Here is a 144,179-nt window from a genome sequence, read left to right on the forward strand (position 1 = left end):
TGCTAGATTCTTCCATGTAATAACAAGGGTATTAGATTCCTATAAATAGCATATTATACTATCACACAAAAACAATGGAGACTAAGCATACAAAGAGATATGGCTAAAATCTTCTTCTTTTTTCTTCTTCTTCCACACAAAAGAACTAAGTCTACAATATGATAAAAGGCTAATATGAAAGTATCATAACATATGCACATGCGATCACTAAGTATAAATGAGCTAAAGAAAGAATAGATGGCACAATAAATGTGCCATAACCAAGGGTGTACTAACATGCCCATGAGTAATATTCTGCTACATCACCAAGGCTCATTGAGAATACCAACTTATATAGACTTCAACATGACATTGATGTTTATACTGTGATATGATTATGTTGAGCTATATAGCTTGGGTTTGAGCTTGGTTAGCGCATTTAGTGTGTGGCTATTTGCTTTAGTGGTTTCCACTTGCAAGTGCTTGAAGACATATTGAATTAACATGCTCTTGGATGTATATATGATGTATTTTAGGCACTCGAATACTATGAGCTCTATGCATTGAAATTCCTTTGTTACTTTGGATATTCAAAATTTCCCCGATTGGAGTACTTGATATTTTCTTTATAGGGGTTGGTTCATTTGAGTCAATGGTGGGAGACTATCGTATGCTCTCTTGGTTTATGCATATGATACTGTTGCATAGGTTTATGATTGTGGGCTAATTTTCCTTCAACTTGGACACTTGTACCACTTATTGTCAGTGGGTTGTCAGTATAATGGCTACATGCTTGGCATGCATATTGTTATGCATCTATGTACCTGACACCCTAGATGTTTTGATAGTCTTTGGTACTCGGTTGTTTATGCCCTAAATTTACACAATTAGCTACATTGTATATCTTGATTGCCTCCTAGTTTTTCCTAGTAGTGGAAGCTTTCTCTTTTGCATGTTTTTGTCTATAGCTGCCTATTCATTTACTACAATTTTATGGACAGCCATGCAAAAAATCAATCTTGAACCATTTTTTTGAGAGCAGACACTTACATTCAACACTCTAGTGCTTCTTCCTTGTGGACAACAGTGTATTAGCTTTGTGTTTCTTCTAATGCATGCTTTTTTGGCTTGGTTTTTGGGGCTAATTTGATGTTGTTGCATTAGCCTGTATACTCTTTTTTTGGTAGACATAATGGAAGGTGCTTCAAATGCCTTTGATGATAGTACTATCTTCAACATAGAGAAGTTGACCATTATCTTGTTACTTTCAAAACATATATACTTCAATATCATTGAGACTAAGGGTGATGCTTATGCATTATGGAAAAATATTTATGATATCTATGATAAGCAGAGTCTTGCAACCCAATTGTATTGGATTAAGAAACTCATTGACCTTCATATGAAGGAAGGGATGTCTATGTCTTCTCACTTAAATTAGTTTCATTTTATTTTTAATAGTCAACTTACTTCGCATGGCCTTAAGTTGAGGAGAATGTTAAGTTTCTTTTCTTGCTTGTCACACTACATGAACCTTGGGATATCTTTCGCACTACTATGAGTGCAAAATCTCCTAATGACGGCTTTATGCTCAAAGATGTAGTAGTTGCTTTGCTTACAGAAGAAGTGAATAGGAAGAATGTTAATGTTGCCCATACTTCTCATGCACTTACAATGAGAGATAGACATGGTGCTAATGGGAATAATAATCATGGTAGAGACTCACAACCCAATAGGGATAATGTAATCACATAGTAAGTCCCATGGTCCTAAGTCCTCTCTTACTTATCATTATTATGGATAGTAGGGTCTCATAAAGCTACATCACCGTAAGATGCACAATGATAGGTGCAAAAAAGGCAAAGAAGAAATGTAGGATAATGCCAAACCTTTTGATGATCTCAACATTGTTCCTAAGTTTAGTGTTATGAGAAAAGAGATAAATGCTTTGGAGTATAGCTCAAATGATTGCATAATTACTGCTTCATCACTTGATACTACTTAGTTACTTGATGTTCAATCTACTTATTCTGAGCAATAGCTTCTTGATTCGAGTGCTTCTTTCCATGTTCCCTACATTTTCATTGGTTTTATACCTACCACATGTTACAATTTCCTCAGATGCATGGAAAGATGGTAATCTGAACACAGAAGATGCCTATAGAAATGCTACACATAACATTTTGTAATGGCCATTTGAAACAAATCAAGCCAAAATTTTGCTTCAGGAGTTCTTATTCTTGTTAAACTTGTCCCTACCTCCTATTATTTTTTATGAAATCAAGATTGGATGGAAGTTTCTCTCATTATTAAAGAGGACCCTATACAAGCCCTCCTCTACATTTACTAGCAATACCTCTTTTTATAACTACCATAATTATGATAAATATTACTACTTTCCAAGGTTCCAACATGTGGAGACCACCAATCTATAGTTAGTTGTTGATAAACATATGATTGCTATACTTGCAAAAGATATCAAATATGTTGATAGTTAGTTATTATCAAACTTGATAAATTAGCCCCAAAAGTAAGCCAAAAGATATTCAACATAGTAAGACTGAGCCAATACATTGCTATCATAAGCAAGAATCACTAGAGTGCTAAATACAAGTGTTTTCTCTCAAAGAAATGGCTCAAAATTAAATTTCAGCATGGTTGTCCTCCATAAAACTACAGTAAATGAGTATATAACTATAGGAAAAAGATCAAGAAATACAAATCTCTCACTATCATGGATAGACCGATAGCAACCATACAATGCAACTATTTATGCCCATTTATTAAATGTTGTTGCAACCTTAGTGGGCATAAATTTGAGTGGAAGAACAACTCAATCCTCTGATTCGATCATGCATTGTGGCATGCTATGCATAATGTTGATTCCATCTTCCAGGAAAAATCTCTTTGAATGCCAATATTACTATTCTTTAAATGGATTGTATAGAGGCACATGATGCAATTAAGGCATCATTGGTTTTTTCTTATTTCAAGGAAGCGGTTCTCACTGCAACAAAAAATCTAATGATCAATAGAAGTACACAAAAACCATCCATGAAAACTTAAAAGGAGATGGAGTAGCCTCATTGCGAGATGTTTTAGAAACAAAAAAGGCTCCAAAAATATTAACAATGAAAACCATGGACCATAACATGGCTCCAAAATCTCGTCACACTATAGTTGATGCCCTTAAGGTCATTATCATCCAAAAAGTTTTGGAACTAAGATGATCTCTGCATTTGGGCAATCCTTTAATAATACATATATCACCTCTAAAAGTCATAAAGAAAAAGGGGCTCTTTCTTGATGATTGTATTTATATTGCTAAGAAACTCCTTTTTGAATAATGCTACAAGTAGTAGCTACTCAAATGCATGGAAAGATAGTAATCTAAACACACAATATGCCTATGAAAATGCTATACGTAACATTTTGTAATGGCCATTTGAATCCAACGAGCCAAATTCTTTCTTCCAAGAGTTCTCATTCTTCCTAAACTTGTCCCTACCTCCTATTATGTTTTATGAAATCAAGATTGGATGGAAATTTCTCTCATCATTAAAGAAGACCCTATACAAGCCCTCCTATGCATTTACTAGAAATACCTCTTTTTATAACTATGATGGGACCTAAAATGGGCAGGCACTTGCTATGGCACTAGCCAGACCTCATGCTCATAACAGACAAACACACCCTCACGGCCTCGTGGACCAGGAGCGTCAATCTGCTGCTAAAGGACAAACCGTCCTAAAGCCTAATCTATGTGTTTATAGTTTTATAGTTTTGTAGTCCAACGTTTCCCTTTCTATAAACTCCCCAGAGGGAGAACCCATACACATTGGCTATAAATGCCACGATAATCACATACCTGGGAGGCAACCTCTCGGTAGGAACACCGCGGCCCCACTGCAGCTCTCCTACATTGCAGGGATTAGCCCCTTGATGCGCTGCTCAACATATAAAACAAACAAACAAACTCCACTCTTCCATTTAGAACATGTTCCAGGACATACCATGTTTCCTTACCAAATAATCCCCCAAGAAACGAACATCTATCCTACGGCTTAGGATGCCTTTCCACACTCGAGCATGGGTCATTATAATCGAAAATAAGTGCTATGCGTCCAGGTTTTTTTTTCCTCTGACACCATGATCAACATGCGCATGCAAAGTGAATGACTCTAAAGTGCTCAAACATAATTTTAAATCAGAAACATGTGGTGTGCACAACCAGGCTTTCAAATGCATTTACCTTAACGTGTTGCGGCGATGCAAGGATAGCACCGAGACAACACTCGTGCTACTATCCTCTTAATTAAAATACCACGAACCCTATGTTATGATATGCATCAGAGAATCAGCAACAATCAGCACGCAAATCACCATTCAAACATCCCAACCCCCTATGTTTAGATATTGCTTTCGTTGCATAGGTGTAGAGGTTCATTTTGTCATGTTTTGATGTATAAAAAGCGATAAATCACAAAATTTGACAAAGAGATAGGGCAAACTGAGGCTAAACCTCATGCTTCGCCACTACCATATATCCACAAACAATCATTATATTTTTCCTTATTTTTCCAAGACGTATTTCTATTTTTTCCCTTATGTTTCTCATTTTCTTGATTTATTTGGTAATAAAATATGGTATTTTTGATTTTTCTTACTTTAATTACTTTATCATATTATCATTCAATTTATCTTCAATTTTTTTCCCATGGGAACAGATTTTACCCACCCGAAACGGAAAAACTACCATTTTACCGCTAAAAATCCACATTTTGAGTTTACGGGAATTAAATAAAGCATGTAAATTATTGCAAATGCAAAATTTTCTAATACACAGTAATTAATCATGATGTAACCAACATACAAACAAATTTTCATCCAATAAGAACATAATTATCATCATAAACTATTAAAAATCCTTCATTTTCTTCATAAAAATGGTCATATCGTGTTTTTACGTAACCCGAGATGCCTTGAATGATTGCATAACCAGAAAATGGAGCCTCCATTGCTCTCAATCCAATGCTGCACTTCAATATTTAGCATCTCCATCAATCTCCATCACCATTTTCTTCATTCCCCTTCCCGGTTCCACTTTCAAGATGGTACACATGAACAACCCATAGAGAAGAGAGAGAGAGAGGAGAGAGAAAGACTAGATTCTGTTCTCTTCATCCAGACAGCCATTCCTCGTGCAAAGACCGGCGATAAGATCAGCCAAGAGGGAGAAGTTGAGGCCCAATGTCGATTGCATGGGTTGCTCACAGCCTGACATCATGACCATGAGGGAGGAGGGCACATTTTTCGCCGCGTTACTGATCACACCATGTCCTCCTTCTTCACGTTTTTTTTTTGGGGGGGGGGGGTAAAGGTCCCAAAGGGCACCCCCCCCTTTGGTCCTTAAATTTGTCCACCTTTTCGTATGCCAATTTTTGGCCCCTTCCTTATCCGGGCTCTGTTTCTGTTTCAGCCTCTGAAAAATCCTACGCGTCTGGCTCGACATCCCGCACTGATTGGAAGCTCCTAGCATCCCGCATGGCAGTCGAAAAAATTATAAAAAATCCACAAGTTTCGCTTGGGTGCCTTTTAAAAGCCGTCTTTCATTTTGTGCTTAAAATCGTCCTAGCTGTAGCTGCCGCCTTCGATGTTGAATATTTTTCCCCTAAATTTCAGATTTTTTGGCAAATTTTAGGCACATCTTGGGCTTAAAACTCCGCTCCCATTAGCAACCACGGGATAGGGCGACTCAGCCCGTCGAATCCCACAATAGATCTGCACAAAATAACCAAAGGAAGCATCAAGCTGATACAAAAATAGATATATATTAAAACACAGCACAGTGCTCACCCTACCCCTGACAAAACCAAGGCATGAAATCCACAAGGAGTAGGCCTAGCATAATCTGATAGAAGATTCGAAGCTATTCAATAACCGACTACTCCAACATGGCCAAACTAGAAAGAACTATCCAAGAGGTCGCTCTAAGTGGTGGTCTAAACTACCTACCTAACTAAGGACAACACAACCAGTAGCTCCTACTAGGCGAGGACTCCTATAGCCTGATCAAGAAGTATTTTCTTTTAACACATTTCTTCTTTTAGGTTTTTATTCTCCCATACTCGGGCATGTAAAAAGGAGGGAGCTGAGCGTAGTGACCCAAGGAAAACAGGGCATCGGCCTCGGGTCCTGTCTCGGTACCCAAGAACCTACCAAGCCCTCGCAAAGCAACACTTAATCCTTTTCTGACGCTCACTTTTATTTTCGCTCCAACCTTCCTTACTTTCTTCTTTTCCAATGAGACTCTACCCCTAAGAAGACAAGGCATCGGCCTCAGGTCTGATTCATCCCCAAGAACCTACCAGGCCTTCGCAAGGCGATGAGCAACTGCTTATCAATTTTCCTTTCTTTCATTTTCTGTTTTTATAGGGGTTAGAACCCCTTTTTACACACCGTTGTATATAGTTATTTTCTTTTGAGATATTTAGGGTTTTTTCCTCTCTATCATCATTTTCCCTTCGGCAGGTTTCTCTAACTACCTCACAACTAACAAGAACTCCTAGAATGGCTGCCTAGCAGGCAAGCAGAACAGGGTTACTAGAACTGCCTTCTAAAACAGGTCTTTTAGTGCTTGGCAATGTCGCTACAGGAGGCAATAACTACTCTGTCCTCCCTCAGACATACCTATAACCTAAACACGGGACTTCATGCCTTGGACGCCGGTCCCCAACAAGAAAAGAAAATCCCCCACCAGTACACAGACACATATAGCATAAAAAACACGGTGCTCGTAAAGGAGAGATATCACCTGGATAGGGCCAGAGAAGTCTCCGCCGACATAGGCTCCTTCCAAGCTCTTCTTTGAACCTGTCTAGCACATGACTAAAATAAGAAACCATTAACCGCACCTGTACTAAACAGACGATTGGCCCTCTTGGCCTAATGAAATAAAACAGAATAGCACCTACATATCCCTCCCCGAAATAGTACAGATATACAAGAATATGTTTCTTTCCAAGGACAAAAAATAGGACTCGCATCCCTAAGCTAAATGCATAAGATTATGACCCATCCCTCCTGGATATATAGCAAGAGGCGTACGCATAACATGTTGTCTAATCAGCCTATGGGTCCAGGATAACAACGGTAGATTGGTATCGGCTACTCTTTGCATCACCCATATCAACCATCGCATGCCATATATTGCATGCGCTGATAACATTCCCCACAAGCGACCGGGTCTTGTCTCATTATTGATAGCAATATCCAAACTAGGACCATAGTTGAAGAAAAGGTCTTCTTCATAAGCAAGATTTTCCAGTGAATCCGCAAATTGATTTTAGTAATGTGGAATCAGCTGAAAAGACATTCTCTCAAACTCCTCAAGTAGGGTCATCGCAATTCGATGATACATACAAAGGATGGGATTCCGCACTGTGTATGTCCCATCTAGCTGATTCAAGATCAACTGGAAATCCCCTTTTACTAACAAACGCCGAATACCACCTTGCTTGGCAATATGCAGTCCCATAATCAAGGCTTTATACTCCGCCATATTGTTAGTGAACCCTACCCCGAGATAAGCAGCTAACTTCATCGTAACTCTACGTCGGGGATCTCGGATTACTACTCCAACACTCCCTTTTCTATTAGGGCCCGTGGACGCTTTGTCAAAATATAATGTGTACATCCACAATGGGTTTACACAGCCTGCCATCACGAACTCCCCTATTCGTAATTATGATAGTCAAAATTTAACATGTTTAGAGGATGAACTGACGGCTCCATCCCACCTTCTTCATTAAACTCAATAGGGATACTTGTCAACACTCGTAAGCAGTGATGGTAGAAGACTTTGATCTCCCACACAAAGGTTCTGTCTTCTTGCTCAATCACTTTATATCCTTTGCTCCACCAGATAAGTTTCCCCTGATGGTATCTCTGCTCTAGATATGGGTGCTCCAAATAAGGAATTAGTATTATCATACTTAGAAATAATAAGGTTTAATCTTATTAAGATTAACCTTATTTTTAAATTCTACTCCCTGTAGATAAGCTAGTATAGCCGTAGACCTATTTTTCCCTATCCTGACAATCTTGTAGGGGCCATCCCATCTAGGTTGCAGCTTCCCTAGAAACAGCTCCCTACGCGTATCATAGTACAGAACTAATTTTCATTTTTTAAAGGTATACTTTTTTTCTTTAAGGTCATGCAATTGCTTCCTCTGACATTTAGCTAGCTCTTGGTGTAATAAGCTCTGCAATTTTAGTTCATCCAGGTGGGCTATGGTCGTGAAACGTTCAAAGAGTGCATCCTCATCTCCCAAAGAGTGATTAATTGCAAACCGTATGGTTGGCAACTCGATTTCGAAGGGTAACACACACTCTTCCCCATAAACTAGTTTAAATGGAGTATGGCCGGTAGCTCGCTTGAACGTTGTATTGTATGCCCATACTGCCACATACAACTTCCTATCCCAGTCTCGTTTCTTCTCAGAGACTATTTTAGACAAGATATCCACAATATGCTTATTAGTACTTTCAACTTGCCCATTTGCTTGCGGATTATAGGGGGTCGTTTTGTTGTGCTTGATTTGCCAAGCTTCAGTCAAGCTTTTAATCACTTTATTCAAAAAGTGGGTTCCACGATCCGACACTAGTTCCTTCGGTGGACCGAAACGGCAGATAATCTGCTCTAAAAGAAAACTTGTAGTCTCTTTTGCATTGTCCTGCCTCATCACCCGCGCTTCTGACCAGTTTGTAAAATAATCAGTTGCTACTATAATGTACATCTTCTGGGTAGTAGATGACGGGGTGATAGGACCCACAAAGTCAATGCCCCACTTCTCAAATGGAAGGATAGCCATAATAGGTGTAAGTGGGTGTTTCCTATTCTCTTTGCTATCATGTCTTTGATAGGTATCACATCTCTTAACATACTCAAAGGAATCTTGGAAGATGGACGGCCACCAATATCCAGCTCTTAAAGCTTTCTGTGCCGTCAACCGTCCAGCGAGGTGCCCTCCACACGCAAAGTCATGGCACTCTTCCAAGATGAAAGGAACCTTGTCAGGCATCACACATCGGTGATAGATATCATCAACACCCTGCCGATATAGTGTTCCTGCGATCAAGGAAAACTTCAAAGCCTGTTTTCTGATTTTCCTCTTTTCTGATTTTGATAAACCAGCTCCAGTCTCTCCCGCTGATAGATAATACATAATAGCAGCATACCAAGATGGGATAGAAGCTGTATCAATTTTAAACATTTCTTCGATATCACTTCCTTCGGCCAAAATCTCTTTCGGCTCCTCAAAATCCACAAGGCATTCCACAATACCTTCCAACCTCAGTGGCTTACTCTTAATCTCATAATCGAACTCCTGCAAAGTGATTAACCACTTTGCCAGACGATCAGGTGGTTGCAGCTTGTTCATAAGCAATCTAAGCCCTTCTACCTTCGTATAGAAAACTACCTTCTCATAGAGGATCTAGTGTCTGAATTTTTTAGTTGCAAAGACCATCGCCAGGCACAACTTCTCCATGTAGGTGTAGTTAATTTCTGATATGCCTAATTTTCGACTAGCAAAAGCTATCGGATGTTACCGCTTTTCCTCCCAGATTTGGGCTAAACAATAGCTGATAATATGCATGGTGGCTGCTAAAAATATGTAAAATACCTTGCCTCTTTTAGGTTCTTTTAAGACTAGTGCTTTTACTAGCTCCTGTTTCACATCCTTGAAAGCTACCTTACAAGGGTCGCTCCATACAAATAGACAGCTAAAGGATAATAAGTTCGTTAATGGCAACGTCCTTTCTGCCAAGGAATTTATAAACCTCTGATAGTACCCTATCGATGTGACAGAAAGCTATATACCTCTTTCGGAGTGCGTGGTGGACTCATAGCAACTATAACCTTGATCTTTTCAAGGTCAATTGCGATTCCTACTGAACTGACCACATGGCCTAGCAATAGTCCATAAGGCACTCCAAAGACACACTTCCGTGGGTTAAGAGTGATACAAAATTGTCTGCAGTGCTCAAAGCACTTTCTTTAAATAATCAACATCATTTCCCTTACAGTGGTGGCTGCCCCCAGGTCATCGATAAATACTTTCAACTCATCTAGAGAGATGTCACCAAAGTCTTTTCTGTTGTTCGTTGCCATGATCCAAGTGCATTGCACAATCCAAAGGCCATCACATGGTACGCAAAAGTACCAAATACCGTAATGAAAGTTGTTTTCAACTTGTCCTCTTCTGCGATTGCCATCTGGTTATAACCCGCAAAGCAATCCATGAACGAATATATTTCCCTACCTGCTAATTGATCCAAAATCTATTCAATAAATGGCAACGGGTAGTAATCCTTAACTGTCTGCTTATTCAACTCTCTAAAATCTACACATAGTCAGATCTGGTTGTTTTTCTTCTTCCTGATGACAACTGGTGAACACCATTCTGTGTGCTGTACAGGGAAGATTAAACCAGCTTTCCATAACCTCTGTAACTCCTCAAACAACCCGTCCCTCAATTCAAAAGGCATACACCTTATCTTCTGACGCACAAGATGATTGCCTTCTTTTACAGGAATAATATGAACAGCCATGCTGGGAGGAATGCCTCTCATCTCGTCATAACTCCAAGCAAAGATATCGCGGAATTCTTGAATCAAGGACACATAGTCCTCCCTTTTTGCTGAACTGAGCATGGAACCTATTTTTAATTGGCCGCGAATCATTTGGCGTGCCAAGGTCCAACTCAATCACATCCGCATCTCTTATCCTATCTTGTGGCTCTATCGGCTCATTTAGAGTTATCTGATAAATATCCTCTGTAGTGGACCCCTATTTAGATTCATCACTGGATGATGTCTCACTACCAGATGGATCATCTGTTGTTTCTAATTCAGTAGAGGATAAAGGAGCTCTCTCACTCTGAGGAGACTCAGGGTAAGCATCGACTATTGCTCGATTAGCACCTCTACCTAGAACCACTCGACCAGCGGCGGGTATATCGACTTGACAGTCTGTTCGTAAGATCCAAGGCCTGCCTAGCGAGACTCGATAGCTAGGACGTCCTGCAAATCTTATTATCCTAAAGTCCAAGAAGCATTCTACACTTGCAACTGTGACATGGACTTTAGTAACGCAATCTTCTGGTTGCCTTAGACTATCATCAGCCTTCTAAGAAGGGTGGAGCTATCTTTTTGGATGCCTAGAACCAGCCTCTCCATCAACTCTGAACTCATGATATTGACGGAGGACCCAGTGTCTACGATAGCATGCTCCACTAGTATTCCATCCATGTATGCTGGAACCCTAGGGTAATTCTTTTCAGCATGATCAAACCAATCTTCCCCTACTCGTGCTATGCCCAAAGGTTCTACAATATACCCAATACCCAGGATCTTCTTGAATTCTTTGCGTACTCCTGGAGATAATTTAATCAACTGTAAGAGGTTTACATCTGGTTTGACTTCGCAAAGAGAACTTGCTAAATCAAAATCATGATAGGTAGCCAAAGCTCTCTTTTCTCACCAAACCATCCTTTCGATTGGTCTCGGGATCGGCTTTGGTGCTTCTTTTTTAGCTCTTGCCTTCTTTCTTGGCACTTTCTCATCCTTCTTAGGATCAACTTTTTTGTCAATCGGCCTTAGAGATCCACCTTCCACGCCAGGATTCAGGAACTTGCGTCCCCTTATCCCCTTGCTTAGGGTTTCCCTCGACCGATTTTGCATTATCTCTATCACCCTCTTTAGTCTTTTGGCCTCTTATCACGGCTCTTAGGTTAGAGGTTTCAGCACCATTGACGCGTATAGCCTCGATAAGGCTGACTCCATTGCCTTGTGGCAACTCTTCTATAGTGGTCTTTCCCCTTTGCAGTATTTGTCTTGGTCCATCGTTTTGCTGTAGGTTACTACCTTGCACTCTATGATTAACTGGACCTGGCTGTTTACTTCCTTGTTGGAGGGAACTAATCTTACTCCAACAGGTAGCGGCTAAGTGGCCCGACTTCCCACAAATATCACATTTAACATTTGGACAGTTTCTAGGGAAATGTTGTCCGCCACACCACTTACAGCTGAATCTTGAGGGACCACCCTCTTCAGGGCATTGACTCCCTATCAGATTCTGCTGCTTCTTCAGGAGATTGACGTCAACAGTTATTTGCCGATATTGTTCAGAAATCATGTCGGTGTAGTGCTTCATCATATCCTTAACATCACCAAGGACATTAGATGCACTCAACCCATAGCCTTGATCGTCTATCTATCGTTCCATTGGCCTAACAATTTGATTGGGCATTGGTTGTTGACTCACAGGAACCACATTAGGGTTCGAAGCTTGACCTCCAACATTTGGTGGAGCCAACTGACTAGCCATAGGCATAGTCACACTGGGAGGAGCTGGCAGCAAATGTACATTTTGAACCATGCTTCTTCTCCCATTAGGGTTTTCATAGGCATCCCTTGACTTCCATTCATCAATGGTAAATTTCCTCCAGGTACTAGACCCGCATTAAGATTTATTAGAGAGGAGTAGGCCATTTGTAATCATGACTCTACTCCTTCTACTCGCGCGATGGCGGTGTCTATATTAGCCAAACCCACACTGCTCAATTGTACCTGAATATTGAAATCCAATCCATGCAAGAAGTATTGCAATTAGGCAGCCGACGGAATAGGAATGTAAGTTTATAACTTACGAAACACTTCCTTAAGCTTCTTGGCATAGGCTTTCACATTCTCATGGGGGTCTTGGCGTGTTACATTTAAAACATGCAACCAGTATTGGCCACCTCTTTCAGGGGCATATTCTCCTCGAAAAGCTGCATAAAATTGGTCGATTGTGGTTATGGTTCCAGTCTCTATGCTATGATACCATACTGCAACCCTTCCTTTTAATGTCATGTTAAAGAACATCATAAGATGTCCCTCATCTTGGATGCGGTTATTGAACATTGATCTTTGGAATTCACAAATGTGAAACTCCGCATCTTCTTCAGCTAACCCATTAAAAATGGGCAAAGGCACTCCTAAAGTTGGTAGATCCGGCATCCCTGCAGGAATTGTAATGGGTTGTGCCATGATGACAATCGGATTCCCAATAGGAGCTTGAACTGATGGACTCACACCCCCACTTGAAGTGGGTTGACTTGGTGAAAGAGAGGAAGACCTTATGCTTCCTCCTACACCTAAAGGACTATGTGCAGCAGTTGGGTTACTAAGACCATTGCCTCTTATGCGTATCGGGCTACTCCTTTGAGGAGAATAGCGACTTACAATCTCCAACCACCGTCTAGCCCCCTCAGCACGTTTTGCTTTTTGCATTTCGGCTTAACGGTCCTTGTCAGAGGACATAAACCAACTTTTTGGTCCCTAAGAACCCTAGATTCGAGAACCACCACTTGTTGGCACCTCCTGGCAGACGCACCACTGATGGGACCTCAAATGGGCCGGCACTGGCTATGGCACTAGCCGGACCTCATGCTCATAACAAACAAACACACCCTCACGGCCTCGTGGACCAGGAGCGTCAATCTGCTCTGCTAAAGGACAAACCGTCCTAAAGTCTAATCTATGCGTTTATAGTTTTATAGTTTTGTAGTCCAACGTTTCCCTTTCTATAAACTCCCCAGAGGGAGAACCCATACACATTGGCCATAAATGCTACGATAATCACATACCTGGGAGGCAACCTCTCGGTAGGAATACCACGGCCCCACTGCAGCTCTCCTACATCGCAGGGATTAGCCCCTTGATACGCTGCTCAACATATAAAACAAACAAACAAACTCCACTCTTCGATTTAGAACGTATTTCAGGAGATACCATGTTTCCTTACCAAATAATCCCCCAAGAAAAGATCGTCTATCCTATAGCTTAGGATGCCTTTCTACACTCCAGTGTGGGTCATTATAATCGAAAACAGGTGCTATGCATCCAGGTTTTTTTTTCCTTTGACACCATGATCAATATGCACATGCAAAGTGAATGACTCTAAAGTTCTTAAACATAATTTTAAATCAGAAACATGTGGTGTGCACAACCAGGCTTTCAAATGCATTTACCCTAACGCCTTGTGGCGATGCAAGGATAGCACCGAGACAACACTTGTGCTATTATCCTCTTAATTAAAATACCACGAACCCTACGTTATTATATGCATCAGAAAATCAGCAACAATCAACATGCAAATCACCATTCAAACATCCCAACCCCCTACGTTTAGGTATTGCTTTTGTTGCACAGGTGTAGAGGTTCATTTTGTCATGTTTTGATGTATAAAAAGTGATAAATCACAAACTTTGACAAAGAGATAGGGCAAGCTGAGGCTAAACCTCATGCTTCGCTACTACCATACATCCACAAACAATCATTATATTTTTTCTTATTTTTTCAAGACATATTTTTATTTTTTCCCTTATTTTTTCCATTTTTTTGATTTATTTGGTAATAAAATATGCTATTTTTTTATTTTTCTTACTCTAATCACTTCAGCATACTATCATTCAATTTATCTTCCATTTTTTCCCCATGGGAACAGATTTTACCCACCCGAAACGGAAAAACTATCATTTTACCACTAAAAACCCGCATTTTGGGTTTACGAGAATTAAATAAAGCATGTAAATCATTGCAAAATCAAAATTTTCTGATACACAACAATTAATCATGATGCAACCAGCACATAAACAAATTTTTATCCAATAATAACATAATTATCATCATAAACTATAAAAAATCCTTCATTTTCTTCATAAAAATGGACATACCGTGTTTTTACATAACCCGAGACGCCTTGAATGACTGCATAACCAGAAAATGGAGCCTCCATTCCTCTCAATCCAGTGTTATACTTCAATCTTCAGCATCTCCATCAATCTCCATCACCATTTTCTTCATTCCCCTTCCCGGTTCCTCCTTCAAGATGGTGCACATGAACAACCCATAGAGAAGAGACAGAGGGAGGAGAGAGAAAGACTAGATTCTGTTCTCTTCATCCAGACAGCCATTCCTCATGGAAAGACCGGCAATAAGATCAGCCAAGGGGAAGAAGTTAAGGCCCAATGTCGGTTGCATGGGTTGCTCACACCTAATATCATGATCATGAGGGAGGAGGGTTCATTTTTCACCGTGTTGCTGATCACGCCATGTCCTCCTTCTTCACGTTTTCTTTTCATGAAATTTGGTGGGGGGGGGGGGGGGGGGGGGTTAAAGGTCCCAAAGGGCACCCCCCTTTGGTCCTTAAATTTGTCCACCTTTTCGTATCTTGGCCAATTTTTAGCCCCTTCCTCGTTCGGGCTCCGTTTCAGCCTTTGAAAAATCTTGCGTGTCCGAATCGACATCCCGCACTGACTAACATCTCCTGGCATCTCACACGGTAGTCGGAAAAATTATGAAAAATCCACAAGTGTCGCTCGGACGCCTTTTAAAAGCCGTCTTTCACTTGGTGCTTAAAATTGTCCTAGCTGCAGCCGCCGCCTTCGATGTTGAATATTTTTCCCCTAAATTCCAAATTTTTTGGAAAATTTTAAGCACATCCCGGGCTCAAAACTGCACTCTCAAACTATCATAATTATTTTAAATCTTACTACTTTCCAAGGTTCCAACATGTGGAAACCATGAATCTATAGTTAGTTGTTGATAAACATATGATTGCTATACTTGCAAAAGGACTCAAAAGGGATTTGCTTAATTTTGGATATTATCCTTGCTAAAGAAATCTTATGTCTCAAATAAACTCTTTATGGCAATGGGACAAATAGAGGATTTTGAGATATATGAACATGATATTACTATCTTAAGAAGACTTGTTGATGAGATCTTTGTATCTAGGGTTGATAAGTCCCCTAACAATCCATCACTCTTCTACAAATATCTAATTACTTCATTGGAGAGATTTGACGGGGATGATTTTGAGGAATTCCACTTAACTTTTCCAACTATTGTTACAAATGTGAAAGATAAACTTAATGTATTCAATCTCTCTCCATCTAAAAATGAGGAGAAATTGCCATTCCTTATGGGCATATTAAAATTCCACAAAATTGAGTTTAGCTGGCTCACAAATGCAACAAGCTACTTCTGATCCCAATACACCTCTCTTCTCATAGGCATTCTAACTAATTGCAAGGATGTCTTTAAGGATATTTGTGAAAATTTAAATAAGAAGATTGCACATGTTAGGATATAACATCCAATCCTTTTGGATTATGAACTCTAGTTAAGAATGTTTATTAATCTCTGTGATAACATTGTTAGGGTATATCTAGTAGACATCATGAATTATTATGAAAATATCCCTCATGAAGGTGATAATGGCCTCATTACCATTATCAACGAGATCAAAATGTGTCCTTCCAATGCAAATATGCAAATATATTATCACTTGGAAATGGAGTATGGAAAGGGACCGAGGGCCACACCTCCCAACATCTCTCATTTACAAAAGAATGTTGTACATGTCTTAAATCATGGACCATTAGTAACCTACTTATATGCGTAGCTAGCACCATAAAGAGACAAAACAAAGGCATTCCTATGGGCTTTATATGTTCGTCACTTGGTGCAATCTATATCTATCATTCTTTGAGTATATTTTTTGTAAGGAGCTTGTTATATCCAACAAATATGACATTTTGAATCACTTTTCCACACATTCAAGTCGTATGATGACCCCCTTATGCTCTATGTATGCAACCCTATCATATTCTTACAGAACAATCTGGACTCCATTTTTACAATGTAAAAAGGGGTTCCTCTTAATTTCAACTTCTCACACAATGATTTCTTCTATTATGATATGGGGCACTTTATTTCCACTACTACACGCTCTCTCAACTTTAAGATATCATGTAATTATAGGAACACCATCATAAGCCTACATATGAAAAAAGGAATTGCCTACACTTTTCATCCAATCGATATATCCATTATGCTAGTGACTATCCTATTGATGGGTCTCACATCTATATTGTATCCCAAGTTAGCCCTATTTTGTACTCCAATAACCATGTTATCACTACATGTGCTAGTATCTGCACTCTAGTTAGGAGGTTTGTTGTTGGGAATGGGTTTATTAAGGCACAACTTTGGAAATTAGTATTGGAAGCTCTTACCAAAGAATACCCCTTTCTAAAATTGGATATGCAATAACTAATATCCATGCTTAGCTAATAGGTGTGTGCCTAGGACCATAACACAACTTGTGGATGGTCCCTTGGTACCACGTACGTTTTCAACCTCCCTTTGAGCAAGGGATGAGCAGAGTGTTACATTGTTGGATGGATTTCAATAGGTTATGGGTAAAACCTTTCTTGCAATATAATGATGATGGTTTATATGGATTCACTAAACTCATGAATGTTTAGCAATGCTAAATTAACAGTTGTATGTCCTTATCCATTCATGTTCAATAGTCTTGCATCATCTTTGCCCTTTAAGTGTATGTAATGGGGTCAAACATGGATATTTTGTTCATTTTTTACCAAAAAAAAAGTAAACAAACACATACTTCCCTTGATATGCTATTACATATGGTAATATATGCATAACAATAACCATTAACCTTGGAATGTTGGTATATTTACACCTTATGATCACTCTTCACCTCTCCATAAAGCTAGCCATTAGCATGTGAATTGTTTGGATAATTGTAATATAGTACGTTAGCTAGGCATCTATTGCATCTATATAAGCTTACAAATAAAATCTCTGGGGTTTGCCAAGCTCTTTGAATTGACATTATAGACATTCTAAATAAAATATTATAGTGATATAAGGTATCCTTGATTCTAATTTTGCACTTATAGACGATGATAACCATGATAACCCCCCTTTTTTCATGAACAATTTTTTCTATTATTATCATATTTTGGCAAATGTTTGAGCCGTATGCTTCAGCTATTGGTAGTTTGATGTATGCCATGGTTGCTACACGTCTTGACATTTCCTTTGCAGTGGGAGTGGTTAGCATGTAGATGGCAAACCCTGGCAAGAAGCATTGGAAAGCAGTGAAAGATATTATGAGATACCTCAAGGGCACAAGGGATTTGTGCATCTACTTTGGTAAGCAAAAGGCACATGTTGTTGGCTTTATAGATGTAGACTATACTAGACATGCGGAACTCCACTTTAGGGTATGTGTTTACCTTCATAGGGGGGTCTATTTCCTGGATATCCAGGCTATAGAAGTGTGTTGCACTGTCTACTACAGAGGCAAGGTATGTGGCTGCCACTGAGGCATGCAAAGAGGTCTTATGGTTGCCATGTTTGGTTGCTAAACTTGGTATCACTGAGGTTTCTATCCTCCACTATGATAGTCAAAGTGCTATCATGTTAGCACGGAACCTTTTCTTTCATGCAAAGACAAAACACATACAGGTGAAGTGTCATTTCATCAGGGAGGTACTTGACAGCAAGAGCATTGAGCTAGTCAAGGTACACACTAATGATAACCTTATAGACCTTCTCACGAAGGGTCTTCCAGAGCAAAGTGGTTTGCCCATTGTAGGCAAATGATGGGTATTGGATAGGTATAGCCTCTTTCAGCTTTGTACATACTTAGATTTAGCTGATTCTTTTCCTCTACCTTTGGGCACATTGCTCTTTAGGGGGGAGGTTTTTGGGATAAAGGGCAGTGCCCAATGCAATACCTGTGCTCGCCTGTAAGGGCTGACCTGTACATGACTTATATACCTATCTAAAACATTATTGAGGTACTCTTTAGTACCACCAAAAGATTGTGTCTCTGTCTCTCATCTCTCTCAACCTGCATCAACAACTTCACTTCATTGATCCGTGCATACAACATACAAGGGTCAGTATTTCATAGAGTTTTTGGGATCCACCAATCATAGAAATTTGGGTTGTACTCTAACTCAGCAAATGCATCCAAGTCAATTGATTTGGTAACCAATCCACAAATGTAAGTAATCAGATCACTAAGCAAGGATGGTCCTACAAAGCAACTAGCAATGTGTAACTCCTCTGCAATTAGAATCTCATTAAGCAATGGATGATATTTTAAATTTTGTGGCAATGCTAGATTCCGAGAGAGGATAATAGAGCACAAGAAAGTGGTCTCATAATAATTTTGATCAAATTGAAGTGTATTGACCGTACAATACTGCTCAACCATTGTCATAAGAGAACTACCATCACAAGCGATCTCAAGTTGATGAGAAAATCACTTCTATAATGGACTCAAGGAATTGCAATTCTGCTAAAGCTCATTAAGTACTGACTGGTCATTGATTTTGGTCATAGAAGCATAAGAGGGAACAAGTCAGCATGAGTACGATTTCTTTTGAGGAAGGCTCTTACCATATTTATCTTGAACTAAGAGAATTTTGTGGTAGAGGTGTTTACTCTCTTTCCAAGTGGGATGCCATTGCGAAGTAACTTATATTGTCTCATCATCAGCAAGGCCTAAATTAATCATCTTGAATAGCTTGGCATAAGTAGTGGATATGGCATCAAATTAGAGTAGACATTTTGGTTTAGAGGAATTGAATTTCTTTGCCAAATGAGAAGCCATGAGACTGAGGAGTCGACACACAACTAAAGGCAAAAGGTCATAAGGAGGGTCAAGTTTAGTAGAGTTGATCTAAAGGTGAGTCGAACAACCTCCTCTGGGGCATCTCCGTGTTCACCTAGCTTAACTTGGTTGAATTGGTGGTGTGGGTTAGTAGGGACATCATTAGCTTTAGGTTTAAGATCTGAAGTCTCATGCATACTTCTTTGAGCCACTGTCTCTGTTGTAATAAAAGGTTTATGTACAATACTCTGCTGCCGTTAGGTAATGAAGATGCGTTTTGGATGGTAGTAGAAGCAGAGGAAAGATAAGATTCGGTGTCACTCAAACTTGGAATAAACTCATAGAAGTCAGGATTGTACTGCAATGAAGCACATCCGTCAAGAAGTTGTAGGTCATGTGTGAGGTAGAAAATATATCTCATGATATCAATCATCATGTTGCTTTGTCCCAATTGATTTGTAATGTGTAGCTCTTCCTCCAAAAGGAGTTTATCACACAAGGGATCTATTTCAACATGTTTAGAAATGTTGACACCATAAACAATTGCAAGCACTCTCAAAGATGTAGAGGTTGTATATGTTGGATCATGAATTGAAGTCCAAAGTGAATTTCTCTACTTAGCGATAGTCATTAGATGAGTCATTAGATGGGTGCCATACCTTGTAGCTCAATCCAACTAAAATACAAACTCACTTTGACTTTAAACTTTCTTGGTAATGTTGCAACTTCGTCTCTGTGCTTGCTTGACACTACCCAAGGTAGAACACATGAATCAAAGCGATGCTTCTCTTGCTTTGCCTTGGTCATTTTCTTCATGACATCTCCTATCATATTGGCTGGATAACACCAAAAAAATTTGTGATTACTTTGAGCATGTCAAAGGCCTTTCTAAGAGCTTCTTATCCTTAGCAATCTGTATTCCAACGTTAGCATGAATATATGCATGAGTGAGTGAAGTGATTAGTGTTTCGTCTAGTTTTCTAGAGCTCCAAAGCGACTCGAGTTCATGTCCCAGATACGAAACCAAAATGTTGGGCTAAGCACACAACAATTAGGACATTAGAGAATTCTATTCTTTCAGAAGTTGTAACTTGCTTTGGTGACAACCTCCCACCTTGGCTTTTGACACTCCACTCTAACTAACCATGCATCCTTCTCTCTATCCTAAGAAAGCATGAATACAAGACTAGCTTTGAGGTGTAGTGAACTCACCACCTTACCTTCCCCTATTGTAGTCTAAAAGCTTATGAAGATGGTTCCATGACCCAAGTAATACAATCCAATACAACATTGCTACTTGACTTAAGATAGAATTAGACCAAATTGTATGTCTTGGAAAATCACATTGTTGCTCATTGACTATATTTACTAGAAGGCCAATGGCTTATTGAGTTAGCTGCAATGGAGCATCTGTGTAGAGATGCACATTAAGAGAGAGAGAAGAGATAGAGACACACAATTTGTGGTACTGGAGAGTGCACCTCAATAATAATTTTAGATAGGTGTGTGTACTATGTACAACCTGGCCCTTATGAGCAGACACAGGCATTGCCCTTTATCCCAACAACCTCCCCCCTAAAGGCAATGTGCCCAAAGGTAGAGGAAAAGAATCAACTAATTCTAAGTATGTACAAAGTTGAAGAGACTAAACCTATCCAATGCCCATCATCTACCACCAGCAATGGGCAAACCTCTCTATAGGAAGACCTTTCGTGAGAAGGTCTGCATGGTTATCATCATTATGTACCTTGACTAGCTCAATGCTCTTGTTGCCAAGTACCTCTCTGATGAAATGATACTTCACTTATATGTGTTTTGTCTTTGCATGAAAGATAGGGTTCCATGCTAACATGATAGCACTCTGACTATCACAGTGGAGAACAGGAACCTTAGTAATCCCAAGCTCAGCAACAAACTTGATAGCCATAAGGCTTCTTTGCATGCCTCAATGGTAGCGAGATACTCTACCTCCATAGTAGATAGTGCAACACACTTCTGAAGCCTGGATATCCAAGAGATAGATCCCCCTGTGAAGTTAAATACATACCCTATAGTGGACTTCCTCTAGTCCGCATGTCTAGCATAGTCTACATCCATAAAGCCAATGACAGATGTCTTTTGCTTACCAAAGTAGATGCACAAATTCTTTTTGCCTTTGAGGTATCTCATAATACCTTTCACTGCTTCCCAATGCTTCTTGCCAAGGTTTGTTATGTACCTACTAACCACTCCCACTGTAAAGGCAATGTCTGGACGTGCAGCGACCATAGCATACATCAAACTGCCAATGGATGAAGCATACGAATTTAGATGTAGGGTTGCCCTCTGCACTGAGTTTCACATATGGAGACAATGGAACTCTGATTGCTTTTCCCCCCTCCATATTGAAACACTGTAAAATCTTGGATACATACTCCTACTGAGATAGATAAATGAATCCCTTCGATCTATCTATGAGTATTTGCATCCAAAGAATGTGATTGGCATCACCAAGATCCTTCATGTAAAGCTACCATGAAGACTTTGCTTCAATGAATCCAAGGCATGAGTATCCCTGCCAGCAACAACATGTCATCAATATACAGAACCAAGATAATCAAGTTGCCATCTGCTACCTTCTTGGTATACAAGCAGTGATCAACTTGACTTCTCTAAAAGCCCTAATACTACATGAAAGTATTAAACTTATGATACCATTCCCGCGGTGCTTGTTTCTTAGAGTAGTCATCTTGACTATAGGAGAGAAGATCTCATCAAAGTCAATTCCATGTTCTTGCTTGTACCCCGTTGCAAGTAATTGTGCTTTGTACTTTGGCGAAGAACCATAAGTGACCTTTATCTTGTAAATCCACTTGCATGGAAGATTTTTCTGCCCTTTAGGAAGCTGCACCAAGTCCCAAGTACCATTCTTATCAAGTGATTCCATTTTCGACAGCATGGCCTTGAACCACTTCTTGCTATCTGGTCTAGTCATTGCTTCCTTGAAGCATGACAGTTCACCACAATCCGTCAACATGACATAATCTACAGCATATTGCGCACAAGGAACAAACCTATTTGGCTGCCTTCAAGGTCGGGTTGACCTACGCAATGAAGGTTCTGCATTTGCTGGCTACTGGGCCTTTCTCGGGATCCCAAAGTCTATATCCCATCTCACCCTCCTCATTGTATCCTATTAATATGCATTTATAGGACTTTAGTTCTAGTTTGCTGCGTTCTTCTTTCCGTATGTGCACAAAAGCCTCATAGCCAAACACTCGCAAATGAGCATAAGAAGGTGGCTTGCCTGACAACTCTTCTTAAGGGACTCTCCCTCCCAAAGAGCTATTTGGTGACCTATTAATCAGATGAATGGCTATCATAACAACCTTTGCCCAAAACCCATGGGGTAATGCAGCATGAGATAGCATCATACAGACCTTATCCTGTATGGTCCGATTCATAACAGCCTTTGCCCAAAACCCATGGGGTAATGCAGCATGAGACAGCATCATACAGACCTTATCATGTATGGTCCGATTCATGTGCTTTGTAACTTGGTTTTGGGGTGGATTATGAGGAGCAGCGAGCTCCCTCTTTATCCCCTTACTGCCACAAAATGCCTAAAAGGCTTTGGACACATACTCCCCACCTTTGTCAGAGCAAAGACACTTTAGTGTCTTATCATTCTGGTTCTCAACCAACGCCAAGAATTTTTGAAACCTGTCAAGAACTTCGTCATTGCTACAAATAGGATAAACCCATACTTTTCGAGTAGCATCAACAAATGTGACAAAATATTTCTTTCCTCCTAGAGATAACCCTAGCATCTGACATCGAAATGTACTAACTCTAGAGGCAAAGATTTCAATGAAAGAGACTTTTTATGAGATGTCTGTGCATGCTTACCTTAAACACAATGATCAGAGTACTCAAAATCAACATAACGAAGACAAGGCAAGTAACCCAAACGAGAAAGTATTTTCATTCATGTTTGACTCATGTGTCCCAACCGGCCATGCCACAAGGAAACACTTGGCTACTCGACCACAGCAACAACATGTTTATGCACACTAGATATATGGAGAGGATATAAAGTATCGCTCTTTGAGCCTCTGCAGATCTTTCATTTTCCATCGCCAAAGGTGGTATGAAATCCATCATCATCTAGCTATCCAATACTAATCAAGCTCTTCTTGAGTTGAGGTACATGCCTTACATTCTGAAGAGTGAAGACAGATCCATGCTAAAACTGCAGTTGCATAGTGGCAATGCATGCCTTACATTCTGAAGAGTGAAGACAGATCCATGCTAAAACTGCAGTTGCACATTGGCAATGCATGCAATGTCACATGCATAATTGTCCCCAAGATGGACAACATCATGTCGATCTCCTGTATAGTTTGTAAACCACCCACGGTGAGGGGTAACATGAAAAGAGGCACGTGATTCCAAAATCCAAGTGTGCGTGTCATCATCCGTATCGCCTATCAAAGTATGTACACTGAAACATGAAGAGACAAAGAGTATATCATTCCCACTGTCACTCTCATGGCTAACTGCATTCACCTCTTTGATCTTTACATTGCTCTTCTTAGCAGGTTGACTCTCTTTCTTCTCTTCCTTGCTATCATCCATCTTCTTGCCCTTCCCTTTCTCTTTCTTTCCTTTATAGCAGTCACGTTTGAAGTGACCCTTCTTGCCACAGTGATGGCATTCAACATCCTTATTGCATGATTTATTGCATCCCTTGCTATCAGATTTGTCTTTCTATTGTGATCTGCCTCTAGTATGCAAAGCATTGGAAGACTTACTGGATGCATTGTTCTGCCGATTCATTTCTTCCATGAGTAGAGTACTCTCTACATCAACATATAAAAGCATAGCATTAGAATTGCTCATAGCAGTCCTATGAAAGGTAAGAATAATCAAAGCTTGCTTGGAAGAGCTATGGCAGGAGAGCAAGTGCAAGAAAGAGAGAGAGACCAAATGGGAATTCCAAAAGTCATAATGTGTGACCGGGCCTTTCTTTATTCAAACTATCACTAAAAGAATAAAGAATAAAGTGACAATGATGGGGGCGCCTGCTACCTGCAGTGTGCAGTGGCGGGTACTGTCAATGTAGTAATACACAAGTGGCGAGGCAAAGGCACCTTTACCCCCAACAACCTTCCACTTAAAGGCAAATCTGCCCTAGTGAGGAGTGAAAAGAAAAAAGAAAAGATAGTACAATGTACACATGTACAACAAGATGAGGAAAAACATCATCTCATCCAACGCCTATCAATCTCCTAAAGAAGGCAAAGCGCTCAGTAGTGAGGCTTTTCTGAGCAGATTGGTAGGATTTTTGTCAGTGGAGATCTTGACAAGGTTGACAGACTTGTCCTCCATGACCCCATGTATGAAGTGATACCTCATCTCAATGTGTTTCGTCTTTGTATGGAAGAACAGATTCTTGGCTAGCTAAATAGCACTCATAGAATTTGAATGCATCGTAGGTATAGAATCAATCCCAAGGTCATGAACCAAACGGCCCAACCATATGGCCTCCTTGCAAGCCTTAGTGGCTGCAACATACTCGGCCTCAGTGGTAGAGACAGACGTACACTTCGGAACCCTGGACATCCAAGAGACAACTCCCATATCCTGGCTACCATAGCAAATACACATATCTGCTATGCCCTTCATGTATCTCATGATACCCTTCACGGCATTCCAATGTTTCTTGCCAGGTGTAGCCATATAGTATGCCACAACATCAACTGCAAAGGCAATATTTGGACGAGTGGCTATCATGGCATACATCAAATTGCCCACGGCTGATGCATAAGGGATCTTGGCCATCTCGGCCTTTTGCTCATCTATCTGCGGACAATCGGCCTATGAAACCTTCACATAAGAAGGTAATGGACAGCCAATAGGCTTCATGTCCTACATGCTAAAATGCTCAAGGACTTTCCCTCTATGAGACATAGAGAAGTCCCTGATGCCTATCATGCTTAATACATATACCAAGAATGTGAGAGGCATGTCCCTAATCCTTCATCTCAAAGCTCTTCTTCAGCTGAGATTTAAGAGCATCTAGCTCATCATGAGCTTTCCCTGCTATCAACATATCATCCACATAAAGTACCAAAATAAGCAATGAGCCATCACATGCTTTCTTCATCTAAAGACACGGATCCATAGCATTCTTGTTGTAGCCCTGTGACTGCATAAAGGCATTAAACTTATGATACCACTCCCTAGGTGCCTGCTTCAAGCCATAAAGACTCTTCTTCAACTTGCACACTAGGTGCTCCCTACCAAGTTTTACAAAGCCCTTAGGCTGCTCCATGTATATCTCATCATACAAATCCCCATGCAAGAATGCACTCTTGACATCCATCTGATACATGTCCAAGTCAAGTTGCGCAACTAATGCCAAAACCAAGCATAGGGTGGTCATATTGACCAAAGGAGAAAAGACTTCATTAAAGTCAACTCCATGCTACTACTTAAAAAGCTTAGCAACAAGTCTTGCCTTATAAGTTGGCTTGGGGTACTCAGGGGTGTGCCCAGGGGTGCTTTTCAGCTTGTACACCCATTTGCATGGCAAAGCCTTCTTGCCGTTAGGCAATGCAACCAAATCCCAAGTCATATTCTTATGTAGGGAGTCCATCTCAGACTGCATAGCCCTCTCCCAGGAGTAACTATCACCCCTGTGCATAGCCTCATCATAGGTGAGAGGCTCTCCTGCATCTGTAACCAAGACATAATGCATCGAGGGCTCAAATCGATCAGGTGGACGTCTAGTTCTAGTAGACCGTCTCACTGCAGGCTGCTTTGCTGCATGTCTAGCATCCTATCCAACACCCTGGCATTGTGTATCAACTGCTGCTGCAGGCTGTCCAACTGGTAGTGTAGGAGCACGTGGCTCCTCCTGGAATATAACCCTACGTATCTCTACCACCTTCTCAGGCCTATACATCTTGTTTTCATGGAAGACTACATCATGGTGGCTGGGGATGACTTTCCATGCCTACAAATCCCAGAGGCGGTAACCCATCTTGCTTACATCTCCATAGCCAAGGAAAATGCATTTGACACTCTTAGGATCCAACTTAGTCCGCTTGTCCTTGGGCACATGGCAGAATGCCTCACATCCAAAGACACATAGATGCACATAAGATGGAGGTTTCCCAGTCCATACCTCCTTTGTAACCTGAAAATCCAAACCACTAGAAGGTGATCTATTTATGACATGCATAACTGTACTGACTAACTCAGCCCAAAAACTCTGTGGTAGGCCTACATGGCTAAGCATACTGCGTACACGCTCCTAGATGATTCTATTCATGCGCTTAGCCAAACCATTCTGGGGTGGGGTATAGGGGGTGGTAAATTGATGCTTAATACCCTTCTCATCACATAGTTGCTCAAAGAATGACATATGAAACCCGGCATCATCAAGCTGCCCTGTAGACATAAGACTACGTGTAAGCGTAGGTACATGACGTACATTATGTAAGCGAAAAGTACTACCAGTAGAGAACTATAATCGTACATTCCTAATGCCAACAGTAGCAAGTGACCTATCATCACCCAAGTAAACTGAACCAGAGACAGTGCAGTAGGAATGGAACCACTCATGGTGGCAGGGTGTAATATGAAATGAAGCACCAAAATCCAAAATCTAGCACTGTGTATACATAGAGTGAACCTCGATCAACGGCATAGCATCACAAAAACTAGATGCAAGTACGTACTCCCCATCGGAGTCATCAGTTTGCATGATATTTATCTCCTCAATTTTCACCATCTCTGCCTCTAACAGTTAAAGCATGCGACACATGAGAGGCATCCAAGTTCTTACGGTTGACTCTTCTTGCAGAAGAGCACTCGCTACATCAGGTAAGTTCAGAATAGTAGCAAGAGCACATAAGACAGTACGGAATACATCCTATGACTCACTCAGAATCCCAAGCAAAAACAATGGAGTAACCTCATCATTGAAGGGAATGCCCTACAAAGTCAAATTCTTGAGAATAGTATGAAACTAACTCCAAAGAGCAGACATCATCATATTCTTCTTCATACGCAGATCCATAAGTTGCTTCAGTCAATACGTTTGGCTTACTGGACTTTTCTTATCATAAAGGTTATTAATTTTTTCCCAAACCTGCCAAGCACTTTGGGCTTCCTCAACCACATTGTAAATGCACTTGTTTAGTGAGAGACAAGATGAGGGTGGACTTGCATAACTCATCAAGCTCATCCCATTCGTCGTCAGTCATAGTTTCAGGCTGCTCGCCATGCATCCTTAGTGGCTTGATATGTTGAAGATAGCACTATCACTGGAAGAAGATGCCATATTGCAGTCCAAAACGGTACAGACAGTTCAAAACTGCTTGCTATTTTCTGTTGTAAACAGTCAAAATACCACCAAAACCAAGGCAAAATGACCACGACTGATAGCTAATGATGATGCCCACCAAGTACCATCAAAAGTACATAAAATCATGATGATTCAGCATGGAAATTCCACATTAGTCCATGCATAACTACTTGTTGTAATAAATTACAGCCAAGTACAATGAGAGCAAATTGTAAGCAAAATGAATGCACCAAGTCAACCACTAACTGTCAAAGCATAATCGGCATCAAGCGGGCATAAATAACCATGTGATAGTCATACGAAAATCGAGCAACATCCAAGTACGTCAAATGAATCCATCAATAAGCCAGCACACCCCCTGTGCAATAGGGCAAAGTATACACAACACTGGCAAGACTTGACACAAAGAGGTGTATGCTCGAGGAGTGCAAAGCCTAAATCAACCCATGTACATCTGTGAGAACCACCACATATCAACCATGCAACATCCAAGTAAAGATCCCAGTCTCAAGATTTGAATGCTCAAGTAGCATAAACCGCTTGCTCAATGTCTGTCAAGCGTATCAAGACCCTCCCACTAGCACAAAATCCGTAAATATCAAGCAAAGAAGCTCAACAAGGGCATATGTTAGCACCAGTGAAGATCCAAGATCAAGCATCAATAAGACCTCATGAGCATATAGGCCGTGTAGCATCCGTACATAGCATCCATAAATATCAAGTACAACCAAACTGTAACTCTAACAAGCCAAGAAATAGCCAAAGTAAGCTCCTGGCAATCAAATATTAAGTCAAAGCAAGGCTCAGTAGCATCTAACTCCAAACAATGTAACGAGCATGTAGTAGTGGAATAGGCCAAGTATGTCAAGACCGGTCAGACATAAGCAAAGTACATGCCATAAGTACAACAGAGATGATGATCCAAATTCTATGCAAAGCAATCTCAAGCTCAACCAATGATTCAAGAGCAAATCCAAGCTCTATACCGATCCCCAAGAGTCACTACATTAATGTATACATCCAAGATATAGCCTGAATGCAATAGGTATATCCAAACATAAGCAAAAGAGCTTCAGCCCTGAATATTCTAGCAGAAAATAAACATCTAAAACTAAGCAAACAATGGCTCAATCCAAGCTCAAAACCATAGACAAACCATAGCATACTTTTCCATATGTATAGGCACCAACCGAGCATAATCGGGCATCAAATGAATATGTAGCATGAGCATAAAGTGTAATGATAGAGGACTGCCTGTTTTAGGTTGCATGTGAACTGTGTAAAATAGTCAATTACTGAGCAAATTCAGCCCCAAAAGTATCTCACATCATAGGCATACATTCCCCTAGCATTCGGGGCGCATTCGAGACCAACTGGGCAACCAATATTGCCAAAGTGGTTCAGACATAAAATGCTAATGTAGCACTACTATGGGCTGTTTGTAAACTATGTATAACAGTTCCAAACCTGAAGCAAGTCACATCAATGCTCAATGCGAAGGCTCAGGATCAAATGCCAGACATAAACCAAGTATATAGTGCCCAAATGAGGCTGCCAATGATTGGAATGAGCTGGAGGAGATCAAAACTGTAAATGCACCTGGAAAAATGGCACAAATCTGCCTAGGGTCTTTGCTCACGTTTTTGGGCTGGGCAGAGTGGTAGGAAGCTCAAGTGGGTGCCAAAGAAGGTACACAACAAGCTTGAGGTGCCCCATTAAAGGCTATGTCAAGATATGGAGCACTAGAGCTTTAATGGTGCTACCGCCTTTCTCTTCTCAGACTTGTAGACATGTAACCAACATGAAACCCTGAAGCAAATGAATGAATACCTTTGTTGGCATGCCCTGAGGGTGCCCAAAGGGGCCGGGTAGGTGGTCAGGAAGCTGGGGAGTGACGAGAGCTCGAAAGAGTCGGCTATGGCTGTCGGAAAGGAGACCCAATGAGTGTAGGTAATCAATAGGAAGTTGAATGAACCAAGTTGAAATGCTCGAGCAACCAAGCTCTAATACTAGTTGAAAGGTGAGAATGATCAAAGCTTGCTTGGAAGAGATATGGCGAGAAAGAAAGAGCAAGAACGAGAGAGAGAGAGACCAAATGGGAACTCCAATAGTCACAATGTGTGATCGGGTCTTTCTTTATTCAAACTATCACTGAAAGAATAAAGAATAAAGTGACGGTGATGGGCGCCCGCCATCTGCAATGTGCAGTGACGGGTATTGTCAGTGTAGTAATACACAGGCGGCTAGGCAAAGGCGCCTTTACCCCCAACATCCTGAAGGTATCCCAATTCTCTAGCAGAGTGCAAAGCAAGAACGTAGCTTTGAACTCATCATCAATATTGAACGTCAAAGTGGCAAGTTGACTGAAAATGGAGTTAAACTCACTAAGGTGAGTAGACATTGTAGTACCCTCTTTCATACGCAAATCCATGAGTTTCTTTAGCAACCAATAAACTTTGCTTGTATCACTCTTCTGGGCATATAATTCTTCCAGTCGCTTCTAAATGTCATAAGCAGAATCCAATCCTTCAATGTTAAACAGTAAGGCATCAGAAATCGATAGCTCAATGGTGGAGTGTGCAATCTCATTCAGCTCATCCTAGTTGTCCTGCTCTACATCAGCTGGTTTTCTTCCCTTTACTTTAATCGGCTTTGCTTGTTTCTTCAACAACAAGATATTATAGTATTGCTTTTACCAAACTACAAAGTTGTGTGCTCCTTCAAGATTCTTCATATGCATAAGATGATTGTCACTACTGCTAGCCATGATTCACAACCAAATAATTGTATGACTATAAATAACAGCTAATGCCAAGCAATGGAAGCTCCAAAATACACTCAATAGTATGTTAGGAATATCCCCAAGTATGTAGCAGCAAGAACATACATCAGTTCATTGCTAAAATTCCTCAAAAGCATTAAATGATAGTAAACATACAAATTTTCTGATAAAAACAGAGTGCAATCCTAAAATTCCTGACAATACAAGTGGCTATCTTGCAATTCAGGAGTGTAGTCCTAAAATTCCTGACAATACATGTGGTTATCCTGCAATTTAGGAGTGCAGTCCATATATTCAGGAAAAATTTGTCCTGAAAATTCAGAATTAAAATAACCTCTCAGATTGACTGAGATTGAGCTCCAAAGATCATGCAAAGCTACTCAAAACATCACTATAATGTTCAAGCATAGAAACATATCAAATTTCCTGACAGTGAGATATGTTGTCATGAATATGCAGGAAACTATCCTACATGTACAGCAATAAACCTATAGGTAAAGTTGATCCAAAAATAAGCTTTAATGACTGCTCAAATGCATTCCAAAATCAAATCCAAGTATGTAACATCACCATAAGCATGAATACATAGTATAGAATGCCCGAGACCAAGTCTAAAAGCAAGACATAATGCATACACAATCAAAATGTCCTTCAACCCTATTATTCTAGGAGCCAAATCTCTGTCAAAACTAAGCAAAATGATGACTCTAATCACCCCAAAATGATCTCTAATCATGGGCATAACATCTCCAAGTCATGTAGCACCAAATGGACATCAGATAGTCATCACATAAGTGAATCATAAGCATTATTCGCTCAAGAAATGGTTGCTACCCTGTCTCCAGCCACAAACATGTCTGCAAAATGAGTCAAATCCTTGTCAAGATTAGCTCAAAATGGCCTCAAGACAATGCCACATGGTTCCCAAAGCATCCAGCATCAATATACATCCAAATATCTATCATATGAGCATCAATCTCAAGAGAGCAAGTGCTACCTTGTTTATTACAGATCTAAATATTATGTATTTTACACCTGAAGCTAAATGTATATCGACCCCAAGTGTAATACTACACTTCAATGCTCAATGCTAAGCATTAGATGCAAAGTCTGGAGCACACCCATGACGTCAAATGAAGAAAAGAAGTTGTTGTTGTAGGTCCTGAGCATGCTAAAAACTAGATCTGCATACCCACATTGATGACACTTTTAGCCTTGAAGAGATTGGAATGTTGGTCGAAGTGTTGGAGATGATGGGGAGGATCCCCAAGTGGCCAATGATGGCTGCCAACCAACTCAAATGAAGAGGGAAGCTTCAAGCTTCAAGAAGAAGCTTCAAACCTTGCTGCCCTGCTACTTGCAGACTCTTCACAGTGAACTCTTCTTCAACTTCAAGCTCCTGCACCTGAAGAAATGCCAAGCTTCTAATTGCCTGAACGAAACTCTGATACCAATTTGTTGAGTTAGTTGCAATGGAGCTTATGTGTAGAGATGCGAGAGAGAGAGAGAGAGAGAGAGAGAGAGAGAGAGAGAGAGAGAGAGAGAGAGAGAGAGAGAGAGGCACACGATTTGTGGTACTAAAGAGTGTATCTCAATAATAATTTCAGATGGGTATATGTACTATATTTTAGAAAGTGAGTTGAGAGAAGGGAGAAAATTTGAGTGATTTTGCTACACTTTTTTTGTGTGAGTCTGATTACAAGTGATCCAAATGGAAAGGAGGCTCAGCTATAGAAGTTTCCTACATCAAGCTTCCCTTGTCAACATTGTCACATTTTTGTGAGCATGTAAATGTAACACATGATTATCATCGTGAATGTGAGTTAATAACCTAACTATTCACATAAACCTAGATAAAAAAATTTAAGCATGTAAACCCGTGTGCCATTGGGAAAATTAAAGGATCCACCAAACCATGATTATATAAAGAAAACTTTTCTGTTAAAACTTGCACCATTTTGGCATTCGACCTAACTTTGTAAGGAGCTTACACTTTTTAGGTGAGCAAGCTCCCTTCTAAATTACACCAGAGAGGTTAGGAAAAGATATTCACCCATGGTGCTTCCACTATATATGCAATGCATCGTCTCATGCATCATATTATGACTAAGTGCAACTTCTATATATATCCTTTTTAATTTGAAAGCTAGAAATCTTTGCATCAGCAAAGCCTTTGTAAACGTTTGTATAGAAAGTTATTTCTTTTGGGAAGTTAAAAAAATGTTTTTAAATTTAAATTTCCTACACTTCTACAAAAGATGCTTGTCCAAGCTATACTTTAAAGCGGATCGCATTGTAAGGTATTTTGATCACATGCTCGCATTGGCAGTTGTGCGTGGGTGTCATGTGGTGAATGATGCGTGTGCCATGAGAATTCGAGGAGGTGGAAGCTTCTTGTTGAAAGCCATGCTCGTAGGCCTAGGGAGGGAAGTTGCAGTAGTCAAGAGGTCCTTGGCCCACTTTTGACTTGCCACCTCCTCCTTCCATCTAGCATGGCACAATTATTGGTCCTTGTCGGTGCTGCCTCTTTGAGCTCATTTAAAATACATGGCATTGCCAGCGAGAGCCAAGGCAGCACAACTTTTAATATACCCATATATATATATCACAAGGCAGGATTCAACACACTATTGCACCGTTCGTTACCCGTCACAGCGGCAAGGAGAGCCATCGCATAAACCCACCTGGCTGACCATCGAGGACTCAGGAGCCGGCTATTTTCGTAGACAGACAGCCGCACTAACTTGCCCTTCACTCATTCTGATTGTTCTGCTGCAACTGGCTTTGCTTCTGATTCCCCTGGACATGAAACACTCCTCTCCTGCTTGCTTGCTTCGAATCCTCCTGATTCCTTTCTGCAAGTCTCCTCTCCAGTGCTTTCCGCTTCAAAGCCTGGTCATCTTCTTCTCCACTATGAGGGCACTCCCTCACTACCTCTTGGGAATGGCCGACACTTGAGAATTTTCCTGAACATAACACCCTCCATCTATCTGTATACTCCAATCACAATGCCAATGCGAGGACAGAGGCTTTCTCTCCTCCTATAAAATCAAGCAGCTTGTGGCTTCTTGTGTAAGACCATGTTCAACTCTGTAGGAAGTTGCTTCCGCGGGCCTAGGGTTCTGCCTAACAATAGGAATCCCTCTTGTTTAGACCATAGTACTCATTCCTAATGCTCCTATTCTGAATCAGGTTGTTGTGGCCAAAAGGCCTTATATTGTTCCCCCATTGGGATTTTGATATTGATTCCATTTACGTCTCCTAAAAGGTAACCTCTGTTGCTACACCCCTATCCGATTGGCCTGAGGTGTATTTGACTGACCAGCAGCCTGCTAATTTGTTGGAACCTCACATGCAGGTGAAATTTGGATTAGACCAACAATTAGTAGTAACAAGCCCCCCTGGCCTGAGGTGTATTTGACTGACCAGCAGCCTGCTAATTTGTTGGAACCTCACATGCAGGTGAAATTTGGATTAGACCAACAATTAGTAGTAACAAGCCCCCCTTCTGATAGATCTAGCAGAATGGTTTAGAGGCTTCTGAGTTTGGTATCATGCCCAAGAGCTTTAACCTTTCCACAATCTTTTTGTCCAATTGAGTACTTGCTGGACTTCCTAGCTTTGCTCTTCTTCTTATTCGTCGTCTTCTTTTCACTCCAATCATCATTATCTGAACTGCCCAAATGACAATTGCACAATCTGCACCCCCTGACAAGATACACAATGTCTTGTGGTCGGTTTGGAAAATAATTTTGAAGAAAGCTGTCGTTGTGAACTCCTGAAATAGCTCCTCTGTTCAACAGTTTCTTTTGCAAATAAAGTGTGGCAAATTATATTACTTCTGAAGTGCTCATGCTCAACAGACCAAGCTAGAGCTGGTGAAAGTCACAAATACATCATATATACAAGACTCTCAAGGCGGTTTGGGGGGATAGGGGCAAGAATCCATGGAGGGGGGGGGGGTGGGTGTATCGCCATCTGGGGCTACCTGCCTGCATCACGAAGAACAGGTCCTGGCCGCCCCAAGTGCGCATGAAATGACCTCAGAGCTCCTAACGAGCCCTGGACTCGCCTTGCACCTGATCCCATCGGCCTCGAAGGGAGTGGATGATGGAGGTCCAGAGCTCCTGACGAGCCTTGGACTCACCTTGCACCTGATCCCATCGGCCTCGAAAGGAGTGGATGATGGAGGTCCAAAGCTCTGTTAAGGTCGCCTGTACTGAAAGTCTCTCTCCGCCGAAAGCCACTTGATATTGCGCCTTTCAGATATGCCAACTAGTAAAACTCCCTATGATTTCCCATACCTTAGAGCGGTCTGCTGTGGGCTCCAGTACTTGGCAGATGGGCTGAGCCTCTAAACCCACCACTGCGCATGACCCTGCCTCGATAATGAATATCGTATCCTGCATCCCGGCCTCATATAGAAGGTGGCGACCCTGGCTGACCGCCTGCCAACAGAAAGCATCCCAAGAGATGCATCCAAGGTTGGGTGCTATGCGGCGCAAGATGCGGCATACTCCTCTCCACACATCCAAGGTTGGGTGCTATGCGGCGCAAGATGCGGCATACTCCTCTCCATACGAGCTGTGCTGCCTCACACGACCAAAGGCAGTGCTTTGGGGTTTCCATAGACTGTTGTATGCAGCACTTACAAACTCCCTCCTGCATTTGGGCAAGCCAACTTCCCACCGCCAAGCCTCCATGTGCCACTAGCCATAAAAAGTACGATACCCTCCTCGGCCTCTAGCTGTCCCATAGGCAGCGCCAGAAGGTCCGTCGGAACGACTCCGTGATGCTGTGCTCCGCCCAGTGCCTGCTACGTAACGGCGCCCAATCCATGTCCTCCTGCATTAGTACGTGTCTACCAATCCTAGCGGTGTACTCCAGGAACCTCAATGGCTTCTTCGCGATTGCAGTGGCTGGCCAAAGCCACTCTCCCGGCCAGCTCGTCAAGTGCCCTTCCTTCCTAGATCCAGAGGCGCCACTCCCTGAGCTCCTGCCAAAAGATCAAAGGGTCCAGCCGCCATGTCTTCCCTTGAAGGCCAACCACTCGGATCCTCTTCCATGAAAGGACAGCTATCCCCTCGTCCTGCTATCCTCTGTCAAGAGCCAGACGCGCCCCTCCTCCTGCACTATGAAAAAGGTCCCAGGTGGAACGCCACCCACTCTTCCTGTCACCTGTAGGGGGATGCCTGCTGGTGAAAACCTAGCGGCCTATACCTCCTCGGGCTCTATCGGCTCTTGGTTCGGGGGAGCAAGCCACTCCTGAGGTACCGTTGCGTCTATCTCCCTTCTCCTCAGCTCCACTCCTTGCTGGCAGCCTGATATTTGCTTCAGCACCTCCTCGTCCGCCATCCTGTACACCTCCTGCCATGTCCTAATGGTACGAGCCGGGCCAGCCTCCCAACCAGCCCACTGCATGTGGGGGCGCTCGCCAATCTGTGCCCCTTCCTAGTCCCTGACCTGGGGGTTCCAAATCACTGGCTGATAGTCTATCTCCTCTTAGCAGCTTGGGGAGCTCTGGATTAGGGCCTTACGGAGGCCCTGCCACACGCAGAGCAAGCTGCGTAGAAAGGGTGATCTGGGTTGACGTGAAGATCTATCTTAGGGACGGCCTCCACTCACTGCCAAGCCTCGGTTTACAGTCCTGAAGACCCTCCTACAATAGGACCTTCCAGGTCTACCCTCCCGGTGTGAGGCCGCAAACAACTAGCTTGCCCAGGAGGGCCATACTCTGATACTTTGGGTCTATGATTCCAAGCCCTCCATCTGACCAATGTCGTATAATAGTCGCCCACGGAACCTTGGCCCTGGAATCCCTAGAGTCGTCTGACCTGGACCAAAGGAAATTCTGCACTAGGCGGCGAAGCTGCATTACGTAGGAGGAGAAGCACCAACATGAGGCAATGTACCAGGCCATTGCTAGGAGGACCTGGTTAACTATCCGGGCTTGGCCGGCTAGTGAGAGGCAAGCTGTGCTCCAGTAGGTCAGCTTCCTCCGAATAGAATCGAGAACTGGAAGAAACTGCTGGGCGGGAGTGATGTCGAGTCCCACTTGGAACCCTAGGTACCGGACAGTCTGTCCTCTGCTCACCCATCTAAATCCCAAGTGGACGCCCCACTCTGTGCTAGAGTCCGGGTCTGTGAGGAAACCAACCGACTTTCGCCAGTTGATTTTTGCTCCCGTTGCAGAACAGAACACCTCAAGAGCCAACCTCACTCTCTCTAGCATCAACTCGTCGTCCTCTATGTAGAGCGATGTATCATCTGCATGCTCTGAGTCTAACAACTCGGTCTCCTCTCTTACTGGAAGTCGAAGGCCACGTAAACCGCTCACACGTGACCTGAGGAAGTGAGACATCGCCTCTCCAAAGAGAAGGAACAGGTACGGGGCCAGGGGGCAGCCCTGTCGGACCGATCTCTCCAGCTGAAACTCCTCCCCTAGCCTCCCTCCTATGAGAACCCTGCTGGTGGCCGATCTGTAAAGTGCGGAGACCCTGGAAATCCAAGCCTGGGGAAACCCAACCTCACCATGGTTCCCTCTAGGAAATCCCAGTCCACTCTGTCATAGGCTTTCTCAAAATCCAAGAGTAGTACGGCCAGTCTCTATTCTACAGTTATGGAATTCGTTAAGCAAATGCTGTCCAAACTCTTCAATATTTGTTTTCTATTTCACAAATTATTTGAGCCATTCATGCATCAGGGTGGCTTCAGTCCGTGCCCTCCACAAACACAGGTTGCAGGAATTCATCCCAGCAGGATCACCAAAAACTGTTACAAGAAAACTTTCCCCCTTATACAACACTCGCTCAAACACACAAGATACATAACAGTAAGCATTTTCGTGATATCACAGTCACATAGATATGCTGAAAAGATAATAGGGGGCATAGAAACATTGCAGCAAAACATAGGATTAGCTCCAAGGGAACCGTTCATCCCACAGTCACATTCAGCAAAACTTGTACCCTTTCAGTTCCTACAAACCATTCATAAGTATTAACTGCCAAAATATGACCGCAGGTGTATCTGTCCGACCAAAATACTGTTTCCTTGAATTTTGGTAAAATCCGTGATAAATCAAGAAACTACAAAAATGTTAGCAAAGGTCTATAAACCCAAGGTTTACAAGTAAAAGTCTATAACCCAAGGTAGCAGCACAGGCAAGTATTCCTCACTGCAGTAGCTTGGTCTCAACTTCAAAACTGAAAACAACAGTAGAAGTACACCATTAGTAATTAATAGTATCCTCAAAGCAAGTCAAGTCAATAAAATTCCTTGCCTGGCCAGACGGTTCAAGGTCAAAAGAAGGTGTTATTAATACTTCTCACACACCCATCAACAGTGCTCTCTTTGAGCGCCAGGCTCAAAAGACAAGAGATCGCCCACATTGCCTGCATAAGATGATTGTTTTTATAAGTAGGAATCCATTCATATGATGGCAGCAAACTAAACTGATTCCTTCACATAGCTTACCTTATTAATGGATGGTCTCCTCTTACTGTACAACTCGTCAAAAAGGAGCCACTTTTCTGCATTTTCCTCCTTTGGGCCATAGAAAAATTCCCCCATATTCTCTACCACCACTTTCCAGGTATCATCCTCAGTGTGGAGAAATAATCTGGTCAGTAGACTCATCTCCTTCCCAGTGGGGTAAAGGGATTCTAACTCCTGCTTTGAAAAATAAGCATTATAAATGTGTGTACATGCATCCCTCTGTGTGTGTGTGTGTGTGTGTGTGTGGAGAGAGAGAGAGAGAGAGAGAGAGAGGGAACTAACCATGAAAATAAAGAGAGTAGAACTACTATGAAAAACAGGTGAAGATTATGAATTACAACAAAGAAAGAAACCAAATATTCCATCTGAACATTTGTGGTGCTAGATGAGACATGGCAACTCCTCAACACTTCTATCCCAAAAGCCTTTGCCTTGTACAGCTTCCCAAACAATGTTCCATATTGAGAAGCCTTTTCCATTGCATCAATAGAGAGCTGTGACAACAAACAATATAATCTTCAATAAAAATTACCAAGATAATCTTCAATAAAAATTAGCAAGATCTTTTAGTGCAATTTCAAAAGCTCCAAAACATGAGAATAGTTAGAGGTGGAAAACAAAGAAGGGCGGTTCCTTTACCTGCATTGTGTTGAAGCTCTTGCCAATCAAAGTCTGGTACTCTGGATCAGCCTGTGATATATGCGCTAGTAGAGACGCGACCTCAGTAACTGCACCAGTCTTTGAGACGAAGATCTAGTATCACAGAAATCAATTTTTCCTGGATAAAGTGTGAAGTGTTAGCATGTAGAAGAGTTTGCATTCACCATTGTAGATACAAAAAATGTGGCTTTATATTAATAATAGAATTCTTTATTTCAACAAGATTGCAGCTTAGGAAAGTGTGTAGGAGGTTGGCCTTTATCATAAATATATAAAATAAGCTAGCCATATTCACGTAGGGGAGGGGGTGGGGGTGTAAGGGCTTTGCAGCTATACCATGGCATTGCTGCTAGAAACCCCTATATAGGGAGTAGTAGTGACTCTGAGCCATGCTTGGTTTCTAATCTACATGTGATTCCCTATACCTAGTGGCGAACCCTCGTATGCGTCACTAGGCCTGGGATGTGCCTATGTTGTACTTTTCTTTCATTGAGTAATAAAAGAGTATACCTTTCTCTTACATATTGTGTTACCTTTTTGTGCTGTGTTGAGTGAGTAATTGAGTGCAATTGCATTACACTTGGTATTAGAGCAACTCTTGCTCGGAGCTGGGGAGTGGGGAGGAGGAGAGAATATCCAATGCCCCGAAATTGTGTCGTGACGCCCCACATTGCCACGCCCCATATCACGTTGACCCCCATCGTGACACCCTACAGCATGATGACCCCGGCATGAGTTACCATCTAAAGACGTGGCACAACTTCGCCGTCGCACAACTACCACTTGAAGGTGAAACATGGCTTCCCTATGGCAACAACCCTAGAGCCAAGGCACGGCTTCCCTGCAACACACCACCTAGAGCTGAGGCAAGGCTTCCCACAGCAACATTGAGGACAGAGAGAATATACCCATCCCGATGGTTGAAGAGAGAAAGAAGAGCCAAGGTCAAAAATGGAGAGAAGCCCAAGAAGATAAAGTTGTTGGATTAGAGAGGCAATTAGAGGGCATGTCACACTCATTAGATTCAGTTTGCAAGAGTATGAAAATGAAGAAAAAAGAGGATGAAAAGAGGAGAAATTTTGAAGAGGAGCAAGGATACACGGAGTGGATGAAACAACAATAGGAGAAGGAGATGAAACATAAACTACAAGACGAGATAGATAGATTGACTAATAGAGATTAGCTATAGAGGAAGCATCTAGGAGAACTCAAAGAGATGAAGGACAAAGAGAAGAAATCAAAAGTAGGAGACAAGAAGAAGGATAAGAAGAAAGACAAGAGACAAGGCAACAAGGCAACAAAGATGGAGAGGAGAGTGAGAGTTCAAAACATGACTATGGCAAGTTCAAGATGCCCCAACCCACCAAGTACAAGGGAGAGAGGGATGGTTTGATTTTGAAGAAGAGATGAAGGGGGAAGTGACAATCATTTATCTTGAAGAGGATACCACTAGTTGGTATCTATTGGAGCAATATCAAGGTTGCACCATCTTCTCAAGGGAGGAAGTACAAGAGGAGCTCAAGGATTACTTTATCCCAAAGATGGCAAAATTCAAAGTCACATATCAGTGGAGAAATCTCAAGAAAGCACAAGGAAGATGAAGGAAAATGTTAGCAAGTATAGACAATTGATGTTGCAACTCTTAAACATGGACATAGATACAAAATTGCACAGAGTCAAGCTAAATTCAATACCAACCTTGCCACCAACTCTTGGATAGCAAGAACAAACCCCCCAAGAGGTCCCTATTATGGGAGCACTAGACTGTGCTCGAGAGACTAGACTAGATGCAAGATTTGTTACAAGAATTCTGATTACTAGATTATCCCACGTAGGGGCAATGATAACTTAACAAGATTCAAAAAATCCCACAACCCCAGGACCGTAGGTATGGATACAAGATACCAGAATTACAAGATCTCCCTCGACAGGGATGAACAAGATACAATATAGTAATAGACAAGATCTCGTACTACGAGATTACAAGGTAACAAGACAACATGAGTATAATGAAAGACAAGACAAGACTAGATACCATGACTAGACAAGAACTAGAACTAGAACTCGAAGTTACTTACTTGGAGGTCTCCACTCCTTGAGCTCCCGACTGGAATTGACAAGACTGAGAAGCTCTATGGTGATCCTCTCCCTTTATAGGTGTTGAAGGGCAGCTAAAGATCTTCTAGAATATTCCATGATGACATCATCGATGATGGAGGCGATGACATAGCATATCTTCTAGAAGGTTCTATGATGACATGGTAAGGGTGCATTCGCATGGGGTGTGGATTCATATGGCATGAGAAAGAATTAATCCGTACACTTGATCATAGTATGTCCGTGACATCACCCTCTCCTCTAGCAACGAGTTCCACGAGGAGTGGCTTGGTGGTTTGGTCTAAGTTTCATTGGATTTCTCTTATGAAATTCTTGAACTTTGAGAGGTGCTCTTTGGAGATATTATGTAGGTTTCCAAGTGCGATCATTGATGCCATATCCTTTCCAGTGACTAAGGTATTCCAATCGACCTCAGGAGATCCTCGAGTCTAAGACATGCGACCTCAAATTCTTCATGATCTTCAATCCAGATAGGTGGTGGGGGATTAGATCTCTTCACTCTTAGTGGTGGCTATGATATAGCTCGAGCAAGAAAACATGGATGATTGAGTGGATTTTCATGGTATTGGGGAGTTGAAGTCGGTAAGCAATTGGTTTAATTTGGGCTACGATAATGAAGGGCTCAAATCTCTGGTGGTCTAGCTTGGTGGACGGCCTTGTTGTTTGGAGGTTATGCATGAGTAACCATACTTTGTCACCGACTTTGTATGTTGGATGTTGGAGACGATGTTGGTCCACATAGTGCTTGTACTGATACGGGAGTAAGATGGTTCAAGTGCGGGGGACCACACTACCAAAATAGATGTCTCTTGAAAGACACGGCTTCAACAAGTAGATCTAGAGTAACATCCATAAGCACTTATGGAGACGAGGATACATAGCCCCCACACATTCAAGAGATCCCCGGACCCCAATGGAAGTAGTGCACGTCCCCAATGCATGACGGCACGAGTAGCAGCAGTGCACCACTTGTACCTGAAGGAAAGAGTTAGTGAAAGGAATCAAGCAATCATGGTGGATACAGGAGGAACTCACAATTTTATCACACCAGAGTGTACATCAAAGCATAGGCTAAAATTGTCTAAGGACCTAGAAGGATTAATAGCAACTTTCACACAAAGAGAAGCAAAGAAAGTGAAGTAAGTGTTCGCAATACAAGTGAAAGCTAGGAAAAAGAAGGGCATGCTCAATTTTCTAGTGATACCTATGGATGACTTTAAAGTCATTTTGGGTTTAGAGTTCTATGACAAGTATGTGATTGCAATGTTCAGCAAGGAAGTCAATTGGATATTGCTAGATATGCAAGGAGAAGGTGTACGAGTTAACACCAATCAAAATGCAAAGGAGTCTCTTTCCAAGTTGCAAAGTCGAGACCTAGCAGACCAGGAGCTCTAGTTCAATCAATGTCACAACTAGTCACAAACATTAGGCCTCATATCATGACCTAAAGTGCAAAATAGGTGGAGAAATGAGTGAAGTAGGGAGATATGGTGTACTTATGCATGATCAAACCCATGGCGAAAGAGGCAGCCAATGGCCCTAAACTACAAGTTGGCAACAAAGAAGTGGAAGAAATACTTAAAGGAGTATATAGATATGATGCTTGTAAAGCTACCCAAAGGACATAGTTGTTAGGTACGAAAAGTACGGTACGGTACGATAAAATACAATACTAAATGGTACCTTAAGATTTTATAAGGTACGGTACGATATTAGTACGAAAAAAAAATTAACTTTATTATTTTGAACTATAGATGATAGAACAGATGTTTAAAGTCTAAATAGCAATGCTATTGAAGTATATAAGATGAATACTTGAGGGTAACACGCCAAAACCTCTATGGCATATGCCGCATGCATAACATGCGCTACAACTTACAAGTACATACATAGGAGTGGATACATCATACATGAATGATCATACAAATAAGAGGCATGTATGCTTGAGAGAGAGAAGGTTGAGAGAGAGAGAGAGAGAGAGATGAAATGACATGAGATGCTTTATTAACGTCTACAAGAGGCCAAAATGACCTGTGAGACCAATAGTTACCAAACAAACCACCAAAGGTTTTGGTAAAAGATTTATGAATTTTGTTATGGTTTTGTTTGGCATTGCTAAGACTAAAGTAGTTACCGATGGTATATTCACTAATTCGTGTACTCTTAGAAGGTACATTAGGCCAAGCTATCCTCTGGCCTAGTTTTATTAGCAATGTGTACTAATGCTTTGGGTTGGGTGGTGCAAAATGAGCTATGAACAAAGGTAAAATCAATAGGATTAAGCTACTTGATGATTTTCTCAAATGGTGCTGAATTTATTTATTGATGACACTAACATATTGTGAAAAATGATGGGACATCAATTAGAAACGTTTGGAACTGCTTGAATACCTTATGTATGGCCTTTGGCTCTAGGATAAATCATAACAAAACATGTATGAGGAGTCTAATCAAGCTTCCACCCCCTTTCTTGGTTGATCGATCAAGGCTACAAAATCATCATCACCACCACAACAACAACAGTCAACAACCCAAACCACCAACAACAACAACGACCACGCAAAAAAAAAAAGTGCTTGTTTTGTTGTGCGAATTCGTACGGTACGGTACGGTACGAACCATATAGTACGAACCAGTTCGTACTACGTACGAGTGCAACTATGCCACAGGATTACCTCCCAAAACAGATGTAGATCACAAGATTGAGTTAATCCTAGGGGCAATCTTTGTTTCGGGGGGTAAGCCTTTGGGTAGCTTTGCAAGCATCACATCTACATCTGTTTCGAGGCAACTAAACTGAATGAATCACACTAAACTAATGGAGTTGAAGAAGCAACTGCATATATTGGAAAAGCAAGGATTTTTCTACCCCACTAAAGAGGAGTGCATGGTGAAGCAAATTATCAAATCTATCCACACAGTGATGGGTATGATGCGTTCTCTTGGTTCCTTGACACAAGATATGCGCCAGGTTTGTCCCAGCCTTGATAGTAAGTACATTCAATATTTTATTACTTTATGTCGATCTATAGTTTGTAATGCATTAAATTTCTGGCCAAGCAAGTCCCCATTTGAAGGCCCAATGTTGTTTGTCAAGAAAAAGAATGGCAAACTCAAACTGTGCATAGACTATAGGGTACTTAACAAAATGACCATCAAGAACAAATACCCAATGCCCTTAGTTGAGGACTTATTAGATAGACTCCACGGAGCAAAATACTTTAGCCGCATGGATCTTAGGTCAGCTACCACCAAAACTACATAGCAGGATAAGATATTCCAAAGATGGTGTTTAGTACTAGAGATATGGAAGCTTCAAGTGGCTAGTCCTAGGCTTTGAACTTAGTAATGGGCTTAGAACTTTTTGTGGGTTAATGGATGGGGTATTCAAACCAGAGATAGATGTGTTTATCATTATATGCATAGATTATCTCTTGATCTATAGAAAAGCTTTAGAGAAGCACAAGCAACATTTGAGGCTAGTATTTGAGAAGTTGAGATAGCACAAACTATATGCAAAGCTAGAAAAATATGAGTTCACAGTAAAAGAACTAGAATTCCTAGGGTTCATAGTAGAAGAGGAAGGAATCAAAGTGGACCCCAAGAAAATCAAAGCTATGAAGAAGTGGCCAATCCTCAAAGAAATCCAAGAAGTTAGAGAATTTCTAGGGTTCATTGTATTTTGTAGAAGTTTTGTCAAGGATTACAGTATAGTCATGGTTCCACTATTCCCATTGACCTCTGTACTCAAAATGCCACAGACTTTACCAAACCCTTCAAAATCTCAATAGACGCATCCAATTACAGTATTAGGGAAGCGTTGATGCAAGATGGGCATTTCGTAGTTTATGAATCCAAGAAATTCACAGTCTTCACAGAAACTATGTGGAGTACCCATGATAAGAATATGCTAGCAATAATCCATTGCCTTAGAAAGTGGAAGCACTATGTACAAGACAAGCACACAGTCATCTTTACGGACATCTCACTCAAATATTTCTAGTCCCAACCCAAGTTGTCCGCCAAATAAGCCAAATGGCTAGATTTCATAGTAGAATTTGACATGGAAATCAAACATAAGCCAGGATCCACAAACAAGATATCTGATATACTAAGTCAAAAAGTAAATTTGAAAGCAGTGAGTGTAGCCAACAACAATTTCCTAGAGTTAGTGAAGGAGACCCTAGAGCTGATGCCAGGAGGCATATTTCACGGTGGATTCCGTGAGGTTTTATGGTGGATTCCGAAAAATTTTGTTTACCGGGGCTCATACACAAAGTGGATTCTTTGTGCAAGAAGTCGATGGGGATGCCTATCCTTTTCGAGCGTTTCGTTAATTTAGTGTGTACATGGGTGATTCCATAGCGGGTGATTCCGCAAAATACATATTAAATTAATAAACGTTTATGAGTTTAGAGCGCACTCGTGATAAATTAAGGTTAGGATTGATTTCTAACCAGTTGATTTATTTATGTAGCTGAAGACTGCTAGGTATTCACTTTTGTCGGTTTAATTGTATTATTTTACTAACGATTGTGAATGCTTCAGTTGATGTGTAGAGATAGCAGCAGTGGCGGTGGAAAGCAGTTGAGGATAGCGTGTATTCGAGTTATCACCTATATTTTAATGGGCGCATACCTTAGGCATGGCGCCTATATTTTGTCGCGCCTATTTATTAAGGCGTTGGATATTTATTTATTATATTTGTATGCGCATGGGTGCATGATTATGATATTTGTATTTGGACATTGTATTGGGTATGCCTGACTTCTTGAGCGCCCGCCCATTAGCTTTATTTCTATTTAGCACTAAAGCAAACTCAAAAGTCAAAAGCGTGCTATTTTGTAATTTGGGCTATTATTTGAGCTTGAAGATAATTAATACATAAAATACATGCTTTGTGGAGCGCTCACACAAGGCATGGGGGGAGATTGCACCCAATTGGTCTCTTGTTCATGTCGTGCATGCTTTCTACCTTGAGTTTTGTGCAAAAAGTAGAGTTCTTTTGTTCTTGGGGACCTTCCGACGCTTACTACGCGCGCTTACGACATCCAATCTGTGCACCAGTGGTATCAGAGCGAAGCTGAGATCGAGAGCTTCCAATCGCTACCCATCTTGCGCGAAGGCGAAGCTCCTGGAACGATCGAGCTCTACAGTCAGTTTCATCGCGAACGGTCGGTACGGGTGGATTCCTGGCGGTCAAGAATCTCTGTCTACAGCCTCCGATCGCGAAGGATCGGCCTGAGGAAGCGGAGGACCACTCCTACATCTCCCTTTCCAAGACGTTTTTTTTAAAAACAGAGATAGTAAGCCTCCATAGCTACCAAGTTATAAAAGCTTAATCTCAAAGTTAATTAAGCTTAGTCATAAGCTTTAAAGAAGCTTATTAAAGCTTAAAGCTACGAATTCAACGACTGTGGTATCGTGGCATGCTGCGTCAGCAATCGGCAGAAAAAAAAACGGACCCCCTCTCAAAAATTCGTCGACTGTCATCTACAAGCTTAGTTACATAAGCTGTAAGTCACTAATCTTCAAAGTCTATCAAGTCCTGCAAGTTTTATTACTCTGCAAGTTCACCAAGTCCACAGAGATCAAAACTGACTTACCTCAATAGCTTCTATAAGGACTGTTCCTGCGCAGAAGCACAGAACTACAAAATTGTTCACATTGAAAGACTCTATTTACATACGTAGACTTGCTGAACCAATTTCAGCACACGCAGAAGGTCATACGCAGTTTTTACGAAGACTACAAATCCCGCAACCGCAACAGTCGAAGACCGTAAAAGCCAAACAAAAATCTATAAGCCTTGTATACCCGACTTTGAGCTACGCTCATTCCGCTAATTGGATTTTGAGAGTGTGAGGTCTTTTGGATTTTTACAGGATGGCGAACAAAATATTGATGATTTAAGGCTGAAGGCAACCTTCCTGAACCTACAATGGAACAAAAATTGGATTTAATTATGATGCAGCTTGATGAAGAACGAAGAGCCCGACAAGCTTTGCAAGTTCAATTGGCCAATTTGCAACGATCGACCATCGACAAAGATGGACCACAACCCGAAGATCTTATCCGATGTACCATCGATGCGACGCTCGAAGCTCAATCCATCCGCAAAGAAACAAAGATAAGTAAAAGAAATTTCAAATTCCGTACTTTCAATGGAACTCCAGATGGAAAGACTATCCTTGCATTCATCAGTCAGTTTGATGATTACTTTCATGAAGAGACATACGCTGAAAAAGACAAAATTAAATGTGTACTAATCATTTGGTCGATCGAGCATCTCTTTGGTGGACCATGGTTCGTAAGAGTATTGAATGTCCCACTACCTGGGAGAGTTTCAAAAAGAAGTTTCTGCAGAATTTCCTTCCTCCACAATTTCATGAAAAAGCCATAAAGCAATGGGACCTTCTTCAGCAAAGAGATCGTGAGCCTATTTCCCAGTACACCGAATGTTTTTGGAATGCCCTACTCCAACTCAGAATGCTTGAAGACATACCTGAAGCGACTCACAAACGCAAGTTTATGTCTGGATTACTTGGTCATTACTACGCTGAAGTCAATATGTTCAAGCCTACAACCCTTGAAGATGCAATTCCTTTGGCTCATGACACTGAAGACAAGATTCGAGGAAGAGACAAGCGTCCACAATAATTTCAAGCAAATGGTAACTATGGTTCTAAGCAATTCAATTTAAATTTTAGAAGATTCAATCAAAGTCATTTTCCTTCATTATCTTTCCGTAAGTCTTGGACAAAACCACCTACTTTGCCATCAAATATCAATCAAAACCCTAAGCCATCTTCACAGCCAAATCCCAATATTCCTAGACTTCCTGCCATTGCAAACAATGTATCTAAAGCGAAACCTATAGTCTGTTACAAATGCCACCAACCTGGACATCTAGCAACCAATTGCCAATCGAAGAAACCACCTGTCCATATCAATTATCTTGCAGCAATGGAAGATAAAGAACGTGAGGAAATGCCTGACTTTACAGAAGATGATGACGATCTTGCTACTCCTTCAGATACTTTACCAGGTATGCCAACTCCACATTCTTTGTTGACAATGAAATGTTTAGTGCATGGAAAAGAAAAGATTATTTTGCATGATGATGCTAGTACACATGATTTTATTTATACAAAGTTAGTGAAAGAATTGAAATTACAAACTGTTTCTACACACTATCGCATTAAAGCAGCATTCTTAGGCACAAGATATAATGGAACACAAGAGGTGTATGACTTAGAAATTAAAATTGGTGAATACACTGAACGAAGGAATTTCCTAGTTGTACCTTTACAGTCCAGTGATATTATCCTAGGTATACCTTGGCATCATCAGCATAATCCTGACATAGATTATTCAACGCATTCAATTAAAATTTATTTTCAAGGAAAACAAATTACATTGTGCGGTATGCACGCATCTAATAATTTTCCACTACTTACTCATACTCAAGCTAAACGTGCATTACGTAAAAGTAGTAAATCTTATTTAATTTGGGTGAATGAATTTCAAGCTAAAGAAAAACATATGCACCCTAGGCATAAAGAATTCCTTGCACAATTTAAAGATTGTTTTGCTGAAGATTTACCACTTGGACTACCTCCTTCACGACCTGAAGATCACAAAATAGATTTAATTCCTGGTACACAACCACCAAAAAGTAAAGCACCATATAGGCATAACCAGATTGAACAGAAAGAAATTCAAAATCAAGTAGAGAAATTATTAAATAGAGGATTAATTAGACCTAGTAGTTCTCCATTTGGCGCAGCTGTTTTATTGGTAAAGAAGAATAATAATACTTATTGCATGTGTATAGATTATCGCGCCCTGAATAAGATTACTGTTAAGAATAGATATCCGATTCCTAGGGTAGATGATCTTATGGATAAACTACAAGATTATGCCATATTCAGTAAGATAGATCTTAAATCTGGTTATCATCAAGTGAGATTAGATAAATCTGATATATTCAAAACTGCATTTAGAACACAATTTGGACATTATGAATTTTTAGTGATGCCTTTTGGATTGACTAATGCACCTGCTACATTTAGTCGAATGATAAATCGCATATTCTTAAAATATCAGCATTGTGTTATAGTATTCTTTGATGATATATTGGTATTCAGTAAAAATGAGAAAGAGCATTATGAACATCTGTCTTTGGTTTTCAAGTTGTTGAAAGATAATCAATTGTATGCTAATCCAGAAAAGGGTGAGTTCTTTCAAACAGAAATTGAATATTTAGGTCACATTGTTTCATCAGAAGGTATTAAGGTTGACCCTAAGAATATAGAAGCAATATTAAACTGGCCCATACCTAAAAATGTGTATGAGTTACGTTCTTTTCTAGATCTTGCTAGTTTTTACAGGAAGTTTGTGCGAAATTTTTCATTACTTGCTTTACCTTTGACTAAACTTTTAAAGAAATGTATTGTTTATCATTGGTCTGAAAATCAACAAAAATCTTTTGATTTATTGAAATATGCATTAACCCATACTCTTGTATTAGAATTACCTGATTTCAATAGACCATTCTTTTTAGTAGTTACTGATGCTAGCGGATCTGGAATAGGAGTTGTACTTATGCAAGATAATCATCCCATAGCTTATTCTAGCTGTAAACTGAAACCATCTGAACTTAAATATTCTACTTATGATAAGGAATTGCTAATGGCAGTACAAGCTTTACGTCAATGGAAACATTACTTAATGGATTCTGAGTTTATGATTAAGATTGACCACAACAAAGCAATAGATATCTCCTTAGTCAACCTCAAATATCTGACCGAGATATAAAATGAACAGCTTTCATTCAGAGTTTTCATCTCCTTATTCAATATCAACCAGGAAAAGAAAATGTAGTACCCGATGCTTTTAAGTAGAAGACTGACCATTCATAATATCTCTGTCATATCATTTGATTCCCTTATCCCTATGAAAGATACTTATTATCAGGACATTACTTTTCAAGCTGATTGGAATAAATTAGTTGGAAATAACTTGATTCCTATTGATTCACTGTCTTACAATGATGGATTCATGTTTTATGAAAAGAGATTATGTGTTACAATTCCATTTAGATCTTTTGTTTTGAATGAGATTTATTGTCCTCCATATCAAGGTCATAGAGATATTATATCTACTTTACGTACACTGACTGAAGATTTTTATTGGCCACATATGGACACTGATGTATCTAACTTTGTTTCTGAATGTTTAGTTTGTCAAAGAGTTAAGAGACATCATGGTAAACAGTATGGTTTACTAATGCCTTTATCTATTCCATCACGACCATGGGAACAGATTTCTATGGATTTTATTACTGGTTTACCTAACACTAAAGCTAACCATGATATGATTTGGACTGTTGTAGACAGGTTTAGTAAACAAGCATATTTCATTCCATGCAAGAAAACTTTAACAGCATCTCAAGCAGCTCAATTGTTTTTGAAAAGTGTTTTTACTAATCATGGTTTACCAAAAGTTATTATTTCTGATCGTGATTCTAGATTCTGTAATAATTTTTGGATTACTTTGTTTGCTAACTTAGGAACAAAGATTGATTTTTCATCTGCATTTCATCCTGAAACAAATGGTCAAACAAAAGCTACTAACAGTACTATTTTAGATCTTTTACGTGCTTACACTATTTCTAAACCACATATATGGGATACACATCTAAATTTACTTCAGTTTGCATATAACAATACTCCACATACAGCCACAAAGAAAGCACCGTTTGAAGTGATTTATGGTTATAGATTGTCTACACCTGTTGCACCTTTATCAAATAAGATTCAGAGTGCTGATGATATTGCTAACATGCACGCTACTATTTTTGATGAAGTTAAAGATATGATTGCCAAAGCCCAACAATCATATACAAAGCAAGCAAATAAGAAAAGACAGGCCATGAATTTCAAAGTTGATGATTATGTTTGGTTAAGAATAGAAAAACGTAGATTACAAAGTGTAGATAAACATCCAGTTGTAAAATTAGTACCTAGATTCTATGGACCACATTCTTCTTCTCGTTTTGGTAATCTTACTGATGAAGAGTTTGAGAAGTACTTGCATATCACGTACAATTAGGTTTACACTCCTCCAACAAGTGCTACTACTCCATTTAGATTGATTGGTGAGACTAGCTATGAAGTAAACTTTCACTCTCCCACCTTATCCCCTAAAACCAGCCTTCCTCCTTTGATAGGGTGGTAAATAACCTAATTAAGCACTAATTACAACAAGCATAAAATTCAAATCAACTGAAAATGCACATTTTACCACTTTAATACCCTATTGGTCCCAAAACTAGCACCCTTGCGGTATTTCTTTATCGTATATTGCAAATGAAAGGAGTACAACTAAGATCCTTTGATCTCCTATACTAATCCAAGGGCTCTTTTTGTTAAAACTAACCAGCAATCCTCCAAACCAAATTGCCCCTTGGTTTACTTGGGAATTGCTCTTTACCCTACTCCTTGAAAAACAAATTCAATCCCAATCTGATATTGACTAGATAGCCTCTTGAATCTTCTTGAAATTTCTCAAATTCAGCCTGCTAGAATTTAAGTTTGAGGCCCTCAATTGTGAGCACGCATCTTGAGGTGGCTGTCAAACACCCTGATTTTTGTTGTATAAAGTTTATAGTAGAGATTAACTGAAATCTCGTTCTCTGATGGCTCAAACAGCACTTAGATAAATATAAGAGATGGCTAGGCGATGAGAGAGAATGCTATATAGAGAGAAATTTAAGAGTTTCATCTTGACAAACATTGAAAATCTATTGTTTTTTAGCTCAAACGGCCATAGAAGCTATCACTTACAGCTTAGGAACACTAGAAAGACAGTTGCCCCCTCCTGTATGCTCTCGACCTTGGGCCACTGTCATCTACTCTTAGAGGGCTCCAAACTGCTGTCACATGTTGTAGAACTGATTCTTTGTGGCTGCAAATCATATCAGCAACCTCTCCTTACTCCCTAACAACCTCCTTCTCTCTCACAATGGCTCAAATAGACTTCCACTAACCCCTAAAAATGTTTTTCCCACTTTCATGGGCAAGTTTTGCTATAAGTGGTAGCCTTCTAATCCCATTTTCTAACATTATCGAGCTTATTAAATCATTTTTAAATTCTAAAAATTAATTTAATAATTATGCTAGTGCTCAAAAAATGAATTCTACCAGCCAATAATTAAATTGGCTAAGCTAATTTGTCTTCCAAGCATCCATAAGCAGTTATTGCCCCTTAGACTTGGATTAATTAATTAATTAATGCCTAATCTCTAATGTCACCATTGACATTAGGAGCCAATAAATTGATCTAGGCCCAAATCAGACACTGGCTACTACCTTTTACCTGTCAAGCATAACTTATTACAACTTTTAGCTTTGACACTAATTGATATCTCGAGGTCTTGGGTTCCACACTGTGAAATAATTAACTTACACCTCACATGTGCAAGTGACATTACTACATTTGATTAACTTTTAATCAAATGCTAAGCAAAGCAATAAAATTTCAAGTCCTCGTGATAAACCACTCCCTTGAAATCTCTACAATTGCACTGCATTGTACCAAAGGAAAAGCATACTACACTGGAATTTCCATACACATCAATCACAACATTGGTCACTCTTGTCTAACCATGCCATATGCCCCAAATCTGCTGAAAATTTTTAGCTAGTATATACATGACATAAAACCAAAAATTCCAAGTATCCTTAAGCAATTATTGACCCTTAAACTAGCATTAATTAATTAATTAATGTCTAGTCACTAATGTCACCATTGACACTAGTGGCCAATAAATTAGTCTAGACCAAAATCAGACACCGAGTACCACGTAGTACTTGTCAGGCATAACTTATTATAACTTTTGCCTTTGACAATTGCTGCATCCTTGGGGTCCTTGGCCTCTTACTATGAAATGACTGCCATGTGCATCACATGTGCTAAACAACCTTGTACATTTGATTAATAACTTAATCAAATGTTATCGGCAAGATTAAGGTATCTCAAAATTTTACATCCCTGTGACAGTTTCCTCAGTGCAAACCCTAGCATGACTTCACATACCTCTCCTCCTTGCCATTGCTACACTTAGAGAGCAAGAGAGAGAGGACAAATTGCAAAGTAATGTTACCATGGGCAGGTGTAGCCCTATACATGTGTGAGGCACTTAGATGTGAACCCTAAATAGTCATCGTCACTCAAACAAACCTGCAGCTTGACCGGCACAACTGTTCTCAGGTGGATCAACTCCCTGAAGACTGGCAACCTACAAAATAGTGAATAACAGAACTATTGACCTGATCTAAGCGAGAAGCACTACAAAAACACGAGCAGACCTAGGCATTCAGAGAGGTGTGCAATAACCATTACTATAGAACACTTGCAAGCAGACGTATCACGTGCACAGACTTGCAGGGCAAACTATCAGTGGAGGTGTGAAACAGTGCTCCGAATATTTTTGAAAATTTTTTAAAGATGGAAATAACCTCTTTCTCAAGAAATTCAATGGTATTTTTGCCAAAACTCCAAGTTAAGGACAATATACTAAGGGTGATAAGACAAGAAGGAAACGAAGACTCTTGAGAGCTCCAAGAAACCAAATTAATCGAGAATTAGTCATTGTGGTGAAATTTGCTATCCATGCAGCATCCAAGAAAGCAACGTGATGGTGGGAATGTTGGTTCTCGCCATGTGGCAACCTCCCATGCATCCTCCGCCTCCGCTGCAAACATCATGCTACAATCGAATCAAGGAAATGATGTCTCACACCTGCACACGGAACTCCTTGTTACACCTTGTTACATCTTCTCCGTTCCTTCCTGTATCCCCTAGTCCAAGCTTCTCCTCCGCATAGCCCAAGTGCACAATGCCCAAATGCAAGTTGTACCTTTTTGAATGCGTCATGCACCACTCTCTTAGGGTTATGGAGTACCTAGTGTCAGACTCCCATCGGAAGCTCCCTTGTGTGGAGGATCGTCCATATGCCCCCCAGTTTGGCCAATGATCCAATGCGCCAAACTTTCTTCTCTATTCTGACATAATGTATCCTTCCCTCTAGACAACAACAATGGAATGCTTATTGGATCCCAATAATCAGATTCAACAATGTCGGTCAAGCTTGACCCTCCTCCATGGCAGACTTGCAATCCAAACCCCGACACTCAATTTGCATGCCGCCCAAACCTACCAAAGGAGCAAGTGGAACAACAGATAGAGGGCTCGACCCTACGACTACTGGCGTTCATCAAGAAGCCTAGGACTAGCAAGAGGGGCAATACAGAGACTCTCATCAATGGCCTCTGCTAGTAGATACACAATCAGCCCAACATACTCAAGGTGAGTGCTTAATTTTCATATCTGATGAGCACATTAACCAAACATTTACTAATTATCAAGCGAGAGCTCTTATAGGATTGTGTCAGAGAGCTAGACCCCCAGTAGATATCCTTAAAGCTTGGATTTGAAACCGTTGGCACCTGTTAGGACAAGATATCGCCCCAACGATTATTTTGTATTCTTGTTTATTGAAGGAAAAGACTGTGAACACCTTCCAGAACAAAAAGACGAATAAACACAAAAGCGGCCAACGTGGAGAAAGAAGGATTCCAAAAGGTGCACAACAAGAAACACAAGACCAAGGCCACCAAAAGCAATAATTAGAAGAAAGATAATCAATCCAAAGGCAAGAAAAGCAACAAGTACATAGCATTGCTCATTAATTTGGAAGATAGCAACAACAACACAAAGGATAAAGGTAAACAACTAATTGATATTCATGAAATCGAGTCTTCAAAAGAAGAAGAATTTGTTATTGAACCCAATTCTATTAGGATATACTAATATGAAAGAGGATGAATTTGAAAAAGCAGTCAGTGATTACGACTTAAACTACCCATTGGAAGAGCTGGACAAGATGGATGAAGCACTAGAAAAGACAAGCTGAAGAAGAGTCTCACCTAGGAGAGGTCATGGAAGGTATCATTGAAGGTAGGACAAGTAAGTGCATCTCAACCCCCTCTCCCCCCTTCTTTTTTTGCAAGAAAAATGTCGCTAATTATATTACTCAAAAGGCTAATTACAACGGAGTGCTCATGCTCAATAGACTAGCTGGAGTTGATGTAAATCACAAATACATCATGTATACAAGCCTCTTAAGGCGGTTTGGGGGGGATGGGGGCAAGAAGCCATGGAGGGGGGGTGTATCGCTACCTAGGGCTGCCTGCTTGGATTATGAAGAACAGGTCCTGGCTGCCCCAGGTGTGTCAAAAGTGAAAACGGAGCTCTTGATGAGCTCGAGACTCGCCCTGCACCACCTGGTCCCACCGGCCGTGGAGGAAGTGGATTATGGAAGTCCAAAGCTCTATCAAAGTCGCCTGTACTGAAAGGCACTCCCCACCAAAGACCTCCTAACAATGTGCCTTCCAGATGTGCCATCCTGTAAGACTCCCTACGATCTCACATACCTCTAAGTGGTTTGCTGTGGCCTCCACTACTTGGCGGTAGGGTAAAGCCTCCAAGGTGACCACTGCGCAAGACCCAACCTCAATGATGAAAATTGTCCTACGTCCCCGCCTTATACAAAAGGTGATGGCCCTGCCTTACTGCCTGCCAGCAGAAAGCCCCCCACGAGATACATCCAAGGTTGGGTGCTTCTCTACACGAGCTGTGCCACCTTGCAAGACCAAAGGTAGTGATTTGGAGTTTCCAAAAGCTGTTGTGGCAGCATTTACACCCTCCATTCTGCTGCATTTGGGCTAGCCAACTCCCAACCGCCAGACCTCCATGTGCCAAAAGCTATAGGAAATACGACACCCTTCTCGCCCTCTAGCTGTTCCATTGGCGGTGCCAAAAAGTCCAACAGAAGGCATCCGTGATGCTATGCTCCACCCAGTATCTGCTACGCGAAGGCGACCAGTCCATGTCCTCCTGCATCAGTACATGTCTACCAATCCTAGCTGTGAAACCAGCCTTCCTTCTTGGAATGGGTGGTGATAACCTGATTTAAGAGTTAATTACAAGAATAAATAAATGCACATAAAATGAAAGGTATTTCTTTAGCTTTCATTCAATTGGAAGGAGTACAACTTGAGATTCTTCAATCTCCTCCTGCTAACCAATTGCTCTTGCTGTCATAAATGACTAGCAAGCCTTTTGGGTCATTTCCCCTTGATTCACCCAGGACTTCTTCTCCAATTCGACCCTTGGCTTGCCAAATGCTGCCCCAAATCAATTCGGGATGGGCTGGCTCCTGAAATCCCTTGATAATCTTCAACTATCAACTGCTGATTTCAGTCCCTTGAGCCTTCAATCTCTGCCACCACGGATCCCAAGGTGGCTGCTAAACCCTAATTTCTGCTGTAAATTAGGGTTTACTGCAGAAATTACAAATCAGCCCACCAAAAATGGCTGAGAATTGCTGAGAATGGCTGAGCATAGGCTGAAGGAGATAAGAGAATGCTGTAGAGAGAAAATGGAAGGCTGAATGATACCCTCCAATGCGTATGTCTCTTTTGTACCCACACTTCCGAGGTGTTGCATGTGCCAGGCTTAGGGTATCATTTGCTTTCGGTCCATAAGATTTGTTCTCTTGATCTCTTGGTGGAGTTTAACAGTGATACTATTTGAGTCCTTGATCGTGGATCGAGGAAGGTTCTCTCTGTAGGGTATGAGGAGAATGGCATCTACAAATTGAAGTCTTCTACAGCTCTTACCTCTCTTCTTCTTACCTCTCAAACACAGTCCGAGCTATGGCATGCTCGGTTTGGCCACCTGAACTATGAGTACCTTCAAAGCGTTGCGAGGATCGTTTGTCCGAGGTTTGCCGAACATAGTGGTGAGCCATCAGCCATGTGTCTCTTGCATCGGGATGCGATTCCCAACAAAGCTTCACGGCGGTCTACTTCACCTATGGAGCTTGTATCTATGGATCTTTGTGGCCCGATGAGGACCGAGTCCCTAAAGGAGAGCTTATACTTCATGTTGATCATAGATGACTATAGCAGGATGACATGGGCCTATTTCTTGACATTGAAGTTGGAGGCTTTCTCCCACTTCAAGGATTGGCTTCTCTTTGAGGAGAACCGATTTGGCCGGCAATTGAAGAACTTGCGTTTAGACAAGGGTGGTGAATTTCTATCTAATGAGTTTACTTGTTTTTGTGCAAATAGGGGCATTCACCAGGAGTTTGCTGACACCAACACTCCTCAAGAGAATGACATTATGGAGCGGAAGAATAGAAGTGTGATCGAGATGGCGCGCACCATGATGGAGCACCGACAGACACCTCAGTTTCTATGGGCCGAGGCAGTGGCTACCGCAGTTCACATTCTCAATCGATCTCCTACTTCGGCCGTTGTCAAGATGACACCTTTTGAGGCTTACTTTAGGACGAAGCCTGATGTCTCTTATTTCAGGATCTTTGGGTGTGACGCTTATGTCCACATCCCGAAGACGCAGTGTGACAAGTTTGAGGCGGCTTCCCAACGACAGGTTTTTATTGGCTATAACTCCCAGTCCCAAGGTTATCGTTTGTTTGATCTCGTCACATGGGATGTCTACATGAGCTGAGATGTACGGTTCATAGAAGTTTCGACCACAGAGGGGGGTGAGGAGCACCCCATCCTTGGAGATCCAAGGGAGAGTTGGGCTCTCGAGACATTTCCTTTGGAGCTAGAGCCTCTTGATGGAGATTCTTCTTTTGATTCAGAGTCTTCTCTTCCACCGGCCACCCCAATGGCGCTTCCGCCGGTGGATATTCCCGAGTCTTTAGCAAATGGAGAGTGACGGGGAGAGGTCCGGCCTCCTCCTCATTGGGCCTATGACACCCTCCAAGATTCAGGGAGGATCGAGGGGGTCCCTGAGGAGTGGAAACCGCAAGATAGACCGTGGAGGTCACAGAGGAACTAGACACATTCTACGGAGCTTGTGTGCTCTAACTATTGTTTGATAGCCCGTGTTATGTAGGATCATGAGCCCACTTCAGTGAAGGAGGCTTTGCAGTCTGACCATTGGCGGAAGGCTATGGAAACCAAGTTGGAGGCTATTGAGAGAATGGCACTTGGTCTCTTGTGCCTCGTCCCTCTCACAAGAAGGTGATTGGCGTCAAGTGGGTCTTCAAGACCAAGTACCTTAGCGATGGTTCTTTGGACAAACACAAGGCTCGCCTTGTTGCTGAAGGTTTTGCTTCGCGCCCAGGCATTGAATTCCATGATACCTTTGCCCCCACTGCTCGTATGGCGACTATTCGAGTTGTTCTTGCCTTGGTTGGCCATAGGAGATGGCTTGTCTATCAATTGGATGTAAAGTCGGCCTTTCTCTATGGTGACTTGTAGGAGGAGATCTATATTGAGCAACCTCCTAGCTTTGGATCCTCAAATGGGAAAGTCTATAGGTTAAAGAAGGCCTTGTATGGCCTCAAGCAAGCTCCACATGCATGGAAGGAGAAGATTAACTCGTTTCTTCAGTCGAAGTTGAGATATCGGCACTCCAAGGCTGATCCACAGCTTTATGTGCACACTTCCGAGGTTGGTCGTGTGTTGTTTGTGTCGTATGTTGATGATTTGATTATGACGGGGGATCATGCACAGATGGTCCGAGAGCACAAGACAGCTTTACATCAGACGTTCGAGATGACGAATCTGGGGCTTCTTCATTTCTTCTTGGGTCATGAGATTTATCAGTCTCAGAGGGGGATTTTCATCTCTCAACAGAGATACATTCAGGAGCAGTCGTATGGCCACAATGCCACGTCAGCAGGGTACGGCAGGGTGCCACATCAGCAAGCAGTGCCACGTCAGCAGTTGGACAGTTTCAGTCTACAGTCGCACTGTTTTTTCTGCAGTCGGCTGCATTTAATGCAGCTGACTTGGTGCTGGGTATCTTCTATTTCTTGGCTATATATAGCTAGTTGGTGGCACACTCTCAGACATCATTCTAATCTTGAGATCTGTCAGGGTTGGTTTGCTGAGACTAACTTTGCTAGGGCTGACGGAGATCGAGGTCTTCAAGGTGGAGACACACGCAGATATTTCCTCTGCCCCCGTGTATATTTCTGCACTCTTATACAGCATACTACACTGCAGATTTTCTATGTTTACTCTGTCTCCTTTTCTCACTCTCTCTTCTTTCTTCACTCTTCTCAATCTTTGTCCTATGCTTCCGCATCGCTGCACTTTGACAGATCCACTGTCCTGAACACCTCCCACCATGTCTGATAGTACGAGTAGGGCCAGCCTCCCATCCAGCCCACTGGATGTGGGGGCGCTCGCCAATCTGTACTGGCTGGTGGTCTATCTCCTCCTAGCATCCTGGGGGCCTCTGAATTAGGGCCTTGCCACACAGAAAGTAGGCTGTGGAGGAAGGAGGATCTGGGTGGCGTGATCTAGGCAATCGTGAAGATCCATCTCAAGGATTGCCTCCAACTACTACCAATCCTCAGTCTGTACTCCTAGAGACCCTCTTGTAGGAAGACCTTCCAGGTTTGCCTTCCTGGTATGAGCCTACAGACTACTAGCTTGCCCAAAAGGGCCAGGCTCTAGAACTCTGGGTCTATGATCCCAAGCCCTCCCTCAGACCGATGCCGGATGATGGTCGCCTACGCCACCTTAGCCCAAAAGTCTCTAGAACCGTCTGAGCTGGCCCAGAGGAAATTCGGCACTAGTAGGTGGCGAAGCTGAACCACACAAGATGAGCAGAAGCACCAACACGAGGCAATGTATTAGGCTATCGCTAGGAGGACCTTGTTGACCACCAAGGCTCAGCCCGTTAAGGAGAGGCGGAAAATACTCCAGTAGGTCTTCTTCCGCCTGATAGAGTCGAGAATTGGAGGAAACTGTTGGGCATGAGTGATGTCGAGTCCCACTTGGAACCCTAGGTATCGGACGGTCTGTCCCCTGCACACCCATCTGAACCCCAAGTGGATGCCCCACTCCGTACTAGTGTTCGAGTCTGTAAGAAAACCAACCGACTTTCGCTAGTTGATTTTTGCTCCAGCTGCAAACGTCAGCGCAGAGGACACGTCAGCAGTTGGACAGTTTCAATCTACAGTCGGATTGGCTTTTCTGCAGTCGGCTGCATTTAATGCAGCTGACTTGGTGCTGGGTATCTTCTATTTCTTGGCTATATATAGCTAGTTGGTGGCACACTCTCAGACATCATTCTAATCTTGAGATCTGTCAGGGTTGGTTTGCTGAGACTAACTTTGCTAGGGCTGACGGAGATCGAGGTCTTCAAGGTGGAGACACACGCAGATATTTCCTCTGCCCCCGTGTATATTTCTGCACTCTTATACAACATACTACACTGCAGATTTTCTATGTTTACGCTGTCTCCTTTTCTCACTCTCTCTTCTTTCTTCACTCTTCTCAATCTTTGTCCTATGCTTCCGCATCGCTGCACTTTGACAGATCCACTGTCCTGAACACCTCCCACCATGTCTGATAGTACGAGTAGGGCCAGCCTCCCATCCAGCCCACTGGATGTGGGGGCGCTCGCCAATCTGTACTGGCTGGTGGTCTATCTCCTCCTAGCATCCTGGGGGCCTCTGAATTAGGGCCTTGCCACACAGAAAGTAGGCTGTGGAGGAAGGAGGATTTGGGTGGCGTGATCTGGGCAATCGTGAAGATCCATCTCAAGGATTGCCTCCAACTACTACCAATCCTCGGTCTGTACTCCTAGAGACCCTCCTATAGGAGGAACTTCTAGGTTTGCCTTCCTGGTGTGAGCCTACAGACTACTAGCTTGCCCAAAAGGGCCAAGCTCTAGAACTCTGGGTCTATGATCCCAAGCCCTCCCTCAGACCGATGCTCGATGATGGTCGCCTACGCCACCTTAGCCCGAGAGTGCCTAGAACCGTCTGAGCTGGCCCAGAGGAAATTCCGCACTAGTAGGTGGCGAAGCTGAACCGCACAAGGCGAGCAGAAGCACCAACACGAGGCAATGTATCAGGCTATCGCTAGGAGGACCTTGTTGACCACCAAGGCTCAACCCGTTAAGGAGAGGCGGACAATACTCCAGTAGGTTTGCTTCCGCCTGATAGAGTCGAGAATTGGAGGAAACTGTTGGGCACGAGTGATGTCGAGTCCCACTTGGAACCCTAGGTATCGGACGGTCTGTCCCCTGCGCACCCATTTGAACCCCAAGTGGACGCCCCACTCCGTACTAGTGTTCGGGTCTGTAAGAAAACCAACCGACTTTCGCTAGTTGATTTTCGCTCCAGCTGCAAACGTCAGGGCAGAGGACACGTCAGCAGTTGGACAGTTTCAGTCTACAGTTGGACTGTTTTTTCTGTAGTCGGCTGCATTTAATGCAGCTGACTTGGTGCTGGGTATCTTCTATTTCTTGGCTATATATAGCTAGTTGGTGGCACACTCTCAGACATCATTCTAATCTTGAGATCTGTCAGGGTTGGTTTGCTGAGACTAACTGTGCTAGGGTTGACGGAGATCGAGGTCTTCAAGATGGAGACACACGCAGATATTTCCTCTACCCCCGCGTATATTTCTGCACTCTTATACAGCATACTACACTGCAGATTTTCTATGTTTACGCTGTCTCCTTTTCTCACTCTCTCTTCTCTCTTCACTCTTCTCAGTCTTTGTCCTATGCTTCCGCATCGCTGCACTTTGACAGATCCACCGTCCTGAACACCTCCCACCATGTCTGATAGTACGAGTAGGGCCAGCCTCCCATCCAGCCCACTGGATGTGGGGGCGCTCGCCAATCTGTACCGGCTGGCGGTCTATCTCCTCCTGGCATCCTGGGGGCCTCTGAATTAGGGCCTTGCAAAGGCCTTGCCACACAGAAAGTAGGTTGTGGAGGAAGGAGGATCTGGGTGGTGTGATTTGGGCAATCGTGAAGATCCATCTCAAGGATTGCCTCCAACTACTACCAATCCTCGGTCGGTACTCCTAGAGACCCTCCTGTAGGAGGACCTTCCAAGTTTGCCTTCCTGGTGTGAGCCTACAGACTACTAGCTTGCCCAAAAGGGCCAGGCTCTAGAACTCTAGGTCTATGATCCCAAGCCCTCCCTCAGACCGATGCCGGATGATGGTCGCCTACGCCACCTTAGCCCGAGAGTCCCTAGAACCGTCTGAGCTGGCCCAGAGGAAATTCCACACTAGTAGGTGGCGAAGCTGAACCACACAAGACGAGCAGAAGCACCAACACGAGGCAATGTATCAGGCTATCGCTAGGAGGACCTTGTTGACCACCAAGGCTCAGCCCGTTAAGGAGAGGCGGACAATACTCCAGTAGGTCTACTTCCGCCTGATAGAGTCGAGAATTGGAGGAAACTGTTGGCCACGAGTGATGTCGAGTCCCACTTGGAACCCTAGGTATCGGACGGTCTGTCCCCTGCACACCCATCTAAACCCCAAGTGGACGCCCCACTCCGTACTAGTGTTCGGGTCTGTAAGAAAACCAACCGACTTTCGCTAGTTGATTTTCGCTCCAGCTGCAAACGTCAGCTTAGAGGACACGTCAGCAGTTGGACAGTTTCAGTCTACAGTCGGACTGTTTTTCCTGCAGTCGGTTGCATTTAATGCAGCTGACTTGGTGCTGGGTATCTTCTATTTCTTGGCTATATATAGCTAGTTGGTGGCACACTCTCAGACATCATTCTAATCTTGAGATCTGTCAGGGTTGGTTTGCTGAGACTAACTGTGCTAGGGTTGACGGAGATCGAGGTCTTCAAGATGGAGACACACGCAGATATTTCCTCTACCCCCGCGTATATTTCTGCACTCTTATACAGCATACTACACTGCAGATTTTCTATGTTTACGCTGTCTCCTTTTCTCACTCTCTCTTCTCTCTTCACTCTTCTCAGTCTTTGTCCTATGCTTCCGCATCGCTGCACTTTGACAGATCCACCGTCCTGAACACCTCCCACCATGTCTGATAGTACGAGTAGGGCCAGCCTCCCATCCAGCCCACTGGATGTGGGGGCGCTCGCCAATCTGTACCGGCTGGCGGTCTATCTCCTCCTTGCATCCTGGGGGCCTCTGAATTAGGGCCTTGCAAAGGCCTTGCCACACAGAAAGTAGGCTGTGGAGGAAGGAGGATCTGGGTGGCGTGATCTGGGCAATCGTGAAGATCCATCTCAAGGATTGCCTCCAACTACTACCAATCCTCGGTCTGTACTCCTAGAGACCCTCCTGTAGGAAGACCTTCCAGGTTTGCCTTCCTGGTGTGAGCCTACAGACTACTAGCTTGCCCAAAAGGGCCAGGCTCTAGAACTCTGGGTCTATGATCCCAAGCCCTCCCTCAGACCGATGCCAGATGATGGTCGCCTATGCCACCTTAGCCTGAGAGTCCCTAGAACCGTCTGAGCTGGCCCAAAGGAAATTCCCCACTAGTAGGTGGCGAAGCTGAACCACACAAGACGAGGAGAAGCACCAACACGAGGCAATGTATCAGGCTATCGCTAGGAGGACCTTGTTGACCACCAAGGCTCGGCCCGTTAAGGAGAGGCGGACAATACTCCAGTAGGTCTGCTTCCGCCTGATAGAGTCGAGAATTGGAGGAAACTGTTGGGCACGAGTGATGTCGAGTCCCACTTGGAACCCTAGGTATCGGACGGTCTGTCCCCTGCACACCCATCTAAACCCCAAGTGGACGCCCCACTCCGTACTAGTGTTCGGGTCTGTAAGAAAACCAACCGCCTTTCGCTAGTTGATTTTCGCTCCAGCTGCAATGCAAAATACCTCTAGAGCTAGTCTCACTCTCTCCAGCATCAACACATCATCCTCCATATGAAGGGCAGTATCATATGCAACTCTGTCTCCTCCCTCTTTGGAAGTCGAAGCCCACGCAGCCCACTCACACGTGATCGGAGGAAGTAGGACACCGCCTCTGCAAAGAGTAGGAACAGATATGGGGCAAGGGGACAGCCCTGCTGGACAGATCTCTCCAGCCGAAACTCCTCCCCCCTCTTGCCACCTATGAGAACCCTGCTAGTGGCTGATTTGTAAAGTGCAGAGACCACACAAATCCATGCCTGGGGGAAGCCCAACCTCACCATGGTGCCCTCTAAGAAGTCCCAGTCAACCCTATCATAAAATACATACAGTACAATACAGATCCTATGGTACGATCAATACCGTACGACGTATGGAGACAACTATGTTCCTCGAGTAGGCAACAATCTTCTGCTGCAAATGCAATGTTTCTTAGTCAAGCGGCTGCTCTCCTCAGCAAACGCACATATCCTTGTTTTATTGTACGAATTGGTACAAATATGTACAGTACAATACAGATCCTATGGTACGATCAATACCGTACGACGTATGGAGACAACTATGTTCCTTGAGTAGGCAACAATCTTCTACTGCAAATGCAATGTTTCTTAGTCAAGCGACTGCTCTCCTCAGCAAACGCACATAGTCCTTGTGCAAGCGATAGTCTATTCCCCCCAAGCGGACCTTCTACATTGACTTTCTTGTGATCTTATAGTTGTTTTCTCCTCGCAGAATTTTTACAAGTATCTTGCAGGATATCGAAGATGTCTTATCACCAATTCTTTGCAGACTCAGAGGATGAGATCTCTATTCCTTCCTCTAAGAGATAGAGAGATTTTTGTGCTAGTTTACGCGACGACCAGTGGTCACCTAGCCTGTTTGTACAAGATTCCTCTCCTCCCCGTTCTCTCTATGTTTCATAGAAGGCCTGTTCTACTGGCCTTCATATGCCCTTCATGGCACCCTCTATACAAGTGCCCGTACTTCCTTCTTTGCCCAAAGAAGACCAACTTAATGGTTCCAACTACTTTTTTTGGTCATGTAAGGTGAAGTGTATCCTTGATACTTTCAATCTTTAGGAGTTTGTTACTCACCCTATTCCCTATTCATTGAAGGATCCCACTATTGGATCATCGATGCATCATGCGGCCTTATGGGATTGGCTCAACTCTAGAGCTCGATCTTTCCTCTTTATAAGCTTACAGGATTCTATCCTAGTGCATGTGTGCAGGTAATGGAAGTGTGGACAAAGCTTGCTTCTTTGTGCCATTAGAAGACATTTGCCCATCAAATTACTCTCAAGAAGAAGTTATAGATGCTCAGTGTTGATGATTCTCCTTCCATGAAGGATCATATCAACAAGTTGAAGGATATGAGGGATGAGCTTGCATCCATTAGCAGGATGATCTCTTCAGAGGATATGGCTATGATTCTTTTGACTCAACTGCCATCTCCCCAGTTTGATGTCTTCTACACCAGCCTTCTTACACCAAGGACCCGTGAGAAGCTTCTATGGGAGGAGCTTGCCCTGCTTGTTTTGGAGAATGATGAGCGCACCAAAGAGGTAGCTAGTGGATTCACCTCTACCAAAGGTTTTGTTGCAGATTCGGGAGGGGAGACGAAGAAGAAAGGGAAGTCAAAGGCCAAAAGACAAGAGAGTTCTTCAGGCTCTAACTCGGATGCGAAGAAGCCTAAATGCCCATACTGTGGGAAGGGGACACATCCAGAGGAGAAATGTTGGAAGAAGTACCCTCACCTTCCTTCGAGGAGCGAAGGATGGAGCTAAAATATCCAAGCCTTCTATCTCTACTCCAGCAGTTACTCATGAGTCAGTGTTCCTTCATATTGTTGACTTGGAGGAGCCTTCTTCAATGGTTGCCTCATCTTTTGAGAGGCCTTGGCTGGTTGATAGTGGGGCTTCTAGTCATATGGCTCCACGAGATGATTTGTTGCAGGATTTTTGTCCTTCTAAGGGTTCCGTCACTATTGATGACATTGTTTCGATACTTATTTGTGGTGTTGGTACTTTGCCTTTATTTCCTGACTGCACGTCGAGCTCCCTTTCAAAGGCCCTTTATGTTCTGGACTTGGGCTTTCCACTCCTCTCAGTTTATGGCCTTGCTAGGCTTGGTATCTAGGTTGTCTTCACCAAGTAGGCCGTTTGTATTGAGGATTCTTCTCTAGCTGCTATTATAGAGACAAGTAGGTAGAAGAGCGAGATTTATAAGCTCAACTCCCCTTCCCTTATGCAAGGTCCTCCAAGGCAGTCGTCTATTGCTACACCCGTTTTTACTTGTGCACCATCTTTTCCACAGGTTTCTTCCCATCCCCCACCCTCTCCTTCGGTGGTTCCGTCGTACTCACATTCCTTTTAGAGGGGGACAATCTTGGTGATGCGGCTGTGGATTTCCTGGCTCCTAGTGTTTCAAAGGGGGTTTCCTAGGATCGTGAGGAGCTTCTTCATCGGCAGTCTTCATCGACATTGTTATTCCTCTTGCCAACCTAGGATCCATTTCTCCCTTTTCCTTTTGCCACATCTAAGATTTGAGAGGGGATGTTAGCTGTCATGTTTGTCATGCCTTGTCATCTCCTATCTATGAGCCTTACATCAAACGAGGAGTTTAGGAGCTCTGACCTGTCTATCACTTGTTTTGACGGAGAAGGTAGCTCATTCTAGAGCACTCAGTTTATTGCATTTCAGTGCATTTTTTCCTCCAATCGGGATTTTATGTCCATTTCTCGGGGAGTTTCTACATTCTTCAATGTGCCTCACCTATTGGACATTGTCCACCCTTTTTGGGATTTTTTTAAAGCATTTTTGGCCTTTTTACCAGCATTAAATGCTGGTCAGCCATATTTTTGCCCAATTTCAGGTCAACCAATTTTCGGGATATTTGGCTATTTATAGCCATTTCCCACTTGGTAGTCACATATATTATCATCTTTCCTCCTTCCTTGGCAAGTGCACACTCCAACTCCATCATCTTCCTTCATCTCCGGTGCTGCCATCATCATCAGCTTGATCTGGTGCCCTCACTGACACTGTGGATTGTGTGTGCAGCCCTCCTCTTGTATTCAGCATTTGTTCCTTGTTCAGTGCAGGTTTCTTTCCTTCTTTTCTTGCAGATTGTCTCTCTCTCTTCCTTTGTGTTCAAGTTCCTTCTTTCTTTGCGCACTCTTATACTCTCATTGCTCTGCCTTTAATGATGTCTCTAGAACATCCACTTATTCCTTCTCAATGGGTGAAACCAGTGGTGAAGCAATCTCCTCCTCCACTAATGGTGGAGCCTCAAGAGACAGGCTCCAAAAACACTGGCTCAAGTTTCCAACTATCACCTAGATCTCCAAGTACAGGATGCTCAGCACCCCCCTTGTAGCTAGAAACTCTACCAACCGAATATCTTGACTCACATAGACCTCCTGTAAAATGGAATCATAAAGCTTGTATCCCTATAACTGCAATCTATAGCTTACGAATAGGCATCACACCTAAGCACCTTGAAATAAGACATCTGGTTTGAGACCAAAGCAAGCCTCAAAAGGTGTCATACCAACCATACCCAACGTAGGTGACCGATTAAGGATGTGGACAACAATGGCCACAGGCTTGGCCCATAGTTATTATGGTGTCTGGCAATGCTCCATCATAGTCTGTCATCTCAATCATGCTCCAGTTCTTCTAGTCCAATATGCCATTCTCTTGAGATGTGTTCATGTTAGCAAACTCCTAGTAAATGCCACCATTTGCACAAAACCTGGCCAGCTCGTTCGAGAAAATTCTCCTCCTTTGTTAGATTGTAGGGTCTTGAGTTTCTTGCCAAACATGTTCTCCTCAAAGATCAACCAATGCTTAAAGTGTGAGAATGCTTCAAACTTTAACTTCAAGAAGTAGGCCATGTCATCCTACTAAAATCATCAACAATTAGTATAAAGTACAAACTTCCCTTAAGGGACTCCATCATCATCGGTCCACATAAGTTAGTCAAAACAAGCTCCAAGGGCTCCTTTACCCTTCACGAAGCCTTCTTGGGAATCATATCTCTATGTTGCTTGCCATGAATGCAAGATACACATGGTGGATGGCTCATCCCAATCTTCAACAATCCACAAACAAGCTATCCACAAGCTGCCTTCCTAAGATACTTATAGTTGAGGTGGTCAAACCGAGCATGGCCCAACTCAATCTATGTCTAAGAAGAAAGAAGAAGAGAAGTAAAGGCCAATGAAGTCCACATCTTGTAGATTCCATTCTCCTTGTGTCCTCCACAAAGAATTGGCCACGAATCTCTATCAAAAACTGGAAAGGAGTCCTTATCGAACTCAACCATAAGGCCAAGTGCACAACTCTTGCTCATTGAAAGCAGATGATACCCCAAACCCGGCGCATAGAGAACCTCTTATGTGTGAGCACCACCATGCCCATCTTGAATCAGTTGCATATCACCTTTGCCTTTGATAGGAACTAAAGTGCTATTACCATTTGTAGAGGGAGTTGTGGGAGCAACCACCACTGTCCACAATCCACTCACGAGGCTGTGGGGTCATCATCAATGTATCAAAATCTTTGTGTAAAATCCTCAATCACCTTCAAATGGAGAAAGGCAATTGATGAAAGAGCAACCACCACTCTTGAGTCCTTTGTAGATTATTTTTTTCTTGGTATCAAACTTGTCCTTTTCGAGACAATCCTTCTTCCAATGATCTGTAGAGAAGTTGAGGAGACAAATGTGGATGGCACGTTCACCATATTATACCCAATTGAGACAAGTCGAGAGAATCCTTGGTATCTAACATGATGGATAGCAGGTTCACCATATTATACCCAATCGAGACAAGCTGAGGAGACAAAATATGACAAGTAGACTCCTTGGATTTTTGGCTTGCTTGGTCTTCTCGTTCTTCTTCTTCTTCTTGTTCTTCCCCTTTTGTTGAGAAGATTGACTTGTCAACACCTTTGTCTTGGGAGCCTACTGACCTTAGGGTTATTCCACCTAATCCAAGACCATTAAAATCAACTCCTCATACCTAAGGGTGTCTATCCGCCCTGAAGGAATCAAGGAAAAGTAGAATGCACTAAATCAGGGCGATAACAACGAGAGAAGAGTTACCACCATGTCCTTCAAGATAATCGACCTCCTTGCGTTCTAGACCTGCATTTGCAATTGTCGAACCTTATTGATATGCTCCCACATGGAAGCTAAAACTAGCCTTCCTTCTTGGAATGGATCGTGATAACCTGATTTAAGAGTTAATTACAGCAATAAATAAATGCACATAAAATGAAATACACACTTTACCATAGCATTCTTGAACAGTAGACACCCTGTTGGCCCCAAAATTAGTGCCCCTTGCAGTATTTCTTTAGCTTTCATTCAATTGGAAGGAGTACAACTTGAGATTCTTCAATCTTCTCCTGCTAACCAATTGCTCTTGCTGTCATAAATGTCCAGCAAGCCTTTTGGGTCATTTTCCCCTTGTTTCACCCAAGACTTCTTCTCCAATTTGACCCTTGGCTGGCCAAATGTTGCCCCAAATCAATTCGGGATGGGCTGGCTCCTAAAATCCCTTGATAATCTTCAATTATCAGCTGATTTCAGTTCCTTGAGCCTTCAATCTCTGGCACGGATCCCAAGGTGGCTGCTAAACCCTAATTTCTGCTATGAATTAGGGTTTACTGCAGAAATTACAGATCAGCCCATGAAAAATGGCTGAGATCTCCTCCGAATGGCTGAGAATTGCTGAGAATGGCTGAGTATAGGCTGAAGGAGATGAGAGAATGCAGTAGAGAGAGAAAATTTTGAGATTTGTCGCGAAGAACTGATCAAAATCAGTTGCTGCCCTGCTGTACCAGCCCCAAACGGATGCACCAACAACAATAGGAGCATCAGAGACTATGATCTTCAGGAGAAAGTGCATCAGCACAATTGTCAGCTTCCCAAGGTCAAGAATATGCAATCTCCATCACCAAAATGGTCTCCAATGGCTAGGAATTGGCCCCAAAAGTTGGGAGCAATAGTCCAGCACTTCTTTCCAACAGCTCCAAAATGAAAAAACGAGATTTTCCTCTCCCTTCAGCCCTATTTAGCCTTTCCCCTACTTGCATGGGAAAGTTTTGCCAAGTGGCAACTTTCTTAATCCATTTTCAGCAATTTCCAGCCATTTAATTAATTTTCAGAATTAATTAATTCTGAAAATTAATTCAGCCGTTAATCCGTGCCCAAAAAATTGACCTTGCCCATCCAAAAATTAAATGGCTAGGCCATTTGCAACCCAAAGTGGTCCCATGCATTAATTGACCCTTGGACAAGCATTAATCCATTAATTAATGCCTAGTCCCTAGTGTCACCCCACTGACACTTAATGGTCCTAGGGGCAAACTGACACCAAAATTCACCTAGAATCTAACAAGTGTAACTTGTCACAACTTTTGCCTTTGGCATCCATCTTTTCCACAGGGTCCTTCGGTCTTCAGCTGTGAGAAAGTAGCTTGCACCTCACATGTGCAACACATGTGCATCTTTTAATTGCACATTTGATTAATCCTTTAATCAAATGTCAATTAAACATAAGCAAAGCATCAAATTTTCAGGTCCTCATGACAGAAGCGGACTTGGACAGGTTTAGCATTCGCATGCCTCGAGAATCTGGTTGAAAAATATCATACTACCAGAGAACTTGTGGCCCCAAGTGCAGCCTTTGAGACTACATCAAAGCCACATCCACTTCTTAACTTGCTCCAAATTGATCGAGAACTACGAAACTATGAGATCCAACAGGTTCATATACAACATAAAAACTAATGGGAACTATAATGAACAAATGGCCAGCATCAAGTTCATCCTAAAGCTAGTAGAAGAGACCTTGGGCATCAAAATGGGATCAGGAAAATATGTTAAAACACAAAAGATTCCCCAAGTCTCTCAAAGGTGGGATGAGAGTTCAATGGTCAAAATTCATGAAACCACGATGAAAGTAGTGGCCAACGAAGGAGTTCTCCTAAGAGCAATTCGAAAAGAAGAGCTAAGGGTGAGAGCACTGTTCGTTTATTACCTCTTTGCCTACAACAAGACCTCGACCAGCCCAAATACCGAAATGGTTCCTAGAGGACATATTGACAAGGAATCTAATTAAGTAAGACTTAAATGCTCTATGGCTTGATCATGTCATAGAATCCCTCGCCAAGGCACAAAGGGTCATTCCAAAGAATCCTAAAGTAAAGGTTAACCGCACGGAGGCCGAGCACCACATCATTGTTGTTGTCGTAGAAGTGCCCCCCAAGAAAACTTGCTACCACACAGAGAGCTACCCACAATATCCAAGGATTCATCTCAAGACACTATAGGAGGAAACCCCAACCACAATGATGACACAAGCAAGAAAAAGAAGAAGCACAGAGAAGAGGAAGAAGTGAGCTCATCCTCAGAGGACTTCACGAAAGAGACACAGAAGAGGAGCAATTGATCATCTGAGCTACTAAAAAGAGATCAAAGAAGAAATGAGGAAAACCAGAATCCAAAATAAGGCAATCACAAGAAGAGTATAAAAGGGCTGTTAGAGAATCTATGGAAGAGTCCATGTTCAGTGAGGACCAATCCATTACATAGCAAGTAGCAAACCTTATAGCCCAAAAAGAAAACAGGAGCTCAGGAAAAAGGAAAATGTGAGAAATGAACCAAGCACCAGCTCTACAACCCCCTCTGTGAGCTGATGGCTAAACCATGCAAGCACATATCAACAAGTTGGCAGAAGCAAGACCGATACTTAAAGTCACCACAACTAATCTAGAAGAGAGCTCTCACCCAAGTAATACCATAAAGAAGACATAAGAATCCTCCAAGGGGTAGAGTGCAATAGAAAGAATAGGAGCACTTCAATGGATGTGCAAGGGGCCTAAAGAAAACCAAGATAATGCACTTGAGGCCAGCCAAGAGCTCCAAGGCAGATTGGAAAGGATGGGGGGAGTACAAAAGCTTCTTGATAGAATCAGAAAACTAGGTTGAAGAGCTCCAAGCTCAATTGCAGGAACGTGACAAGGCACTAAAGGAGATTCAAGAAAAGCAAGAGCAGGAGTTTCAAAACCAGATGAAGGAGCACGACTTGGCACTCATAGATCTCCAAAACTAGCTGACAGAGTGTGACATTGCACTCAAGGACATTCAAGAAAAACAAATACAAGAGCTTCAGAACGAGCTGAAAGAGCGTGACCTAGCACTTAAAAAGCTTAAAGATCAACTTAAAAAACAAGAGACCGCCATGAACGAGCTTCAAGATAGACTCAAGGAGTAAGACTAGTCACTCACAAGCTATAGAGCAGAAATGGTCGAGCTAAGCACGCAACTAACAAAAATGAGCCACCAAATTTTGTTGACATTGAAGTGGCCCAAGAGAAAGCAAAGATAGATCTACATGAGAGACAACATTTGGAGCATTAGTATATACAAGGCCAATGGAGTGCCACATACACAGGCTTGCAAGAGACCATCTCCACCAATTTGCCAAGCGCTACAAGTATGGTAGAAAATGACATGCAAAGACTCTAAGAGACCACCTTAATCAAGCTCTACAATGACCTAGAAGTGGCCTTGTATAGTGAAAGCTAGCACAAAGTCTAGTTAGAGGCCTACAAGTTTGCACATGACACAAAAGTCTATCTAGACAAAGATGAGAGTAACTTTAGGGCCTTTGTATCAGCCATGGAGATATTTTGTAGAGCAGCAGGTGCCTTAATTAATCGGCACAAGTCCTATGGATTTTGGGTATGTGACACTAGACAGCTAGAGTGGTGACCGCATGAGGATTTCATGTGGGTTCCCCATGGGACCGCAATGAGATAACTTGGATCCATGTGAGGATTGACATTACCTCAAAGCAGCAGCTCGCACCTCTTCTCTTGAGCATAAGACAGAAGCTTCTTTATTGGAGCTCAGTGAGACTCTTGCTAACAAGGAGAGCAGTGGTCGCCAACTAGGTCCTTGCGAGTATGTGTTACATCACTTCGTGTTGGGCATTCTCCAAGACATGCATTGGCCAAGTGAAGTGCCTTATTAGGAACTTTATTTGGTTTGGAGGAGATGGTAGCACAACCAGGGCTAAGGTTGCTTGGAATATCAGCATATAGCGTAGGTCCAAGGGAGGCCTGGGGATCGCAGACCAAGACAGCCAGAGCTAAGCCTTGATGGCTAAGCTCATTGCTAGGGGTTTGCTTCTAGGTGAGGAGCCTTGGAAGAAACTTCTGATAGGGAGGCTACATGCTATGACACCTACACATAGAGGACCATGGCAACCCAACATCCACTGGATTTTTTAGGAGATCAGGACAAGGGACTTAGGGAGGAGCTTGAGGTCAAATTCGTAGCTGCTATTATCAAAGCTTGGAGATCTGTACTACTAGGGCTTCACAAAATACCCCCCCTATAGCGGAAGAAAAGAGAAGGCAAACTCTTCTCTTCAATCACCTCTTGAGATTAGACTCTAGCTACACTCTTGGATAAAGGACATACTTATCATGAGGAAGATTTTCTTTACAGGTTGCTATAGCAATGGGAGATTGGCTTGCATTCTAGGAGCTACCATAGGAGGCTCAAAGACAGAGACTACAAGGGCTCAAGGGAGCTAGAGTTATGATTGAGGCCATGATAGAGGGGTTTCCACCAAATTGGCAGACAAATATAGACACCTCTCAAGACTTGGATCGGTCTCTTCTCTAGAGAGGAGATTCTTTTAGCAGCCTTTGTGACTAGCCAAGATAGGACATTTACTTTTATGGTTGAGGAGGATGGCCGTCTCCAGCAAGAGAACCTCAACTAGGTAGCATTCATTAGATGGTCTAGACAGAGGATTACAGTAGTGGCTCACTTCAAGAGGAAGTGGCACATTGACCCAAACCCAACCACCTATCTAGTTGATGGATGGAGATATTGGGCTTACCAGAGGAGACCTCTACAAAGTTTATAGTGGGATCCAAGAGAGTGGGTGTAGAGGGATCCGTTCCTTGATAGACATTGCAATGTGCCATTGTTTGGCTACACTACTAGGTTGTGGAGGAGAATACAGACGAGTAGGATTAGAGCACAACTAGCAGCCTCCCCCCATTGGCATAGAGAGGGAATCATAGAGGAGTTCCTAGGTGACTTTTGGTGGAGGCTACATTGTAGCTTCAAGCTGAGAAAGATCGCTCTCTTCCTATGGCTTGTAGCTCACAGGAGCTTAGCAGTTGGCATATGGCTTGGATATGGCAAGGACCCAATAGCATGCACGAGATACAACGACCCAGTGGAGACATAGAGACATTGCCTATGGGACTACCCTAGAGCCCATGAGTTTTGGAGGAGAGCCGTCAGAATGGTATTTCGTGGCACAACAAAGACCATGGTGGTTACCTGGGGGCTGTCGCATGAGTCACAGATGGAGGCTCAACATGTAGCTATGAGGACGTTCAAGTGAGCTACTCTTTTCTTATCGTTGGACAGCATCTGAGAAGGATTTCCACTCTAGATTACTCATAGGCATAGTGGACCCATGCCATAGATGGGGGAAGAGAAGAGAGGCTTTTCTGCAGACATGGAATTTAGCTCATCCCAAGCCATTGCCACTTGATCATATGGTTTGGCATTAGAGCCCACCGGATTGGTTGTTCACACAACCATTGTATTTGTGATGTACTTAGTTACTCTTCATAGATTTTCTTGTGCTTTGTATTCTACCTAGTTATTTGCCGAGGTGTCATTAATAGAAATTTCTTTTCTTGGAAAAATAAAATTGGTCATAGTGAAGCAACAAGATCATGAACTCAAGGCAATAGGACTAATGCAACTTGAACAACCCCAGTCAACCTCTTCCATCGCCTTAGAGCCACACCATGGTCATGACACCCCCATGGATCTGCCAGTAGACTTGCCAAAATTCTGCACCTAGGGTAATACCCTAGCCCCTCCCCCACGTTACAACCTCCGAGCACATCAAAAGTAAGACATCTGAGGCTTACTCGAACAACCTATCACCCTGAGGATAGCACCGCACCACATTCTTTCACTGATTGGGCCCTCAAGTGTAAGACAACATTCCAAGTTTACTCGAAATTTGACCTAGCTCCCAGTTACATATGCATGAGCATAGAACCACTGAACGAGTAGGTAGATACACCCCTTAAGAAGAGCAAATAGGTAAATGGTGCTCTTCAAGTCCCAACCATTTCAGTGACCTGAACTTATCACAATCCCTTCACAATAGGCCATCGGCTCTTCCTCCCTCTTCAAGCTAACTTCAAGTCTCTCAATTCCTTTTGCCTCGCCACCCACATTTCTTCTACCACACCACACCATCCACCCTTGCCATTTTTCTCATCAAACATCCTAGAGCCTTTCACAGCAATAGCAACACTATCCATTTGGTGAAAGTGCCATGGGATTGGCACTCATCTAGAAGGGAGAATAAATGTTAACAGCAAGAGGAAAGATAATGAAAAGAAGAGCATACAAATATTTAAAAAATAATTATTTTTGTAACACTTGGTGCCATTATTTTATGAGAGCTAGGCTTCCTCCCATGCAAATTGTACTTAGCAGCTAGTATCCTACGTCTAGGTTATTATTTCATTAAGACTAAAGTTTAGTTGAATGTAAACAAAGCCATGACTGGCTAAAAGGACCACAAAGGGGATAGGATACCCAAGGAGGATGGGGAAACCCTAACCCTAATTTTCTTGAATTTAAAGGATGAGAAAGAATAGAACAAGCTATTCATGTATGTGCAAACTTTGAGTTCTTGCTTTCTTGTTTTTATATTGTTAGAGAGAGTTGAGAGTTAGAATGAGAGAGTTGAGAGTGAGTGAGTGAGTGAGTGACTATACAGATGATGCCTTCTTCTTCTTTCTCTTGAGCACTCTCTCATATCTATGCTTGTCACAACTCTATAGAAGAATTTGTATCCTTTTTCATTAATTTGTCTATATAATGATTTATTAAATTTGTTTCCTTTGCACTAATTAGATACAAAGAAAAGTGCATTGGAGCTGGCCACTGATGAGTGGTCACACGTTATGGTGGACCCATGCAGTGGGTTAGAGAAAAGATAGTTCACACTTCCACCTATATGGCCCAATTGGGCGCCTGTGACCAGAACTCACGCATATCAGAGTTAGACTCGCACACAGAAAGGATTGATGCCTTGAAGTGTGGGCTAGATCCGCCAGAACAGACAGTTACAATCAACAAGATGGCATGATTATGAAATGCTTGTACAATGTGCATGTGTGGGCTGAAAGCTTGAAATGCATATTTCTTTGCATAGGAAAGTCACATGAAGATTCTGATACCGTTTTTGCGATGTACACGGAAAAAGCTTTCATATGACACCCATATTGGGGGGGTACCTATTTTTTAGGAGGTCCCTAAATTTTAGGAGCCTCGAATTAGCCTAAAAATGCTAGTCCTAAAAAATAGGGATGTCATTCTAAAAATAGTAAATTATGTACTCTGACTGTGCTTACTAAATTTGATCGTTTCTATTCTTGACAATATTCAGCCCAAAAAGGAAGGCCATAGAGAAGAGACAAGTGTCAAGACACTTGTCACACAAGTTTCCAAGTGTCCCACCACTTGTCACATCTCATAACATGTGGCTGGACACTTGTCTTGTGCTACTCCACTTTCCCCTTTTGTACTAGCTCTTCCCTCTCCTATAAATAAGAGCTCGTTTTTCTTCATTCAGCATCATTTTCCTTTGCTGTAAACTCATGTACAGCACCCACAGATAGCCAGAAACTAGCCCCATCCATCCCCATCATCATCCCCCACTTCTCCATTATCAAATTTCTCCATATTCCCTCTTCTATCATTACTGTTTTACACGACAGCAAGCCTGTAAATTTATTACAACACCCCCTTCTCGAGCTTTTTCTTCCATTTTAGCAACAAGAAGCAAGCCCTATCCATATACTACTGATCAACGATGAAGAAAGACTGATTTCCCCTCTTTCTTCTCTCATACTGTAAAGAAATCAGTACTTATCATTGCATAGTAGATAATGCATATGTGTTTGTACATCTTTGCATGATCTTGTGAGAGTGAGAATTACTTCTCCTCACTCTCAGGTTGATTGTAACTGAGCTCTTCCCTAAAGGACTTGGGTTGAGCAGAAATACATTCCTTCGGGGGGGGGGGGGGGGTTGTCCATCTTCAACCCTCAATCTTGTCTCCATTACTTTTACATTTTTATGGCTGTAATTTTGTGAGTAATTTTCATTTTCAGCTTTAAGTGTTCATTCTCTTTTATATTAAATCTTGAAAACAAGCGAATATCATAATTGTTAAGCATACTATGTGGTTCGGGGCGTTTACAGTGGTATCAGAGCTTTGGCTCGGTCCTCACCCCAACACTGGTAGTACTTACAATTATAAGTTTGTTTGTTTTCGGCCCTTGCATTGAGTGCTTGAGCATATTTTTCTTAGAGTCTCAATGGATCAGTCGAGTGCTATCCTTCAAGCCATTCAAAGTCTTAGAGAGAAGAATCAGCAAATTCGTGAGCAACTTCTCAGACTAGAAAAAGTTGAGAATCCCAAAGAATTCAAGGAAAGAAGCCCATCTGCTTCAAGGAGACAAAGCCATACCAATGAAAGGAGCCGATCAAGAAGTCCAACTACTTCTAAGAGGCAGTCCCATTCTACTTCAAGACAAATAAAGAGATTGCGTCGAAGCTCATCCTCTTCTTCAAAGTCATTTGGCGCCTACTCTAATGGACCCTCTTCTAGTGACGAAGAGTCACACCCTTCTCGTGGAAGACCTCATCATCGTCAAAGGCGTTGACATTCTTCACCCTCGTCTCCATCTTCATCCCCATTAAGCACTTCATCATCTTGAACCTCAAGATCCGGGCATGGACGAAGGCATAAGAATAAGAAGAAGACTAAGTCACTATCTCAACTTGAAAAAAAGATCAAGTTCAGTATGTATGATGGTTCCCGAAATCCTGATCTTCTTTTGAAGTTTATTCGTCAATTTCAAATTTTGTATGGTCGTGACAAGTATAAAGAAAATGAAAAGATTAAGTTTACAGCTTTACATTTGACCGACTTAGCCCATACTTGGTGGACGGGGTTGGAATATGATCATGCTGCCCCAAAATCATGGCGGTCCTTTGTTCGCATGATACAAAGCCAATTTCTTCATGTTCATGTCAAAAGAGATGTAAAAATGGAATGGGATCGGCTTTGGCAAAGGAAAAATGAGTCACTTGGTGACTATACCAAGAGATTTTGGGAGCTATTTTTGAAGGTCCAACATTTCAAGAAGATCAGCAGTTCGGAAAAGCTTAGCAAGTTTCAAGGAGGTTTGCATTTTAAACTTCGTACTGCTCTTAATCATTATCATTGTTCTAGTCTCAGGGAACTCATTGACCATGCTGAGACATGGGAAATGGAGCACAATGGTAACAAATCATTCCAAAAGAATGATAAGAAGAGAGTAGCTGATGATGAGGAGTATTCAGCCCCAAATGAAGGACAAAAACAGCGGCAAAAGCAGCCATCAAATCAAAAGAAGATGAAGCCCTATGCACCTCCTAATGCTCCTCAATTTCGCTCCAATCTATACCCACAAGCAAAGCAACTTTCCGAATAAGAAAAGTAGCGCTCCATGAAAGAAGGGAAGTGCTTTAAATGTGGACAAACAGGCCACATAGCGAAGCAATGTCCAAACAAAGGACAAAGCAAGGTTTCTGACAACAAGCCTAAGTCGCCAGTGAAAATCAATGCTATCAGTGATGTAGTTGCAAACACAACTCACACTCCAGAGATGCGCAAATTATTAGAAGCTTGGGGACAGTTGCAAGGTAAGCAAGCACTATTCTTGATAGATTTTGGGGCGAATGAAAATGTCATTTCCTTGCAATTAGCTAAAGAGCTTGGATTAAAGAAAGAAGAGATGGACACTCTGGCAGAAGTTCGCCAAGCTTTAAATGCCGATGAAGGTGACATAGTGAAGACTGTGACACCCTATATTGGCAAGCTCAAGTTTCAAATTCAAGGCTACAGTGACGAAGATACCTTCTGTATCAGAGACCTTGATGGTTGCGATGTGATTCTTGCCATGCCCTGGAATCATAGAGTAGATTCAACCATCTTCTCTCAGAAAAAGAAGGTAGAACTCACCAACAAAGGCAAGAAGTAGGAGATCCAAGCTGGAGTTTCTGGAGACACCATACCTATGGTAAGCCATATGCAAGTCTCTAGAGCAATTAAGGATTGTGTTCAATGTTGTTTGCTTTATGTCACTAATGTAAAAGATAATATGAATGCTGAAAACCAAGAGCGACTTCAACTCTTGGAAAAGTATAAAGATTGTTTTTCGGAAGATCTTCCTTATCAGCTTCCCCTAGAAAGGCCAGAAGACTATCATATTGATATTATTCCGGGCAGTTCTCCTCCTAATATAGCACCATACCGTATGATCCGTCCTCAACTAGAAGAAATCAGAAAGCAAGTCGAAGACCTACTCAACCGTGGGTAATTAGACCAAGTAGCTCACCATTTTGTTCACCGGTTCTTCTTGTTCAAAAGAAAGATGGCACATTCAGGATGTGCATTGATTATCGAGACCTCAACAAAATCACTATGAAGAATCGGTTTCCTATTCCCAGAATGGACGACATTTTGGATCGTCTAGGAGGCTCAAAGGTTTTCAGCCGCATTGATCTAAAGAGTGGTTATCATCAAATTAGGGTAATACCACAAGATGTACACAAAACTGCTTTCCGCACTTCATACGGTCTTTATGAATTCTTGGTGGTTCCTTTCGGATTAACCAATGCACCAGCCACCTTTAATCGAATGATGGAGCGCATCTTTATAGAGCATCAACAATATGTCGGTACTTTCTTTGATGATATTCTTGTCTTTAGCAAGAATGAAGAGGAGCATCATCAGCACTTGGAGATTGTTCTATAATTACTTCAACAAAATCAACTCTTGGTAAATGGTAAAAAGAGTGAATTTTTCATGCATAAAATAAATTACCTTGGGCATGTCATCTCTTCTGAAGGGATTCAGATGGATCCTGAAAAGATCAGGATATGGCCTCATCTTCATGATGTACATGAGGTGCGATCATTTCTTGGCTTATGCTCTTATTACCGCCGCTTCATCAAGCATTTTGCACATATGGCTTCTCCACTTCATGATCTTACAAAGAAGAAGACCTCTTTCCAATGGAAGGAAAAAGAGAAGGCAGCCTTCACAAGGCTGAAAACAGCTCTTACTTCTGGACCTGTTCTTATTATTCCAAATTTGGTAAAACTATTTGTGGTGGAAGCAGATGCTTGCGGTGATTGTATTGGTGCAGTGCTAAATCAAGAAGGCCATGCCGTAGCCTTTGAAAGCCGCCGTCTAAATGATGTGGAGAAAAGCAATTTGGTCAAATTTACAGCAAGGAGGTTCTTATCCAGATTATTCCATCAAAGACGGTTACCTTCTCATGAACAATCGCCTTTGTGTCACTCTTCTTGTTCGACAAAAGGTGCTTAAAGAAAGTCATGAACCCCCTTATGCAGACCATAGAGGAAGGGCAGCCACTCTAAGTGCAATTGAGCGCTACTTTTATTGGCCAACATTACAAAGAGATAAACATAACTTCATTGAGGCTTGTCTAGTATGCCAAAAATCCAAGTATGAGGCAGAAGACTCTAGGATTGTTGCAACCTCTTCCAGTGCCCAAAGATCCATGGGAATCTATCACAATGGATTTCATCTCAGGTATTCCAAGAACGCCTCAAGGTCATGATATGATTTGGGTCATAATTGATCGATTCAGCAAGCAATCACATTTTATTCCATGTTATAAAACATTGAAATCCGCACAAGCTGCAAGACTTTTCATTCAACATATCTTCAGATTACATGGTATGCCTTCTGAGATCATTTCAGATAGAGACTCCAAATTCACAAGTAACTTTTGGCGTGCTTTATTTGAGAATTTGGGAACCACTTTAAAGTTCTCAGCTTTTCATCCTCAAACTGATGGCCAAACAGAGGTGATGAATCTCACTCTTTTGGATATGTTGAAAGCTTATGTTAGTGAACATAAGTCGCAATGGAAGAAATATCTTCCATTATTGGAGTTTGCTTACAACAATACAGTGCACTCATCCACAGGGAAAGCTCCAAATGAAATAGTACAGGATAAAGTGATTCCTCCTCCAATTATTTACTCTAAAGATAAGATTTTTGCTGCTGATGAGTTTGCTTCAGATTTAAAAACAGCAATGGATCAAGTTTGAGCCACTATCAAAGTTGCCCAAGAGCGACAAAAGAAGCAAGCAGATAAACGAAGAAGACCTTTGGCTTTTGAAAAAGGTCAATATGTCTTGCTAAAGTTTGATAAAAGCAGGCTCAAACAAGGTTCTCATCAAAATTCATCTTTTCCAAAGCTCTCCAGTAGATACTTTGGACCCTTCAAAGTGATTGAGAAAATAAGTGAAGTTTCTTATCGACTTGAGCTTCTTGCTCATTGGAAAATACACAATGCTTTCCATGTAAGTTTGTTAAAACCTTACATAGGACCAGAACCAAAGGAACCCATTACTGAAGATCCCCCAGAAGTTGAAGAAACAGAGCAACTCTTGGAACCTGAACAGATTTTGTTTCACAAGAATCGAACCACGAGAAGTGCCCTTGTGACACAAAAATTCTTACTAAAATTCAAAAATCTACCCACAACAGATGCACAGTGGGTAGATGAAAAATTCATGAAAAATTCTTACTAAAATTTAAGAATCTACCCACAACAAATGCACAGTGGGTAGATGAAAATTTCATGAAGGATTACCCAGACATTCTTCAGCCATATCAAGAAGCTTTTCAGCTGAGGACAGCTGAATAAAAGCCAGAGGGCTGTCACAACTCTATAGAAACAGAATTTGTATCCTTTTTCATTAATTTGTCTATATAATGATTTATTAAATTTGTTTCCTTTGCACTAATTAGATACAAAGAAAAGTGCATTGGATCTGGCCACTGATGAGTGGTCACAGGTTATGGTGGACCCATGTGGTGGGTTAGAGAAAAGATAGTTCACACTTCCACCTATATGGCCCGATTTGGCGCCTGTGACCAGAACTCACGCATATCAGGGTTAGACTCGCACACAGAAAGGATTGATGCATTGAAGTGTGGGCTAGATCCGCCAGAACAGACAGTTACAATCAACAAGATGGCATGATTATGAAACGCTTGTACAATGTGCATGTGTGGGTTGAAAGCTTGAAATGCACATTTCTTTGCATAGGAAAGTCACATGAAGATTCTGATACTGTTTTTGCGATGTACACGGAAAAAGCTTTCATATGACACCCATATTGGGGGAGTCCCTATTTTTTAGGAGATCCCTAAATTTTAGGAGCCTTGAATTAGCCTAAAAATGCTAGTCCTAAAAAATAGGGATGTCATTCTAAAAATAGTAAATTCTGTACTCTGACTGTGCTTACTAAATTTGATTGTTTCTATTCTTCACAGTATTCAGTCCAAAAAGGAAGGTCATAGAGAAGAGACAAGTGTCAAGACACTTGTCACACAAGTTTCCAAGTGTCCCACCACTTGTCACATCTCATGACATGTGGCTGGACACTTGTCTTGTGCTACTCCACTTTCCCCTTTTGTACTAGCTCTTCCCTCTCCTATAAATAAGAGCTCGTTTTTCTTCATTCAGCATCATTTTCCTTTGCTGTAAACTCATGTACAGCACCCACAGATAGCCAGAAACTGGCCCCATCCATCCCCATCATCATCCCCCACTTCTCCATTATCAAATTTCTCCATATTCCCTCTTCTATCATTGCTGTTTTACAGGACAGCAAGCCTGTAAATTCATTACAACACTCCCTTCTCGAGCTCTTTCTTCCATTTTAGCAACAAGAAGCAAGCCCTATCGATGTACTACTGATCAACGATGAAGAAAGGCTGATTTCCCCTCTTTCTTCTCTCATACTGTAAAGAAATCAGTACTTATCATTGCATAATAGATAATGTATGTGTGTTTGTACATCTTTGCATGATCTTGTGAGAGTGAGAATTACTTCTCCTCACTCTCAGGTTGATTGTAACTGAGCTCTTCCCTAAGGGACTTGGGTTGAGCAGAAATACATTCCTTCGCCGGGGGGGGGGGGGGAGATTGCCCATCTTCAACCCTCAATCTTGTCTCCATTACTTTTACATTTTTATGGCTGTAATTTTGTGAGTAATTTTTATTTTTAGCTTTAAGTGTTCATTCTCTTTTATATTAAATCTCGAAAACAAGTGAATATCATAATTGTTAAGCATACTATGTGGTTCGGGGCGTTTACAATGCTCACGCTTCTTCCTTATATGCAAAGGCCATAGAGGGTTGAGCGTGAAAGAAGTGCACTCATGGATGGTGGAGCTTCACAACGGTGACCCTCATGCTTGCACATTTAAAGGCACGAGGGCCTTTATTCCCAACAACCTCCCACCTAAAGGCAATGTGCCTTAAGAGGAGAAAAGAATTAGCTAAGTCTAGGTATGTACAAAGCTGAAATACATATATGTATCCAACTCCCATCATCTATTGGCAATGAGCAAACCGCTCTGCTGAAAGACCCTTCGTGAGAAGGTTTGCAAGATTATTATCTATATGCACTTTGACAAGCTCAATGCTCTTGCTATCAAGTACATCTCTAATGAAGTGATACTTCACCTGTATGTGCTTTGTCTTTGCAGCAAAGACAAGATTCCGTGCTACCATGATAGCACTCTAACTATCACAATGGAGAACAGGTAACTTTGTGATGCCAAGCTCTCCCACCAAATGTGAAAGCCATAAAGCCTCCTTGCATGCCTCAGTGGCAGCTACATACTCTGCCTTTGTAGTAGACAATGCAACACACTTTTGTAGCCTGGAGATCCAAGAGACTGCTCCTCCTATGAAAGTAAACACATACCCAGAAGTGGGCTTTTTGCAATCCGCATGACCAGCATAGTCTGCATACATAAAGCCAACAACAGATGCCTTCTACTTTCCAAAGCAAATGCACAACTCCTTTGTGTCTTTGAGGTATCTCATAATACCTTTCACTGCATCCCAATGCTTCTTGCCAAGGTTTGCCATGTATCTGCTAACCACTCCCACTGCAAAGGCAATGTCAGGACATGTAGCGACCATAGCATACATCAAACTACCAACAACTAAAGCATATGGTATCTTGGCCATTTCAGCCTTCTCATCATCAGATGTAGGGCTGTCCTTTGCACTGAGTTTCACATATGGAGGCAATGGAACCCAAATTGTTTCCCCCCCTCCATATTGAAACACTGTAAAACTTTGGAGATATACTCTTGCTGAGATAGATAGAGCAATCCTTTTGAGCTATCTCTGAGTATTCGCATGTGATTTGCATCACCAAGATCCTTCATGTCAAAGCTGCCATGAAGACTTTGCTTCAGTGAATCCAAGGCATGAGTATCCCTGCCAGCAATCAATATGTCATCAACATACAAAACCAAGATAATCAGACTGCCATGTGCTGCCTTCTTAGTGTACAAGCAGTGATTCACTTGACTTCTATGAAAACCTTGAGATTGCATAAATGTATCAAACTTATGATACCATTCTCTTGATGTTTGTTTCAGCCCATACAAACTCCTTTTGAGTTTACATACCATCTTTTCTTTCCATTTTTCAACAAACACTTCAGGTTGCTGCATATATATGTCTTAATGCAGATCGCCATGTAAGAATGCAGTCTTTACATCCATCTGTATGAGCTCCATATTATCAGTTGCAACCAAGCCCAAAATGGTTCTCAATGTAGTCATCTTGACTACAGGAGAGAAAATCTCATCAAAGTCAATTCCATGCTCCTGCTTGTATCCCTTTGCAACCAATCTTGCTTTGTACTTTGGTGAGGAACCAGAAGTGACCATCTTGTAAACCCATTTGCATGGAAGTGTTTTCTGCCTTTTTAGCTTGCTATCCTAGTATTTCAGCCTACAAATCAGCATGAACAGCTTGTTGTCCTGGCTGTTCCTGCACATGTAGTGGCTCATTATCATGGGCAATAGCTGGCTAATCATTTCCAACATTATTTTCTGCATTTACAAGTCCATTTACAATAGGTATTTGCTGTTGTACAACGGGCACATTTTGCTATCCAAAAGGTATTTCTTCCCGGAATACAACCCTACGGACCTCCTCAGTCTTTTCGGGTTGTTTATGCATGCCATCTTCCCGGAAGATAACATCATTGTTGCGTACTACTTTCCTTTTCTCGGGATCCCACAGTCTATGCTCCATCTCACCCTCCTCACCATATCCTAGGAAAATGCATTTGTAGGACTTTGGCTCAAGTTTGCTGTATTTTTCTTTACGAATATGTACAAAAGCCTTGCAGCCAAACACTTTCAAGTAAGCATATAAAGGTGGCTTGCCCGACCACGCTTCTTGGGGAACTTCCCCCCCCCCCCCACCAAAAGACCTGTTTGGTGAGACTGATTAATCAAGTGTACGGCTGTCATAACAGCCTCTACCCAAAAACCATGGGATAATACAGCATGAGACAATATAGTACGGACCTTATCCTGTATGGTCTGATTTATATGCTCTGCAAGTCCATTTTGGGGTGGATTATGAGGAGCAGTAAGCTCCCTCTTTATCCCTTTGTTGTCACAAAATTCCTGAAAGGCTTTGGACACATATTCCCCACCATTATCAAAGCAAAGACACTTGAGTGTCTTATTAGTTTGATTTTCAACCAATGCCAAGAATTTTTTGAACTTGTCAAGCACTTCATCTTTGCTACGAATAGGATAAACCCATACCTTTCGTGTAGCATCATCGACAAAAGTGACAAAATATTTCTTTCCCCCTAAAGATAATCATGGCATTTGACATACATCTGAATGTGCTAACTCTAGAGGAGAAGATTTCAAAGAAAGACTTTTTGTGAGACGTCTGTGCATGTTTACCATAAATACAATGATCACAATACTCAAAATCAGCATGATGAAGACAAGGCAAGTAACCCAAACGAGAAAGCACTTTCATTCATGTTTGACTCATGTGTCCCAACTGGCCATGCCACAAAGAAACGCTTGGCTGCTCGGTCACAGCAACAACATGATAACTCACACTAGATACATGGAGAGCATATAAAGTTTCACTTTTACAACGTCTAGCAATCACTCTAGATTCCTTACAGATCTTCCATTTTCCATCACCACCAAAGGTGGTATAAAAACCATCATCATCTAGCTGCCCTGTGCTAATCAAGCTCTTCTTGAGCTGAGGTACATGCTCTACATGCTAAAGTGTGAAGACAGAGCCATGCTGAAATTGTAACTGCAGACTGCCAATACTTGCAATGTCACATACATAGTTGTCCCCAAGATGAACAACACCATGTCGACCCCCTATATAGGCAGAGAACCACTCTCAATGAGGGGTGACATGGAAGGAAGCACCTGAATCAAGAATCCAGGTATGCATGTCCTCATCTATATCTGCAAGTAAAGCATGTGCACCAAAATGTGAAGAGACCAAAAGTACATCATTCCCACTGTCCTCACTGTCATGAGTGACTACATTCACCTCTTCAAATTTGACACTACTCTTCTTGGGATGACCTTCTTTCTTCTCTTCCTTGCTATCATCTGTCTTCTTGCCCTTTCCTTTCTCTTTCTTCCATTTATAGCAATCACGTTTAAAGTAACCCTTCTTACCACAATGGTGGCATTCAACATCTTTGCCACGTGATTTATTGCGTCCCTTGCTATCAGATTTGCCTTTCTACTATAATCTGCCCCTAGTATGCAGAGCACTAGAAGACTTACTGGATACATTGTTTTGCCGATTCATTTCTTCCATGAGTAGAGCACTCTCTACATCAGCATACAAAAGAGTCGCATTGGAATTGCTCATAGCAATCCTAAATGTATCCCAACTCTCTAGAAGAGTGCAAAGCAAGAACATAGCCTTAAATTCTTCATCAATCAAGAACAGCTGAAAATGGAGTTAAACTCACTCAAGTGAGTAGACATTGATGTACTCTCTTTCATAGGCAAATCCATAAGCTTTTTCAGCCAATACACTTTACTTGCAGCACTTTTCTGTGCATACAATTCTTCTAGTCAATTCCATATAGCATATGCAAAATCCAAACCTTCAATGTTAAACAACAAGGCATCAGAAATCGATAGCTCGATGGTTGAGCGTGAAAGCTCATTTAACTCATCCCAATCTTCCTGTTCCATGTCCGCGGGCTTTGCCCCTTTGATTTTAATCGGCTTTGTCTGCTTCTTTTGCAACAGGATATTGTAGCACTGCTTTTGCCAAACTGCAAAGTTATGTGCTCCTTCAAGCTTCTTTATGTGCATGAGATTACCGCTGTCATTGCTGCCAGCCATAATTTTCAGCCCAAATGTGACCAAAAAATCAGCAAATGCAGGCCCAAACTGTCACCCAAGTGACCAAGGTGCAAACAAGTAATAACCAGCAATAAATGACCACATAGAAGCACACATTTCAGATCTGTAATTAAATTTTCAGAAGTACCAAACCATGTGCTACAGCATTCCACAACTGATTACAGCTGTTCCATGGGCATATGCATGACATTACAGAAATCCCAAAATTTAGCTGCAATTTCTGTTGTGCATGTACCCATGGGCATAAAATTTGACACGCACGGTCAAAAGCCCCAAAAATTTTGTGCTCAAAGCATCAACCACACATTTGCATTTTCTTTGGCATGCATAGAATAGGCCAATTTTGCCAAAATAGAGCAATTTCAGCAAAACCCCCGAATTTTCCAAGTGTTGGATGTCCAAATTACATGGAGTTGAACCTGCATGTACATAAAATGACGCAATGGTAACTACAAAAGCCCCAAATTGCACAGGGTCCAATGTGCATCAATGTCAAGAAATTGGGTAAATTTCAGCCCAATTTGTGCATGTACATGAAAATCCCCAATGTCGAAGGCAAAATGTCACAAATTCTTGCAATTTCTGAGACAGATATCATTGTTGCATCTTGCTCCACCAAATCTGGACAAATCCCCAAATTTTCCAAGTCCTGCGTGCACTAATTTCAATGAGATTGAACGGATTTCACTAAAATGTAAAAAAGCCCCAAAATTCTTGGGCAAACGTGCATCGACATTGCAATTTCTGAGTCAAATTGTCCAGTTCTACGTTAAGATCCCCAAATTCAGAAAAAGCCCCAAATTTTTGGGCTTGGATTGCACGAAAATTTGTGTTGTGCCTCCACACAGGAACCCTCTATAGGGAAACTTCAAGAAAAAGGAATTTTGAAGGAAAAAAAAGTTGAACGATGGATCAACGGACCCACCGTACAGGTCGCTACCTGGTACTTGTTGTCCCATCGCGTGTGGAGGCCCGTCGTGTGTGCAACTCGTCAGTGCGTTGAGCTCAACACCTTGTCCCCGTTGCTCGTCTGGTGTCCCTCTGGTCCCATTGCACACTCTCCTTGCTGGAGCCTTCTGCAGCTCACGACCTATCGCGTGTGACAAAATGCCGCCTGATTTAGGCTACAGCTCCCGTCAGTCGCCTGTCCAACTAGCAACACGTCAGCTGCCTAACGACTAACTGCTTCACGACTACTTGTCAGGTCAAAAAACGACCTCACGACCTGCTCGCCTGTCCTACTCAAACTCTCGAGAGGTGACCGAGAGGCACAGAGATCGAGACAATAGGTGTTCGTTACGCGCAGAGAGACAAAGAAAGTGAGAGAGAGCAAAGCAGAGAGTGTGCATGATTTCAGGTACAATGACGAGTATGTACCTTTAGGTTTTTAGATAGATATATATGTGTAAGTACAAGTGCTAAGGGTGTGTTTACACCCGAGCACATTTAAAGGCACAAGGGCCTTTATTCCCAACAGCAGAGGAGGAATGTCAGACTTTGTGTAGTGCCAAGAACCATAAGGATATGCCTGTACTCGATCTCTGGAGTTGGCTCCATGCTGACCAAGTGACCAAGGCAAGAAGAAGAGGAGGAAGAAGATGTGGAGAATCCCTAAGATCCAAGATTTCCACTTGAAAGGTAACCTACAATAAAGAACAGTAGACAGAGTGAACTAGAGAACCCAAAACTCAACCTGGGGAGAGAAGCCACTAGCTCCGTGCATCCATGCAAGATGGGATACGAAAGCCTCGTCACCAAGTCGCAGCTGAACCTCCAAGGCCCCAATCTAGGTAGATCTTCGAGATCCTGGGTATCAATAGGTGAGATGACCGCTAAAAGAAAGCCACCCCATCCAAGGGTAGAAGAAGAAGGTAAAAGGCCTCCACCAGGGTGTGCAAAGGATGGAGCGGTGGGTGGGGACCCCCTTTGAAACTGGAGGAATAGGAGCCCTCTCTGAAGTTGCAGTATATGTAGATGCCCTCTCAGAAGACAAAGAAATATCATCCCCCTTTGAGGTAGATAGGAAATCCAAAAACTTATGGATCACGGACTCCGAAATGTCTAAGGATGAAGGACGTGCCGAAGAAGGTATTTGGGGTGGTGAAGAATGCCCAGAGGTGGCCTCTCGAACCTGAGTAGACAAGGGTGAAGGGTGGGGCTCAGACTGAGCAATGAGTGGGCAACAGTCGTCGCTGCTTCTCAATGGAATGGACCCGGAAGTCGAAGAAGAGAAAGGAGTCGAGCAACCACTGTCTCTCGAAGGAGCGGACTGACATGGAGACCGTATCAAACAATCATTGTCTCTTGATGGAGCGGACTGCAGAACCACGGGCCATGGTAGCCATTGTACCCGAAAATAGGTGTGAGAAGATTGCCGCTCGCATTGTGACGATCTCCAGGAGGTCGTAGCGCCAATCGATCCTCCATGTGCTCGAAAGGACTTAGTGTGTATCGGATGCGTCTTATTACCTTGAGCATAATACTCTAATAGCCGATGCAGAATAATCTCTGTGGCCCAAAAAGGAGAGGTGGCACAAAGAGTGCTTGGTGGAAGAGGCATATACTCCGGGGGGGGGGGGGGGGGGGCGGTGGGGGTGGGGGTGGGGAGCAAAGGTTGAAGTCGGCAATCTTCGGTGGAATGACCGTTCGTGCCGTAGTAGGAGCACCCAGTAGTTTGGTCATCTATTGGTAAAGAAGCCATGGGTACCAATGTGCCTTGCTAAAGAAGGAAGAGGTTGGCCACAAACCACAAACCGCAATGTCCGCCTCAAGGAGTGTGAGGGCAGTGTGAAGCACAAACCGCAATGTCCGCCGCATGGGATGGGAGGGCAGTGGAAGGGCTAGAAGTGAGTTGCCAGTGGGAGGAGGATGCTACCAGCAGTAAGAGGTTGCAACCAATAGAAAAATGCAGGTGAGGAGAGAGAAAGACTAAAAACGCAAGAAAAACCAGCAGCAGCAGTCAGCATGCTGCAATCAGCTCCGAACAATGTGTGGTAGGCTAGAAACATGTGCCAAACTGTCATAGACAGCAATGGCCAGCTTGGACTGCGATGTCCTCCATGTTCGCGGTGTAGGGAGTAAGCTGAAATACTTGAAATCTGCAAAAACGAGATTGTTTTCTGAATGGAGAGTGATCAGCAATAGTCGCTCTACTGTAAACAGCTGCAAACTGTGGGTGGAAGATTGGAAACAGACACCAGACTGTAGATGACAACAAGGGATAGCTCAGACTGCGATGTCCTCCACAAAAGGGGTGTGGGCAACAAGCTGAAGATACCTGAAACAGCAAAAACGAGATTTTGATGCAACGGAAGAAGAAGAAAAATGGATGCCGAATCCACCACTAGTCTTTGCCATCACTAGAGTGGAGGATCTTTGCCGATGTTTAAGTAGATCCAGCTCTGATACCATGTCAAAAGATGGCGTACTAGCGAGACAATAGGGTTTGCGAGGAGGAACATGGAGTGAACTCAGCACACATGGAGAAAAGAAGAGAAGAGAGAAGAAACTCTAGTGAATGTAATGATGGAGATCTGAATCATGGAGTGAATGTGATACAAGGGGACGAGGGTGCCGTAACACAAGGAAGATGATAAAGACAGCTACGAACCACGAACCGCAATGTCCTCCTGAAGGGGTGTGAGGGTAGTGGAGAGGCTGGAGAAAAGAGGTGATGGACTGAATGAATCAGCCGTGAAGAATGAGTGAGAGAGTGGCCTATAAATAGGCAAAGTCAGTCTAGGATGGTGCCTCTTTTTGGGGCTGCAAACCCTAAACGCAAAACCCAAAAACGCAAAAACGCAAACTGTGGGTGAAGGGTTTCTCAACAATAGCCACTATACTTCTTGGATTGAGCCACTTGAACAAATAAGAGGTATCCAAATTTCCATTGTTGAGCTCATGTAGCACAACACTTGTGGACTTAGCACCAACAACAGTAGAATTACCATATGCTACACTAAGAGAGAGAAACAATGAAATGAAACGATATTAACATCTGCAAAGATGTGTTCACACACATGCACGCACGTGCACGTAGACATGATATAGACGAATTGCAGATTGACGTGACCAAGAGCAAGTGTAGCCTTATAGAGTCTTGAGGCACTCAAATGCCAACCCTAGATAATCCTAGCAGCTCAAACAAACTTGTGACCTGATAGGCATAGCCATTCTTAATTGTTGTGATTCGAAACCTAAACAAAGTCGAACCCTAAACGGACCTGTAGGCTAAGGTAGATGTGCGACCTATATCCTTGGAGTTCAATGCCCTATGGATCAACTTCTTAAAGACCACAAACTTAGAGTAGTGACTAACAAACTGAAAATTAGCTCCATAGACGTGGCCTAATCGAGAAGCCTTGCAAAATGACGAGCTAACCTAGGCGTTCAACAAGTGTACAACAGCCACTACTGTACAATAGTTATAGGTAGACGTGTCATGTGCATTACCTATAGGGAAAACTGTCAATGGAGGTGTGAAACAGTGCTTGAAATCAATTTTAAAAAATTTAAAGATAGAAATAACCTTTGTCTCAAGAAATTCTATGGTGTTTCTGTCAAAAGTTCAAGGTGAGTGTAGAGAGTGATAAGACAAGAGGGAAACTGAGTCTCTCAAGCTCCAAGAAACCAAACTAATTGAGAACTAGTCCTTGTGGTGGAACTTGCTATCCATTGCAACATCCAAGAAAGCCACATGGTGGCGAGAATGTTGGTTCCCACCATGTGGCACCCTCCCATGCATCCTTCGCCTCTACTTCCAAACATCATGCTATAGCCAAATCAAGGATGTCCCTATGGTTGAACTAAGCTTCTCCTCCCCTATAGGTCATGCACACGATGCATTGATGCAAACTCTATCTTTTTGGACACATCATGTGCCCATCTCTCAGGGTTAGGGAGTACCTTCAAAGCTCCCCTATGTGGAGGATCATCCCTATGTTCCTCCACTTAGCAATCCCCCTTTGCAGCTAGAAACTCTACAAACCGAACATCTGGACTCCTGTAGACCTCTCGTGAAACAAGATTTTAAAGCCTGTATCCCTGTGACTCTGAGCTATAGCCCACAAACAATTGTCTTCTCGAAGACTTCTCAAACTTATCCCTCTATTTCTTCGAGATATGAACATAGGCATCACACTCAAGTACAGTGAAATAAGACATCTCATTTGAGACCAAAGTAAGGCTCAAAAGGTGTCATACCAACCATGCGTGACATAGGTGACCTATTAAGGATGTGGGCAACAATGGCCATAGCCTCGGCCCATAGACACTATAGTGTCTCCTAATGCTCCATCATAGTCCACACCATCTCGATCATGCTCCAATTATTTTGGTCAAATATGCAATTCTCTTGAGATGTGTTCGTGTTGGCAAACTCCTAGTGAATGCCAACATCTGCACAAAACCAGGCAAGCTCGTTAGAGAAAAACTTAGGAGAGTACGCAACGGAAGAAGGAACTCGAACACAGAGAAAGAAAACAACAACAAGATGAAGGAAGAAATCTGCACTCACTAAAATAAATGTTGAATACAAACAGATGGACTAATCAGTCCCTACAGGCAGCTGAGGTGTCAATGAGGGCACTAGATCTGGCTTGAAATGATGACAGCCAGCAGCAACACCGGAGACGGAGGAGTGTGCCCACAGTCAGAGGAGCAGCCTACAAAACATGATGGCCAAAGTGTGGGAGGGGGCAGCTATAAATAGATGGAAATCCCTGAAACTAGAGATCTCATCCTCTAAGTCAATAAAGCCGAAAAATTGGTGTTGAGATATCTTCTAAAGCTGCAATCACCCTTAAAACTGCATTTGATGAGCAGACAACAAAAAACCAGGAGGAATCAGGTATCGCCTGTACCAAGAAGCTATCACCCACAATCAGGGATTGTCACCAGGGGCAAACAACCATTAGAAAAGCTCAGGGAATCTGCATTTTGCAGCCAGATGCTGTCACATGACCAGAAAGGCAGTTGCCTAGGCGGCATAGAAGACCGGAAACAGAGGTGTGCAATCGACTAAATCCAAAAAGGCTGAATTGCAGCAAATGCAAATCTGGTGAAGGTTGCCAGATAGTTCAAGGTGGTCTTCGTGATTAAAAGCTCCTTTGTGATCTCTCGCTAGGCAACGATACCATGTGAGAGTGTGCAACAAAAGAAGAAACTTGAACTAAGAGAGAGAAGAAAGCAAGAAGATGAAGAGAGAGAAATTTGTACTGACTGAAATAAATATTGAATACAAACAGATAGGCTGATCAATCTCTGCATGCAGCCCGAGACCTCAGTGAGGGCACCAGATCTAGCCTGAAATGATTACGGCAGCAATAGCACCAAAGACGAAGGAGAGTGCCTGCAGTCAGAGGAGCATCCCACAAAAGATAATGGCCAAAGTGTGGGAGGGGGCAGCTATAAATAGTTGGAAATCCCCAACACTGGCTGACCAGCAAATAGGGGCCAAAATATGGCCGACCTACTGGAAACAATAATAGGATTGTAATAAATGCAATCCGACTGCTGAAATAAATGCCATAAATTACGTCATGGCAGTTCAAACAATGTGTGAATGATAGGAGATGAAAACTGATTGACAGACATAAGAATTGGGCCTAAAACAATAGAAATGCATACTAAAATGCCAAAGCTTCCGTGTCTCCATCAAACTTTGATAAGAGCTCACAACCGGGAGACGACAGATTGACAATACTAAAAGTTACAGACTAACAAAACTCTTCTCCTTTGTCATCGCAAGGTCTTGAGTTTCTTGCCATGCCCTTTCTCCTCAAAGATCAACCAATCCTTAAGTGTGAGAATACTTCAGCCTTCAAATCCAAGAATTACATCCTTGTTATCCTGCTAAAATCATTAACAATCAGCATAAAATACAAACTTCCCTTTAGGGGCTCCCCATTCTCATCGGTCCACATAAGTTAGTCGAAACAAGCTCTAAGGGCTCCTTTGCCCTGCATGAAGCCTTCATGGAAATCACATCTCTATGTTGCTTGCCATGAACACAAGACACATATGGTGGATGGCGCATCCCAATATCTGGCAATCCACAAACAAGTTGTCCACAAGCTGCCTTCCTAAGGTACTCGGAGTTGAGGTGGCCGAACCAAGCATGCCCTAGCTTGGTTTGTGTCTGAGAAGAAAGAAGAAGAGAAGTAAAGGCCAATGAAGTCCACATCTTGTAGACTCCATTCTCCTCGTGTCCTGCACGAATCTCCATCAAGAACTCAAAAGGAGTCGTTATCAAACTCAACCATAATACAAACTCTTGCTCACTGAAAGTAGATGATATTCCAAACCTGGCACATAGAGAATCTCTGAGCTGTGAGCACTACCATGCCCATCTCAAATCAATTGCATATCACCCTTGCCTTTAATGGGGAGTGAAGAGCTGTCACCAATAAGAATTTACTTATGCATTGAACGCATATGAGCAAATACTATCTGTAGGAGTCATGTAGTAGAAAGCACCACTATCCACAATCCACTCACAAGGCTATTGGGCCATCATTAATACATCAGATCCGCCAATGTAGAATCCTCAATCACCTCCAAATGGAGAAAAGTAGCTGATGAAGGAGCAGCCACCGCTCCTGAGTCCTTTGTAGATTTCTCCTTCTTGATGTCTATCTTGTCCTTCGGGGCAATCCTTCTTCCAATGACCTACCTTGCCACAAATGTGACAAATAAACTTCTTGGCTTTGTCTTGCTCGGTTTTCTCATCCTTCTTATTCTTCTTCGTCTTCCCCTTTTGTTGAGAAGATCCGTCTTGGGAGTGTTCTAACCTTTGAGTTATTCCTCCTAATCCAAGCCATTAGAACCAAGTTTCAACTCCTCCCACTTAAGGGTGTCTGTCCGTCCTGAAGTAATCAAGGTGGAGTAGAATGCACTAATTCAAGGCATTAACAGCAAGAGAAGAGTTACCATCATGTCCTCTGAGATAATCGTGTTCCTTGCATTTTGGACCTGCATCTGCAATTGTTCAAGCTTATTGACATGCTCTCACATGGAAGCAGACTTGGATGGGTTTAATGTCCACATTTGTATCTCCAGCCTCTAGAGATACTTGCATCATCACAATCATTAGATTGTACAATTGATCCAATTCCAACTATATCTCCCAAGCAACGGTCAAATGCTCAATGTGGGCTATCACAACCAGGATGCAAGAGGGGAAGAAACAATCGGATGCAAGCATTCAATTTGTCCCAATATGTTCGTATCGTTGCTAACTCAGCTTTCTCATATGTGACCCCAGGCTGGGCAGTATAATTAGGCTGCAAAGAAAATAATAAAGTAATCAAGTTGGGGTATGAGGATAGTGCAGAGTGAGCACTGGGGCAACTTGGTATCCACTCCCTCCTCCACGGCACCTAGTGCCAAGGAGCCTTCTTGCCCCCTGGTACCGCAAGGTTCACAAAGAAGCCAAGGCAAACAGACCCTGTGTCCTTTGTGTGAGTCGAGAGGCCCCTTGGGGGTGAGATGAGCCGAGGCATGGGGGTGAGTCGTCATGACTCGAGATGGTTCCATGATGCGGTGTGCCCGTAGGGCGTCGCGCTATGCAAGATGAGCCCAGCATGATGAGCCATGGCAAGATAAGGCACATAACATGCCAAGTGACCATGCTATGTGAGGAGCCCCATGAGAGTCGTGTGCCAAGAGCAAGCCGCAATGCGGGGTGGATATCTAGTCCCAAGGGGATAGTGACACACAAAGGTGCTATGGCAAGGCGACACAACATGGTGGAACGGTGTTGACCCTTGTGGTCACCCCATGAAGACTTGAGCCCTGCGAGGTGTGTTATGGTGCCAAGGTGGGGTGAAACCCCACTCGACCCTTGATATGAGTGTGCCCCTTCCGTGCATGCCAAGGCGTGAGACCCTCTGGACTGTTTGGTGCTGCGCATGGATTCTGAGGTCCCCTAGGTTCGTGACACATGGTGTGGCCACCCTGAAACAGGCCACCATGCTGTAGGCTGGTTCGACAGCACTGAAAATAATAAAATCGTTTCAAACTGTGAATGCTGCCTGCATGCCATGTGGAACCTGCTCGACTTCCTAGGCTGCTCCGGCACTGCCCGAACCCGGCCAACAGGATGCAGGCTGGTTTGACTGCACTGAAAATAATAATAGAATTTAAAAACTGTGAATGCTGCCTGCATGCCACGTGGAACCTGCCCCACTGCCGAGACTGCTCTGGCACTGCCCATCTGCCTAGAAATGCTGCAAACATACTGATGACTGGCTGTATGCTGTCGGACCTGCTCACAAATGCATGAATCTGCCCTAAAATAATTGTACAGTGCCTGTGCCCGCCATCCAGGGGATGATCAAATCTCTAACATCCTCTATGCCCTTTTCAAATGCTGCCAGTCTCCTTGTTAGAGATCATAGCCAGGCAGGCAGGCAGTCTGCACAGTCGGACTGCCACGTGGCAGTCCGACTGCCTGCAGCCCAGTCGGCTGCATTTAATGCAGCCGACCCGACCTGTCCTGTTTGCGCCCTATTTTCTGGCGCCCTCTTTTGCCCCGTTTCTCGGCTATTTATACCTGGCAGTTTCAGCAGTCTGGCACACTTCTCTGCTCGCAGATTACAGACCGGTGACGCGCAGATTCCGTCTCTGTTCGCAGATTTCAGACAGCAGACTGTGCAGACTGCAGCGGACTTCGAGGTGGACAGCAGGTTGCATCGTCGAGGTGGAGACACGCAGTCCAGCACACTGCGCCCGTGTATATATCTACATATCTTTGTATTCAGCATTCTTTATACAGCAGATCTTCATCGTCCACTGTCTCTTTCTCTCTCTTCTCTCTCTGCGTTCTCTCTCTCTCTCAGTCCTACGCTTCCGCACCGCTGCACTCTGACATGGTATCAGAGCAGTGTTTGAGGGCTGACTGAGCGCAGAATCAACCTGAAGAGGAGTTTCCATCGCGACATAAATTTGCGTTTTTTGCGTTTAAGGGCAGACAGGAGGGCTGCGCCTTGGAACAAGGCTGAAACGAGTGTGGGCGCACAGGAAAGGAGTACAAGTGGTGGATTTGCTACTGTTTACTGCTGTTTGACGCGGAGGAAGTTTGAGTTTTCAGCCTACAAGTGCAGGTTTTGCTTTTTTATCGCCTCCGGCAGGTGAAGAAGCTTCAGGACGCGGAAGAGCCTTAGCAGGCTGAGGTTTCCCAGTCAGAGGGGGCTGCTTTTGCATTTGTGAAGGCATTGCAGGTAAAGATGTCTACAGAGATGGACTTGGAGTTCCAGGCGATTATGGACCGGAAGGTGCCTGTCTTACCGGCTCTTCCTACAGATCAGAAGCTCGACGGCGACAACTACCGCATTTGGCGCGTCATGATGTTGGCCATCCTTGAGTCCTATGATTTGGCGGAGTTGGTACAGGAGGAGATTGACCCGCCCTCGGTAAGAGATGAGTCCAAACTCTCTTCCGATGCTCGTGCGGAGTTGGCCAAGGCCCAGTCTCATTGGGACAAACTGAATGCCAGGATTCGATCCTTTCTCTTTTTATCATGCACTACAGCCGTGATCGCTCATATCGAGCACTTGACGGTGGCTCGGGAGATATGGCTGGAGCTTGATCAAATGTACAATCGGATGACCCTCATGAAGCGGGTTTCTTTGGAGGTACAGATGCGGACCTTGTCCGTAAATAAGTCTTCTTCGCTACGGGAACACATTAACAAGCTAAGGCAGCTACAGATGCAGGTTCAGAATGCGGGGAAGCTGATTTCCTCCGAAGACATGGCGATCACACTATTGTCCCAGTTGCCGCCACGATTCGGTACATTTTACTCTGCCCTTATTGCTTCGGGGCGAGAGTCTACTCTTCGGTGGGAAGAGTTGGTTCCTATGGTTTTGGACCAAGAGGAACAATTAAAGGGACAGAATGCTTCCAAGTCGGAGGCGCTGACAGGTCAAGCCTCTCAGAAGAAGGGGAAGGACCAAAAGAAGAAGAAGGGGGATAACAAGTCCAAGAAGGACAAGGAGAAGGACAAGGACAAAGACTCCACATGTCATATTTGTGGAAAGACTGGCCATTGGAAGAAGGATTGCCCTGACAAAGACACGAAGGACACCAAGAAGAAGGACACCAAGGATTCTGGAGCGGTGGCTGCACCCTCATCAGCTGCATTTCTTCATCTAGCTGTCATTGAGGACGCTTCACCGAATGCTTCTGATGCTGCGATGACGGCTCCCCAGGCTCGAGAGTGGATTGTTGATAGTGGTGCCTCACGGCACATGACTCCTTCATCAGATGGTGTGGTCCAGTTGCGACCCTTGCATGGGCAGATTCTCATTGGAGACAGCTCTTCAGTTTCTGTTGCAGGTCGGGGTAAGATGCAGCTTATTCCGGATGGAAGAGGTGGTACTCATACCTCAGAGGTTTTGCATGTACCAGGATTAGGGTACCATCTCCTTTCAGTTCATAAGATTTGCTCCCTTGGTCTTCTGGTGGAGTTTGACAGTACTACGGTGCGAGTCCTTGATCGTGGATCGAGGAAGGTTCTCTCATCCGGATATGAGAACGGCATTTACAAACTGAAGTCTTCCACCGCCCTCTCTACTCTTCTTCTTACCTCACAGTCACAGTCAAAGTTATGGCATGCTCGGTTTGGTCACCTGAACTATGACTATCTTCGGAGGGCGTCACGTGGACAGCTTGTTCGAGGGTTGCCGGATATAGTGGTGAGCCAGCAGCCATGTGTCTCCTGCATTCGGGGGAAGCAGCATAGAGATGCCATTCCCCACACAGCTTCGCGGCGGTCTACTTCACCGATGGAGCTAGTATCTACGGATCTATGTGGCCCTATGAGGAATGAGTCCCTGCGATGGAGCTCGTACTTCATGCTGATCATGGATGACTATAGCAGGATGACATGGGCCTACTTTTTGGCACTAAAGTCAGAAGCTTTCTCGCACTTCAAGGATTGGCTTCTCTTTGAGGAGAACCGATCAGGCCGGAAGTTGAAGACCTTGCGATCCGACAAGGGAGGTGAATTTGTGTCTAATGAGTTTGCTCGGTTTTGTGCAGATAGAGGAATTTACCAGGAGTTTGCCAATACCAATACTCCTCAAGAAAATGGTATTCTTGAACGGAAGAACCGCAGTGTGATCGAGATGGCGCGCACCATGATGGAGCACCGACAGATCCCTCAGGTTCTGTGGGCCGAGGCTGTGGCTACTGCAGTCCACATCCTTAATCGATCCCCTACTTCGGCCGTGGAAGGGATGACTCCATTTGAGGCTTATTTTGGGACGAAGCCAGATGTTTCTTACTTTCGGGTCTTTAGGTGTGATGCCTATGTTCACATTCCCAAGGCTCACCGTGATAAATTTGAAGCAGCTTCCCGAAAACAGGTATTTGTTGGCTACAGCTCCTAGTCCCAAGGCTACCGACTGTATGATCCCGTCAAGCGGGATGTGTACACTAGCCGTGATGTGCGGTTTGTGGAGGTTTCGGCTACTTCAACGGGTGAGGAGCATCCCGTTCTTGGAGATCCAGGGGAGAGTTGGGCTCCTTCTACAGTCCCACTGGAACCCGTGCCTTTTGATTATGATTCTGTTTCTGACACAGAGTCTACTGTTCCACCGGACACCTCTGAGGAGTTACCACCGGTGGATATTCCAGAGTCTTCTGCTGATGGAGAACGACGAGGGGAGGTTCGGCCTCCTCCTCGCTGGGCCCGTGACACACTCCGTGATTTAGGGATCGAGGAGGTTCCTGAGGAGTGGGGACCGCAGGATGGTCCGCGGCGGTCACGGAGGCACCAGGCACATTCTACGGAGCTTGTTTGCTCCAACTATTGTTTGATGACCCGTGTTATGCAGGATCGAGAGCCCACCTCCGTGAAGGAGGCTTTACAGTCCGCCCCATGGAAGAAAGCTATGGAAGCTGAGTTGGAGGCTATTGAGAGGAATGGCACTTGGTCACTCGTGCCACGCCCCCCGAAGAAGAAGGTGATTGGAGTCAAGTGGGTCTTCAAGACCAAATACCTCAGTGATGGTACTTTGGATAAGCACAAGGCTCGCCTTGTTGCTAAAGGTTTTGCACAGCACCCAGGGATTGACTGTCATGACACTTTTGCCCCCACAGCTCGTATGGCGACCATTAGAGCTGTTCTTGCTTTGGCTGGCCATAGGAGATGGCCTGTTTATCAGTTGGATGTGAAGTCGGCCTTCCTGAATGGTGATTTGGAGGAGATCTATGTTGAGCAGCCTCCTGGCTTTGGTTCTTCAGATGGGAAAGTCTACAGGTTGAAGAAGGCCTTGTATGGCCTCAAGCAGGCCCCGCGTGCATGGAACGAGAAGATTGATTCGTTCCTCCAGTCTCAGTTGGGATATCGGCGGTCCAAGGCCGATCCGCAGCTGTATGTACACACTTCCGAGGATGGTTGTGTGCTGTTTGTCTTATATGTTGATGATTTGATTGTCACAGGTGATGCTGCACAGCAGGTCCAAGAGACGAAGTCAGCTTTACATCGGACGTTTGAGATGACGGATTTGGGTCTACTCCATTTCTTTTTGGGCCATGAGATTTATCAGTCTCAGAGGGGGATCTTTATCTCTCAACAGAGATATGTACAGGAGCTCTTGGTGTCTTTTGAGATGGAAGATTGTCGGGCCCTATCTACTCCTATGGATCCGAATTGGAAGGCCACTTCCCATCCAGCTTCTCCTTTGGCGGATGCGTCCCGCTATCGACAGTTGGTTGGATCCTTGATTTGGCTTCTCAACACGAGGGTTGATCTATGTTTTGCTATTGGGCTTTTGGCAGGGTTCATGAGTGAACCTAAGACGGTGCATTGGCAGGCTGCTCAGAGGATACTTCGGTATCTGAGGGGGACGTCTGATTTAGGGATTCATTACCCCGCAGGGACAGATGGATCAAATCTTGTACTTGCAGGTTGGAGCGACTCGGATTGGGCCGGTGACGTGGACCACAGGCGGTCTACTACAGGTTACTGTTTTACTTTGGGTGCAGGTGTTATTTAATGGAGTAGCAAGAAGCAGCCCACGGTAGCCCTTTCGTCTACTGAGGCGGAGTATCGTGCCGCGTCTTCCACCACATGCGAGGTTGTGTGGCTTCGGAGATTATTGGAGGAGCTTGGGTGCCCCTAGACTCGTCCTACATTGCTGCGATGTGACAATGAGAGTTGCATTGCCTTGGCACGGAACCCCGTTTTTCATGCCCGAACGAAGCACATCGAGATCCAATACCACTTCATCCGAGAAAAGCTTCTGGATGAGACCATCACTGTGGAGTATTGCAAGACGGAGGACAATCTTGCAGATTTGTTTACGAAGGCGCTTCCTCAGGCTCTACTTCGGAGACATTCCAGATCCCTCAGGCTTCTGCCCTGCCCAGGCTCTGAGAGGGGGTGTTAGAGATCATAGCCAGGCAGGCAGGCAGTCTGCACAGTCGGACTGTGCAGTCGGACTGCCACGTGGCAGTCCGACTGCCTGCAGCCCAGTCGGCTGCAGCCGACCTGTCCTGTTTGCGCCCTATTTTCTGGCGCCCTCTTTTGCCCCGTTTCTCGGCTATTTATACCTGGCAGTTTCAGCAGTCTAGCACTCTTCTCTGCTCGCAGATTACAGACCGGTGACACGCGCAGATTCCGTCTCTGTTCGCAGATTTCAGACAGCAGACTGTGCAGACTGCAACGGACTTCGAGGTGGACAGCAGGTTGCATCGTCGAGGTGGAGACACGCAGTCCAGCGCACTGCGCCCATGTATATATCTGCATATCTTTGTATTCAGCATTCTTTATACAGCAGATCTTCATCGTCCACTGTCTCTTTCTCTCTCTTCTCTCTCTGCGTTCTCTCTCTCTCAGTCCTACGCTTCCGCACCGCTGCACTCTGACACTCCTGTCACCGTGTAGGAATCTGGCAGCCCTATTCCTCCTCACTGTGCACCTCACCATGCTTCTAAAACAATGCTTCATGCAGTGCATGAGCTTATACTTAGCTCCAAGAAGTGAAAGAGGAATAGAAACAGCTATGAATGCGAGCAATGCGGGAAAGATCAGCCACAAGCATGAAAAGTGATGTGGCTAAATATAAGTAGGGGAGGGACTAAACAAGTGAAGGAGAACGAGAATGAGAAGGACAAAACTCAGGGGATGGGGCTGGAAGAGGCATATAGGCTATTGTGGCACAATATCAGTATCATATGGTGCAGTATCACTATCATATGGACTCAGAAAGAGTAACAGTAGGATGACCACTAACACCCCTCACCCTGCCATTGCTACACTGTGAGAGAGAGAGAGACGATGCAGACAAATTTCAGACTAATGTTACCAGAGGCAAGTGCAGCCCTACACAGGCCTGAGGCAGTCAGATGCCATACCTAAACAGTCCTGGCCACTCCATCAAACTTGCAACCTGACTGGTGCAGCTGTTCTCAGGTGGGAAACGAAACCTAAACATATAATCGGACCCTAAAAAGATCCACACACTCAGGTAGATGTGCAACCTGTATCCCTAGAGTTCAGCGCCCCACCGCCCTATGGATCAACTCCCTGAAGACCAGCGACCTATAGAACAGTGAATAACAGAACTGAAAATTAGCTATACTGACATGACCTAATCAAGAAGCCCTACAGAAAGACAAGCAGACCTAGGCATTCAAACATGTGTACAACAGCTACTACCGTACAACAATTGCAAGCAGACGTGTCACGCGTGCAGACCTGCAGGGCAAACTATCGGTGGACCGTGGAGGTGCGAAACAGTGCTCCAAAACAAATTTCAAAAAACTAAAGGTGGAAACAACCTCTATCTCAAGGAATTCAATGGTACTTTTGTCAAAAGTCCAAGGTAAGGCCGAAACAGAGCGGGGGAGCATTCAATACCCCCTCCCCTTTGGACCTGCCTGGTGCCCCAGGTGTGTAAGAGAGGGGCACCCTGTTTCCATTTTGCCCTTCTCCAATTGGCTTGGGGAAGTAGACTTGGGCGGCCGGATCCAGGTGTGTAATGGCCCTGAGTCTCTTGAGCTTCAAGAAACCAAACTAATTGAGAACTAGTGGTTGTAGCAGAACTTGCTATCCATTGCAGCGTCCGAGAAAGCCACATGGTGGCAGGAACACCAGTTTCCGCCACGTCGCACACTCCCACGCATCTTCCACCTCTACTTCCAAACATCATGCCCTTACTGAATCAAAGAAATGATGTCTTACACCTGCACACAGGGCTCCCTATCACATCTACCCCACTCCTTCCTATGCCCCCTGTGTTTGGACCAAGCTTCTCCTTCTCCATAGCTCACATACACAATGCCCCAATGCAAACTATATCTTTTTTGATGGATCATGTGCCACTCTCTCAGGGTTATCGAGTACCTGGTTTCAGATTCCCATCAGAAGCTCCCCCGTAAGGAGGATTGTCCATGTCCCCCCCCCCAAAACTCTGGCCAATGATCAATGTGCCAATCTTTCTCCTCTATACCACAAAACCCGTTTTTCCGACAATGTATCCTCCCCTCTGGACAACAGCAATGAAATCCTTATTGGATCCCAACACATCAGATTCAACAATGTCAATCAAGCTCCACCCTCCTCCCTTCTCTAGTGCAGACCTGCAGGTCGCAACCCAACTCTCAATTTGTATGCTGCCCAACCTTGCCAAAGGAACAAGGGGAACAGCAAATACGAATGGCCTTTAAACACATAGTCAGCCCAAGATCCTGAAGGTGAGTGCTCCATTTTCATCTCTGATGAGCGCATTAACAAAGCATTTACTAATTACCAAGTGAGAGCTCTTATAGGATTGTGTCATGGAGCTAGGCGCCCAGCAAATATACTTCGAGCATGGATTCAAGATCATTGGCACCTGTTAGGAATCAGGGTAGTTAACACAAGATTTCTCCCCAATAATGATTTCATGTTCTCATTTGAATCACAGGAAATGGCTCTGAACACCCCACATGCAGGCAATGCATGCTTCGCAATTCACCTCTGACCTCGTTTAAATGGAGGGAAGACCCTTTCCCCACATGGACCTAAACCCTCCAATACCCTGGTGTGGATAGAATTCCCTGATATGTCTAATCCCTACTATGGCTTCCTAGGATTGATTGCATCACCACTGGGCAAAGTATTGGGCCAAACACACAATCGGATATCAATCTAAGATGGTATTTCCAGATTTAGGTGGATCCTTTAAGTAGAAACCTACATGCTATCTCACATGACTAAATATGGCATGACACGCAACATGAGACTAGGGAAGGAGTGGCAGCAATAGCTATCCACAAAAGGGTAGCCAGCCTGGTGCAGAAGATAATCACTAGTTCAGATAACCATTGGACTGCAGAAAAAATAAGGGCTGAAGAAGAATTTGCAGGGGTCTTGGTATATGCCACTGGGAGCACAACGGCTAGGGCTAAACTATGGCAATCATTTGAAATATCCGATGCCCAATCATTTTAACTAGAGATTTCAACATGATTGAAACCATCGAGGACTGATTCAAGAGGAGAGGCCTGATCCTAAAAGGAATCGAGGAGGAGTGGGATAGTCTAAAAACCTTCTGTGGGCTTATAAACGCCAATCCCTTTGGAAGTTTCACATAGGCGAATAACCAAACGCGTCCCCCTCCCCCCAAATCTTTGTTTGGATCGTTGCTACATGTCGTCAAGGCTACTGGGGACCTTCATAGATTACTTTTAAAAAAACCCTTCAAGCTATAGTGTTGTCTAATCTTAAGCCTATACCCCCCACTTACCCAAAATTAGCAGACAGTGCTGAAGGCTGGATGGTTTTACACTGATTCTAGCCTTTTTCGATTCCAATACGTAAAGAAAGAAATTGAAGACATATTGTCTAGGCATTTCCCGACCTTGAGGAGTCCCTCTAATGCATGGACCATGGCAAGTCATCACATCTCTTATCTTATCTCTAATTTTAAAAAACTTCATACCATAAGGACATCTCATACCAGCGAGAGTAATAGAAACTCTAAGTGGAAGATAGACCAATTGCTGACCACACACACAAAGCAACTATACTACAGCTTTCTAGCTGGTTTCTTGTGTACAAAACTAAAGGATTATCATAGGCATTCACGCTCATTTGCATATGCGTCAACCACTGCGTTTCAAATTTCAAACAATCAATGTGCCAGAGATCTTTTTGGCAGCCCACAAAGTGATTTGTGCAAAATTGTACGGGGGAGTAATTAGAGCTGATTCGAAATAGCAATGTAAAGAGGTGAAAACACACTGAGTGGACTTCACCGTTTCCTAAGGGCAGAAGACCGGCTCGAAGCACGAATTAGGATACCTGATTATCAGCTGCAAGTTCCAATAGTATTACTGATGCAGAGCTTGGCACAAGTTGGCAAGACATGCAGTGCCGTACGACATCCTCCACAGCATCTGCGAACAATTGGCGTGCCTCCTCCACGCCCTTTTCGAATGCTGCTAGCCTCCTGTCACCATCTAGGAATGTGGCAGCCCTATTCCTCCTCACTGTGCGCCTCACCGTGCTTCTAAAGCGACACTTCATGCGGTGCATGAGCTTATACTTAGCTCCAAGAAGTGAAAGAGGAATAGAAACAGCTATGAATGCGAGCAATGCGGGAAAGATCAGCCACAAGTATGGAAAGTGATACGGCTCAATATAAGGGGGGGGAGGAACTGGAGGCGGCACAGGCGAAGGAGAAGGAGAATGAAAGGCACGAAGCTCAGGCGAAGGAGCTGGACAAGGCGTAGAGGCTGGTGGTGGCGTGGTATCAGTATCATATGGTGCAGTGTCAGTGTCATATGGACTCAGAAAGAGTAACAGTAGGATGACGATCACACCCCTCGCCCTCGCCATTGCTGCACTTAGAGAGAGAGGGAGAGAGAGAGAAATGCAGACGGACGTGATCAGGGACAAAAGCGCAGCCCTACACAGGGGCGAGGCACTCAGATGCCAACCCTGGCCGCTCAGAAAGACCTGCGACCTGACAGGTGCAGCTCTTCTCAGGTGAGAATGGAACCCTAAACAAACCTGCACACTCAGGCAGATGTGCGACCTGTATCAACTCCCTCGAGAACAGAGAAATAGGGTTCACCTTGACGTGAAATCTAGAAGTAAGGTGGTGACGGAAGGTTTTCCATGCAAAAGGAATTTAGTTTATAAGGAAATACTTTAGGCTTTGAAAATACTTTAGGTTTTCCATGGTAAAAGCTTTGAAAATTATAAGTAGGCTCTTTAGGCTTGCTCTCAAGAGTCGAGGCTCCAGAGTGGACACTCCCAACTCCCAAGTCTCCAATATGTTCGTCAAAACTACACAGCTGCCTCGACCTCCTACCAAGCTTCTAGCATGTCTGCTGCGCTGCGCCGTTGTTCCGATCCACGTGGTGAGCTTCATGATCAGTTTGTTTTCTACTTGTAAAGTCTAAAGTGAAAATTGAAATGTTCATCTTATTTCTAAATACTGCTTAATCGATTGGAAAGCTACTAAGTTCTAAATTCTAACATCAAAAGCCGTATGGCTTGATAAAAAATATTGCCCTAAATTTAACTCTAAATGTTATGTGTGTGTTTGATTATTATAATGATGAAAAATTTTCATGTCATTATTTAAACACTAGAAAAAATTTGTGTTATGATTATTGAAGGCTTATTAGTTATTAATAAAGGCTAGATCTTTGATTTTTTAAAGAACTAGCTATTATTGAAAGACTGGAAAATTTTTCATGTAATAACTTAATGCTTTTTGTGTAATAACTTAATGCTGATCTTCAAGCTTTTAAAATGTAAATATGAAATAGCTAGCATTGTAATAAAAGTGTTTTTTTTGTAAATATAAACTTACTTGTATTGTAATATAAGATCGTTTTTTATTTTCTTCAAAGATCAAAGGAAAATCTTGAGATTTAGTCTATTCAATCTTATTCTAACTTCATTTTTTGCATTTTACTAAAGGTTTATGTTTCTTTTTGCAATCATTTTGTCTTCCATAAAGCTACTCAATATGGAACTTGAAAATATAGAGATAGAACCTTCGCATCCATCAAGAGTCACACTATCTAATCAACAACAACAAAATTTGTAAGCTTTTTGAACTCCTTGTCGCCTAGTACTTCAAGTTATCTTCTAGTTATCGTTTGATTGGTTACTTGCTCGTATTTTGATATGAATTGAACTTTGTTAGATTATCAAGAAGGGTTTTGCACAAAAAACCTTCTTAGAATGCCACGAGTGACAAGAAATATCAGTAAGTGCCAACGAGTGCCTGATAATTCAAATGAAACATTGTCATAGGTGGTGATGAAGGATAGGAAAGTGATGATGATGATTTAAATAATGAAACCAAAACAGAGCGGTGTAAATTATAGCAAGATGCAAGCTTCTCAAGAAGAAGCACTTCTTATTCTATTTAAATGTGCATATTTCATTGCACATAATAACCATGCCTTCGCTTTAGATCCATCATTGCTTAATTTGCTTACAAGTGCTGATGTGAAGCAAATTGCAAGTCTTTATAATGATCATAAATCTTGTAAAGAAATTATCTGATGCATAACTACTTCTCTTATGGAAAAGACCTTACAAAAGGTGAGACAAAGTCCATGGTTGGGGTTATAGTTGACAAGTTTGCTAATATTGCCATTCATATTTCTTATGTAGGAAACGAATACATGCCTTGCATAATGTTCTATGGTATAGTAAAGTCAAATGATAGTACATCCCTTGGGATTTGCAATGTTATGATGCAAGAAATAGGTGAAGTAAGGTTAGACATATCTAAAGCAATTGCTCTTGGTTTGGATAGGTATGCCACCATGGTTGGCCAAAAGAGGGGGTATAGCTACTTTGCTCAAGAAGGTAAGCCTATGCTTACATCAATTCATCATGTTATGCATATGACTAACTTAGCTACATCTAACACCTCTAAAAAAATCCCCTATGCCAAGAAACATGTGATATTTAAATGTGCCACAAAGAGAAATAGGTGATTTTTCCATCATGCTTGTTATATGGATAAAAAAATGGAGCTTTATATACATTGAGAAGTTCTTTAACAAGTGATATGTATTTTGGTCAATAGATAGTGTGAGATGTGGAAGGGAAAGATCTAGCCAACATTGGATTTTTTATTTACTTATGCCAAAAAGCTATGGAAATCTCTTCAAAATAGATTTGTGGATAACTCGATAACACACTATTAAAATTTTGGTGTCGACTCAACATCCAATGCATGAATGAATGTTGAAGGACCATGGCTGTAATGGACGCTCAAGCAAGGACAACCCTTGGTTCGTATGTATGGTGTAGGCACTGATTTCATGAGGTTTCTAGAAGATTCTAGGACATTCTAGACCATTTTGAAATATGTATGCATTGTTGGTTATATTATCACTGATGTCCGCATACCATATGTAACGTGTCCACCTATTCCCGTCAGGACACGTCTTAGCAGTCCATCAGAAAGGAGGTCTAGAAAGCTCCGCCCAGCACTCCCATGGAATGTTACGGGGTTTGCGATCTAGGACTTTCCGCATCTGCCACGTAGCAGAAGTATTCTGGCCATTCCCACTTAGGACCGACCTGAATCATGGTTTCCCCTAATGGTCATTTCCTAAACGGCAACTAGCATCGAACCCCAAGTGAACTACTTTACGCAGAAACACCAGGGATGAAGCAGATTCATGCTGCACTTGGTTCAAGGAGAATGGGAAATGAGAGGGATGCAAGGCTCGACCTCCCTGCCATAAGGCATAGTCCCATTCCGTTCCCCTAAAACAGCATAAACCGGGATTATTATAACCCAGACTCTAGGACAGTGCCCTTGCTATTCACTTCCTTTGAGAAGATCTCCTTGCTGTCCATTATGATTGAGAAAAGTTTCCGACCAATCGGGACCACCCATCTGTAGGACGGACCCATGGCCACATCCACCGCACTTTTCTCAGGTTGTTTTAGTTGTCTAATTACCTACCACATTTAGTTGGACATGCATCAAGCAGCTTCCTTAATTAGCCCGTTAGACACCGGTTCCTTCACATAATCTTAGCACTTGACATAGAAAAAAAGTATCAAGCAAGTTCCTTTTCAACAGGTTATCATATTTATCTTTTGGAATACATTCATAAAGTCCAGTCCGCAGGCTTATCCATAATCCGCCGAAGGCTTCCAGCAATCCACATGGATTATTAATCCAAGATTCTGCCCGTAAACTAGTATGTGGGTCTCAAGATCCAATCCCAAGTCACGTTGGCCTCTTGTGCAGGGCCCGGAAGGCGAGGGATTTACGGCCAGAGCCCCCCTTGGCACCCAAGCGTCCTCCTACTCCAAGTAACGCTCAACAGAGAGACCTCATGCGGCGGGTTCGGTCCACCTTCCCGGCGCGGCTAACAACCCCCTTGGTTAGGGTCAGGCAGACAGTCAAGGGTAACTAAGGCTGCCTCTCCCTTCAGGCCTTCAACCTGAAGCATTAGATATCTTTTCATCCTTTAGTTCCTTGAGCAAACAAAGTAAACAATGCTCTCTAAACTGTTACAAGCACAATCATTTCCAATGGTCGTTAATTGGCCAACTGCTTATAAGGAGTGAATCCTTCTCTCCAAATGCATCCAGCATTCAATCCGGGATCAATTGCGACTTGGCAAGATCCCCAAGGGTTTGTTTGTTAACCCTTATGTCCTTGGGTTAGGGCCGTACCCTATTAACCCAACTTAACCAATACCTTAAGTTCTATTAATAGTAAATCATGGCGACTATGTTGCTCCAAATTATTGATTGGTCCTTTGCTTCCAAGCAAATATCTAATTCCCTTATCTTGGCAACTTTTCCCAAGAAAGGTGATATAACAAGATGACTACTCATCCTCTTGCAAGTTAAACTTGTGCAAGAATATGCCAATCTCATTCCGAGGAATTGGGCATTCTCTTGTGATCAAACCATAAGTTCATGCGACGTTGCAACTTGTTGCACAAGTGTCGCATCAATTCCATGGGATTATCTCACCCATCGAACGGTGTTTTCTGGTCACGGAATCATGATTAGATAAGAAACATGGTTTAGGGTGTCTTCATATCCAATCCATTCCCGATTGCACTAGGCCGACATCGTTCGGTCCTAGGGTTCCAACTCAATCTGAGTTTCATCTCTTTAACGAGTGATCCTTAGGATAGAAACCCTAGATCGTTTCTTGCAAGTACATCCTATTGTCCCTACATTCCGTGAATGTGGGCACGACTTTAGGGTATGAGAGTTTCGACTTGGCAATAAGTGCGACTAGGTCAAGTCCTTAACGTGCTAAACCCTAGTTAGCACTTGGAGTGTATTGTATCGATTTAACCATCCTAAATGAATCCTTTGCAGTTTAGGTGTTTTGGGTAAACCAATATACTTTTCTTACGACAAGGACAAACTATTCCTAAAGATATTATATTGATCAAAGAGGGGAAAAACTAGTTGCATTACGTCATAATTCACGCAAGCACGCAATTCATTTCCTCTAGATTCGCAATCCCTAACATTTCTTGTTAAAACCAAGCACATGTTAAAATTCGCATAACTTCCATTGATCCTACTAGGACATGCATTCACGATTCATAGTACTAAACTTTTAAGGTTTTAAGTTAAAATGAACCATGCAGCCTTTCCCTAACTACATTTCTGAATGAAATATTCGTACGCTGAATGAGCATTACGCAACCTTTCCTAACTATTACGCAGTTAAATGAGATTTATGCGAATTGAAGCTAGAGTTAACCTACTTCATGCAACCCTTGGAATCATTTCCATGCCTTGCAATTTCCTATGGTCGATAACGGCTCTTTAATGAATCATTACGAAGAAGATTTGTCTAAAAATGCGACATGCGATTTAATCTTTCCATGCATAATCAAAGGTGTATTACAATAATTTTGACTTTGTAATGATAGTCGTTAGTTGTTCTAGATTCGTTACTTGCAATGCACAAAGGCAACTTGGTAACAATGCATAGACATCTTATGTTCTTTTCCATTCATTCCATTGAAAAATACAAATGACCAATCTTTAATCGTGAGTTACTTCTTTTAAAATAGCCAATGAATTTCAATCGCATCAAACTAGGTAGATTTGACAAGCATAAGTGCATCCTAATTCCATGAATTGACCATGCATAATTGCAATACTTCGGCGTAAATAAAAAATAGGAAGAAAACCTGGACTTGTGGGTTCGGTGAAATGTCCATATGAATATTAGGAGATGATCCTCCTGCGGTTGCGCCTTGTGACTTTTTAGGGGCCATCGTGAATTCGACCTCCGGTTTGCCTTTATGGATTTCGAACTCCTTGCCTTGGCTCGCAGTCTTATGATCTTGGCATGTCTCCCTCGTACGCGCAAATCCCTTTGAGGTACGGCTCCTTGACTTGCGAAATTTGGCTTTGGAAGGCCTTAGGGTTCTGAGCTTGGGCCTTCTTTCTTTTGGAAAAGAGGGATTCGTGAGAGGGTTCTTGCGAAAGCCTTGTGGAAATGGAGGCTTGAGAGATTCTTCTCCTTGAAATTCAGGGCTAGGAATGGTTTTATGGGTTTTGTGGAAATGGGGACTTATGAACTTCTCCTTCCTTTCATAAAAGTTCAGGGGATAAAGATCTTTGTAGAGAGGGAGTGTGGGGGGAAAAATTAGAGATGGGCTTATGGGGGAAATCGAGTGGGAAGGGGCTTAGAGAAACCCCCCTTCTTCTTTACGAAGAACCGGGCCTAGGGCCTTAGTAGCTTCCTTTGCTTCAAAGCGCGGGATGGGCTTATTGAGGAACTAATGGGAAGGCCTTATAGGCTTCCTCTTTGAAGCTCGGGGGAAAAATTGGGCTTTTGGAGGGTTCAATGGGAAGGGCCTTAAAATGGGCTTGTGGTGGATGCAATTGGAAGGGGGGCTTAGAGAAGCCCCCTTAGAAGCTTCCAAGAAGCTTCTGAGATGGGTGCAGGGCCACGTGGGAGGAAAAAAAAAGGGGGAATATTAGCTATGTGGAAGACACTGATTTACAAGGCCTTGATGGCGGCCGTCAAGTGGAATTGGCGGCAGCAATTTTGGTCGGCAGCTGGCGACGGCTAACAATCCACAGGTGGCGGTGTGTCAACTGGCGGCTCCCTCTCCTCCTCACGGCGCAACACGGCGTTTCCTTCAGCCTCCTCTTCACATGATGGCCTTTGCAGACTGTCACAGCCTCCCTCTCCCTTCTTCCCCTTAGAGGGGTGTTTTTATAGGCATGTGGCCCCCTTACATGGCATCCTCCTCCCACCTCCTCATGTTGCCCTTAATAGCCCATCCCCTTCCCTCAGCCACGCATCGGCTGGGGAAGGTAAATTAAAAAAATTTGCAATAATTTTATCTCAACATTATCCCCTTAACCTCCTTCCAAGAGGGAGTTCACCTGCGGTTATGCGGGTTTTGAACCTCGGCCCCGATTTGCCAATGGGGAAGTCATGATTCCTCGTGTACGGTTTATAGATTGCACTGTCGGTAACTCCAATGTCGGAATTAACCTTTGCATGAGTTTCACGCGGGGTGTGGAAAGTTGGACTAGCAATATTTTTCAAACGGGAATATTACACCATGTGTCAATGTGCATGTGTCACGTGGCATCCTCTTGTAGCAACATGTGGTCCTCTTAACCTCCCTAGGCTATAGTATTAATAAGGGTCATGGGCTACAAGCCCTTGAGTCTTGCCAATACTAGTTGTGAACCTCGCTCTTGTGAGAAGTCATCTTTTAGTTCTTGTCTTGTTCTAGTCTTGTGTTATATCAACTCTTGTCTTGTAATCAAGCCATGCTCTTGTAAGCATTCTCTTGTAATTTAGTTATCTTGCAATCAAGTTCTAGTTCAATGTCTCTTTCAAGCTCTTCTCTAATTGTAAGTTGTGAGAGCAATCTCCTCGCTCTCAAAGAGCACTTGCTGTGCTCATAACAATGGTACCCTTGAATGTGACACAAATGCTTCTTTTTATGGATGACATAAGAGGGTGAATAGTAAAATATTTTCACCAATTATGGATGGGGATGCATTAAAGATAGAATTTTCTATGTTCAATGCCATGTGGGTGCATTTTGCCAAAATGAGTCTTAGAGATGTTACATCTTTGCTTGCAAATAATGCCTTGTGAAAGAATACATTTCCAAATGTCATGAAATTATGTCAAATTGCATTGGTACAATGTTGTAGTAGCACTATATATAAACATGGATTCAACACCTACATTAGAATCAAAATGAAATGGTGTAACAAAATGGAAATTGATAGCTTGGATGCATTGTTGAAGATTGCAATTGAGAGGCACGATGATTTGAATTGAAAAAAACGAAATCAAAAGGTTCAAAGACAATAAAAAATGTTAAAAGCCATTTTAAAAAGATGACTTACTAGCGAAGTTACTACATGAGAGGATAAGTGCATGCTTTTAATAATAGATTTTTTTGAACATTGGGTGGAGGTGTGAAATATTGCTCAAAATAAAATTTTAAAAATATTAAATGTGAAAATAACCTCTGTTTCAAGACATCCAATCGTATTTCCTTCAAAAGTCCAGGTAAATTTAAAATTTAACGCAAAAATCCCTTGAATTTGTTTGATTTTTTATACCTTGAAATTCAAAATTTAAAGGTGATTTTTCAAATTTTGAAGGTGAGTTTGCACTATACATAGATTTTTTCAAGCATTCTTTGTATGTGTGTGTGTAGAGAGAGAGAGAGAGAGAGAGAGAGGCTTCATTGTGATCTCTAGAAATGTGATGTAGAGGATATTTTTGATACTCGTGTGGATATGCATAAAGTGTGTTACTCCTTTGCCTTTAATGAGGGTGGAGTCATTCTCTTTTTCATTGCCCAAATTCTTGTGCTTTCTTGGATTTGCCAATGGGTGACATCCATTTTGCAAGGGGATTGTGTAGAAGAGATATTTTACTTAATTTTTAGAATATTAATCTTGAAAATAAATTTATCTATAAAATTTATGCTTATAAAAATAGTTCACCTGAGCTAACTTGAACTTTTATTAACCCCAAAACTGGCATTAATTAACCAATTAATACCTAGCTCTTGATGTCACCACAGACTAACATTATTGGCTAATAAATTCTCCTATGCCAACAATTGTCACCAAGTACCACCTAGTAACTTGACCGGTACAACTTATTATAGGTTTTGACTTTGATACTAATTGAGATTTGGAGGTCCTAGGCTCGGCGTTGTCACTTAAATGATTTCCACCACACGTGCACATCTCACATTTGCACATTTGACCTTTAAGTAAGCCAAATGCTTAACAAAGCATTTAAAAAAATGAAAAGCTCACGTCCCCATGACAACAACCATGGGCATTTATTGCATCCCTGCAACACTTGAGTCCCCCTCCCTAAAACTAGAGCATATTCTCATGCACTACTTGCACGAGTTTGTTTTCATGAGGTCGGGGGCATATACCAGTTGCTTAAGGCTTGGGAGTGTAAGCTAGTAGGGTGTGTTAGTTCGACCCTGGCATCCCACAAAGGGACCATGGTTTATGAGTCTAACCCAAGGTATGTGAGTTCAATCTCCCAGCCTCCTATGAAGCGACCGGCCTCCTCAGCTGCTGCTGAAAGGCCAACATCTTTGCCATCTTCTTTGTAAATAAATTTGTCTTGATCTTCTTCTTTGTCACTTGCCTCTTCTTTGCCATTCTTCTTCATCTTTTACACTTGTTGTATTTTGAGCTGTAGCCTGTGATAACAAATGCATTTAAGAGACTACGGATAGCCTTCTCCTTGTTTTTGTACTCTTGTTTGGTGTTATCATGGAGCAAGTTGGGATTTTGCTACATAAACAACTTGATAGGCCAAATATCTAGCTCCCAAATTGCAATTTGTTGGGCTAAAGTTTGCTAAATCGTAGAGCTGAAGTAGCCCGTATAGCATGCTTCTTTGTCCCTTACTTGGCTCTATATAGCCCTTGAAGTGATCATGATAGATGTGAGCATGACCCTTAAGCAGGTTCGGCCATCCATTCTTAGTGTTCAAAAACTTGTTGAATGTCTCAACAACCCTAATCAACATGTGAGCAATCTTTAATCGCATTTTGATAGCTAAATTTGACACTCCACTGGTGATGTTTGATCCCCTTAATAAACACTTAGAAAATACTTCTTTGTGGATGACCCTTGGTAGGTGGCGACCTTGAATAGTTCAACCATAGTGGCTTGTTGCAATTTTGCACAAGGTTCCAATACTTGTGCCAAACCCTCCTCCTTAGTGTTGGGAAATATGATGGATGAATACTCATAAGTGGTGGTGCTAGATTATAGGTCACTTTGCAAACAGGGTCCTCTCTCAAAGTAAGCCAACCTCCATGCTGGTTGATTCTTTAATTGTATTTTTCCTTGAAACTCATCCATGGTTAGCATTTCATATCCACCCAACTCTTTGTCTACACCTCATAGTTTTGGTTTGTTGTTCATTCACTTGGGTCTCTGTAGGAATTGATTTCCACTTTTCTTCCTCGTTCAAGGAGCAATAATCTATTTTTTTGCTATTCTAGCTTCAATTGCTACTCTATCTTGTGGATTCTTGTTTGTAGCACTTCATATGTGTTTCCATTTGGCTGCTTGAAATTGGCATGACTTCAGCCTTCACATAAGTCCTTAAGGTCTCCTCATTATCTTCTCCATTGCCAATTTGTTGGCCTTCTCAAGCATTGTAACTTTGTTTTGAGTTGCTTCACTTTGTGTCATTTATTCAATTCATTGGTGGATATACAACTACTTACCTCCATGTGTTTATATATACATAGATGTGCATATAGATGTATGTTTAACCTCATTCACATCTTACCCTCCAAACTAAGGAGTCTCCTTTTTTTCTTAAGCCTAAGGGAGCCTTAAGAAAAAAAATGAGAGAGACTAGTGTAAGCCAAGGTTCTGATAAGAGATTTTTTCATAAATTTCTCACCTTAATATAAAGTGGTTAATGACCGATTTTAACAAGTTTTATCTTGAACCTTTAGGGGAACAAACAAAGCCATATTTAACGCTTTTTCTTTAAACATCAAGCCTTTTTCTTTAGCAAGCTTGCCCCTTTATTCTAAGCATAGATAAACCCAAAAAAGCAACAATTCACACATTTTAGTGTAACAATATTCAATTTGAGTATTTAACTTAATATATTGACTATTTAGTTGCATAGATTCACATATATTTGGATATGCATACTGTCATCAAATGGATTTTCTCTCTCTAGAAGTGACCATTCTAAAAAGTGAAAACTCAATGGAATAACATATGATGTAGATGATCCATTGGAAAATGATAAGTGTTAGAATGGCAATTCAATCATCAAAAGTGCATAAAGATTTGAACCAAGAGACTGACTCTCAAGAATCATGTGGTGTAGGGACTTGCTTGAGTTGATGCACCAAACACACACCATACACACAAGAGGACACTCACTCAAGAATACAGGAAGAGAGATGGAGGCCAAAATATTTTCTTGCTGGTTTTTTCTTATTATTTCACACACAATGCAATGTACACAAAGTATAGCTAAGATACAATATAAAGGAAAGTAGCCTTTTAAGTCAAACAATGCATAACTAACTATACTAATCTATGCCAGTTGTAGGTAGATGCAACAAACTAAATATAATAAGTGATAAGTCAATGGCCATGTGTGGATCATGATAACCACTGATGTGCTAAGTGTAGACATGCGGACCCATCTAGCTAGGTGTTGCCATCATCAATGTCCACACGTGTTGAGCTTGCCATCTCAATACTCCCCCTCAAGCTCAACTATATCTCTGTAACTCCAAGTAAGCTTCAAAAATTTCAAAGCTTCTCTGCACCTAATGCCTTTGTGAAAATGTTAGCTATCTAATCTTGTGTGCTAATATATACTAAAAAAGTCAATCTCTCCTGCACGTATCTTCTCTCTCACAAAGCGGTAATGCACCTCAATGTGTTTTGTCTTAGGATGAAACACTAGGTTCATAGCTAGTTGTATGCTGCTCATGTTGTCACAATGAATGACAATTGGACCATCTCCCTACACATCCAAGTCACCCAATAACTTTCACATGCTATCATTGCAACATCGTTATACTCAGCCTCTATACTCGATAAAGCAATTGTAGGTTGCTTTTTGCTGCTCCATGTAACTACTGCACTACCAAGGGAAAACATGAATCTGCTAGTAGATCTTCTGTCAAACATGCTATCAATCCAATTTGTATCTATGTATCCAAACACCTATATAGTCTTACCTACCTCATAAAAAAGTCTATAATGCAAAGTGGACTTCACATACCTTTATATGTGTCTAACTATATCCAAGTGAGGATTTCTAGGCATTTGCATAAATTGACTGATAAGACCAACATATTAGCTCAAGTCTGACCTTGTGATAGTCATGTAAATCAAACTTCTTACTATTCTCTTAAACATAGTAGTGTCTTCTATCTTATCCCCAACATCAGCACTCAACTTCACATTCTGCTCTAATGACACTAAAAGAGGCTTACATGTTGTCATACCATACTTGAATAACATATCCAAGCTCAGTAGGCCTTTGGGACAACCATATACCATCATCATATTTGATCACCTCAATACCAAGAAATTACCTCAGCTCACTAAATTATTCATCTTAAACTTCTTCAAAAAGTCCTTAACTCTAGCAATCCTACTAGCATGCATCTCCCTTTCTCACATAAAGTGAGTGGTCAACATTAGAAACGTAAAAGCCAATGTTTACAAGATACTCTCTGATCTTGAGACCATGCTCTAGGTGCTTGCTTTAGACCATAGAGCACTTTCTTTAACCTACACACATATGTGGGATGCTCTAAATCCTCATAACCTACTGGTTGCTCCATATATGCCTCTTCTTGTAATTCACTAAACAAGAAGGTATTCTTGACATCCATTTGTTGCAAATTTCAACCTTTGGCTACTACCAAAGCAATCACACATCTAACAGTTGCGATCCTAGCAACTGGGCTAAATGTCTCTTCATAATCTAGGCCATATGTTTGAGCATAGCCATTTGCAACCATCCTAGTCTTTGTTAATCAAACCATTTGCATTATGCTTGATTTTGTAAACCCACTTACAGCCAATAGCATTCTTGCCTTTAGACAATGGTGCTAAATTTCTTATTGGCTTTTAATATAGCCATCCCCTCATCCATTGCTACATCCCAATGAGCATGACCAATGTCATCCTCAAAGCAAGTGGCTTCAACATCGTGAACTACCTTTACCATATAAGCATAATGGTAAGATACATAACCTTCAAAACCAAATCTTTTAACAAAGTATTTGACCCTGCTAGACTTGCATACTACTAGATCAGTCAACGGAGCCTTTACATTACTATATGCTTTGTGTACACCTAGTTTCTTGACTGAAGGAATACCAAGCTCATAATCCAAACTCTATGAACCACTAGAATCTCCATCAAATTCCAAATAACTAGTAGATGCATCATTACCGTCAGACACTTTCTTCTTCCCTTTACCTTTACCTGTGACACTTATAGATCCACCTGAAGATGTGGGGCTACTCCTTAGTCCCACAAACCAAGGACTAACTATAGATGTAGTACTAGATTATATTTATGGTCCACTAAGTTTTTTTCTTTTTTTCTCCACGTAATTATCATGATCGTCATCATTATCCAATGCATCACCACTAGATATATACTGACTGCTCATCTCATATAAAATAACATCCTTGCTCACTCTAAACTCACATGTGAGTGACAGGGTTATAATATTGATACCCTTTCTCCTCTAAAGAGTGTCCAATAGAAATACATTATTTAGCCTTTGGATCAAGCTTTTTTATAGATTATTTGGCACATGAACATACACAATCAACCAAACACTTTTAAGTGTGACACATCGAGCTTCTTGCCTCCTGTAAAGCATTCTTGAGGGGTCATGAAATATACCCACAACTTCCTTGAATAATTGTCAATAAATGTAACAAAGTATTTGCAGTCACCAAGAGATACGTTTTGTGTAGATATCAAAACATATGTGTATATAGCATCAAGTATGTTTTTGCTCACATCTTGCCTACTTACCAAACCGATATGCTTTTCACACTTTATAAAATTCTACAACTCTTAAAGTGGACAACCCTGTAACCAATCCTTTGGACTACATTAATTTCAGTCTTTGTACATTTGCATATCCAATACATTTATGCTATATTTCAATGTCAGCAACTACTCCTTTTTCTTTTAGGATATATAGCAGCATTCATAGTAGAAATTCCAATATCCAAAGTGAACGTGCAACCAACTCTACTTTCTTTTGCGACCAACCTACACTTATCATTAAAATCTTCTACAAAACAACCTTTTGCAATAAATTGAACATGCAACCCTTGCTCTACCATTTGGCCAACAGACACTAAATTATTTGTAATTGATGACACATGTAATACATCTGACAGACTATTTGTTTAGCCATCATAGAAGGACAAGGAAACCTTTCCAATGTATGAAATTGGATATATGAATCATCACCCATTTACACATAACCTGGATTTTGTAAATCTTGCATCTCTCCAAACCATTCAATATGACTGATCATATGGTTAGATATACTTGAATCAACATACAATACATTATCAGGTGTCCCCTTTCCTATAACATCATTCATCATATGGTGCATAATAAAGAGATGCTCATTTTTATCTTCATTCTTTTTTTGAAGACAATGCATAGTTTTTTTGTTGCAATTTACCACTATGTATATCATCCTTCTTAGCATAACAATGGAATGCAATATAACTTATTTTTCCATAATAATAAAAAATAATACTAGAATTACCAGTATATCTATTCTGCCATCTACCTCTTTCTCTAGAGCTCCCCTTGCCTCTAAAGTTTCTGTAGCCTCTTGAAATCTGCATTTCACCGAATTGTTGATTTAACTTGTTTTGCTAGTTATCACTAGTGCGGCCTCTTGATGAAGAGGGTCTACCAAGCTCCCTTCTTGAATTTGAGTAAAAAGCTTGGATCTGTTCACCACTTCTTTCAAAAGATTCACCCTACATGTTGATCTCTTCAGTGGAGAGATAGAGGCAACAACGTTTTCTTGTTGGTTTTTTCTTCTTCTTCCATACACAAATATAATATACCGAAAGCATAGATAAGATACAACATAAAGGAAAGTAGCCTATTAAGTCAAACAGTGCCTAACTGATTATACTAATTGACTGGCACTATAACTATGCCATCTATAGGTAGGTGCAACAAACTAAATATGATTAGTGATAAGTCAGTGGCCATGTGTGAATCATAATGACCATCCATGTGCTAATTGTAGATGTGTGGGCCCATCTAGCCATGCGGTGCCATCATCAATGTTTGCACATGTTGAGCTTGCCATCTCCACACTAACATGCTTTACAGGACTCAAAAAGGCTTAAAAATGGCCAAGAAATAATTATTTTACTAGTTTTTGAACCATGCAAGATGGTACATTAGCCAATGAAAAATGAAAAGAAGATAATTCATCACTACTACATGATAATTTTAACCAAGATCCTTATATGCTTTTTTGGGATTAAAATGGGTTAAAGAGCATTTCAAACATTATTTTTATGCTTAAATCTCAAAGTGAGATTATGGTTCTAGAGTGGAGGAATGAAGTCTAAGGTTGAGAATAAGACTAAGGATGAGGCAACATCCTCATGTACATGCCTAAAAAGGTGGAGTGACCCATATTTTTCTCCGTTTATCCCTCTTCCCTTACTTTTCACTAGCTTTGCATGCATGTAGGCTCTTCCCCCCCCCCCCCCCCCCCCCCGTTTTTGCATGCATGCATGAGTCTTGGGGGATGACTCTCTCTCTCTCTCTCTCTCTCTCTCTCTCTCTCTCTCTCTCTCTCTCTCTCTCTCTCTCTCTCTCTCTCTCTCTCTCTCTCTCTCTCTCTCTCTCTCTCTCTCTCTCTCTCTCTCTCTCTCTCCTGCTTGACCTATTTAAGCACGGGGGCTTCTACAGAACCCCCTTCACTTACTTGATAGGGATATGCTTTCATTTTGCTACACACTTTTATGAAAAGGCCACTTACACAAGTTGGTATATGAGTACTTAACCTAATTTTAAGCATAATTACTATTTTTAAACTAGGAGTATGGCTGAGATCAGCCATTATATGCTCTCTTTGCTTGCATGAACTTCTCTAGACCTTGTCTTCTCTTTGTAGGCTATGTGGTAATTGACCACTCTAGGCTATGAGAGTAGATGTGAGTGTGTCAAGTCTTTGCTTCGGGAAGCTAAGAAGAATTTATGGAATTCCCTAGTTTGCATAGCCTCGTTTTGTAGAAGAAGATTGCAATCCAATAATTTTGAGGTAAAAAGAGCTTGTTTAAGCAAGATTAGTACAAAGTCCTTTCAGGGGATGGCCATAAGAATATTTCCCTTGGTGCTTTGTTGTTGCCAATTATATTTTCTTTGTTTGTTCAAATGCTATGGATGTGATAATTTGCTCCAGAATAATGACTTACTTGAATAATTGGCATCTACAAATTACACTCCAATAAAAAAAGGCATTTAATCAAATCATGGGAAAAAGTGGAAAATCAATCAATTCTTAGTCGTTTTGATAATGGAGTTTTCCATCATTACATTCATACACAAATTATTTAAGCTTTAAAACTACCTTCTAGCGAATTTGAAACCCCATCACTATTAATATTACTTTCAAAGAGTTATCTACATAAGTAACTCATATCATTGAAAAACTCAAAATAGAGACAAAGAACTATATAATTCACAATAATTTTGTAACAAGAGAGATGGTCCATTGTGATGTGATCCCCAACATGCTATGGCATTAAAAGATAGATCCTACTATCGATTGGATAGAAAGTAAATTTAGATTTCCCTACAAATGAAATAATTGTAATGTAGGATATTAGGGATGAGTGAGAAAAGTGCAGAAGAGAGAGAATAGAGGAGAGAGAAACACTCCTGAAACACTTGAAAGACTTGAAAGAGGTGAGAGAAGGCATGAAAACTAAGAGAAGAAGATGAGACGAAGAGACTATAATTGTGAATGGTGGAAATTTACAAGTCTCAACACCTTGTATATCTATTCCAATGTGACATGGTATTTTAGTAAACCACACTAAAATAATATCTCTTCCCAATTTCTCACTTTCTATCCATGCCCTTAGATTTTATCCATTAAAATAAAGAAGTTATTACAATGGCTAAGAATACGGACATAATATAATACTACTTTGTTTTACGTACAAATTACAAGAAATGAATAAGAAAAATCAAATCTTTGACTATAATGAAGAAAAAAACAGAAGCCTCTACAATGTATATAATCCAAATATCTTCAAAAAAGAGTTGGAGTCTTTAAATCTTCAATAAAAGATCTCTGTAGTCAATAGATGACTTACTGTAATAATAGACCTTGATGGACAAAAATTGCCATAACTCTTGAAAGAGTAGTCCAAAAGGGGTGTGGCACACATCAATATGAAGCTCTCAAAGATTATATTGGCTCTATATAAATGACACTTTACTAAAAATAAGACAAAATAAAATATAAATTCTAAAATAGGATGTTATCTAGGTTCTATCTACAATTAATCTAATCCAACTAGAACTATGCTTAATCCCACTAAGACATCTTGAAGATAAGGAAACTCATCTAATATAAATTTAGGCCTCCAAGAAGCTTTTTCAAGTGGTAATCCTCTCCACTTAATCAAGTACTTAGTGATGGACCTAGAGTGAAGCTTCTTCTCACACTATCCTATGGTCTCCTCAAGGATGTACTATATGAGACCTTCTTCATTAATGGGAGATAGCTCTTCCAGTCTATCAACCTGGGTACCATAAAATAGTTCAAGTTGACTAACATGAAACATATTGTGAATCTTAGTAGAAGAAATTAGTTCTAGCATGTATGCCAAGTCTCCAATGCACTTTAAAATCATGTATGTCCCATAAAACCTGTGAGCAAGCTTTTTGTTGCTGGAGCCATCTTTCAAAGTAGGGTAGTAACACTTGGGTACTTTCAACAAAATCAATTCTCCTACCTATAACTCAATAGGATACCTCTTCTCATTAGCGTACATATTCATATGCTCGTGGGCTTTCTTAATATTCACTTTATACTATTAAAAAAGGGAATGCATCCTCTCTAACTCCTCTTTTCCATGAGGTTTTATCTTCTCACTGAAAAGAATTGTGGGAAGGCACTTTATAGCCATATAAGGTTTCAAAGGGAGAAACTCTAATATTGGCGTGGCTAGCATTATTATAAGCAAAGTCAGCCAAGTGTAACTAGGAAACCCATGGGTGCTACACATCATGACAGAAATGTCTAGGAGAGATCTCTAGCCACTTTTATTGACCCTTTCTATTTGGCCATCAGTCTATAGATGGAGCAAACTTAGTACACATGGAGTTGAATACCACCTACTAGAAGTTAGTCATGAACATAGAGTCCTTGTTATGCACAATCACCTAGATAATCCATGTAACTTAAATATATGCACCATGAATTGACTAGCCACCTGTTATGTAGTAAATTGTGTCTTCGTAGGAATAAAATAGGATGGATTGGCGAGTCTATCCACCACCATATAGATATTGTTCCATCCCTTTTTAGTTGTAGGTATGCATGTAATAAAATCCATGGTTATATATATATCCACTTTCCTTCAGAATGGGCAATGTGGCTGCAACAAACAACTTGGCTTATGTTGTTCTTATTTTGTCAACAAGAAATGTACTTCATGGCAAAATCCTTCACATCTTTCAACAATCCCTTCTAGCGAAAACTCTTGGAGATCTTATCATAGGTCTTGAACATATGTAAGTGTCCAACTGTGGGAGCAAATAATGCATCTTCTCTATAATTTTTAGGTCGAATTGAGAAGAAGAGGGAATGACAATCTTACCATTAAACCAAATGAGGCCATCCTTAAGCTTAAAATATAAATTTTCCTCCATTAAACCTTATTGTAATTTTTGAAAAGTATAATTGAGCTCTTTATCCAAAAGGCAAGCTTCCTATAGCTTTTTAGCCTAGCCCGTATGAAGCTCAATCATGGTTGAAACTTTACATGCTCACATCCTAGAAAGAGAATCAACCACCATGTTATTCTTGCCCTATGTATGCGTGATGTCAACATTGCAATTTTGGAGTGTAGGCACTCACCTATGCTACTTAGGAGAGTGAGATTTGACTGAGTAAGAAAGTACTTAAGGACCATTGATCTCTTTTGACCCTAAATTGGCTACCATACAAGTAATGGTGCCACTTCTTGATTGCATGGAGTATAGCCAACATCTCTTGGTTATACACATTCATAGCCCTTTCTTTATATGTAAGCTTGAGACTCTCAAACACAATGACACCATGTTCTTATAATAATACAATATCTATGTTTCTACCACTAGCATCACACTGTATAGTAAACTCGTTAGAGAAGTTTGGGCATACTAAGATAGGTGGAGAAGACAAGATGTCATTTACATGATGGAAGTTTCTATTTGCAATGGCATCCCAAAAGAAAACTTCCTTCTTCAATCTATCTTGAGCTTCTATAAGCTCATTCAGAGTCACTTGGTAGACATCTTCTGTAGTGGATCCTCTCTTGATTCATCACTTGACAGAGTGTTATTAAATTGATTGCTTATTATGCATTCTCTATTTAGTAAATTTATGTCAATAAATTAATGACTCACTTTTCTTTAAGTGTTGATGATGATCGAGCATGGCCATGAGACAATTTAGAGACCAGTATTCCTAGTGCATCACTTAATGGGGTGACCAAAGCATTGTGATGGGGATATTTGGTACATGCAATACAAGTTATAAAGAGGGAAGGAAGTGTCTACCAAGTGTAAGAGTGTATTGTGTACATGTATTTATGTGTGCATTTGGGGATGCCTGGGAACGTTTACTTGTGTGTAATGAACATTGCATTCATTTGGGGTCATCCTCATCCTTACAAGTCAAGGTTTAAGGTATGAAAATAAGGCTTCAGTCGCCATCCATTTACCCTTGTCTTGTGAAACTTCCCATCCATGTCACCTAGCTTATAGCTGCCATTTGGATATCTCCTTATGACCATGAATGGCCCTTCCCACTTGAACACAAGTATAGCATCCTTTCAGTTATCAAAGCGGTTATCATAGCGTAGCACAAGTGATCCTTCCCTTACGTGTTTGCTAGCTAGTTTCTTATTAAATGTCTTCCTCCTCTCTTCATCCTACATGGAATAGTGTTGGACTGCTGCTTCTCTGTCTAACTCCAGCCTCTCTAGATCCAAGATCCTTTCCTCTAACTTCTTATCTTGATTCTTCTCTCGACTGGCTACTAAAACACGCAAACTGGCCAATTCTCTCCTTATCTATGGCTCAAGGTGGTTGCATGGACCATAAGTTAAGAATAGAGTTATTGAAATCAAGCTCCAAGAGGAGATTCTTACACATATTGCGGAGGAGAGAAGGTGCAAGTGCTATGGAAGCTCTACTGAAATCAAGCTCCAAGAGGAGATACATACACATTGTGTAGGAGCGAAGGAGAGACTCAAGAAGGATCAAAAGATGCCAACTTCCAAGTTGCGCAAGTGTTAGCCGGTTTTATACTGTGCAAGGAATCATGATCTTGTTCCCAAGGTCTACAAGTTAAGAACTGGTTTATGTGTAATAGAGGAGCTTGCTCCTTGTCAATAATATAACTCCACAAGGGGGGAGACTGCCCCATCTTCCATCCCCTAGTGTGTTGTCAATCTCTTTATCTCTCTCTCTTTCTCTTTGTATCTTTTTTTCTCTCATATGTTCTCTCTTTGCGTCAGCATAATATTCACCATATATATTTTAAGTATATAAGAAGGTCGAGTGTGTATCTTGGATCTTATAAAAGTGGTATCAAAGCAGGTCTCGTTGCTTTTCTCAAAGTAAAGGCGATCCTTGGAAGAAAAAGGTAAAGATGGCAATTGATGAAGTGCCTATAAGTGAGCAATTACAGGCTCAATTGACAGAGTATTGTAGCTTGTTGGAGATTCCCAAAGTACATCAATTGATTGACAGCTTAAGGGCAAGGGAAGGAGCTACTTATGAAGGACCAGATCCTCCAAAAGATGGTGATACTAGAGGAAACACCATTGAACCAATTGATAGTGAAGGTGCAAAGCAAGCATCCAATTGATAAGAAGCTTCCTAGAAGGAAGGACTTTTGGGTCAAGAAGAGTAAAAAGACCTCACCTCAAGTGAGGCGGATAAGGAGGAAGTCATCTCCCTCAGCAGCTAGCTAGTCTCTTGATTACTTAGGTTCCTCTTCCTTCTCATCATCTTCTAGTTCCTACTTTCTTGGTTCTAAGTCTCGTGCCATCTGCAAACAGACATAAAGGGGCCATAAGAGAAGCAAGCTTAAGAAGACTAAGACTTTCAAGTCTGGGGATAAGGACATAAAGTTTGACTCTTACTCCAGTAAGAGAGATCCTGGTAAGGCGTTATCATTTGTCAGGCAATTTGAAGTTGCTTTTTTTAATGGTAATTTCTCAAAAAAGTCCAAGCTCAGGCATGTAGGCACACTTGAAAGATACCGCTAGCAATTGGTGGTTGACTCTCATTTTGGTGGGAAGGAAACCTACGACTTGGAAAAAGTTCAAGAAGAAGTTTTATGCTTAGTTCTTGCCTCCTGATTTTGAGAATGATGTCAAGAAGGAGTGGGATCCGCTAGGCTAGAAAGAGCATGAGAAGGTCATTAGTTATGTGGACAAGTTTTGATCTACTCTTCTCAAGGTTACTCCTTTCATGGAGATCAGTGATGAAGAGAAGAAAAGGAAGTTTAAAGCTGGCCTACTCCCTCATTTACACAAAACCATGAAGGTGTATCCACATGAAACCTTATCTTCCATGATGGAGTCTACCATCATAGCTAAAAGTTTGCATACACCTGGTACATCTCAAAAGTTGGAGATGAGTTCTTATAAAGCTAGACAAGAGCAGCTATATGAACAACCAAGAGACAAGACTAATCAAAGAAGACCTACCTCTACCCATGACCAATATTCAAAGCCAGAGGGTAACAAGAAGAAGCGCAAGTATTTCTCACCCTTTGAGATACAAAAGTACAAAGAGGAAGGAAGGTGCTTTCTTTGTGGTGAGTTAAGGCATATGAAGCTTGATTGTCCTCATAAAAGGAAGGATGCAAATGTGATTAAAGATCCTCCTCCATCATCCTCAAATTCTATTTCGAATGTGCAAGCTAACACTCATTCAAATGAGAAGAAGAGACAACTCTTAAAGGGTTGGGGGATACTCAACAACCAACGAGTTTTGATGCTCTTTGATCCAAGGTCCGCAGATAAATTTGTGTCAGCAGATATTGCTGAAAGGCTACAAATTCCATCGTATCAATTGGGAATACCAATTGGATCATGCTCGGAATTTGAAGGACTTACAACCAATTCTACTCCTATCCATGGGAAGTTGAATCTTAGAATTGGGGATTATCGCGACCAAGAATCTTTTCTACTTGCACCCATTGGTAACTGTGATGTTATCTTAGATATGCATTGGCATTACAAAATTAGACCTCTTCTCCATTTTGTTAAGAAGACCCTTGCATTTCAATTCAAGAGGTCGAAACATAGTATGTATTGTTGATGTTGGAGATTGACATGTACCAATGGTTAGTCATGTTAGCATTTCTAAAGAAATGAAGAAAGTTATTTCTGTGTACATGATTTTTGTGAGAGAGTCAAAAGAAGCTAATGATTCAAGGGCACTTGATGCCTCTAATGAACACACAATACCAACTAATGCTTCTAAGTCTCAGAATTTAAAAGAACCCATTCTCTTTAATTGATCAAGCCAGACATGATTTTGTTAAACAATATGAAGATTGTTTTGGTTATTCATTCCTAGGAGAGTTACCTCCTAAGTGCCCGTAAGATCACACAATTGATCTTATCCCAGGCAATTCACCACCTAACCAACCGCCTTATCGAGTAACTGCAAGTTAGCAAGAGGAGATCCTAAAACAAGTAAACAAACTGTTGGAAAAAGGGTTAGTTCAACATAGCTCTTCTCCATATTGCTCTCCAATCTTACTTATTCAAAAGAAAGATGGTTCTTTCCATATGTGCATAGACCACATATCTTTGAATAAGATCATAATCAAGAATTGTTTTCCTATCCCAAGGATATATGATATCTTGGATAAGTTACAAGGGGCTAGTATCTTTAGTCGTATTGATCTCAAAAGTGGCTATCACCAGATACGGATAGCACCTGAAGATGTTCATAAGACAGCTTTTCGTACAATGTTTGGACTATACGAGTTCTTATTCATGCCATTTGGTTTGACTAATGCACTCGCCACATTCAATCAAATGATGGAGAAAATTTTCAGACCTCACTCAAAGTTCACAGGTGTCTTCTTTGATGACATTCTAATATTTTCACGGTCTGAAGAAGGGCATAGAAAACATCTATCTATTGTTTTTCAAGAGCTTCACAAGCATAGACTACAGGTCAATGCTAAGAAGAGTTAATTTTTCCTTTCGGAAATTGGGCCATATTGTTTCTTACAATTTAATGAGAATTGATCCTGAGAAGATTCGAGCCATTGTTGAATGGCCTACACCTACTTTTGTGTTTCTTGGGCCTATGTTCATACTACAAGAGGTTCATACAAGGTTTTGCGTAGTTGCATTTCCTCTACATGACCTTACTAAGAAGGGAATGACTTTTTGCTGGGGATCAAGGCAACTACAAGCCTTTGAAAGAATTTTCTTGTGACTCAAGAACTAGTTCACTGCGATGCTTCTGGGGATTGCATTGGAGTTGTGCTTAACCAAGAGCATCATGCAGTAGCATTTGAGAGCCGACACCTCAAGGATCATGAGCTACATGCTCCAGTATATGAGAAGGAGATTATGGCAATGGTACATGCTCTTCAAGTATGGAAACACTATTTACTTGGTGCAGATTTTGTTATTAAAACAAATCACCAAAGTCTAAGATACTTTCTCACTCAGAAGAAGCTCTTAGAGAAACAGTTGCAGTGGGAAATTTTCTTATCTATGTTTCACTTTTAAATCCTTTACATGTCTAGAACTAAGAATGTGATAGCAAATGCTCTATCATGGTGATCTCGAGTGAATGCAATCACAACTGTTTACCATAACGAGTTCATGGATTTATCCAAAATGTATGCAACTGATTTCGACTTCTCAACCATATGGGATCAACTTAACTCAGGTTAGTCGATTACACCTTACTCGATTCGAGATGGTTATTTGTGTCATCATCATGCAATTTGTGTAGCATTACCATTGCAACACAAGGTAATGGATAAAGCATATGCATCTCCATATGTTGGACATAGGGGTATTCTACCCACTACTCAAGTATTGGAAATATATTTATTTTGGCCTACTCTTAGAGCTGACATTGAAAGATATATCTGCGAGTGCAAGATATGCCAAAAATTAAAGTATGACATGCATAAACCACCTAGTCTACTAAAGCCATTACCTATTCCCAATTAGCCTTGGGAAAGTATATCCATGGACTTTATCATGGAGCTTCCTTACACACAAGCAGGCAATGATGCAATCTCGACTATCATTGATAGATTCAATAAGCAAGCACACTTTATACTTGTGCAAAAGACAATCAAAGCCAATCATATGGCTAAGATATTCATTGCTAATATTTTCAAGGATTATGGCATGCCTAAGTCCATTATAAGTGATCGAGATCTGTGCATGACCAGCCTCTTTTGGCAAGCTCTCTTCGAGAACCTCGGGACTCAGTTAATTTTTTCATCCTCTTATCATCCTCAAACGGATGGAAAAAATGAAAGTGCTAATTCTACTGTTTTGGACCTTTTGAAATCCTATGTCTCTGATAATCAAAGATAATGGAAAAAGTATTTACCGCAAGTAGAGTTTGCATACAATAACATGGTGCACTCTAATAATGGTAAGGCACCCTTTGATATAATCTATGGTAAGCCTCATTTACCACCCATTCTTCTTATGAATGATAAGATCTTTGTAGCAGATGAGTTTGCTAGAGACATTGATACAACTTTTACTCAAGTAAAAGCTATTATCCAAAGGATAGAAGAGAAACATAAACGTGAAGCTGATAATTGTCATAAGTTAGATCTCAAGTTGGGATAGTATGTTCTTCTTATGTTTGAGAAGGCTCACTTGAAGAAGCAAAAAGGTCAAAAGGGTAAAGTGGTTAAGCTTTCTAATTGCTATTATGGCCCTTTCAAGATCACAGATAAGATAAACGATGTGACTTTTTGTTTGGATCTACCAAGTCATTGGAACATTCATAATGCTTTCCATATAAGTTTGCTACGTCCCTATATTGGAGAACCTCCAATGCAATCAATCAAGGAAGATTTACTTGACATAGAAGAAACATAAGAGTTCCTTGTGCCTAAAATAATTTTACACCATCGGGACAATACTCTAAGGTTAGGTAAGGTATTACGGAAGTATCTGGTTAAGTTTAAGATGTTGGGGGTAAAGGTGCCTCCGCCTAGCCGCCCGTGTATTACTACACTGACCGTCACTGCTACTGCACACTATAGGTGGCGGGCGCCCGTCACAGTCACTTTATTCTTTATTCTTTTAGTGACAGTTTGAATAAAGGAAGGCCCGGTCACACATTGTGACTAGTGGAGTTCCCATTTCTTGTCTCTCTCTTTCTTGCTCTTGCTCTCCCGCCAAGCTCTCGTGTGCAAGCTTCGATCCTTATCACCTTTCAACTGGTATTAGAGCTGAGTTTCCTGACTCTTGAGCTTGGCTCATGGCATTCTCAGCTTCCCATCGACTCCCCACTCACATTGGGTATCCTTCTCAGCAGCCATAGCTCATTCTCTTGAGCTCCCGTCACTCCCCGGCTTCTCGAGCTTCTTCCCAGCCTATTGAGGCACCATCAGGGCATTGACATTGAGATATTGCTTCATTATTTCAGAGATTTATTTCAGTCCACATGTCTAGGTAAATAGGGCAGCCACCATTGAAGCTTCCAATCTTCATATCTCTTTGCCACTGGTTGTGGGCTGCTAGAGGCTTGTTCCAAGGCCTCTTTGGCTCATGTTTGAGCCCTCCAATCTCTCCAAATCTGCCACATGGACCAACAGGAGCAGCAACATCATCATGCTGATCTACGCTTGATTTTGGACAGATTTCACTTAGCCACACACTAGTTACTTCAACTCTAGCTCTAGCTTGGCATCAAGCACTTGTTTGGGCTCCATTTCAGGCTTTTTGCACATGTATTGATACTTGGCTTTGATCCTTTGAGATTACGCATTGGTTTGGTGGCTGAAAATAGTGTTTCAGGACTGTTATAAATAGTCTAAGGCATTTGATGCTAGTGCTACATTCATAGTTTATGCCTATGCTTGTTTGGGCATGACTACATAACCAGTTTGATGACTATTGCATCCCGATTGATTGGGAGATTGAAGCTACATGTCATGCTATGATTTTGGCCTGATTATGGGGCTGGAAATACACAGTTTATAATAGTAAATGCATGCTGAATACTCTTGGGTTGAAGCTATCTTTCATGCATTGACATATGCCTATTGGTTCCGGGTGTATGTCTTGGGTTATGCTATGATGTATTGATCATTGAGGGACGACTTTGAGCTTGTCATTGGATCCAAATGCTTTTGGAAGCTTGATCTTATTTTAGCCCGCACTTATTGACATCGGTCTATGCTTGACAGTGGTCAGTTCTTTGACAGTTATATGCTCTTTGGGTACATGCTTACCCGACGCCTACGACTTGATGCATTTGTCTTGGCACAGTGTACCATGTACTTGTTGAGCTTTAGTGCTCTCTGAAGACTTGGCTTGGATACTCATTTGCTATTCTGAAATTTTGTACTAGATGTCATTTTGGTTGTCAGAGATCTTTATTGGGATGTATGTCTTGCTCATGGATGCTACCTATAGTTACTTTATAGCCGTCATGCTCTTGGGATGCTATTGAGGCATTGTCTTGGTTACCTGTCTTTGGTAACTTTGACTTGGTTTGATTGAGCTATTGAGCTCATTTATCCGCCTTTTGTGCTAGTGGGAGCATCTTGTATGCTTGATTGACATTGAGTAGGAGGTTTATGCTATTTGAGCATTTTGCAGATACTTGGGACTTTGGGATCTCTTACACTTAAATGTTACATGGTTCATGCACTGATATCTTGGAGTTTCTTTTGACCTGAGCTTGGGCTTTGCACTCTTGTGATCATACACCTACTGGTGTCAGGTCTTGCTTAGGGTCATGATGATTGTTTGTGCTGATTTATGCCCGTTTATGGCTGATCATGTCTTGGCTATCATTTATTAACTTGGTGGAGTGATTTGGTCAGCAATTGACTCTCACAATACCCTGCTGTCATTTATTACAGCAAGCATATAACTTCGGATTGACATGGATTTTTCATGTTGAAATATTCTAAAATGATGTACTTTCACTAGTACTTGGTGGGCAACAGCTTTGGTTACACTTTTCTCACCACTTTCTCTCGATTTTGGTGATTTTTTTATCATTTTCTGCAGTAAACAACAAGCAGTTTTTGAACTGTCTGCAATCTTCCAACCTGCATTATGGCGAGTTCGTACTGATCATGCTATTTTCAACATCACTAAGCTTGATGGTACGAATTACTCTTATTGGAAGAGCCATATTTGGCAGGTGTTGGTGCAAAAATCGTAGATCAAACCATTGAGGTTGAGCAGGCAGCCGCCTGTAACTATGCCAGATGAGGAATGGCTTGAGCTTGATGAGTTATGCAAGTCCACTATTGTATTATCTCTCACAAAATAGGTTCATTACAATGTATTTGAGAAAGAACAGAGTGCATGGCAGTCGTGGGATAAAATCAAGAATCTCTATGACAAGAAAATTCCAGCGAGTGAGATGTATTGGCTGAAGCAGCTTATGGATCTGCGCATGAAGGAGAATGTGACTATGTCTGCTCACTTGAGCCAGTTCCATGCTATACTCAAGAACTTGACTTCGCAGCAAGATATCACTTTTGCAGAGGATGTCACTCCTCTTTTCTTGCTTGGTACTCTTAATGAGTCATGGGATGTATTCCGCACTGCATTATGTGCCTCTGCTCTACCTTGAAATTATCTGATGTTGAGAGTGCTCTTCTGCAGGAAGAGGTTAACCGTAAGAATTTAGATGCCTCTCGTGTGTCACATGCTATGAGAGTTAGAGGTAGGAAATATGGATATGGAAAGCATGGCAGTGGCAGTAGCCGTGGATGGGATTCTTAGAAATCTCGGTCCAAGTCTCATGGGAAGTCATGTAGCAAATCCTGTGGCAGGAATGCAGATGTTACTTGTTACCATTGTGGGAAAAAGGGCCATATTAGGCCACAATTCCATGAGCTGCGCAATGAAAGGCGCAAAGATAAGGGGAAAGACAAAGTGCAGGATAAGTCTTCTGATCGCAGCATAGTGCCTGCAAAGTCCAGTGTTAAAATTGAAGAGATCAATGTTATGTAGCCTAAGGATGTTGATGATGATTATATCCTTGCAGCTTCTTCTAGTGCTTCACAGATGTATGCACAGTGTTGGCTCTTGGATTCAGGTGCATCCTTTCATGTGACAGCTTGCCGAGAGTGGTTTGATTTATATCGTACTATTTCGGGTTCTGTGCACTTGGGTGATGACATGTCTCTTGATATTGTGGGCGTTGGTGATGTTAGGCTACAGTTTCCTTCTGGCAGCAGTTTTGTTATGCAGGATGTACGTCACATACCTGCTTTGACACGCAGTCTCATGTCAGCTAGACAGTTTGATGACGCAGGTTATCATGTATCTTTTGGAGACTCTACATGGAAGATCACTCATGGCAGACTTGTGATTGTGAGAGGTTCCAAGGCTAGTAGCCTCTATCCCTTGATTGTATTCGCTTCTTCCCTTGATCATGTTTTGTCTGTAGGTTCTATCCCACATGTATCTCTTTGGCATGCCCATTTGGGCCATAAGTCTTTGAAGAGAATGAAAATGCTTTCTGGTTTGCAGTACTTACCGCCCCTTATTTATGAATGTTTTGATTCATGTGAGCATTGTCTTTATGGCAAGCAGACTAGGTCTACGCATAAGAAGTCTGGTAGGCCATGCATGAGTGAGCCCTTGGCATTGGTACATTCGGATGTCTGTGGGCCCATACATTGTCAGTCTATGGGTGGTGCAAGTATTTTGTTACTTTCATAGATGATTTTTCACGAAAAGTTTGGGCTTATCCCATTAAGCTGAAATCCGATGTCTTGGCTGTGTATCAGACATGGCTTGCATTGGTTGAGAACCATATGGGTATAGGCTAAAATGCCTAAGGATAGATAATGGGGGTAAGTGTGTCTCACATGCTTTTGAGGAGTTATGTGATGAGAGGGGTATTAAGCGTCAGTTGACCGCCCCCTACACCCCCCCAGAATGGTTTGGTTGAGTGGATGAATAGAACCATCCAGGAGCGTATATGCAGTTTGCTTAGCCATACAGGCCTACCACAGAGCTTTTGGGCTGAGGAAGTTAGTACAGCTGTGCATATCATAAACAGATCACCTTCTAGTGGTTTGGATTTCCAGGTTGCAGAGGAGGAATGGAATGGAAAACCTCTCTCTTATGCATATCTCCGTATCTTTGGATGTGAGGCATTTTGCCATGTGCCTAGGGACAAGAGAAGTAAGCTGGATCCTAAGAGTGTCAAATACATTTTCCTTGGTTATGGGGATTCAGGCGAGATGGGTTACCCTCTTTGGGATCCGCGGGCGCAGAAAGTCATCCGCAATCATGATGTAGTCTTCCATGAAGACAAGATGCATAGGCAGCCTGAGAGATTTGTTGAGATCCGCAGGGTCATATTTCAGGAGGAGCCGAGAGCTCCCGCACAGCCAGTTGGACAGCCTAGAGCTGCAGCAGATGCTCATAATCAGGGTGTTGGACAAGCAGCTGGGCAGGCATAAGAGCCTGCCGTGAGACGATCTCCTAGAGACAGATGTCCACCTGATAGATTTCAGCCCTCGATGCATTATGTCTTGGTTACAGATGTAGGAGAGCCTTTCACTTATGATGAGGCTATGCGCAGGGGTGAAAATCACTCCTGTGAGAGGGCTATGCAGTCTAAGATAGACTCCTTACATAAGAATGAGACTTGGGATTTGATTTCCTTGCCTAAGGGCAATAAGGCTTTGCCATGCAAGTGGGTGTACAAGCTGAAAAGTACCCTTGGACACCCCAAGCTGGCATACAAGGCTAGATTGGTAGCCAAGGGTTTTAAGCAGGAGCATGGTGTGGACTTTGATGAGATCTTTTCTCCTGTGGTTAAGATGACCACCCTACGCTTAGTCTTGGCTTTGGTTGCTCAGCTTGACTTGGATTTATACCATATGGATGTCAAGATGACTTTCTTACATGGGGACTTGCATGATGAGATTTATATGGAGCAAACTACGGGATTTGCAGAACCTGGCACGAAGCACCTAGTGTGCAAATTGAAGAAAAGTCTTTATGGCTTGAAGTAGGCACCTAGGGAGTGGTATCATAAGTTTGCTGCCTTTATGCAGTCACAGGGCTACAACAGGAGTGCTATGGATCCGTGTCTTTATACAAAGAAAGCCCGTGATGGTTTTTTATTGATTTTGGTACTCTATGTGGATGATATGCTGATAGTAGGAAAAGCTCATGATGATCTAGATGCTCTTAAGGCTCAGCTCAAGAAGAGCTTTGAGATAAAAGATCTGGGACAGGCCTCTTACATACTTGGTATGCGCATTAGACGTGACAGGCATCAGGGCTCCTCTACTTGTCATAGAGGGAGTATATTCATAAAGTCCTTGAGCGCTTTCGCATGCAGGACGTAAAGCCTATTGGCTGTCCATTGCCTTCTTATGTGAAGGTATCACAGCCTGATTGTCCGCAGATAGATGAGCAGAGGGCCGAGATGGCCAAGATTCCCTATGCATCCGCAATGGCCAGTCTTATGTATGCCATGATAGCCACTCGTCCAGATATTGCCTTTGCAGTTGGTGTTGTGGTACGCTATATGGCTATACCTGACAAGAAGCATCGGGATGCCGTGAAGGGTATCATGAGGTACCTGAAGAGCACTACAGATATGTGCATATGCTATGGCAGCCAGGATACATGAGTCATGGGGTGCACTGACTCTGATTATGCAGGACATGCAGATAGTAGGAAGTCCACTTCCGGCTATGTATTCACCTATGCTAGAGGTGATGTTTCTTGGATGTCCAGGGTGCAAAAATGCACTGCCCTTTCTACTACAGAGGCCGAGTATGTTGCAGCCACTGAGGCTTGTAAGGAAGCCATTTGGTTGGGTGGTTTGGTTGCTGACCTTGGTATTGATGCTATCCCTACACTGCATTCGAATTCTATGAGTGCTATTCAATTAGCCAAGAATCCGGTCTTCCATGCGAAGACGCAACACATTGAGGTGAGGTATCACTTCATACGTGGGGTCATTGAGGACAAGTCTATTGACCTTGTCAAGATCTCGATTGACCAGAATCCTGCAGATCTGCTCACGAAAAGCCTCTCTATAGAGCGCTTTGCCTTCCTCAGGAGGTTGATGGGCGTGGGATGAGATGACATCTTTTCTCATCCTGTTGTACATGTGTATATGTTGTACTGTCTTTTTTCTTTTTTTCTTTTCACTCCTCACTAGGGCAGATTCGCCTTTAAGTGGGAGGTCGTTGGGGGTAAAGGTGTCTCTGCCTACCCGCCCGTGTATTACTACACTGACAGTCACCGCCACTGCACACTACAGGTGGTGGGCGCCCATCATTGTCACTTTATTCTTTATTCTTTTAGTAACAGTTTGAATAAAGGAAGGCCCGATCACACATTGTGACTGTTGGAGTTCCCATTTCTTGTCTCTCTCTTTCTTGCTCTTGCTCTCCCTCCATAGCTCTCGCGTGCAAGCTTTGATCCTTCTCACCTTTCAACTCTTTATTCTTTTAGTGACAGTTTGAATAAAGGAAGGCCCAGTCACACATTGTGACTGTTGGAGTTTCCATTTCTTGTCTCTCTCTTTCTTGCTCTTGCTTTCCCGCCATAGCTCTCGCATGCAAGCTTCGATCCTTCTCACCTTTCATAAGAATTATCCCCCATTGGATGCTCAGTTTATGACTAAGAGAGAACGACAAGACTTTCCAGATCTTCTTAAGGACTATGTATCCCCTCTACAGTTGAGGTCAACTGTTTACAAGCCAGCGGGATGTTACTAAATTGATTGCTTATTATGCATTCTCTATTTAGTAAATTTATGTCAATAAATTAATGATTCACTTTTCTTTAAGTGTTGATGATGATCTAGCATGGCCATGAGACCATTTAGAGACTAGTATTCCTAGTGCATCACTTAATGGGGTGATCAAAGCACTATGACGAGAATATCTGGTACATGCAATATAAGTTATGAAGGGGGAAATAAGTATCTGTCAAGTGTAAGAGTATACACAAGAACCAAGGAGTTACATATAAATGACGATGGATTAAGTTCTAAGAAGAGAAAGTGCATTAGCATTGTATATATATATTATGTGCGCATCCGAGGATGCCTAGGAACGTTACTTGTATATAATGAGCATTGCATTCATTTGGGGCCATCCCCTCCCTTACAAATCAAGGTTTAAGGTCTTTTCTCTCTTAATGAATTAAGAAGAGAATTAATTCTTTCACTAAGAAAGACGAGAGAGGTAATTCTCTCACTAAGAAAGACAAGAGATGTGATCCTCTAGAAGTGAGGAGGGAAGTGATTTTCCCTTTCTAAGGTCTAAGATGACACAAGATTTTGTGTGGAAGTCAATTTTAAGATTGAGGCCCAAGGCAATCTAATGAACTCTCCTTATCTATGGCTCAAGGTGGTTGCATGGACCATAAGTTAAGAATAGAGTTTAAAAAGTTATTTTTCTTAGAATAGACATGGTGAATTCATATTTAAAAATATCTTGTGATAGAAAGCCGATATCTAATAATGGCCCACATGGGTTATTAGAAACGATGAGATCTACAACTTTTTTGTTGGACGTTTTTCCATCCAAGCAATGCATAGAGGGATATTCCAAAATTGGTGCTACAGAGTAGGTCCTAGAACACCCACATCTTCTATGAAGATCAAGCTTTCCAATCTTGGCACTCAAGTCTCTCTCCAAGAAGAGAAGCTCTTGGAGCCTATAAAAGGGAGGCTCTCCTTGGATGTGGAGGAGGTGAAGGAAGCATCGCTTTGCATGTATGCAAGAGGAGGAGAGAATCACATCACAACCCAGAGAGAGGTCTACCTAAAGTTGAAGAATATACTTGGGAGTCAGCTTATAGAGGCAATATGAGGGACCATGGCACTACACAAGGGTCAAGAGAAGTTCCAATATGGATCCAGCATGAGATACATGATCAAGTATGCATCATCATGGCACATGACTCCAAAGGATGCTTCCACCCTTGCACAATGCTTTTTAGCATGTTCAAACCAGTTACCTCCCATATGGGCTATTCCTACCAAGGGTTCAACAATATACCCAGTGCGAAGGATCTTCCTAAACTCTTTATGCACTCTTGGAGATAACTTGATTTTCTCTGCAAAAGGTTCACATCAAGCTTTTACTCACAAAGAGAATTGACTAAGTCAAATTCATGATAATTAGCAAATGGTTCTCTTCTCCCGCTAGACTATTCTTTCTTTTGGTCACTGAACATGCTTAGATGTCTCTTTTCTTGCTTTTATCTTCTTCTTTGGTAGCTCCTTATTGGAGTTAGCTTTACATCAGTAGCTTTTAGAGGACTAACTTTCACATCAAGGTTAAGGAATTGCATCCTCTTATCATCTTGTTAAGGGTTTACCTCAACAAGTTTTACATTATCCCTATCATTTTCTTTAATCTTCTGTCCTCTTGTAATGGCTTGTAAATTGGAAGCCTCAGTGGTGTTGACACACACATCTTTGATAAGGCTGACACTACTACCACTAGGCAACTCTTCTATGATAGTTTTTTCCCTCTGCAATATTTTCTTTAGTTCCTCATCCTAGTGAAGATTATTCCAATTAGTCAGACATGGCTACTTACTCCCATGCTGAAGAGAGTTGATTTTACTCCAGCAAGTACTAGTTAGATGGCCAAACTTCCCACATACATCACATTTGACATTAGGATAGTTTCTCAGAAAGTGTTGACCACCACACCACTTACAGCTAAACCTTGATGGATCACCCTTTTCAGGGTATCGACTTCCTATCAAGTTTTGCTGTTTCTTTAGAAAATTAACATCTACGACTATTTGTCTATACTATTCCATTATCATACCAGTATAAGGCTTCATCATGTCCTTGCCTTCGCCAAGAATATTTGATGCATTAGACTCATAGCCATAATCATCCACTTTTTGTTCAGCAGGCCTAACCACTTGATTAGGGATTGATTGTTGGTTAGTTGGCATGACATTAGGATTCGTCATTTGGTTTTCATCATTTAGTGGGATCTTTTGGCTAGCCATTGGTATACCAACATTCAGAGGAGCCGACAACATGGGCACATTCTGTATTATGCTTCTTCTTCCATTCGAATTGGACATAGATGTACTAGTTGCACCTTGACTTCCACTTATCAATGCCAAATTATTTCTAGGACCTAGACTCGAATTTAGGTTAGATCTAGATGCGTAGGCCACTTGTAAGTGTGAATCTACCTCCTCTGCTCCTGTAATAGCAGTGTTTATATTAGCAAGATTAACACTACTCAACTACACTTGGATTTTGAAGTCTAGTCCATCTAAAAAGTATTGCAATTGGGCAACACGTGGAATAGGAAGAGAGGTTTGCAATTTACAAAATATCTCTTTTAGTTTATTGGTGTATGAATGAGTATTCTCATGGGGCTCTTAACATGTCACATTCAGAACATACATCCAATACTGACCATCTCTCTTAGGGGCAAACTCTCTATAGAAGGCCGCATAAAATAGATCTATCGTAGTCATTGTTTGAGCTTCCAAGCCATGATATCACATTGTAGCTCTTCCTTTCAGAGTCATGTTGAAAAACATCATGAGATGTCCTTCGTCCTAAATTTGACAATTGAATATTAATTTCTAGAACTCAATGATATGAAGCTCCACATCTTCCTCTGTTAACCCATTAAAAATGGGTAGAGGGAAATCCAAGGCTTGTAGATCAGGCATCCTTGTAGGTATTGCAATAGATTACGCCATAATAATGACTAGATTCACTACAAGGGTCTATTAGTGGAACTATCATATACCCCAATAGGGGAGTTTTGAGGTCTCAAAAATGCCCTATAAGCGATCCTAGAGAGAAAACATTTTAGAAAGTAAAACTATTGTTTAGATTTTTAAAACCTTTTATACTTTGATAAGTAAATATATAAAAAATTATTAATAAGTCATTATCGTGATATTCTCATGGAAACGTCAAACTTGGAAATCTAGGCTGCATAGATGTGACAAAGATTATCATAATGAAGATTTTACTTATCCTCATTAAAGTGAAAACTAATACTTAATTTGATTTTTTTTAAGCGTTTGATTACTTTCCTCCATTCTCACTCTTTTCTTTCTTTCCCATCCTTACTAGTTTCTTCTTCGTTTTTCTTATTGTTTCTAATTCACATAGTTTTTTAATCCAATCTTTTGATCACATCCTTAGCTATAGATCAGTCACCCAATGATCTCTATAGCTCTAGCAAAAGACCTCTTTATCATCTTCATATTAAGTTGGATAGTGAGTATGACCCGATAAGGAAGAGAACAAAACCCATTACTATTACAAAGTCCACAAAACATATGCTTAGCTTTGAAGGAAAGAAGAATCTTGATCTTTGGTTAGATGGCAGGCTATATCCCAAAGATTTTAGCAAAAATAGCACTCCGCCTTTCTATAATAGCTCTTCTTGATGAGGTTCATTGGTGATGGTTGTAATGGGTCCTACAATGGTGATTAGATTCTACGACTTGTCACTTGAAGAGGCACAAAGAGTAGTTAGATTTGTGGTTAAACTTGATGAAAGTGAGATTTTGAAATGCAAAAATCTAGGGAGGGTCTCTATTACCTTGACAAATAGAGCACTTTCATCACTTCACTACAATCACTCAATATCATCTAGTGTTCAATTAAAACACAAGATCTAATGGCTAGGAGCATTCGAAGTAGATACATAGGCTTTTGATATATTGTATTGGGTTTTTTATCGAACACCAATACCTAGTGTTATTAAGATACAACAAGTAGGAGAAGAGCTATTTGTTGAAGGATTTGGGAACAATAACATTAAGTGGCACATAGTTGGTGACTTAAAGACATTTAAATATAGGTACAACGTATCAAAAGGAGTCAACTCTAGATCTCCTTTCCTATATTGCATGTCTCCAGTCATAAAGTTGAACTCAAGCAATTGGAATAGAGCTCCCTCTAGGTACAAGAAGGATCTACAGTTTAAGAAAGTCTTAGATATTCCTCTAGTGAATGCCTATATCTATACACTTCATGCGCTTTGCATGATAATTGAAAAGCTTATTCATCTTTATTAAGATTTGCATGGAAGCTAAAGCCATTATCAACTAGAACAATGCTATAACAAATATTGAAAAAGTCTTATCTGCAATTGGTCTACATGGTGGTATAGTGGAGTGAAGGCTAGAAGGTTCCTAGGCTTTCATGGGAGACTTGGTAAGATAAATTCTAGGAAGTGTGGCTCAACTATTAAATACAATCAGTGGAAGTCACTACATAATGCAGTTAAGGATCATACTGACAATGTACAAGCTCAGAATAGAAAAGTGAATGTTTAGAAAACACTAGAAAAAGTATTCTTTTATTGTGATACAACTCAATGGAACTATTGATCTCAAAGACTTCAGAAACCAATTGAACCTTTTTGAAAAGGCAATGACAGAAGCTTGGGGTAATCAACACTTCACTCACTATATGATAAGAAGTTTGCATATGTATATCTCTTTATTATTTGACTCGTATAAGGTTTTTTAATTGACTTTCTTTCTTTATTAACTATGCAACATACTTTATACAACCATGTTCCATATTTTATCAAGAAATACAGATCTCTATCTATTTGGTCCTTGACATCTTTTAGTCTGACTTTGTGTAGAAGAGTCTCTAGGTTCAAGCAATTCACTAGGTCCTCTAGAGGAATATTTTGTTTCATCCCACTCAATGAGACCTCTACATTTTCAAAACTCTTGTTTCCTATAGTCTGGAAGGAGCTTTAAATTCTTAGTATCTCCTACATGGGAGAGAAAATAAGAGCCAAGAACTCCAAAGTATCATGGCCTAGATCCACTATATCTAGGCACGAAGCCAAAAACTCTTACAACTTATTCCTTTTCCACCAAAATTATCTTATCTAATTCTCTATTGAAAACTTAGAATCCAATCACCTTGGAGATAGCTTTCAAAGCCATCATTGGCAAGCTTGGAGAGCTTAACAACCTGCTATGATAAATTGCAACTCTTTGATTATTTAAGCTTTCAATATAATGACCAAGGCCTTAATTTTTCCGAGCTTCAATGGCCTTGAGCCCTCGGCTCTTCCAATAACGTTGTCTGCATCTTCAATTTCTATCTGCATAATAAACCACAATAGTGTAAGATGTCAATAGATAAATATCCAATAATATTTGTGTATAATGCGTAACATACTCTAATATAAACCACAATGGATAACCTAGAATTATCTTCCATACCTTAGGGCTTTCCTTTTCTTCAAGAAGACTATCATCATAAAGATTTATTGAACCTTTTTTTTTCTTCTCTAATGGAGACTTAAGTTTCTCTTCATACCCCATGTCATCAATACTAAGTCTCTAATGAATTTGTAAGAACTCTTCCTCTGTAGGTAGCCCCTCCTTTTCATATTCCACGATCTAATTAATACATGAATGTAAGGATAGAGATGTCTTGAAAATTCTCTTCCTCAATATCAAGACTTCTAGCAATTCCTATTCATAACCTATAAAATTCTTATCATTTTGACTCCATGAATGCTGCAAGTATTGCCAATCAGTAATCTTCTCTGAGATAAAAAATGTGTTATCATTTAGCAATACATATCTCTTTTTGTTGATGAGGTAACTGGGAAATGTTGGAACACATTCAAGTGGACATGTTTCAATCTTTGCACTCAACTCTATCTCATTTTCTTTCATTTTTGTAATGTTCTCACTTTTAAACAAAGCAACATCAAATCCCTGCACTAATTGGTTCTCAACATCCTCCTGAAACATTTTCTCCTTCTCTTCAACCTCTTTATAGCTACTTGCAATATCCTCTATCTTCTTCTCTCCTATTTTATCTAAAGAACAACTATCCATATATTGAAGATATACAGGAAATCCAACATCCTTCTGTACAAGAAGACATTGATGTTGATTCCGATGAAAAGGAAAATTTGATGAATCTCACTTCTTGAATTCCTCATCACTATAATGGACAAATCCCTCAATCTCTAGGCCTTCCACATGTTTATCATAAAACTCCCTATAATCCTTCATTTTGTCATCAAGATCCTTCAAGAGCTCTTGCAAATCAAAGGGAACATTGATCATATCTTTGATGTAAACAAATTTGGATGAATTTCCAGTTGCATGGAGAAAATCAAAGAGCTTCTAATCACGGGTATCCTCTAGATCCTCTTTCTCCATTCCCTTTAGCGAAAACTTCATTTTAGTCATCTGATTACTCACAGAACCAAATCCTGAAAACAACAAGACAAGTTTAGGGATAGAATATATCAATGCATATTTTCTCATATTCAAAAAAATTGTCTAAGTTATGTATGACATACTCACCAAGAAAACTTGAGCAAGGCTTCAATGTTCTCTTTCTCCTCTAAGACCAACAAACATAGAACAATGGGTCACAATGACAATTTATTTTATTCATCTTGCATATCTAAATACATAAATCATACTCCACATTTGCAAGTGCTTGGATAACATAGCGTTCATGTTAAATTGGACAAAACAAAACATCAATGCCTT

The 144,179-nt window shown here is 41.9% G+C and overlaps 1 protein-coding gene and 1 long non-coding RNA gene across 3 annotated transcripts; one reads left to right on the plus strand and one right to left on the minus strand.

Moving 5' to 3' along the window:
- Window positions 1-37,564: 37,564 nt before the first annotated feature.
- On the minus strand, window positions 37,565-106,438 carry LOC148029573 (uncharacterized). 2 transcript variants are annotated; one of them, XM_087688732.1, is made up of 6 exons: window positions 105,439-106,438; window positions 38,803-38,941; window positions 38,446-38,657; window positions 38,143-38,337; window positions 37,949-38,060; window positions 37,565-37,871 (listed from the first exon to the last, which is right to left on the minus strand). In XM_087688732.1, exons 1-2 carry the CDS (start codon window positions 105,973-105,975, stop codon window positions 38,885-38,887), a joined length of 594 nt encoding a protein of 197 aa, XP_087544858.1. In that variant the 5' UTR covers window positions 105,976-106,438; the 3' UTR covers window positions 37,565-37,871; window positions 37,949-38,060; window positions 38,143-38,337; window positions 38,446-38,657; window positions 38,803-38,884. The 2 variants fall into 2 exon arrangements, with proteins under 2 accessions (XP_087544858.1, XP_087544856.1); XM_087688730.1 differs by having other exon boundaries at window positions 38,143-38,657.
- Window positions 54,544-108,201, plus strand: LOC148029574 (uncharacterized). The gene is made up of 4 exons (XR_015692486.1): window positions 54,544-54,733; window positions 54,849-54,975; window positions 107,111-107,196; window positions 107,921-108,201. It is a non-coding gene; the product is annotated as an uncharacterized LOC148029574 (long non-coding RNA).
- Window positions 108,202-144,179: the final 35,978 nt, after the last annotated feature.

The sequence above is a fragment of the Lygodium microphyllum genome, chromosome 11, assembly GCF_053477565.2.
Source record: "Lygodium microphyllum isolate KBCC chromosome 11, Lygodium_microphyllum_v1.1.10, whole genome shotgun sequence".
NCBI lineage: Eukaryota > Viridiplantae > Streptophyta > Polypodiopsida > Schizaeales > Lygodiaceae > Lygodium > Lygodium microphyllum.

Bases quoted from the DNA above. Each gene is read 5' to 3' on its own strand.
- LOC148029573 (XM_087688732.1), bottom strand. From the start codon at position 105,975: ATGGCGAGGGCGAGGGGTGTGATCGTCATCCTACTGTTACTCTTTCTG. The intron at 38,942-105,438 runs GTATCCTAATTC...CACTTTATCCAG, and splicing joins AACTTGCAGCTGATAATCAG to GAAAAATTGATTTCTGTGAT.